At 43.6% G+C, this 139,477-nt stretch overlaps 6 protein-coding genes and 1 pseudogene across 9 annotated transcripts in view; 6 read left to right on the top strand and 1 right to left on the bottom strand.

Annotated features, from left to right (window-relative positions):
• LOC107543918 (flavin-containing monooxygenase 5) overlaps positions 1-16,301 on the top strand; it is an 18,351-nt gene extending 2,050 nt beyond the window's left edge. The window contains exons 2-8 of the mRNA XM_087827659.1: positions 2,126-2,314; positions 5,237-5,399; positions 6,143-6,285; positions 9,599-9,798; positions 11,336-11,688; positions 12,807-12,879; positions 15,407-16,301. Coding sequence (XP_087683785.1) covers positions 2,126-2,314; positions 5,237-5,399; positions 6,143-6,285; positions 9,599-9,798; positions 11,336-11,688; positions 12,807-12,879; positions 15,407-15,752 — 1,467 coding nt within the window. The 3' untranslated portion in view covers positions 15,753-16,301. The remainder of the gene's footprint in view (positions 1-2,125; positions 2,315-5,236; positions 5,400-6,142; positions 6,286-9,598; positions 9,799-11,335; positions 11,689-12,806; positions 12,880-15,406) is intronic.
• A 7,593-nt stretch (positions 16,302-23,894) lies between these two features.
• LOC148090899 (GDP-fucose protein O-fucosyltransferase 4 pseudogene) lies at positions 23,895-27,501 on the bottom strand (annotated as a pseudogene).
• An 8,980-nt stretch (positions 27,502-36,481) lies between these two features.
• On the top strand, positions 36,482-37,708 carry LOC148090898 (endogenous retrovirus group K member 25 Env polyprotein-like). The gene has a single exon (XM_087828179.1). The coding sequence runs from the start codon at positions 36,482-36,484 to the stop codon at positions 37,706-37,708; it is 1,227 nt and encodes a 408-aa protein (XP_087684305.1).
• Positions 37,709-39,404: 1,696 nt separating this feature from the next.
• Positions 39,405-58,806, top strand: LOC148090897 (flavin-containing monooxygenase 5-like). The gene is made up of 8 exons (XM_087828178.1): positions 39,405-39,609; positions 43,342-43,530; positions 47,103-47,265; positions 48,016-48,158; positions 51,784-51,983; positions 53,843-54,195; positions 55,314-55,386; positions 57,912-58,806. The coding sequence occupies exons 1-8, from the start codon at positions 39,475-39,477 to the stop codon at positions 58,255-58,257; spliced, it is 1,602 nt and encodes a 533-aa protein (XP_087684304.1). The 5' UTR covers positions 39,405-39,474; the 3' UTR covers positions 58,258-58,806.
• A 3,136-nt stretch (positions 58,807-61,942) lies between these two features.
• PRKAB2 (protein kinase AMP-activated non-catalytic subunit beta 2) lies at positions 61,943-80,111 on the top strand. 3 transcript variants are annotated; one of them, XR_001603856.2, is made up of 9 exons: positions 62,164-62,260; positions 66,493-66,659; positions 67,660-67,753; positions 67,997-68,117; positions 71,473-71,606; positions 72,342-72,410; positions 73,121-73,223; positions 74,297-74,333; positions 75,415-75,460. XR_001603856.2 is itself a non-coding variant. In XM_016221580.2 (8 exons), the coding sequence occupies exons 1-8, from the start codon at positions 62,105-62,107 to the stop codon at positions 75,432-75,434; spliced, it is 798 nt and encodes a 265-aa protein (XP_016077066.2). In that variant the 5' UTR covers positions 61,943-62,104; the 3' UTR covers positions 75,435-80,111. The 3 variants fall into 3 exon arrangements, 2 of the variants coding, with proteins under 2 accessions (XP_016077066.2, XP_087684227.1); XM_016221580.2 differs by lacking the exon at positions 73,121-73,223 and having other exon boundaries at positions 61,943-62,260; positions 75,415-80,111; XM_087828101.1 differs by lacking the exons at positions 73,121-73,223; positions 74,297-74,333 and having other exon boundaries at positions 61,943-62,260; positions 75,415-80,111.
• Positions 80,112-103,555: 23,444 nt separating this feature from the next.
• Positions 103,556-115,093, top strand: ETV3 (ETS variant transcription factor 3). Of its 2 annotated transcripts, XM_016221586.2 has the most exons (5): positions 103,556-103,624; positions 105,480-105,538; positions 106,143-106,380; positions 107,614-107,729; positions 113,055-115,093. In XM_016221586.2, exons 2-5 carry the CDS (start codon positions 105,493-105,495, stop codon positions 114,191-114,193), a joined length of 1,539 nt encoding a protein of 512 aa, XP_016077072.1. In that variant the 5' UTR covers positions 103,556-103,624; positions 105,480-105,492; the 3' UTR covers positions 114,194-115,093. The 2 variants fall into 2 exon arrangements, with proteins under 2 accessions (XP_016077072.1, XP_016077071.1); XM_016221585.2 differs by lacking the exon at positions 103,556-103,624 and having other exon boundaries at positions 105,416-105,538.
• Positions 115,094-133,361: 18,268 nt separating this feature from the next.
• On the top strand, positions 133,362-138,419 carry LOC107543801 (ETS variant transcription factor 3 like). Its single transcript, XM_016221413.2, is given in 7 exon segments — positions 133,362-133,422; positions 133,499-133,736; positions 133,992-134,181; positions 134,534-134,654; positions 137,943-138,161; positions 138,164-138,340; positions 138,343-138,419. Coding segments are annotated over 7 exon segments (1,083 nt in total).
• The last annotated feature ends 1,058 nt before the right edge of the window (positions 138,420-139,477 follow it).

Here is a 139,477-nt window from a genome sequence, read left to right as displayed (position 1 = left end):
TGATTATCAGGCGCCTGACTTTTCGCTCCAAAGTGGTTTAACCTATTCTCTGTTAAAGACCTAAGTTGGAGATTTTTCTGATTATACTCTTGGTAAAATTTCAAGACTTTATCAACTACGTCCTTGAAAATAAACAAGCTCTATTTCTTCATAACTCTCTGACTTATGTTCAGACCACATCTGCGTCTATTGTATGTCATACAGAAGTATATGTCAGAAATATCTATTCTTTTCTGACAGGTCCCAGGGGTTCAGTATCTATTCTTTTTTCTTTTTTTAATATATCTTTATTGATTTCAGAGAGAGGAAGTGAAAGAGAGAGAGAGAGAGATACATCAATGACGAGAGAGTCATTGATCAGCTGCCTCCTGCATGCCCCCAACTGGGAATCGAGCCCGCAACCCAGGCATGTGCCCTGACTGGGAATCAAACCTTGATCTCTAGGATCGTAGATTGATGCTCAACCTCTGCGGGCCAGGCTTCAATGTGTATTTTTTCTTCTCAAATACCATCACTTGCATTTTCTTATCTCTATTCCTCTTTCTCTATTCCATCTGCCAAACAGGAGTAGGGTTGACCGCTTGCTTCCTTCTTGTTATTGCTGAAACTTTACAGTAATAATAATCCCTCCTTACCCACTGCCAATACATTTAAGGATCCCCAGTGGTGCCTGACACCATGGATAGTACGAAGCCCTATATATATTATGTTTTTTCCTATACATATATACCTATGATAAAATTCAATTTATAAATTAGGCACAGAAGAGATTAACAACTATAACTAAGAATAAAGTAGAACAATTATACTGTAAAAAAATTATACAAATGTGGTCCCTCTTTCAAAATACCTTATTGTATTGTACTTAACTTACACATAAAAAAAAATCACTTTACGGCTTCTCTTTGACATATTGGAATTGCCAACATCACTACTCTTGCACGTTGGGGCCATTAATAAGAAAAATAGGGTTCCTTGAACACAAGCACTGTGATACTGCTGACAGTCTATCTGACAACCAGGATGGCTACAAGTGATAACTTGCAGGGAACATATACAGCATGGATATGCTAGAATAGGGGATGATTCATGCCATGGGCATGTCAGAGGACAGAATGAGATTTCATCATGCTACTCAGAACGACCCAAAATTTAAAACGTAGAAATTGTTTATTTCTGGAATTTACTATTTAATATTTTCAGACTGCAGTTGACCTTGAATAACTAAAACCACAGAAAGCAGGTAAGGGGGAACTACTATATATACAAATTCTCAAAATATTAATTTCAATCTATTCTTGATCTCATCACTAATGTTAGGTAAGTAAGACTGATGGTGGGAAAGTACATTCTACTAACTTACACTTTCTCCAGCATAAGTTCCAATTTCATCCCATTTTTGCTAACACTGAGTAATCTTTTAAATTAGTAAAAATGAGGTAAAATGGGGATATATACTGGAAGAATCTAAGTTGGTACAATGATTCCTGAAGAGCAAGCTCCTAAGTATATGAAAACCCTTGAAACTTACCTTGGCTTTGAAATATATAAAATATAGTTAAGACCATTATTCAGATGGGCAGTTCTCACTCGGAGTTTCAGGTCATTGCAATCAGCTCGCAACTGAGACTGAACATCTGCTATGGTTTCTTTGCTCACATGTTTAGAACTTCATGTGGGATAACTAGAATTTCTGGGAGCTGACTGCATATCTATCTCATACATTCTGTTCATGTAACTAGCTTGGGCTTCCTCACAGTGTGGTAGTCTCAGAGTAGTTGGACTTTCTGCATGGCTGCTAACTTCCACAAGAGCAAGCTTTCTAAGAGACCTAGAAACACAAGACCGTTCTTGTGGCTGCCAGGCTACTTAGGACAGTTTTGGAAGCCATTCGGTATCATTCCAACTGCATGTTGTTGGCCACAAGCAAGTCACAAAGACAGCTCAGATTCAAGGGGAAGAGACTACATAAGGGAGCAAATACTGGGAGATGTGAGTGTGTGGGGGGGGGTAACATTTTCTAAAATGGCATTTCTTTCAGAAAGCTTTTTGAAGTGTTTATTGGCTGTTTATAAACCATGAAGTTAATTCACAAGTGGCTTTGAATGCTTCTTATTTCCTGCAGGCAAATCCTGAAGAAGGAAGAGCCAGTATTTACAAATCAGTGATCATCAACACTTCTAAGGAGATGATGTGCTTCAGTGACTATCCCATCCCAGAGCATTTTCCTAACTTCATGCATAACTCCCAGGTCCTGGAGTATTTCAGGATGTATGCCAAAGAATTTGACCTTCTAAAGTATATCCGACTGAAGGTAGGGAATTTTGTGGGTATCTTTGTGTTTGAAGTTGTTTTTCAAATAAATGAATAATGTGACTTCATTTACCAGTGCTTACATGTAAATACATGTAAATACTGGTTTGATAGAACATGTATCTATCCTTTCTAGACAGAGACTTCACTCTTTGTCTTGTCTGTTCCTAAAAAATATTCACAGAAAAGCTCTTTTATATGTTTTGACTACAGTTCCAGGAAGCCACCTGCCAGAATGTTTCATTGCCTTCATTTTATAGTATTTGATTGCAATGAAACAAATGAAGGGGAATGTCTTCCCAGTGAGAGAGGGGAACTGACAGGTATGGGAACTTTAAAACCCTCCGGTTCCACAACTTGTCCACTAGTGCTTAGCCCTTTCATACTTTCTGAAGTATTTTCCAATGCATTATTTTATTGATCACAACAACCCAGGGAAGCAGTTATTGGGAAGTTGCTGAAAAAGCAATGAAGTTAATTAGTAAAGAGGGAAGAACACTGAATTGGGCAACAAAAACTTGAATTCTAGTCTGTTCTCTTACTAATCAACTTGTGACCTCAGACAAGTAAGTTGCTCAACTTCCACGTGTCTTCATTTTCTTTTCTGTAAAACAAGATGATTGTACTAGATCACTTACTTAAATGATTTCTTCCTGCTGTAAAGTCTTCCATACTTTTCTATCATTTTTAGCCATGGCCATAAAAGAGTATTTTCGGTGATGAAAAGTCTTAGGACCTACCCTCTTAACAACTTTCAAATATACCATACAGCATTGTTAGCTATAGTTACATGAAGTACATTACATCCCCAGTACTTATTTATCTTATAACTGGAAATGCGTACCTTTGGACCACCTTGATTCAATTCCCCTACACCCACCGTCCTTCTACTTCCTGATCGTTCTGCTAAATCATGCCTTTTTCTGTTTAACAACAATAATAAAACATTAATATCCGGTGACAACTTCCAAAGCAGATCATTTCCAGCCCAGTAGTACTTTTCACTTCTGTAAACACTTATCGAACAAGTTTGTTACCATTCTAAGTAGTGACGATGCAAAGACAAAAACAGAACAAAACAAAACGCAGTGATTTCATAATCTAGTTAAGATATAGAAAAAAGGAAGTGTAGTTTATTATAAATATAAGTAATAAAAATTTTTAAATGTTAACCTTAGACAAAAAGTCAGCCACCTATTTCTCCAGCAAAATGGGTTTATTCAGGTACAACAAAGACTTGCAATCCGGAACATGCGGCCATGTGGGCCACATGCAAGTCTGCTAAAACAAAGGAACAGGAGCTCTTCTATAGAGCAGCGGAAGAAGTTGCGAGGGCGGTTACAAGGAGTTCTCCATGTTATGCTTCGTGAATGACATAGGGCACTGCATTTAAATGAGGTTTCTGTTTACTTTTTTTTTTTACAAGCATTAGAGAGTGATAAATGTTATAGAGATCTATATATTGCAGCTCAGAGGAGGGATGCTTAACCCATCTGGGCATGAAGCATCAGGCACCAGGGAAGTTCTCCTAGAGGAGAAAATATCTAAAGTCAAGGTTGAAGGGTGAGCAGGAATCAGGCAAATGAAGAAGGTATAAAAGGGTGATCCAGACAGAGGCACCGGCCTGTGTAAAAGCAAGGACTATAAATCATGCAGGACGGCTAGAGCATAAAGGTATTGTGTTTCTATTAGTCCACTGAGATATTATGGCCACAGAACCTGGAAGCACGTAGGAACGCTTTTTTTAAAAATATATATTTTTATTGATTTCAGAGGAAGGGAGAGGGGGAGAGAGAGAAACATCAGTGATGAGACAGAGTCATTGATTGGCTGCCTCCTGCATGCCCCCTGCTGGGGATCGAGCCTGCAACCCAGGCATGTGCCCTGACCGGGAATCCAACCTTGATCTTCTGGATCATTGGTCGATGCTCAACTGCTGAGCTTCGCCAGCTGGCCTGAACACATTCTTAATGTTTCCTTAAGCTGGGTAGAGTAACCCATTTTATATATTATTTTTTAAAACAAAAAATTATACCATTGATTATCCCATCTCACAACTTCTTTTATAGTTATTTGTGAGTTAGGTGTTTGTGGGAGCCAAAGGGAGTTTCATTTAGAGAAAATTTTTTTATGTAAACAAACTACTGAAATTTTTTTTTACTCTACTAGGAATGGGAGCTCTATAGCTCAGTCACATGTTTAAGGCTAGACAATGAGAATAGGACTAGGTGGTAAGAAGACATCAGAGGGTCTCAGGATGTTTGGGGGTCAGGGGAGGAGTAGGCATTTAGTGCATAGACTATCTTAGAAGCCCAGGAGAAGCCCAGGCTTTATTCAAGGGTCGCATTGTCTTAGGATAGTGATTTTCAACCTTTTTCATCTCATGGCACATATAAAATAATTACTAAAATTCTGCGGCACATCAAAAAATATATTTTTTGCCAATCTGACCAAAAAAAAAAAGGTATAATCTTGATTCATTCACACCGGCCAGCTATTCTTGTGTTGGCTGTTGCCATTTTTTTAGTTGACAATCTAAAGGAAGAGAGGTCAGCACCCCTCACTAAATAGTCAGGTATTGTATGTTTTAAAAATTCTTGTGGCACACCAGTTGAAAATCGCTGACTTAGGGCATGTTCCAAGAGAACTAGTAATGTGCCCTTTTCTGGAAGCAGAGAAGAGTGCATCATTAGCTTACTAACTCTATTTTATTTAGCCGGTCTCATGGAAGTTTTCTCACTCTGACCACATCTCACAAAAATGTTCTTACTTGTGGAGTATGGAAATCAGATGTTCCTGCATGAGCTCTCTTGTGTGAGATCAGCCCTTTGTGTCACACTCTGCAAGGAGAGTCACGTCAGGTAACATGTCCACTGTAGCGGCTGTGGTTACCATCGCCTGTAGCTGTCACTCTCTTTTTCAGACTACTGTGTGCAGTGTGAAAAAGCGGCCTGATTTCTCCACTTCAGGCCAATGGGAGGTAGTCACAGAATCCGAAGGGAAAAAGGAAGTGGGTGTCTTCGATGGAGTCATGGTTTGCACCGGCCATCATACCAATGCTCACTTGCCCTTGCAAAGCTTCCCTGGTGAGTATCCTACCAGGAAGAAAGACCCTCGAACCATACCTGTGACCTGACCCCTGAGGAATGGGGGGATTTCAGTCTTAGTCATTTTTACCTTGGGATGAAATAAGGCTTATCCTAATTCTGCATGTTCTCCTGAAAGATGCTGGGAGGTAGACATATGGTAATTTTGGAGACTAGAGGAAAGTTAGAGAGCTCTATATTTAGTTTCAAAATGACTTTAGTTTTTAAGGATCAAAAGGAAAAACATGGAGTTGATATGCATTAGGTTGAGTAAGGATTTTCAGCAATCAAGGAAACAAATGGAGTTTATAAGGAAGAAATTAAAGCTTAAGGAAAGAATTTATTACAGTTCTGGGTCTGGACTTTTAGGCACAAGAGCATTCTATGTATATTCTAGAGCTTATAAAAATATATGCTCCAATTGAAATGGGAGTAGGTATTTAAAGAGAATGAGAGACAAAAGAGAATGGAGGTTTCCTGAAGCCATTTGTATATCTGAGTCTACAAGTCCAAAATACAAACAGATCCTGAGTGAAGTGGACTGTTTATGATAAGGGAGTCTCAAGGTTCTGCCCTGAGGCTATGGGGGGAAATAGGCAAAAATATTCAGAAAGGCAAGTGTGCAGCTGAGTAAAAGGAGAGCATATGGAGAGTATATTTTAAACTCTACACACTGCAAAAAAAAAAAAATTGTCAAATGATATCAGATAAACACTTGATAATTATGTTTCCCTCTCTTGCAGGAATTGAGAGGTTCAAAGGACAGTACTTCCATAGTCGAGATTATAAGAATCCAGAGAGTTTCACTGGAAAGAGAGTCATTGTAATTGGCATTGGGAATTCTGGAGGAGATCTGGCTGTGGAGATTAGCCACACAGCCAAGCAGGTTTGAATCAACAATTATTTACTTTGCTTTACCAAGAAAGCTGCAGGTGGACTCAACAGAGAGTATGGATACCTGCCCAGAGCTCATCAGTGCCGATGGCAAATGTAGGGCTTGGTTTCATTGGCAACATTATGATGGATGATATGATGGAGCCAAGGTTGCTAGTTAAATTCCCATCATTCGATTGGCCTCACACTAAGGAATTAGGTCATGACCACAGCTGTGCTCATAATCCCAATCAGATGTCTCCAGAGTGGGCCTCTAGCTTTCAGGAAGACCAAATAATTGATGGGAGAGCTTGTCAGAAAGCAGCACTCAGAAGTGTAGATCTTCTCTTGGCAAGCAGAAATGCCATGCTCTTATGTGAAGAAAGCACACTGGGTCATTGAAAGCTTTTCACTCATAGGATGGTGGGAGAATTTTCCTCTTGCCTCCACAGCTGGAAAAAAGAAGCAGTCTAATCTTTCTAAAGATGACATGCTTACCAGTATGCAAGTGTCCACACTGAGGCATCTGTGGGCACCAGCCTTTTCATTTCAGTGAGGTAACACAGAATGTTTTCTCTAAAGTAATTTTTATGTCCTTGAGGTTTTTTGGTTTTGTATCATAGATTTTGAACTGAAAAGAAAATGTCTTCATTATAAATTCCTAGAAAAAAACATGTCATTTTAATATTTTGTTATTCATGTCTTTATTGAATCATAACTGTTGACAACAGTTAAATATCTGGTTGTTCTTTGGTAACTTTAATTAAGCTGTGCTTCTCCACAAATGTGTTTTAAATTACTATTTTTTTAAAAATAGAAGTTTAATGCCACAACTTTGTTAAATGACCTCTACTCAGAAACTCTGTTCAATAACACTTCTCAGTCATATCTCCGTCTATCACCACAAAAGCGATTTCAGATGCTCCATGAATTAATTCAACAAGCATTTATCAGGAAATAGCTATAGAAACAAGAAGGAGGAAAAATGTGTGTGGGTGTTATGATAAAAAGAATGTGCAAGGTATGTTGTGGGGACCCAAGGCTTGAGCCTTCTTTAATATCATTGGCTTGTCAGATGGTCAGTTAGAAGGGAGCTAGGCCTTCCATGCACTGCGGAATCGTAGATTGCCAAGGAACAAAGCGTCCAAGATGGGGTGGATATAGGCAGCTGTGTCTGACAGAGTCTGGGAAAACACATAGCAAAACGATGTCTGCCTAGCAGGGACAGCACTGTCACGCCACTAAAGCAAGCTGAAGAAACTCAATTGCTGGGTTCTGACTTTTTGCTTTACATGTTAAATTGTACTTATGAGAAGTGGTTTGTAAATCAAACATTTTAAATGAACCTATAAATTTCAGTGTATCAAGGACATCTTGCTATAGGAATTCTTATGTTATAATGCTTTTGTGAAGAGAAAACATTCCTTTCTTGTACAACAATCTTCCTTACATTTGTTTCTTATAAATCCAAATTTGTAAATATGCTGTTTGCTTAAAAGAAGGCATAGATGGAAAATTGAAATGAGTACAATGATAGCCATTAAGCATTTATTGAGTAGTTACTATATGCCACACCCTTTACAAAAACACTATTTCTCACAACAACCTTGTGCTATATGTATTATTGTCACTGTTTTATACACTGGAAACCTTTTAATTGAGGCTCTGAGCATTTACATTACTCATATACTTATATAACAAAAGTTACATAGACTGCACACAAAACTATTTGATTCTTAAGACCATGCTTTGCTCTTTCCATTGTGACATGTAAAAGTGCTTAATTGTGACAGCGCTAAATTAAGGTCACTGTTGGTGAGAATATATGTGTGAAGAGAATATATGTGTGTGATAATACATGATTATCCCTAAATGTAGACACATTACCGTTTTACTTACAGCTAAGACGAAAGACCATAAAGCAAGGCACTTACATACTTTACAACTTGAAACTGTCTCTAGAGAATTTTGTAATGTAGAGAAAGTGATACTTTTGCCAGGGAATTCAATAGCAAACTTTTAGCAGCTCTGACCATGGACTTTAGCCGTCAGAGCACATAAAGAGACTGAACAGCTTCTTGTTATTCTACTAGCAATCTTCAGTTTTTCCATGAAATAATCAATGAAACACTTTCTAAGTACAGACTTTGGCGTCAGTAAGACCTGCGCTGGAAATTCAGCTCTGCCACTTACTAGCTGTATGATCTGAGGCAAGTTAGGCGTCTTCTCCATGCCTCTCACCCATAAAATGGGGACAGTACCTACCTCAAGAGGTGGTTGTACTGGTTAAATAAGATACAGATAAAGGACCTAGCATAGTGACTTACAGTTCACAATTCTCAATAAATGGAAGTGATGATGATGATGATGAGTTGAGTAGACTAAAAGATGTGTAGGCTACACCTTCCAACCTGGAGAAAACAGTTGAAGGGACAGAAAATAAGTGTTTAACTTCACACATATATTCTCACCAATGGTGACCTCAAATGCTATCCTAATTAAGCACTTTGACACAGTTGAAAGAAAAAAAAAAGTTAAACATCAATATAAGTATAAATAAGGGTTTTTTTTGTAATAATGCAACCAATGTCAAAGGCAAAAGAGACTGAGGGTTTTGAATTAAAAGATCTCCAAGTTGCTTTCAGCTTTACTGTTCCATGGTTTTAAATGAGTAGAACAGGTTAGGTAAGTGCTAGATAGTTCAGAGGATGGAGAGAAAATTGTCAGCCAGAACAGTCAGCAATGTCTTCATGGAGGAGGCAGGCTTGATCTGGATCTTAAAAATGAATAGGCTTGCCCTGGCCAGCGATCTCAGTGGTTAGAGCATCGGCCTGCACGCCAAAGGGCCGAGGGTTCAGTTCAGGTCAAGGGCATGTACCTGGGTTGCAGGTCTGCTGCCCGCTCCCAGTGGGGGTGCACGTGGGAGGCAACCAATCGATGTGTCTCTGTCTCCCCTCATTTCCACTCTATCTAGAAATCAATGGGAAAAATATTCTCACTCCTTGGGTGAGGATTGAAAAACAGAAACAAAAACAAGCGAATAGGCTTTGGAGAAGGACGAGGCTAGGCGCTTTTCAGGGAGGCGTAATGACATTAGACAAACATATGGTGGTGAAAAGCAAGATGTATTTGTGGTCAGTGAATGCGCCAATTTAATTATAAGTTAGTGTCTGAGAAGGAAAATAGCAGGAAATAAAAAAAGATTGTGCAGGCACTGAAAAGCCAGATGAATGAGTTTAAACTTACTCTTGAAGAAAGCTGGGTACTTTTAAGGGATTATGAACCAGAGAATGGTAAAAGCAAACCATTCCCCCCCCTCCCCCCAGGTATTCCTCAGCACCAGGAGAGGGGCTTGGATCTTGAATCGTGTAGGAGACTATGGATATCCTTTTGATGCGATGTTCTTTTCTCGACTTAAACGTTTTTTTATGAAGATTTGTGGTCCATCATTAATAAACATGTATTTGGAAAAAAGGATGAACCAAAGGTTTAGCCACGAAATGTATGGCCTAAAGCCTAAACACAGGTATGTTCAGGATGGGCTTGGGGCGGTTATAGCCAAAGCACAAAAATAAGGACTGTTCACATAGGCTAATAGTAGAGCTACCTCTACACATTAAGAAAATCCAGAGTCTAAGATCAGATGTCTCCCTTGCTCCCACAGAAGCCCAAGATCTGCTGATCTGTACTCTTTGATCTATGATTCTCCTTGGCAGAGAATAACCATCTGATCATTTCCGTAGGTACTAGTTCTGTTTACATGACGTCCAACAACCACCTGGTAGTAGAGGGCAGTGCATCATTCATTCATTCAGTTATCCAACAAACATTGAGGACCTCTTACGAGCCAAGCGTTACACTGGGCATGAGTGTACAGAGACTAAAGACCTCATAGTAGTAGCAATACAAATAATAAAACCTTACCTTTTTGAGGACTTAATATGAGACAAGCACAGTACTAAATGAGTTACATGCATTATCTCATTTAACCCCCAGAACAGCCCTATAGATTGGCGTTTTCCCTGCATTTGATAGATATAACAGTTGACACTTAAAGAAACTAATTATCCCAAGAGCACATCAGAAATAAATGGGAGATCCAAGAAGAGGATTTTACCTTAAATACTCTAATGAAAAGACAGACAATAGAATAAAATGAATGCATGGCATGCCATGCGAGCATAAAGGATGGGAGTCCTCACATAGCCAAGGAAGGAAACTGAAAGCATTTGTAGAGGCTGATTTTAAATACTTTTTCCCCTCCAACTTTTTATTTTTTAAATGTTCAGATTTACTTGATGCAAAATATAAGTATAATGAGCACCCATAAACCCTTCACTTAGATTCCAAAATTTGCTTTCTCTCTCTCCCTCACTAAAGATAGATCCATTCATGTATATCATACATACTACATACATACATTCACACATACATATTTTTTTCTGAATCATTTAAAAAGTAAGTTGCAATCATTAATGCACTTTATCCTAAATTACTCAGAATATATTGCCTGAGAAAAAGGGCATTCTCCTACTTAAACACAATACAATTATCACACTTGGGCAATTTAACATTGATAAAATACCATTATCTAATATATTTAATTTTACCAACTTGCCCCAATAACATATATACAGCTTTTTTATTTTTAAATCCAAGATTCTGTCAAGTATTACACCATTGCATTTAGCTGCCATGTCTCTCCTTTTTTAATCCTCCTTTTTAAAAAAAATCCAAGCCAATTGTTTTGCAGAAAGTCTGTATTTGCTTGAGAAACCATACATGCACTCTCCAAATAAAGTATTCTTCCTTCATGTCTCCAACTTCTTTCATTTTAGTGCCATCCAGGGTCCAACTTCTGCTCTGTGATCCTGATCTGTGCCAATATACATTAAACCATTTCCAAATGCCATGGATAGACCACGAGGGAGACCATTGGCATATTGTTTAACCACCTCCATCAAAACAGAATTTTACTTACGTGATACTGATTTCTCTCTCCCTCCCTGCCCCCATGATTGCTCTCATTTCTCCTTCTTCTTGGTCTTTATCTCCACTCACAGACCTCTGAGTCAGCATCCAACAATCAATGATGACCTGCCAAATCGTATAATTTCTGGCTTGGTGAAGGTGAAAGGAAATGTGAAGGAATTCACAGAGACAGCTGCCATATTTGAAGATGGCTCCAGGGAGGATGACATTGATGCTGTTATCTTTGCCACAGGCTATACCTTTGCTTTTCCTTTCCTTGAAGATTCTATAAAAGTAGTAAAAAACAAGGTATCCCTGTATAAAAGGGTCTTCCCTCCTAACCTGGAAAAGCCAACTCTTGCAATCATAGGCTTGATCCAGCCCTTGGGTGCCATTATGCCCATTTCAGAGCTCCAAGGACGCTGGGCCACTCAAGTATTTAAAGGTAGGTAACCATGCAAGTTGACTACTTAATTACTTGGTAGTATCTTTATGTTTATGGCTTGCTTTTTAGTTTTTTCTCTATGTTTTTATCAAAAATTTTAATGTTGACATAATTACAGGTGTCCCCCTTATCCCCCACCCTTTCCCACCTCCACTCACCCTCACCTTCCCTTTCCTTGGCCTTCACCAAAATAGAGTTTGTGTACATGGGGTATGCGTACATATTCTTTAGCTAATCCCTTCACCTTTTTTATCATGTCACCCACACTCCCCTACCCTCAGGCACTGGCCAGTCTGTCCCATGTATCCATGCTTCTGGTTCCATTTTGTTTGTCACTTTATTTTGTTCATTAGATTCCAGAATTTTATGGAGTAACACCTTATGGCTGGGTGTGGCTAAAATGACCTCCATGGCATAGTCCCTCTAAATCTGGGCAAAAAGCTAATCCTTTTAGCTTAGAGTTGTTTATGTTGACTTAAATACTACTCTACCTTTCTCTAGCCAGTTCCTTGATGTTAAATTCATACTATTGCAACTGTTTGTTCATCAGTGTTTAAATGTATCTGTCAAGATTGGGTATTATGAGTTGCCCTTAGCTTTACTTCCATTCTGACCAAATAAAAAAGTTTAGAAGATGAGGCTTATCTTCCATAGGACTTTAGGCATGAAACAGGATTGAAAATTATGTTTTACTTCCTTCTCCCTGTGGTATTAAACTTCTTTGTGATTAAGAGTACAGCTGTGGGTGTGTTCCCCCTGCTCTTTTTCTTTGTACTTCACTTTCCATATACCTTAAGGCCATTTATCATTTCCTTGTGTCCATATTTCCTTTCCCAAGTGAAAGACTAAGGTAGGGAGGAAGTAGTTATTGGTTGGAAGGCAGAGTTAAGAGAAATATCTTCCAAAGACAAAGTGGGATAGAGAAAGCTACTGATGTTAATTAATATCATTATATTATGGTGGTGGTAGGATAAGGTGATCAGGTGAAGGTGTAACCTCCTTGAGTACAGAAAACTATCTTGTATTTCTTTGAACTCTCCCTAACACAGTAATTGTTAATAGGATTATTGCTCCTACTGAGGTTGCTTTACACTTAAATTTTTGTTTTTTCTCTTTAGGGCTAAAGACATTGCCCTCACAAAGTGAAATGATAACAGACATAGCTAAGGCTCGAGAGAAAATTGAAAAAAGGTGAGAAATTCTCCCAGTAAAGTATGCACTTGATTTTTCTACATAATAAGAACAATATTATACTATATTTATCTTCATTGCATTAGTTTAAGGATTTAGATTGTATTTTGAAGGAAAAGGAAATAATAGTTTGTGACAACAGAATGAAGAAATAGTACCAAGTAGTTTAGATATGGATGGGAAAGAAGAGACAAGCTTAAGAAAAGTGTTTAAAATCCTGTGATTATGACCTAAAAGAAAAGTCAAGCCCAACCAGCGTGGCTCAGCGGTTGAGCATTGACCTATGATCCAGGAGATCGGGGTTGGATTCCTGGTCCCTGCACATGGCCTGACTATGGGCTCAATCCCCAGCCCTGGGGATCATGCAGGAGGCAGCCGATCAGTGACTCCCCTTCATCACTGATGTTTCTCTCTCTCTCACCCTCTCCCTTCCTCTCTCTGAAATCAATAAAAATATAGTTTAAAAAAAGAAAAGTCAAGGAGGAAAAAACACATGGAGAAAAAAATCAAGCATGTGGGTTTTGTAACAATTACTAGAAGTGCTAGTAGAGCTGCCAGAGAAAGGAAGAGTGACAGTGAATTGAGCAGTAGATATGGTCCAATTCCAAATCTGCAGGTAGGTTTACAAATCTGCAGAGACCACTTTGTGGGCTGTCGTCATGTGAGAGCCCACTCAAGTCACAGTTGCTCATGGTATGAATAGCCTGTGTGACTTGGAAGGGTGGTAGCATCAGCCAGCTGCCTAGTGCTTGGGTGGATGGACACAGCAGTTTAGTGATCTGACTTTCAGAACTGAGCTTATTCACTGGTTTTTATTTGGGCAAAGTGGAAGTTGATGGTGGTGTGTTAAAGTCAGAGGCACAATCATTCCAGGCCTAAGGACGTGTTTCTTCAGCTGGTTTCTTCAACCAACATAACTCTTCCCTACCTAGGAGGAGGAGAAATAGTTTTTATTTAACCCTGATACCCTTTCCAGGTCCTCTAGTCTCCTCTTTCCTTTCACTGCCAAACTTATGCAATAAATATTATGCATTATATGCTCTAAATTCTCACCCTTTTTCCCTCTGAAGGTCCCTGCATCGTCATTCCTGCTACTGCTCCCTTGAAGGTCACCCATGACCAACTTCATTTTCCTTCCTCTCTGAGTCTGACACTTTTAAACATCTCATCCTTCTTGGAGTGCTTTCTTTCCTTGTTTTTCTGGTACTAAAATATCCTATTTCAACTCTTCCCTTTACTTTGACTTATTTTTGTCTGGCCACCTGACTGAGCAGTCCCTAAGGATATAATGTACCCTTTATTGAGGGTCCACTATGTATATACACCAAGTGACTTATATGTATGAGTTTCTTTACTTCTCATAACAACCCTACAAGGCAGGTACTAGTGAATCTCTTTGTGAAAGTTTCATGAATTCTATAGCCTGTGACCCAGTACTGTCAGATAAATGCATGTCTATAAACCCTTGAGCCAACCTAACATCCGTAAGGGACAGCTCTCAAATTCTGTCCTGTCTTCTCTTCCTCTCTTCTAAAGTTTAGAATCTATCAGTTCCTGTGGAATTGCATTTCACCAGTTCTACCTCAAATTTATCTTTTATTATTTTTCCCTGTGCTTGTTTTGGATTCTTTTAATATGCACATCTAATTTCAATTAATTTGACTTGGCTTTTTCTCTTACTTCCTTTCTGGACCACTACTCTTTGTTTTATTTTTATTATAGAAAGTAAAACAAACAAAGTTCTCAGTTAGCTCTCTAAATCTCACTCCTTCCACACTGGCATCATCATTACCACATTTCCCCTCTATAAAGCCCTTTTAGCTTTTCAAATCTGCACTTGGTATAATCATTCCTATCTGGCTCCATTCAGAGGGTTAATTCCTCTGGTGGAGTAAGTCATCCTCCTCCGTCCTCTCAAGATTCTGAATTAACATTGGCCATTGGAAGTCGTGCTCTGTGGACCCCACTACCGCTGCCCTCATAAAACAAGGAGAGTCCCAAACTTGAGGATTTTCATGATAGGTTCTCTCTGATAAAATCGGAACCCTCTGTATCTTGATGTGCTATACTTGCCTCTCTATATGCACCCTTGCTTTTCACAACATTCCTCCTCTACTATAGGTAATGTCTACAGGTATTTTACACTCACATTCTACACTCCTGCTTTATTCCTTCACTCTGCTATTCCCCTGACTTGTAATACTTCCTCCTTGTTCTCAGCTTATCTGTATCTTCCACATCCTCAAGGACATATCATAGCTCTATTTTAACTACCCTCTTCTACATTCCTATTTAGCAGTCTAAAACCACATGATTTGCCAAAAGTCCTATATTCTATGTTTCACATGTGTCTATCTTATCTTTTCCAGTAATTATAAAGTCCTTAAGAATAGAGACAATGTCTTATCTTTCTTCTCTATTTTCCATAGCTCCTAGACCAATATTGAGACAATAACAGGTACTTAGAAAGCACTGATTAACTGATTAAATTGTTGATAGGCCATGGCTTTTGTCTTCTCTGTTTCAGGTATGTGGAGAGCCAGCGCCATACCATTCAGGTAGACTATATAGATACCATGGATGAGCTTGCTGACCTGCTGGGCGTCAGGCCCAATTTGCTGTCTCTGGCCTTCACTGACCCCAAGTTGGCATTACAGTTATTATTGGGTCCCTGTACTCCAATCCAGTATCGTCTACAGGGTCCTGGAAAATGGGATGGAGCTCGAAAAGCTATCCTTACCACAGAAGATCGCATCAGGAAGCCTGTGATGACGAGAGTAGTTGAGAGCAGGAATTCCATGACTTCAACAATAACAAAGGCCAGGTTTATGCTGGCCGCTGTTATCTTTGCTATAATTATAACCTATTTTTAGCTGTTCCATTGTCATTGCTCCAGTTTTCTTTGAGGAGCTGGATCTAGAGATGCCTTCAGAATCTGACAAGGTTGAACAACTCTTAGTTTCACATTACCGAGAAATCTGTTTTTTCCCCAAAGCATTCATCCTTTTTCCTCTTTTCCCTATAATGAAATTCCAGCTTTTCATTCATATTGACTTATCTTCCTTCTCATGACCCAGCATGTTTTCCTTTTGGCAGTCCCTAGGCTAGTGAGCTCAGAGACTCTCTTAATCATCTTTTCATGTCCTTAGCAGAGTTCTTGACACATGATAGGTGCTTAATAAATGTTTGTTGTTATCACATATTATGGTGGGGAACATAAGTCAGTATCTGTATAAGAAATGGGTGACTGCATTTGTAACTCAGCTTCTGAGAGGATTTGGTTCTCTATTAGAAACTCAATCTTCTATGTGCTTTTAATATTGTAATTAAGTGTATGTTTCCTGAGGGGTAAAAGAAATAATGGTCTTGTAACAGCTGTATATACCTAAGATATATACATAAACATTTTGTCTCACTAGCTATTCACGAGTGTATCTGATAGCTGGTCATTTTGACAAAGGTCTTTATTATCTCAATGAAGAAACTACCTTCAACTTTCAAGGCACATGGGCCATTCTAATAATCTAGCATTTGTCAGAAGGTTCGACTTGGTTGAAAAACTTGAGATTTTAAATTAGCTGTCCTATCTTTTTTGAGCTCTTAGTTCTCATATTAGAATCCAACAAGACTTTACCTTGGGAGGTGTGATCAGTAGCTGCCTACTGTTGTAGTGTGACCTACAAATGTGATTTGGTTTTTCTCCCCCCACTCCTGCTTTCTCCCCTCCAATCCCTCTCACAGATAAAGTCTAAGTAGTAAGTATTTGAAGAGGTCATTTGTATTAAATTAGAATTGGTATTAACTAAATATAGGGGCATTCAGAGAAAAGGGGGGTGGGGAGGTAGTAAAGAGTAATGGGGGTCAAATATATGGGTCAAATATATGGTGATGGGAGAAATCTGACTTTGGGCGGTGCGCACACAATGCAATATACAGATCATAGAATTGTGCACTTGAAACCTATATAATTTTATTAACTGATGTCACCGCAATAAAGTTAAAAAGAAAAGTATAAGATCATTCTACTTATAACAGTTCCCCTTATATCATACAGTGTAGTTCTGACAAACAGCAAATGAGACAAAAAGCAAGGACTCATCTTATTCCCAGGGCCACTGTTGATTCTGTTTTCTCATCTGTAGAAGTCTTGCTCTGTTTTTGTCTCACAGAGAAGTCAATGAAGAGTTAGCCATCAGGCCCACTTAGTTTCATGAATTAAGGTACTATATATACTGGCCAGGTGTATGTCATAAATAGCTGTTGGGCAATAGATTTGGGGATCAATGCCTATTACTTGACAAAAGGATCAACCTGAAAAACCGAAAGGATAACGTAAGAAATTATCTTGCCCAATATAAATACACATAACAGAACCAGAAATGTGAGAACATTTGGACAATTTCTGCCCTTGGGCCTAATTTATCTTTGAAAATGCTTTTTGAGAATTAGACAACTGACAGCCAATATTCTTTAGTGTTTTTCCTTCCCTAATCCTTATGATGTTGAGCACTTGAAATCCATTAAAATGGATATAGTATCTTTTAATCTGCAGATAGTTCAAAAGTAAATTGAAGGCTGCTTGCTATTTTTTCACTCCTTTCTTTTAACATATAAATTTGCCTTTTTCAGCGGGTAAGTCTGTGAATTAACATTCCTTTAATAATACAATTCCTAATCATCAGCAACAAGTACCATAGTTTTCTTAATTTTTTTTTATTCTAAATTCACTGACTGTCTCATTATCCTTATAAAATAGAAGGTTACAAAAATATCATTTGTTACCTTCTAAACCAAGCTAAAAGTAAGATATGAATAGGAATTTGAACTCAAACCAATTCAATTACTACAAACCTGTAGTAGCTGATGAATATGTACTAATATTCATCAATTTATCATATCTTGCTTTTGTAATTATAATTCCCAATTAGATTATACAATAGAATGCATCCATGTAGCGCCAAAAAGTATGGATGTGCTCAAAAAGCAAACTGATGGGGTGTGTCCAAGCCACACAGGAGCCAAATGAAGGTGGACCCAATGGTCAAAGATGTAACAATTTGAGCAGTAAATTACCTGGTACTGGATTATAACATAAGATGTAAAAAAATACCCATGAGTCTGTATTGATATTAATGATTGAATAAATTAGTAGGCGGGGAAGAATACACAAACCTCCCACACAGAATTCCAAATAGTTTACGTAGTCACTCTGCCTTAAGAGTGAAGTACATAGTGACTTCCTTCCAAAGAGAAAAGCATGGAGAGGGGGGAAAATACCTTTACAGAGGAGCAATCTGACAAGTAGGACCTCGGCTGGGTAATCAAGATGAAATCAACAGTGAAGTCACGTTGATAGTACGCACCCTTGATATGATGCGATGAGGATACTTTATCTCTGAGGTCTTCCTCCTAACCCATAACCCAGTCTAACCACGAGAAAAACATCAGACAAACGCAAGTCAGGAATGTTTTATAAAATATCACCGCAAAACTGTCAAGATCATAAAAGACAAGGGAAGTCAGAAACCATCAGACACATAAATGCAAGAAAAGGAAACTAGACCAGCTTCTTATGCCATACACAAGAATGAACTCGAAATGGGTGAATGACTTAAATGTTAGACTCGAAACCCAAAAATCCTGGAAGAAAACAGGCAGCAAAATCTCGGACATTTCTTGGAGCAATACTTTTTCTAATGTATCTCGTCAGCCAAGGGAAACAAAGGAAAAAACTAACCGGGACTACATCAAACTAGAAAGTTTTTGCACAGCAAAAGAAACCATTAACAAAATGAAAAGACAGCCCACTAAGTGGGAGAACATTTTCGCCATACAGCGTCACTAACCCGTTAAGGTTTATCTCCTAACCACTCCTTCCCTGGGGGTCAAGTTGTCTGCTCCCCAACCTGGAGCAACCGGGCCTTCAGTGGGAAGCGGGTGTAGTTCCCCTAGGAACCCACCTCTCGGGGTCGCCATGACAACGAAACCGGTTTTGGCGAAACAGGCCCGGTGAGGGGCCGGGAAGAAAGCACCGTGCCTGTGGGTACCGAACCCCGGAGGCTGGGTGGCGGTCCCGAGCGCCATTCGGGGGCCGTGTCCTCCGCAAGGCAGGCCCGCAGCCTCAGCGAACCGTTTCCCGAAGCGTCGCGCGGGAGGACGGTCCCGTGGGCCCTCAGCTGACAGCGGGCGGGCGGGCGCCCCCTCCCGGCGCTGGGGGCTGCGCGCGGCTGTCCACCATCGAGGCGGCGGCGGCTAGAGAGGCCGGCGGGCGGGGGCGCGGCGCGGGCCGCAATGCCGGCCTAGCACCCATTTTAGGAGGAAACCCCCGTCGCTCCCAGGCGCGGCTTCAATTTCAATAACTTTATTGGCGGCTTTATCGGCAGAACACCCGTCGCGCCGGCGGCCGGGAAGGAGGGAGCGCGTCGCGGGAGGTGATGGGGGTGCGGGTGTGAACGCGGGGATGCAGGGGAGTTCCCGAAAGCGGGTTTCCTGAGCAGCGGACCTCGAGGGGGCCGGGGGGGGGGGGGAGTGGGGGGGTTCGGGGCGTTCCTGGAGGCCCAGGAGGGAAGGGCCCAGAGACGGCTTCCCTGCGGCGGGGATTCCCTTCACCGCGTCCCCAGGCGAAGGGGCGGGGCCGGAGGTGTCCCTGACGCGGCCGCCGGGGCGTCCCTCGCCCCGTGTTGTTCCCCGCGGCAGGTGGCCGCGGACTCGAGCTGCAGCCATGGGAAACACCGCGAGCGAGCGGGTGGCGGGGGAGCGCCACGGCGCCAAGGCTGCGCGCGCCGAGGGCGCCGGCGGCCACGGCCCGGGCAAGGAGCACAGGATCATGGTGGGCAGCACTGACGACCCCAGCGTCTTCAGCCTGCCGGACTCCAAGGTGAGCGTCCCCACGCCCCCAGTCGTGGCAATTCCGCAGCGGGCTTATTTCTTAGTTCTTATGACGCTGACCTAGGTTACGGCTTTTTTAACTGAAGGGATTTTCCTGGAATGGAGATGTTGGATGGCAGTTCTCTTGCAATACTGCCTTCAAATAGAGGTGAGAATTATTCTTATTTTCCGACTAATCTGTCGGGCACATTTTTAGGAGAAGGACAGGAGGACCCCCGCCGCCCCCTCCCCACCGCCCCGAATGTTTGGTTCTCCTAACAGGCAGGATGTCCTCTTCTAGAGTATCCATGAATATATAGGTTGTAAGCGCTGGTGGGAAACGTCACAGTTTCTCACATTTGCCCTGAGGTGGGTACATGAATTTTTCCCCTGACAACTTCTGTGTGTCAGTATCATTTTTGCCCTTCTAGGAGCTCAGCGCTTCGGATCCTTTTTCCTTTGGCTTGGCTGTGAGCAGCAACCACTCGCTTATTTGAATCACTTTCTCCTAGTCTTGGGGCTCAGTAAAGGACATCGCTGCTCAGTTTTTGTCCCATACTCTATAGCTGTGGTGGCTGAGGGTGTGCTTCTTTCTCGCCCAGCTGTTGCTCAAGTAGCAGAGCCGATAATTCCAGGATTTCACCATTTCCCAGTGGTAGCAGTGCTTCATGATGTTACCATGGCTGAAAACGACCACCCACAGCTGCTCTGAAGACCTTGCTCCCAATTCCAAGGACTTTCAGGAAAGCAGCAACTTGTGTTCACTCTCCAGAAAGGATAGGTGGAGCTGACAGCAATGTGATTACCATCCATATGCTTTTGATCAGTTTTAGAGCTGTCAGCGTTAAATGCACTAAGGCCAACTGGGACAAAGTAAAAAAATGGAGGGATTGAGACTGGAGTGTGTTTGATGTTTCTTATTTCTTCAGAGAAATTAATAGAGAATGATTTGCCAAGTTGGTAGCACATGAAATTTGGCTCTTTTCTTGGATCCCAACTGAGAACATAATCAGAGAGAGGAGGAGTGAGAGTTAATGATTTAAAGGACCATTTTTTGGGGTTTCTTCTCTGTTCCTTTCTTCTCCCACTTCAGGACTTCTTGCTCATCATTTGGGCTGTCCATCCAGCCATCTGAATTTACTTCTTCAAGGCTTTCTCAAGGTCATCTACCTCACTGTATTTTTTACCATTTTCCTACATTGATGACTCAGGAGTTAAGAACAGTGTATTTGTCAAACTGTGACTGTGGTCATCGGTGCCCTGGATAAAAGCCAGGTTGCTGTATTTGAAATGGTTCCTGTTTTGGATCCTTCTTTCCCTTACCTCAGCCTTGCCATTTGTGAAATAAGAAAACTGGTTCACATCATTCCTGAAGTCTCTTCCAAATCTAAAATTTTATAGTTCTCAAACTATCATCTTTACTTCTTCCCTCAATGTTTTACTTAAACGTTTCAAACTGTAATTCTAATTGTTTTGTCTCTTTTCCTGATGACTTTGCTAACTTTTTAACTCAGAGTCAACAGTCTTTCTGCTAGTCAGCTATACTCATGTCTGCCACAGAAATGTCACGTCATACGTGGAAGGGCTGTCTTCCAAAGCTGGGCATATTCATCGTTTGTAGCTTTCAAATTCTAAACCGAAAATCCTAAATCATAAAAGTAACTGATAGAAACAGTGGCAGAGGGGCCTCCATTGCTTTGAATGGCAACCTTCTTCAGTTCTCAATTCTGTTTGCACATTAAAATAACCTGAAATTTGTTTAAACGCTTTATGGAATATTTGAAACATTTATCATGTTTCCAAATTTAGAAAGGTGTAATGAATTCCTAAATACCTGTCCACTCAGTTTAAACAGTGATCTAATCATGAATGAATTTATATCACCCATACCCAATTCATTCTCCCCAGCAATTATTTTGAAGCAAATTCCAGACATATATTATTTTATCTAAATATTTTAGGATGTAGCTCTAAAAGTGAGGTTTATTTCTTTGTTTAACATGTCATAGCATTATTATATGGTAAACTTAAAGAGATTCTCAGGCCCTATATCTGAATCAGAATCTGAGGATTATCCTTAAGCATATGTAGACATTTTTGTAATTATAATGCAGCCTGTCATAAGCAACTAGTCCACTTTGTACATAAAATTGCTAAGGAATGCCAGTGTGAACTCATGTAATTAGACAGGAAAGGTAAGGATAATTCTACACTTTGCCTAACCATCACTTACCCATTTTACTGCCCATCATGAAATTTGAGTCCTAACCTTAGTTTGCACTTGGGTACTAGTATTTTGCACTATAAGTCAGCATTTGTATTTGAACAGACTGCAAGCTTAGAAGTCAGAGTCCTGAATTTGACTTCTTTTGTGGGTCCCTACTGTATCAAATTTTAATGTATTTGAAAAATTTTTGATTTATTGATTTTATAGAGAGGGGAAGGGAGGTAGGGACGGAGGGGGAGAGAGAGAGAACAAGAGAAACATCCATTTGTTGTTCCACTTATTTATGTGTTCATTGGTTGATTCTTATATGTCCTCTGACTGGGGATGGAACCCACAACCTTGGTGTATTGGGATGATGCTCTAACCAACTGAGCTACCCAACCAGAGCTAACGTAAGTATTTTTGAAGGTCTTTCCTTACCTCTTTTTCTTTTCTGCAGAAGACCAAATAGTTTAAGCAAATTTTCCATGCTGTTAGGAAGGGCATTTTTTATTAAAGAATAGAATGAAAAAAGAAGCACCCTGCCAGTGAAATCCAGCCTAAATAATAGCTTTCCTTGGCCATATCCTTAGATGTTACAATATTAAGGGTAGGACCCTAGTTGTTGAGGCATCTACATATATATGTATTTTTATATCTGATGATAAATATATACATACATTCACACTAATTTTCCACCAGATATATTGATAAGCTGTGGAACTTCTCTGGCTATAATTCATTAATACAACTTTACAACCAGGGTAGCTCTAAGGGCCAAGGTATTCTTCCCTGTTCCATTGCACCAGAAAAAGCTAATGCCCTCCCTGCCCATTAAGCTGTATCTTCAAATCAGCAATAGAAGGGTTTGGCTACACCCCCAAATCTGACTAACAGCTTTTTGTTTAGCTAGCCACTATGGTGGCTTAAATCTCTTGCCTCACCTCTCATCCCTTTTACCGTGGGTGGGCTCCACAAAATGTAGTCTCAGAAATACTATAAAGTTGTATAAAAGGATATCAGTAGTTAAATGAAGCCAGAATATTCATCCCACTTAAAATGAAAAGTGCTACAGAATATGAGGTAATTACTAGAGCTATATTGCCGGGCTGCTTTTTCCATCATAATTTCATGACTCTGAGGGAAATGGGACTTTTGTAACATATAAAAATAAATTAACAGGGAAGACTTCATTAGACAGAAAAGAACAAAGACCTATAAAATTTTTCACTTTGATTAACACTTGCCTATTTCAAAATTATTACATATACACAGCTGTCAAATCTATAGCTAGTTTAATGCAATAAAGAATGTGGGCATGGTAGCAAGGCTGCCGCATCTTCATCAGAAATTGTGGAAAACTAGGAAAGAAAAAAACATTTAAAATAAAAAGTTTGACATGAAAGTCCAGGTAAATGATATAAAAAATACAGCTCCAGAGAACCAGAATACAACCCACCAGGAGTTTTGCTTCACCACCAGTATAACAGTTTATAAAGCAGAAGATCTGGAAAAAAGGTTAGAAAGCGTACTAAATAATCAGGGGTTTGAGGAATAGCACACAAGAAGTCTTACTTCATTTGCAGCCAGTATTAAGGTGCCGTTCTAATCATAAGTGAGATGAAATGACTAGAGAAATAAGTAGTTCCTTAAAAATTCTGTTCCATCAGCATCTTCAATGAAATGGGTATTTCAGGCTTGTTTTCCACTGTCCAAGAACTGGATTCCTTCACCTCTCCTTGAGGAGAGGCCCTGTTACCATAGGCTGAGACCCTGGCTACACTTCATTAGGATAAAATATCAATGGATATAACTGGAATCCCTTGAATTCATGATAAGACAGTGTTCATTAAGGGTTTGTGCAGCAGATGCCCCTCATGTCCTATGGTAGAATGACTTCCATCTCCTTAGCTCTACCAAGTTAAAAGCTCTCGCAGGATATTTAGAGATTTTGGTTCCTTTTCAGGAAGATCTCATGTAGGTAATCCCAAAATTTCCTCTGTTGTGTCTCGTGGATCATGGCAGCGAGAGCTTCCCCCTGGTCCAGACCTTGCCAATAATCTTGCAGCCCTATCTCCTTCCAGCTGTCACTCTCAGGAATCTCTTCCACACTGCCAAAGCCAGGTGTTGGCATTGGGCAGCCCATGTGTGAGGGCTGGGCAGTGTGAGGCTCAGGGACAGGGATGTCCCCAGGAGAGGCTGCATGGGCTTTCTCAGCATTCATCCTAGCCAGTTCATGATCACAAAGGGAACATTCAAAGCCATTGAGATAGTTAGGCAATAAAGGATCATTTATTCCCCACTCCCGATGCTTCAGACTGTTCAGAATGAACCGGTTGGTGATGCCCCCAGGTTGTTTGTATGCCAGATATTTCATATATTCCTCATCTTTCTTGTCCAGAAAGTCAATAAACTCTGCCTGCTTCTAAGGTGACCCAAAGTCATCAATGAGGATGATGGAGTGATTGTTGGGCATCCAGTGCCTCACAGAGGGAGAGCGGCAATACACAGGCACAGCACCAAGGTGCGTGGGGCGCCACAGTTTTTCTGTCATGCAGTCGTCGCAGATACCATTTTCAAGGGCCAAATGGAACTTATAGCGGGACAAGAAGACCAAGAGCTCTGGATCCTATGTGGTGGCTGTGTCCTGTAACCGTGGGGTGGGCAGCTCCCGATTTTGCGGGCATTTTCCGTGTGAGCCCACCGGGATGTAGCGCAGGAGCTCGCGCACGTCGCGGTCCGGGCCGCAGGCACGTCACAGTGCGACTGCAGACAGCAGCGGCGCCGCTCCGCACGCTCCTGGCCCAGGCGCCACGCGGTGTAGACGGGCAGCCCCGGGCACCCACTGCAGTGGCAGCGGTAGTCCGAGTGGTGGCTTAAGGTGGCGGCAATATTAAAGAGGCGGATACCGGGCCAGGGCTCAGCACGAAGTGGTTGAGGGGCAACTCCTCGTGGAGCAGCGCCCAGCTCTCATGCCCCACACCGAGCAGTGACGCCTCAGACGGGCGAAAGTCGGAGCACCCGAGGCGGGCACGAATCCTTCCTCACCCGGCCAGCCTATTTCTTTGTGTGGCATTTCCACACCCTCTGCTCATGGAGATACATTTTCCAATCTAAGGAATTTTCCACATGGATATTAGAGCACATTGAACGCTGACACGAACAGTCCAGTAGAGAGAAAAACGGATGCTGCAGGAGTGATGTTCTTGAGTGAGAGGAGGTGGGACCAATGCACAAATGGAGGGCTTAGCCTAGATAGGAGCACAGTCAGGCACTGGAACACGTAGAGGACAGATCTGGTGGTGAGAGTATGTATGTGAACAATCTCTTCTGATTGTCTCTGCTGGCTAAGTGAAATAAGAAACAAGGTCATCAGATGAGCTTGAGGAGGGAGGAGGTTTAAGGAGGGAAAGCTGTGAAATATCTGTCTAAGGAAACGGGGGAGTGAACTGACTTGAGAAATAGCAAGTAGTAACAAGGGACTCTTGAGGTTTATGGTTATAAAACCAGTCAGCATGGTGTGTGTTAGGCGCAGGTGGGGAATAGGTAGAGAACTGGACCTTACCAGGGTTGGTTTTGCCAGATGAGTACAATAGACAGTAATTACACTGACTTTATATCCAGTGTCTAGGCCAGAGGTGAACAAAGCAGATAAGGTCCCTGCACTTACAGAGCTTAGATTCTAGTGATGAAGACAGAAAAAAAGGAGGGGGTTAAAATTAGGTTATCAGGTAGTATTAGTGCTAATAAGGAAATAAAACAAGGTGATGGGATTGAGAATAGGGCTGGGGGGTCAGCTCTTGAGTTCACAAAACATGCAACTAAGAAAATGGCGTTTGAGCTAAGATCTAAATGATACCAGGGAGAAGAGTGTTCAGGGCAGAGACCAGAAGGGTAAAGACATTGAGGCAGGGTTAGCAAGGGAGTAATAGAGTTTTTTAACTGATGAGGGTACACTTGAGGGGACTTGTCACTGAATGGATATAGGGCTGAGAGAAGGAGAAATGTTGAGATTGACTCCCAAGGGCTTCTTCCTTGGATAACTAGGTGCATGTGTTGATACCACCACTGAGAGAATACAGGAGATAAAAGCTGGCCTGAGGAAGGGAACATAATTATTTCACTTTTAGGATATGTTGAGTTTATACCTAAACAGTAACTGGCACATAGTATGCACTCAATAAGTACTGCTGAATGTTTGAATGAGGTGTCTGTTGAACAATTCTGAAATCCAGGATCTGTTATTACCTCACACTACAGAAAGCACATTTCACTGATGGGCAAACCAAGGCACTGAAAGTTTAGGCAACTTGTCCACTGTTTTCTAGTGAGCCAATGTTAACTGCCAGAAAAACGTCTAACCCCAGCTCCTTTTCATTCTTTGTTCAGGTTATATAATCATGGAATGCATATTAATTCTTTGTTTTATGACTTCATTGAGAGAGTGCACCCCTGGCAACAGAAACCCAATAAGATTAATGATAATCACATCACGCTATTCATGGGCCTTAGTATCTGCCAATGCCACCAAAGCAAGCATGACGGGGCACAGGTTGGCAAAAAGTGTGTTTGCTATCCATTATGTCCTTGACCTGTAGGGTAAAAGCAGGATGCCACCTGGCAGCATCTAGATCAGATATGGAGCTTGAGTGAAAGTGGTGGCCATGGGTGAAAGTTTGATTAAACCTCTGCTTGAGTATGTGAACTTAGACCTTTGGACTCAGGTTAGAATTATGTGAGTGCCCTATAGTAATCACTATTCCTGGATGAGAGACTTGAGTTTTTTTTCTCCCCAAAAAGGAAAAACCATATTTTGACATTTGATGTAATTATACATTTTTAGCATCAAATTATATATAATAATTTAAATTGCAGAAAGCCAGGGAAATAGATTAAAGACAGTGCACATTTAAATATATCAACAAAGTCAGTCTGCTTTACAGGTCTCTAACCCAGTCACTTCATTAACTTGCCACTCCTTTCATACTAAAGGTAAGGGTATAACACTAGAATATTATCAAGTAGATCTTGGAGGACAAACTCCAGAGATGCAGACTGTCAGCTGTCTGCCACATTTGCTTATCTCTGTTTATTTCCCTTTTTAACTGAATGTCTTTTGACTATCATGCCCTGCCACCAAGTTAGTGACCCACAATTTTACTCTTTCTGTTCTTTACTCAGTAGTATAATGTTTATGTAATCCACCTAGTCAGTTCCAGGAAGCTTTTGAAAACCAGGTCTGGAATTTAACTTTTGTGACATATTTTCACAGAAGGAACAGGATATCTCAATGATAAAACCATTAAGCCAAACGTTTCTCTTGGGTCAGTCTACACTGAAATATTTTTAAACAATGTGATCTTGCTACCTAGGCTGTGATCCTAAGATCTGCCTCCTGCTCTAGTTGGCAAGATCCCAAAGCCATATGATACCCTGACCCCACAAAGTGTGGGTCTTAGGTTTGACAAATGACCACACTTGCCACGCACATACCTGTATTCCCGAAGCACTGTTATGAATTTGATGCAAAGGAGTTCTCCCACCTCCATCCTCTGAAACTGGTCAAAATAGGCATGCACAATTCTTCTTCTTAACCAAAGACTTTCAACAATCAGAAAACGCTTCTGGAAGGCCTATGATACATACTAATTTATAATGGGAATAATAATAGCTACCCTATAATAATGTGTGAAAATGAAATGAAATAATTTTTACAAGGAACTAAACACAAAGTTGAATATCCAGGGTACTGTGAAGGACCAAAAACTTAGTTGGGAATGAGCCTGGTGATCACCCAAGTATCTACATCTCACCTGTGGAGACACAAGAAATTGGGAGTTATCACTCATATTGAGGTCCCATCATCACCTCATTTTCTTGAGGAATCCACACACAAATATTCCACACATCCATGACCCATAGATACAGGTTCCGAAGGTCAATAGAAAGTACATACACACACACACTCTCGCTGTGTATTGGATATTTACATGTGGATAGTTAGCTTTGGTAGACTATTACTGTTCCTATCATTCACTTTCTCCCTATTAAGATGATTATACATCCATGCCCTTCACTGTGTGACTAAAATGCCTCCCAATAGGCAGAGTCCATATGATTTGCCTTGGTGAGTGAAATTCAAGCAGATGTGACATACTCAAGTATAAGAACTAAAACCTTAAATGCTTGCTTAGGTATTTCTACCCTTTTCCATCAGAACTATACAAACCAAATAGGGGCCACACTGGTTAAAATCTTTCCCAATCTTTCCATGTCAGTCTAAATTCATCTCATTAAAAATGAACTTTTAAAAATATATATTTAAGTGTGTGTATACACACACACACACACATATATTAGTCCATAGTATGGTATCTCATAATAAGAGTTCTTTCCCATCTTGATGAGCATTTATGAAGTTATTTCAAAATTTTCACTATTAATGCCAGCTAACACTCATTTAACTCTATGTACCAGGCCATGTGCTGAGCACATTACATGCATTATCTTCTTTGTTCCTCACAACAACCTATGGTTCCTGTAACAACCTCATTTTACAGATGAGTAAACTGAAAAACAAAAACGTTAACTTGCCTTCTTTGGTCAGAAAACTACATGGTGATAGAGTCCACATAGTTTGGTTCATCACCTAAGTTATACCCCAAACAATGCTGCAATAAACATTTTTGTTTTTACATATGTGCAACTATTTGTGTAGGAAATCCTGCAAGGGAATCAATGGGTAAAAGGAACTTACATTTTTTATTAAATTGTTCTGAATGAAGGCTTAATTAATTTCTCTTCCACCCAGAGTGAAATGCCCATTTCCATCACTTCCCTAGTTCTCAATATGACCAGTCCTTCTGTTTTGTTTTGTTTGTTTTGTTTGTCAGTCTGAAAACAGATATCTCATTGCCTAAGATTTCTTTGGTTACACGTCTGATTGAAGATCTTTTCATAAACTAATAGGCCATTTTTAATTTCTTCTTTTTTGAATGGCCTTGTTCATAACCTTTGCTTATTTTTCTGTTGTATTGTTTATCTTTTTTTCTTACAGCTGTGTGGAAGCTATTCACACATTGTGAATTTTAATCTTTTGTTGAATATGTTGCAAATATGTTCTCCTGCTTATAGCTTATATTTCTTGTTTAATAAAAAGAAAAAAGACACCTGCTTTTTCTTTCTAGGAGAAAGTAACATTAGACAGAAAGAAAGTGTATTTAATGACTAAAGGCATTCTTTTGGTGGTAATCTGTGAAGATAGTAGTTAAATAAAGGATTTCTGGAGCAAAGTGAAAAGAGAGTCCTGAGCAAAAATAAACATCAGCTTTTTTAAAGTAAACTTTAAGATTAGGTCATCTTGATGTGACCATTGAAAGATTTTTTTTTTTAGTCCTCGCCCGAGGATATTTTTTCCATTGCTTTTTCAGAGAAAGTGGAAGGAGCCAGAGAGGGACAGAGAGAGAGTGAAACATAGACATGGATTGGTTGCCTCCCACACACGTCCCAAACAGGGTGAGCCTGCAACCAAGGTACATGCCACCAGAATTGAACCCAAGATCCTTCAGTCCATGGGCTGACCCTCTAACCACTGAGCCAAACCAGCTAGGGCACTATTGAATGATTTTAATACATAAGAACCACATTCAAAAGACAGAACCATCTTGAACCAGATGGTGGCGTAGGTAACTGCAGTCCCCGCCGTTTCCCACAACCACATCAAAATTACAACTAAAATACAGAGCAACTGTCACTCAGAACCTCCTGAAATCTAGCTGAACAGAAGCCCTACAACCAGGGAACTGAAGAAGCACCAAGACCGGTAGGAGGGGCAGAGACTCGGGCAGATCGGGGCTGAATTCCGGAGACACAGTCGTGGGCCCACACCCGCTGCCATGGTTTAAACCTGGGAGGGACATCTCAGTGGCGGCGAAGGTTTCCCGGAGGAGTGAGGGGTCCCATCCCTACATCAGGCCCTCCGGCCCAGGGTTCCAGAGCCAGGAAGAAAAGTCCCCACAACTTTGGGCTGTGGAAACCAGCGGGGATTGTGGCTGAGTGATGCAGAGGCTGCGGGAGTCCCAGACTTTCCTCTTAAAGATAGTGTACGGAGCCTCTGGGACAACTTCAAGTGGCCCAACGTTTGTATTATTGGGGTGCCAGAAGGAGAAGAATAAGAGCAAGAAATTGAAAACCTATTTGAAAAAATGACAGAAAACTTCCCCTACCTGGGGAAAGAAATAGACTTACAAGTCCAGGAAGCACAGAGAGTCCCAAACAAGAAGAACCCAAAGAGGCCCACAGCAAGACACATCATAATGAAAATGCCAAAGGTTAAAGAGAAAGAGAGAATCTTAAAAGCAGGAAGAGAAAAGCAGTTACCTACAAGGGAGCACCCATACGACTGTCAGCTGATTTCTCAACAGAAACCTTGCAGGCCAGAAGGGAGTGGCAAGAAATATTCAAAGTGATGAAAAACAAGAACCTACAACCAAGATTACTCTACGCAGCAAAGCTATCATTTAGAATTGAAGTCAGATAAAGAGCTTCTCAAACAAGGAAAAGCTAAAGGAATTCATCACCACCAGACTAGTACTACAGGAAATTTTGAAGGGTCTTCTTTAAGAAGAAGCTAATGAACAGAAGATTCTGATAAACTAAATAGATCCAGAGACAATGACGCATGCAACAGACATCTTATTTCAGAGGGAAGGGGGGTGGAGGGTGGGAAGAGATTAACCAAAGAAGTTATATGCATATATGCATAACCCATGGACACAGCCAATAACAGGGTGAAGGGCTGGGGAGGGGGTGGGAGCGAGATGGAGGAGGTCACTTGGGGGGAAAAAATGGGACACCTGTAATACTTTCAACAATAAAGATAAATTTAAGTAAATGAATAAAATATAATTTAAAAAAATTTTAAAGACAGAACCACATCAAAAAGCAAAAACTTTTTTTTAATTACTGTGAAAATATATAAAATTCCATCCTTGAGCCTCTCCCCCTGCATTCTCCCATTAGGCTATGTTGATGTCATGTGGTGCTGTATGTGTATGTGTGTTTACTATATATTTTAAATATAATTTAGACCATACTGAGCAGGGATCTTCTGGATGGAGCCAGTGATTCTCCAAACCAGAGATCTATTTTAAAACATTTTAAAGTAGCTGAAATAAGGCACACTATAGTTCAGATAAAAACAATTGAACTAGAGTGTAGGAAAGGCTGGAGTTAGGCAAAAAAAAAAAAAAAAAAAAAGGCGAGAGTGGAAGAAGGACTTGTGACTAAATAAGAAGTAAAATCTCCTCCTACAGGAGCAGTAAGCACAGTGATGGAAAGCTCAGGCTTAAAGCTAGACTGCCTGGCTTGCATCGTTGCTTTTCTACTTACTTGCAAAATGGGGGCAATGATAGCATTTGCCTCAGGTTTGCTGAGAGGGTTAAGTGTCTGTTCCCTTTCAGCCTTTTGAACCATAGAGTGTAAGCCCTTGAGAAATGATATCTGGTCACTCCAGAAACAACACTTTTGAGTTGAGACCAGGAAGTCAAAACCCAAGGCTGGTGTTATTGCCATCCAATCCTCTTGGGCAAAGTTGATTCAGCAAGTAGTAGAAGGTGAGCAAAGATGGACTGCACCAGCCACAGCGTGTCTCTCCAACAACCCCTGTCAAAATATATTACTGGTGAACCAAACCATTTTTTAAGTAAGTGTTCCACTTTACCAGAAAGGCAGTATATGCAGTTAGCTAATCCCAAACACCAACTCTGAGCCAACTTTAGTCCCTATACTTATTTCCTTTATCCCTTGATCTTTCTAAAAGTGGTCAGATATGCAACCCTAGTCAACCACGCTATTTTTTGAGGTTCCACTTTTTAAAAAATATATCTTTATTGATTTCAGAGAGAGAGAGAGAAATATTAATGATGAAAGAGTCATCATTTATCAGCTGCCTGATGCAGGCACCCTACTTGTAATTGAGCCTGCAACCCGGGCATATGCCCTGGATTCTAGGTTGATGCTCAACCGCTGAGCCAAGCCTGGCCGGGTTTGAGGTTCCACTTCTAATCCTCCATCCAATTCACTCTTGCCCACAATTCCTGAGAAAGAGTGCTCCACCTCTTTCGAGGCACTGCACTCCCCTCCATGGGTTATTTTCCTTGACTAGGGGACCCCAAACTCGTTAACAGAACAAAAACAAACAAACAGACTCCTGGGTTGGATGGGCCCTGATAGTGACCCAGTGAGTGAAATCCTCTATCTGTTATATTGGGTTTTTCTGTTGGGAGCCAGTGATATGTCTGGACATGGTCCACGTAGCCTGAGGGCCTGGAGCCAGGGACTCAACCCTCCCCACAGGTTACTGTGGGGAGCCGAAATGAAGATAGTTACAAAGGTCTGAGCTCATGCAGGAGGCACGATGTTTTCGCTGAAAGTGTTTGTGCAGCCTTGAAAGAACTACTTTGTATCACCCTCACTTCCTTACCAGTTGTTTGTGACTCACTATATAATAAAGGCATTGAAGCCATTTGAGGCTGCTGCACCTTATTGGAGGGCAGCCCTCCTGATCCCATAACTGTGTTTTTCTCATTAATTCCCACCACTGGAACTCAGGTTTGTTCGTCTTTCAGGCTGGTTCCTGACAAGTGGTGCCCGAACAGGGACCTGAGTACTCGAGACGCAACTTAAGGTAAGGTGAGGAACTCCTCTATATGTAAGCAGTGCACGCCAGAAGAATTGAGGTAAGAGGAGCATTTTTGTTTTATACTCAGGAGTAAAATAAGATGGGGCAATCTAGTTCAACAGAGGCTTTTTGCTCAAATGTGATGTTCTATGTTAAGAACAAGAGGAGCAAAGGTTTCTGAAGAACAGATTTTAAAGTTTTTAAAATTCATAGAGACAGTCTGTCCTTGGTTTCCTGAAGAAGGTACGGTTAATACAAAAACATGGGAAAAGGTAGGGGGAAAATGTAGGAAAAGGAATAATAGCGATGAACAAGAAAAACAACCAGGATCGTGCCCAAGATATAAAAGAGGAAAGCATTGGGCTAATATGTGCAGGTCAAAAGTTGACATAAATGGCAAACCCTTACAGCAGTTGGGAAACTACAAGAGGGGGCAGCCTCGACCCCCTCAAACAATCGGGGCCATGTCAGTCTGCCCACCCTAGGATTACCAGAGACCAAACAGGGAATACAGGACCTATATAGAAGCCACGCCAGGAAGCACAGGCCTGGACCTCAGTCCTACCACCCGCTACGTATTAACACCTGAGATGGGACCCCAAGCCATACCCACAGGGGTATACGGGCCTCTGCCAAGAGACACTGTAGGCCTCTTATTAGGACTTAGCGGGTTAACAATGAAGAGACTTCAAGTTTTTCCAGGCATCATAGATTCTGACTATACTGGGGAGTTAAAGGTCATGTGTATAGCTCGTCTTAATATCATTACATTAACCCCTGAAATGAAAATCGCACAATTGATATTATTACCCTTTAAGAAGATAGGAAGAGTTTTATCTCAACAGGATGGGGAAATCATGGCTTTGGCTCTTCCGATAGAGCCTACTGGATTCAAACAGTGGGGTCTGAGACCTGAAAGAGAACTGCTGATTAATGGTAAGAAATGTAATGGATTGCTAGATACAGGAGCTGATGTTTCAGTAATTAGTTATACTGGCCATCCCAGTGGCCTGTGCAGCTTGCTATGACTTCTTTGCAAGGAATTGGACAGACTCAATCTCCACTACAAAGTACACAGATTCTTACGTGGCGAGATGCAGAAGGAAAGTCTGGTAAATTTCAACCTTATGTATTGCTTTTTTTGCCATGTAATTTGTGGGGCCGAGATGTTCTCAAAAATACGGGAGTGTTATTGTATACCCCAAATACTAAGGTAACTAATCATATGTTAGACCAAGGTTACATGCCAGGGCAGGGACTGGGCAAATATGGCCAGGGGATACAACAACCCATTCCCTGCAAAGGCCAACTGACAAAACAAGGTCTTAGCTATGATTCAAATTTGTCCTGAAGGTCACTGCTATTCCTGCCTTCCTTATAGCTGACTCTATTACCTGGACATATGACAATCCTGTATGGGTGGAGCAGTGGCCTTTAACAGAGGAAAAAATTCAAGCAGCCCAGCAATTGGTGCAGGAACAATTAGCTCAGGGGCACACTGAGGAACCTAATAGTCCTTGGAATACACCTAAATTTGTTATTAAGAAAAAATCTGGAAAGTGGAGGCTATTACAGGATTTAAGAGCAATAAATAAGACTATGGAAATTATGGGGCCTTTACAACCAGGTTTGCCCTCTAGTGGCCATTCCTGCAGGATACCATTTAATAGTATTAGACTTGAAAGACTGAGACTAGACTGCCTTTTCACCATCCCATTGTACCCTGCAGATTGTAAAAGATATGCCTTCAGTGTTCCTTCAACCAATTTTAAGGAACCAATGCAGAGATATCACTGGAGAGTTTTGCCACAGGGCATGGCCAATAGTCCCACATTGTGTCAAAAATTTGTGGCTACAGCTATTAAAGAGATACGAAAGATACATCCAGAAGCCTATGTAATCCATTATATGATGTTTTAGTGGCTCATCGTGATCTAGAAAACTTAAAAGTGATTTACTCAGAGTTAGAACTTCAACTAAATAGATTTGACCTTGTCATAGCCCCTGAAAATGTTCAACAGACCACGCCTTATAATTACTTAGGGAAATTGATAGAAGGGCAGAAAGTAAGGCCACAAAAATTTCAGTTCAGAACAGACAATCTGTCCACCTTGAATGATTTCCAAAAACTTTTGGGGGACATTAATTGGATAAAGCCTTCTTTAGGCTTAACCACGGGTGAATTAAAACCATTCTTTGACATATTCCGTGGCTACCCTGACCCCTGTAGTCCTCGAGAATTAACCATTGAGGGACAAGGGGCTCTAGAGATGGTAGAGAAGGCTATCTCACAACAACAGGTAATTAGAATTGATTACACAAAAGCCTGGCAACTAATTATCTTACCTACAAATTATTTGCCTACTGGGTTGTTTTGGCAAGAAGCTCCAGTAGAATGGATTCATTTATCTTCCTCCAGAAAAAAGGTTATCACACCTTATGCCACATCAGTGGCCCAATTAATATTGCAGGGTAGGAAAAGAGCTATAGAGTTATTTGGGAAACAGCCTGCTACTATTATTGTGCCTTACACTTCCCTGCAGCAACAGTGGTTGTCGCAAAATGAAACTTTATGGCATATCGCTTTTGCAGATTACAGTGGACAGATCGACTGCCATTATCCATCAGATAAATTATTACAGTTATTCATTCAAAACCCTGTGATATTTCCAAAAATTATCTCTAAAGAACCTCTGACTGATGCCCTTTTAGTGTTTACTGATGGGTCGACATCTGGAATTGCCAGCTATGTCATCAATAATCAGGGCTGTACATTGAATACTAAAGAAACCTCTGCACAGAGAGTAGAGTTAGTAGATGTCATTGCAGTATTTAAATGCTTGCAAGATGTAAAATTTAATTTGTACACAGATTCTAAATACATTGTATCTATCACTCAAGGTTTGGAGACGGCTACCCTGACTGACAGTGATCCCTCTACAGTAATAACTGCTCTCTTCTCTTTATAGCAACTGATTCAGCAGCGAACCTTACCTTGTTTTGTGGGACATATCAGAGCTCACTCAATTCTCCCTGGACCTTTAGCAGAAGGAAATGCACAAGCAGACATGTTGACTCGTGGCACTTTCTTAGTTATTTCCTCTATTAAACAAGCATGAGCCTCACAAGCTCTGCAGCATCAAAATGCTTCAGGTTTAAGAAAACAATTTAACATGACTCGTGAAGCCGCCCGACAAATAGTAAAGGAATGTCAAAACTGTCCTGAGCCTATGCCCCTTGGCCCTCAGTATGGTGTTAATCCACGGGGATTGCTCCCAGGACATATTTGGCAAATGGATGTTACTTATATAGCTGAATTCGGTCGCCAATCATTTGTGCACGTCACAATGGATCCTTATTCTGGATTTTTAGTGGCAACCGCACGTACTGGGGAAAATACAAAACAGGTTATTTGTCATGTGTTATCATGTTTTGCTATCTTGGGCATTCCAAAAATTATAAAAACTGACAATGGGCCTGCATATGCTAGCAAAACTTTTACAGAGTTTTGTGCAACTTTCCAAATTACTCATATCACAGGCATTCCTTATAATCCTTAGGGCCAGGGAATAATCGAGCGAGCCCACAGGACCTTAAAGGCTCAAATTGCAAAAGTAAAGAAGGGGGAAAATACCTGCCATTCTTCTAGTAATATACTTAATCCCTCTTTATTTACTCTTAATTTTTAAAATTCAGATGCAGAAGGTTTCTCAGCAGCTGAGCGGCATTTCCCCAGTGGAAAATATGCTGAGGTTAACTGGAGAGATCCGCTCACCAATGAATGGAATGGACCGGATCCCGTACTTGTCTGGGTGCGGGGTCATGTCTGTATGTTCCTAGGAATCAGAATGGACCTAGGTGGTTACCGGAGCAGTTGGCAAAACCTCATGGAGCCGATCGATCTAACTGGCAGAATGAAGAAGATGAATATTCACAATCCTTGCCCGTACCCCCGGAGAAGACCCCTGAGAGCAAAAGGGACTCAAGAGGCAGCTGTGCAGACGTGGGGCCAGATTAAGAAGCTAACACAGGAGGCCCAAGCTAACCTTCAACGGGGTGGAAGAGCTACTGATCCTGCCTCCATGTTCCTTATGATGCTTGCCCTGATCTCCAACCAGGTAAATTTTGCATCACCTGAAAAGGTTTATTGGGCCTACGTGCCAGATCCTCCTTTAATCAGAGCTGTAGGGTGGGAGGATCAGGCAGTACCAGTGTATGTCTCTAACCCTGATATTCTCGTCCCCCCTTCTATTGGGCTACTGCCCCCACAATGGGCTGGAAAATTTAATTATTCGGGGAAGGCTGCAAGTCCTCCGATATGTTTTACTACTGAGGCTATTAAGTCATTTGGCTGTGTTATTCAGAATTGGGAATTTAAAACCACTCATTCACTGCTAAATGAAGTGGAAGACTATGAATCATTTAAGTCAGGAAAATGGGGCATGTTATTAAAAGGGTTCCCTAATAAAAAATTATGGGCCAATAAGAGCATACGACCCCGTAAAGTTCCTGCATGTGGAATTACTGATCATGTAAATAAAGACTATCCAAGCTGGAGACAATGTAGATATGGTATGGCCGTGAAACATCCCATAGAAGGAACCTCTTTGGCAATTTATGACTGGTCCAAGCCTAACCCTGCAGGACATTCACATTATGAACTGATTGAAACACCTGGAGGATATGTGGAGACCTTACTGACGACAGAGCATGGACGAGTTCAACCTAATGTATGGAAGTTAGTAGCAAACATGGACATTGTCATAGTGAGACATAAAGATGAGAATCATCCAAATGGGAACTATTCTGTTAAAGGACGTTTAGCCTGTGTTCCTCCTCCTTATGTATTACTGGTAGGTAAGGTTTTGATTAAGAAATTAGCTGATTATTATACCATTAAGTTTGTAAAATGTAACCTTACAAACTGTTTATCTAGTGCTAATGCAAACTTAGATTTGTTGGTATTGCACCAACCTGTGTTTGTAGTGCTTCCAGTTAAGATGCAAGGACGCTGGTATACTGTAGGTAGAGCCCAAGAGATATACCTCGGTGCAGTGGCTGATGCAATGCTGTGAGCACACTCCAGCAAACATACTTCCTTGGCACACCAGGAAGTGGCAGCGCCCACCTGAGGCATCTCTAAGAGGCCGCATACACAATACCCTGACCTTTTACTCCATTGGGCGCCCAACTGGACGTGTCACCATCCCATTAGTCAATAGAGTCTGCTCCTCTAGATACCTCACCCGCAGACTTAACAAAAGAACTGTTTGATAAGTTTTCTGGTATTATCTCTAGACATAGTTTATCTTCATTATTCTATTCTGGTATTATCTTAATGGCTGTAGTGTTAATATTCCTATTTTAATTCCCAGTCTGTGTCCAAGCAGAAACACAAAGCCTCTCAGAGCTGCAGACAGGAGTCCATGGGCTCAAATTAAAAAGTAAAGAAGGGGGAGATGTTGGGAGCCGGTGACACATCTGGACATGGTCCACACCACCTGAGGGTCTGGAGTCAGGGACTCAACCCTCCCCGCAGGTTCCTGTGGGGAGCCGAAATGAAAATAGTTACAAAGGTCTGAACTCATGCAGGAGGCAGGATATTTAAGCTGAAAGTGTGTTTGTGCAGCCTTGAAAGAACCACTTTGTATCACCCTCACTTCCTTACCAGTTGTTTCTGACTCACTATATAATAAAGGCGTTGAGCCATTTGAGGCTGCTGCACCTCAGTGGAGGGCAGCCCTCTTGATCCCATAACTGTGTTTGTCTCTTTAATTCCCACCGCTCGGACTCAGGTTTGTTCATCTTTCAGGCTGGTTCCTGACATTTTTCTGTATGATTTTATACTTGAAAATTTTAAGTTACATTTTAAACGTGGATATTTTGTGGTTTTATGTAATGGCGTAGGAGAAAACACTTACAAAAAGTATTTTTATCTTATTGAAATTCTCAGACTGTGCTTTGGTCTTCTCCACTAAACTATAAGCTCCTCTAAGTAGGAACCGTGATCTATTCCTCACTGTAGGCCAGCACCCAGCTCAGTGCATGGGTATTTTAAAGTAAACTTCCACTAGTACATAGAACCAAATATCGAACCTCTGAGGTAGGGGTTAAGGGGGTATGGGGGTGGGAGGAGTGGATGAGGGACTGGGCCTGTTTTAATAGATCTCCTGAAAGGTTGTGGTTCTCCACTTAAGCTGATGGCTCAAGACTTGCTTTGGTGTGGTTGACAGTTTCTCTTCACCGGCAGAAGTTTGTCACTTTAAGATGAAAACCAGGAAGATCCCAGTGGGTGCAGGGAGAGATGGAGATAGAAGGCCTAGCTCCAAGGAGTGTTCCAGAGTGCCGCTGAAAGAAGTGGTAGGATTCATTTTTTTCTGCTCTCATTTAATTTTTGGAGGCTGAGAGAGGGAGCATGGGCCACTGAGTGTTGGCTGAAAGAGGTCCTACGCCACAGCCCCGCCCCATCGGCTGTTGCTGGGATTTGCAGGTCTTCGCGAGCAGTCAAAAGCACAGAGCAGCCTCCAGATTGCAGTTGACAGATCAGACGGCAGCCGGGTGCTGTAGGAAAGGTCGTGAGATCGGGTCTGACAGCAGAGTCTCAGCTCTGGGCCTCAGTTTGGAGGCACAGGGCTCCCCTCTCCCTCGCGTGCAGTGAGTCCATATATCTAAGAAGAAACCAGAATCTGGCCTCCCCAAAGACACCTGTTGCAGGATTTCTTTGGATGTCTCAGCCAAGGTCTTTTCTTGAAAGGTGTCAACTGATGTGTGCTTTCTGTCTTTTGTCATCCATTCTTTAGGACAGATTGGGTAGACCTAGCCCTGTGAAGATCTGGAAACCATGACCAACAAAAGAATTGCCGTGATCGGAGGAGGTGTGAGTGGGCTGACCTCTATCAAGTGCTGCCTAGATGAAGGCTTGGAGCCTGTCTGCTTTGAAAGGACTGATGACATCGGAGGGCTCTGGAGGTTCCAGGTAAATCTCCTGGTTAATACTACTTTTGGAACCCTCACTGTAAGTAGGTGCATGAGACATATATCAGATACTTTATCTTGTGTCAGGAAATATGATGGACTTGACAGTGATTAAAGCTGCTAGAATTTGGCCTGCTGACCTCTTCTTAGCAGCCATCACGTCTGTATAGGTCCCTCTTTCCCTAGGCGGACAGCAGAATGGAATACAGGTATCATTTGTTTTTCCTTTATTGGTGTCCAGGAAAATAGAGCAGAGATCATTTTCATTATTGAGTTTTGCTGCTATCCAGAAGAGGGTTACACTTGGTGGTGTGAGGTGAAAACAAAATAACAAACAGAAGCTGTAAAGTCGTTAGAAAACTTAAGAGTGTTTGTTCCTGGTCCAAATTAATAGGTGAGCGCCGGAGATTACCTGCTTACAACTCCTTCCAGGGATTCCCTCTTTAATCTTATCTACCACTTTTCTTTCCTTTGAACTTTTATGTCCCTTGAGAAATCAAATCAGTAATTCAAAGTCCTTTGTTCAGAAGAAGGCCGAGGACACCTGCAACTGGATTTTCTTGACTTTGCAAATACTGTTTCAAAATCAAGTTGCTTTAATATACATACCCAGCCCTGTAACTTGTTCCTAACAGTTAAGGTATCACCTACGTAAATGATTGATAGTTAAGGTTATTATAAGCCAAAGAGTATTAACCTCCTTTCCTGATATCAGAGTGACATGCACTGGTTTTGCCTTTAAACTCACTTTGTAAACCAGTGAATGGTATTGGGGTATCCAAATGTGTTTCATATTTCCTAAAAACTAACAGTGTTGACCAGCTACTTAAAAGTGGCTTCATAGCATTCCTTAGTTGAAGAGCAGAACAGTCCTTTTGCATCTTGGCTCTCTCTTTGGGGACTAACTCTGTTTAACAACAGTCCTTATTTAGTTCATGGGTAGATACCCCTTAGCAACCCCCCCCCCCACCTCTGTCATAATCAGTCTTGGGCATGAGCTGAAAAGGCTGTTAATTAGTATTTAGTAATCAACAGAAAATTCTATTTTTGAAATCCAGCCACAGCTTAATGTAGAGGTTAACAGCAGTCTTGATGCAAATCCTGTGTCTGCATCATTCAGCAGTGTGATATTGGAGAAAACCAGTAAACCTATCTGTACCTCTATTTCTTCATCTTTAAGAAGGAAGTAGTAATAGTACACATGTCATAGAGTTATTGTGGGGATTAAGTGCATGAATAATTGTGTCTTTCATTAATAATATATGACACGGTGCCCGTTGCACAATAAATGCTACATGTCGGTTATTACCGAGTAGGCCTGGAGTGGGGTCCACCCATCCTTGCCAGGTTCAGCAGCTACTGGCCAGGTGTGAAATCACCATCAAAGGGTCCATCGTCCAGCCTGATTATCAGGCGCCTGACTTTTATCTTCAAAGTGGTTTAGCCTATTCTCTGTTAACGACCTAAGTTGGAGTTTCTTCTGATTATTCTCTTGGCAAAATTTCAAGACTTTATCAACTACGTCCTTGAAAATAAACAAGCTCTATTCATAACTCTCTGACTTATGTTCAGACCACATCTGTGTCTATTATATTATATGTCGCACAGCCCGGCTGGGCGTGGCTCAGCGGTTGAGCGTTGACCTAGAATCCAGGCGATCAGTGTTCGATTCCCAGTCGGCACGTGCCCGGGTTGTGGGCTCGATCAATGACTCTCTCATCACTGATGTTTCTATCTCTCTCTCCCCCTCTCCTTTCCTGTCTCTGAAATCAATAAAGATATGTTAAAAAAAAAAAATTTTATATGTCATACAGAAGTATATGTCAGAAATATCTATTCTTTCCTGACAGGCCCTAGGGGTTCAGTATGTTGTGTGTTTTTTTCAGTTTTTTAACTTTTAAAAAAATATATATCTTTTTCAATTTCAGAGAGAGAAGTGGAGGAGAGAGAGATAGAAACATCAGTGATGAGAGAGTTATTGATCTGCTGCCTCCTACACGCCCCCAACTGGGAATCGAGCCTGCAACCCAGGCATGTGCCCTGACTGGAAATCAAACCTTGATCTCCGGGATGGTAGATCGATGCTCAACCTCTGAGCCATGCAGGCCAGGCTTCAGTATGTATTTTTTCTTCTGAAATACCATCACTTGCATTTTCTTATCTTTACTCCTCTTTCTCTATTCCATCTGCAAAATAGGAGTAGAGTTCACCGCTTGCTTCCTTCTTGTTATTGCTGAAACTTTATAGTAATAATTATTCCCTCTTACCCACTGCCAATACATTTGAGGATCCCCAGTGGTGCCGGAAACCATGAATAGTATGTTTTTTCCTATACATATATACCTATGATAAAATTCAATTTATAAATTAGGCACAGAAGAGATTAACAACTGTAAGAATAAAGTAGAACAATTATACTGTAAAAAAAATTGTACAAATGTGATCCCTCTTTCAAAATATCTTACTGTATTGCACTCAACTTTACACATAAAGGAATCACTTTACGGCTTCTCTTTGACATATTGGAATTGCCAACATCACTACTCTTGCACATTGGGGCCATTGTTAAGTAAAACAGGGTTCCTTGAACACAAGCACTGTGATGCTGCTGATAGTCAATCTGACAACCAGGATGGCTACAAATGATAACTTACGGGGAACATATACAGCATGGATATGCTAGACTAGGGAATGATTTATGCCGTGGGCATGTCAGAGGACAGAATGAGATTTCATCATGCTACTCAGAATGACCCAAAATTTAAAATTTAAAATTGCTTATTTCTGGAATTTACTATTTAATATTTTCAGACTGCAGTTGACCTTAAATAACTGAAACCACAGAAAGCAGGTAAGGGGGAACTACTATATATACAAGTTCTCAAAATATTAATTTCAATCTATTTTTGATCCCGTCACTAATGTTAGGTAAGTAAGACTGATGGTGGGAAAGTACATTGTACTAACTTACATTCTCTCCAGCATAAGTTCCAACTTCATCCCATTTTTGCTAACACTGAGTAATCTTTTAAATTAGTAAAAATGAGGTAAAATGGGGATATATACTGGAAGAATCTAAGTTGGTACAATGATTCCTGAAGAGCAAGCTCCTAAGTATATGAAAACCCTTGAAACTTACCTTGGCTTTGAAATATATAAAATATAGTTAAGACCATTATTCAGATGGGCAGTTCTCACTCGGAGTTTCAGGTCATTGCAATCAGCTCGCAACTGAGACTGAACATCTGCTATGGTTTCTTTGCTCACATGTTTAGAACTTCATGTGGGATAACTAGAATTTCTGGGAGCTGACTGCATATCTATCTCATACATTCTGTTCATGTAACTAGCTTGGGCTTCCTCACAGTGTGGTAGTCTCAGAGTAGTTGGACTTTCTGCATGGCTGCTAACTTCCACAAGAGCAAGCTTTCTAAGAGACCTAGAAACACAAGACCGTTCTTGTGGCTGCCAGGCTACTTAGGACAGTTTTGGAAGCCATTCGGTATCATTCCAACTGCATGTTGTTGGCCACAAGCAAGTCACAAAGACAGCTCAGATTCAAGGGGAAGAGACTACATAAGGGAGCAAATACTGGGAGATGTGAGTGTGTGTGGGGGGGTAACATTTTTTAAAATGGCATTTCTTTCAGAAAGCTTTTTGAAGTGTTTATTGGCTGTTTATAAACCATGAAGTTAATTCACAAGTGGCTTTGAATGCTTCTTATTTCCTGCAGGCAAATCCTGAAGAAGGAAGAGCCAGTATTTACAAATCAGTGATCGTCAACACTTCTAAGGAGATGATGTGCTTCAGTGACTATCCCATCCCAGAGCATTTTCCTAACTTCATGCATAACTCCCAGGTCCTGGAGTATTTCAGGATGTATGCCAAAGAATTTGACCTTCTAAAGTATATCCGACTGAAGGTAGGGAATTTTGTGGGTATCTTTGTGTTTGAAGTTGTTTGTCAAATAAATGAATAATGTGACTTCATTTACCAGTGCTTACGTGTAAATACTGGTTTGATAGAACATGTATCTATCCTTTCTAGACAGAGACTTCACTCTGTCTTGTCGGTTCCTAAAAAATATTCACAGAAAAGCTCCTCTTTTATATGTGTTTCACTGCAGCTCCAGGAAGCCACCTGCCAGAATGTTTCATTGCCTTCATTTTATAGTATTTGATTGCAATGAAACAAATGAAGGGGAATGTCTTCCCAGTGAGAGAGGGGAACTGACAGGTATGGGAACTTTAAAACCCTCCGGTTCCACAACTTGTCCACTAGTGCTTAGCCCTTTCATGCTTTCTGAAGTATTTTCCAATGCATTATTTTATTGATCACAACAACCCAGGGAAGCAGTTATTGGGAAGTTGCTGAGAAAGCAATGAAGTTAATTAGTAAAGAGGGAAGAACACTGAATTGGGCAACAAAAACTTGAATTCTAGTCTGTTCTCTTACTAATCAACTTGTGACCTCAGACAGGTAAGTTCCACGTGTCTTCATTTTCTTTTCTGTAAAACAAGATGATTGTACTAGATCACTTACTTAAATGATTTTTTCCTGCTGTAAAGTCTTCCATACTTTTCTATCATTTTTAGCCATGGCCATAAAAGAGTATTTTCAGTGATGAAAAAAAAGTCTTAGGACCTACTCTCTTAACAACTTTCAAATATACCATACAGCATTGTTAGCTATAGTTACATGAAGTACATTACATCCCCAGTACTTATTTATCTTATAACTGGAAATGCGTACCTTTGGACCACCTTGATTCAATTCCCCTACACCCACCGTCCTTCTACTTCCTGATCATTCTGCTAAATCATGCCTTTTTCTGTTTAACAACAATAATAAAACATTAATATCCGGTGACAACTTCCAAAGCAGATCATTTCCAGCCCAGTAGTACTTTTCACTTCTGTAAACACTTATCGAACAAGTTTGTTACCATTCTAAGTAGTGACGATGCAAAGACAAAAACAGAACAAAACAAAACGCAGTGATTTCATAATCTAGTTAAGATATAGAAAAAAGGAAGTGTAGTTTATTATAAATATAAGTAATAAAAATTTTTAAATGTTAACCTTAGACAAAAAGTCAGCCACCTATTTCTCCAGCAAAATGGGTTTATTCAGGTACAACAAAGACTTGCAATCCGGAACATGCGGCCATGTGGGCCACATGCAAGTCTGCTAAAACAAAGGAACAGGAGCTCTTCTATAGAGCAGCGGAAGAAGTTGCGAGGGCGGTTACAAGGAGTTCTCCATGTTATGCTTCGTGAATGACATAGGGCACTGCATTTAAATGAGGTTTCTGTTTACTTTTTTTTTTTACAAGCATTAGAGAGTGATAAATGTTATAGAGATCTATATATTGCAGCTCAGAGGAGGGATGCTTAACCCATCTGGGCATGAGGCATCAGGCACCAGGGAAGTTCTCCTAGAGGAGAAAATATCTAAAGTCAAGGTTGAAGGGTGAGCAGGAATCAGGCAAATGAAGAAGGTATAAAAGGGTGATCCAGACAGAGGCACCGGCCTGTGTAAAAGCAAGGACTATAAATCATGCAGGACAGCTAGAGTATAAAGGTGTTGTGTTTCTATTAGTCCACTGAGATATTATGGCCACAGAACCTGGAAGCACGTAGGAACGCTTTTTTTTTAAAATATATTTTTATTGATTTCAGAGGAAGGGAGAGGGGGAGAGAGAGAAACATCAGTGATGAGACAGAGTCATTGATTGGCTGCCTCCTGCATGCCCCCCACTGGGGATCGAGCCTGCAACCCAGGCATGTGCCCTGACCCATAAACACACCTCCATCTCCTGGATCATTGGTCGATGCTCAACTGCTGAGCCATGCCAGCTGGCCCGAACACATTCTTAAAGTTTCCTTAATCTGGGTAGAGTAACCCATATTTATATATTATTTTTTTAAACGAAAAATTATAGCCCGGCCAGGCATGGCTCAGTGATTGAGCGTCGACCTAGCATCCACTTGATTGTCGTTCGATTCCTAGTCGGGGCACATACCCGGGTTGTGGACTTGATCAATGACTCTCTCATCATTGATGTTTTCAACTCTCCCTCCCTCTCCCTTCCTCTCTCTGTAATTAATAAAGATATATTTTTAAAAATAATATTAATAATAAATAAAACAAGAAATTATACCATTGACTATCCCATCTCACAACTTCGTTTATAGTTATTTGTGAATTAGGCATTTGTGGGAACAAAGAGAGGTTCATTTAGAGAAAACTTTTTTATGTAAACAAGCTACTTAAGAGACAGATTTTTTTTACTCAGTCACATGTTTATGGCTAGACAATGAGAACAGGACTTGGCGATAAGACATCAGCGGGTCTCAAGATGTTTGGGGGTCAGGGGAGGAGTAGGCATTTAGTGCATAGAGTATCTTAGAAGCTCAGGGGAAGCCCAGGCTTTATTCAAGTGTTGCATTGACTTAGGATAGTGATTTTCAACCTTTTTCATCTCATGGCACATATAAAATAATTACTAAAATTCTGCGGCACATCAAAAAATATATATTTTGCAAATCTGACCAAAAAAAAATAGGTATAATCTTGATTCATTCACACCGGCCAGCTATTCTTGTGTTGGCTGTTGCAATTTTTTTGACAGCCTAAGGGAAGAGAGGTCAGTGCCCCTGACCTCAAGTATTGCATGTTTTAAAAATTCTTGTGGCCCAGCTGAGCATGGCTCAGCGGTTGAGCGTTGACCTAGGATCCAGGCGATCAGGGTTCGATTCCCGGTCAGGGCACATTTCCGGGTTGCGGGCTGCAGCTGATCACTGACTCTCGTCGTTGATGTTTCTATCCCTCTCTCTCCCTCTCCTTTCCTCTCTCTGAAATCAGTAAAGATATATTTTAAAAAATAAAATAAAAAACAACAACAACACAACTCATTTAAAAAAATTAAAAAAAGCCTGGCCGGGCGTGGCTGAGTGGTTAAGCTTCGACCTAGGATCCAGGCGATCAGGGTTCGATTACCGGTCAGGACATATACCCAGGTTGTGGGCTGCAGCCAATCAATGACTCCATCATCATTGATGTTTCTATCTCTCTCTCTCTCCCTTTCCTTTCCTCTCTCTGAAATCAATAAAGATATATTTAAAAAATAAATAAATAAATAAAATAAAAAATAAAAATAAAAATTCTTGTGGCACACCAGTTGAAAATCACTGACTTAGGGCATGAACCAAGAGAATAGTAATGTGCGCTTTTATGGAAGCAGAGAAGAGTGCATCATTAGCCTGCCAACTTTATTTTATTTATTTGGTCTTCTGGAAGTTTTCTCACTCTGGCTGCATCTGACAAAAATATTCTTACTTGTGGAGTATGGAAATCAAATGTCCCTGCATGAGCCCTCTTGTGTAAGATCAGCCCTTTGTGTTCACACTCTGCAAGGAGAGTCATATCAGAAAATATGTCCACTGTAGCGGCTGTGGTTACCATCGCCTGTAGCTGTCACTCTCTTTTTCAGACTACTGTGTGCAGTGTGAAAAAGCGGCCTGATTTCTCCACTTCAGGCCAATGGGAGGTAGTCACAGAATCCGAAGGGAAAAAGGAAGTGGGTATCTTCGATGGAGTCATGGTTTGCACCGGCCATCATACCAATGCTCACTTGCCCTTGCAAAGCTTCCCTGGTGAGTATCCTACCAGGAAGAAAGACCCTCGAACCATACCTGTGACCTGACCCCTGAGGAATGGGGGAATTTCAGTCTTAGTGATTCTTACCTTGGGATGAAGTAAGGCTTATCTTAATTCTGCATGTTCTCCTGAAAGATGCTGGGAGGTAGACATATGGTAATTTTGGAGACTAGAGGAAAGTTGGAGAACTCTATATTTAGTTTCAAAATGACTTTAGTTTTTCTAAGGATCAAAAGGAAAAACATGGAGTTGATGTGCATTAGGTTGAATAAGGATTTTCAGCAATCAAGGAAACAAATGGAAATAGACTTTATAAGGAAGAAATTAAAGCTTAAGGAAAGAATTTATTACAGTTCTGGGTCTGGACTTTTAGGCACAAGAGCATTCTATGTATATTCTAGAGTTTATAAAAATATATGCTCCAATTGAAATGGGAGTAGGTATTTAAAGAGGATGAGAGACAAAAGAGAATGGAGGTTTCCTGAAGCCATTTGTATATCTGAGTCTACAAGTCCAAAATACAAACAGATCCTGAGTGAAGTGGACTGTTTATGATAAGGGAGTCTCAAGGTTCTGCCCTGAGGCTATGGGGGGAAATAGGCAAAAATATTCAGAAAGGCAAGTGTGCAGCTGAGTAAAAGGAGAGCACATGGAGAGTATATTTTAAACTCTACACACTGCAAAAAAATATATTTTTCAAATGATATCAGATAAACACTTGATAATTATGTTTCCCTCTCTTGCAGGAATTGAGAGGTTCAAAGGACAGTACTTCCATAGTCGAGATTATAAGAATCCAGAGAGTTTCACTGGAAAGAGAGTCATTGTAATTGGCATTGGGAATTCTGGAGTGGATCTGGCTGTGGAGATTAGCCACACAGCCAAGCAGGTTTGAATCAACAATTATTTACTTTGCTTTACCAAGAAAGCTGCAGGTGGACTCAACAGAGAGTATGGATACCTGCCCAGAGCTCATCAGTGCCGATGGCAAATGTAGGGCTTGGTTTCATTGGCAACATTATGATGGATGATATGATGGAGCCAAGGTTGCTAGTTAAATTCCCATCATTCGATTGGCCTCACACTAAGGAATTAGGTCATGACCACAGCTGTGCTCATAATCCCAATCAGATGTCTCCAGAGTGGGCCTCTAGCTTTCAGGAAGACCAAATAATTGATGGGAGAGCTTGTCAGAAAGCAGCACTCAGAAGTGTAGATCTTCTCTTGGCAAGCAGAAATGCCATGCTCTTATGTGAAGAAAGCACACTGGGTCATTGAAAGCTTTTCACTCATAGGATGGTGGGGGGAATTTCCTCTTGCATCCACAGCTGGAAAAAAGAAGCAGTCTAATCTTTCTAAAGATGACATGCTTACCAGTATGCAAGTGTCCACACTGAGGCATCTGCAGGCACCAGCCTTTTCATTACAGTTAGATAACACAATGATGTTTTCTCTAAAGCAGTTTTTATGTCCTTAAGGTTTTTTGTTTTTTGAACTAGGAAGAAAGTGTGTTTATTATAAATTCCTAGAAAAAGACATTTCATTTTAATATTTTGTTATTTATGTCTTTATTGAATCATAACTGTTGACAACAGTTAAATATCTGGTTGTTCTTTGGTAACTTTAATTAAGCTGTGCTTCTCCACAAATGTGTTTTAAATTACTATTTTTTTAAAAATAGAAGTTTAATGCCACAACTTTGTTAAATGACCTCTACTCAGAAACTCTGTTCAATAACACTTCTCAGTCATATCTCCGTCTATCACCACAAAAGCGATTTCAGATGCTCCATGAATTAATTCAACAAGCATTTATCAGGAAATAGCTATAGAAACAAGAAGGAGGAAAAATGTGTGTGGGTGTTATGATAAAAAGAATGTGCAAGGTATGTTGTGGGGACCCAAGGCTTGAGCCTTCTTTAATATCATTGGCTTGTCAGATGGTCAGTTAGAAGGGAGCTAGGCCTTCCATGCACTGCGGAATCGTAGATTGCCAAGGAACAAAGCGTCCAAGATGGGGTGGATATAGGCAGCTGTGTCTGACAGAGTCTGGGAAAACACATAGCAAAACGATGTCTGCCTAGCAGGGACAGCACTGTCACGCCACTAAAGCAAGCTGAAGAAACTCAATTGCTGGGTTCTGACTTTTTGCTTTACATGTTAAATTGTACTTATGAGAAGTGGTTTGTAAATCAAACATTTTAAATGAACCTATAAATTTCAGTGTATCAAGGACATCTTGCTATAGGAATTCTTATGTTATAATGCTTTTGTGAAGAGAAAACATTCCTTTCTTGTACAACAATCTTCCTTACATTTGTTTCTTATAAATCCAAATTTGTAAATATGCTGTTTGCTTAAAAGAAGGCATAGATGGAAAATTGAAATGAGTACAATGATAGCCATTAAGCATTTATTGAGTAGTTACTATATGCCACACCCTTTACAAAAACACTATTTCTCACAACAACCTTGTGCTATATGTATTATTGTCACTGTTTTATACACTGGAAACCTTTTAATTGAGGCTCTGAGCATTTACATTACTCATATACTTATATAACAAAAGTTACATAGACTGCACACAAAACTATTTGATTCCTAAGACCATGCTTGCTCTTTCCATTGTGACATGTAAAAGTGCTTAATTGTGACAGCGCTAAATTAAGGTCACTCTTGGTGAGAATATATGTGTGAAGAGAATATATGTGTGTGATAATACATGATTATCCCTAAATGTAGACACATTACCTTTTTACTTACAGCTAAGACGAAAGACCATAAAGCAAGGCACTTACATACTTTACAACTTGAAACTGTCTCTAGAGAATTTTGTAATGTAGAGAAAGTGATACTTTTGCCAGGGAATTCAATAGCAAACTTTTAGCAGCTCTGACCATGGACTTTAGCCGTCAGAGCACATAAAGAGACTGAACAGCTTCTTGTTATTCTACTAGCAATCTTCAGTTTTTCCATGAAATAATCAATGAAACACTTTCTAAGTACAGACTTTGGCGTCAGTAAGACCTGCGCTGGAAATTCAGCTCTGCCACTTACTAGCTGTATGATCTGAGGCAAGTTAGGCGTCTTCTCCATGCCTCTCACCCATAAAATGGGGACAGTACCTACCTCAAGAGGTGGTTGTATTGGTTAAATAAGATACAGATAAAGGACCTAGCATAGTGACTTACAGTTCACAATTCTCAATAAATAGAAGTGATGATGATGATGAGTTGAGTAGACTAAAAGATGTGTAGGCTACACCTTCCAACCTGGAGAAAACAGTTGAAGGGACAGAAAATAAGTGTTTAACTTCACACATATATTCTCACCAGTGGTGACCTGAAGTGCTATCCTAATTAAGCACTTTTACGCAGTTGAAAGGAAAAAAAGTTAAACATCAATATAAAGTATAAATAACAGGTTTTCTTTTTTGTAATAATGCAACCAATGTCAAAGGCAAAAGAGACTGAGGGTTTTGGATTAAAATATCTCCAAGTTGCTTTCAGCTTTACCATTCCACGGTTTTAAATGAGTGGAACAGGTTAGGTAAGTGCTAGATAGTTCAGAAGATGGAGAGAAAACTGTCAGCCAGAACAGTCAGCAATGTCTTCATGGAGGAGGCAGGCTTGATCTGGATCTTAAAAATGAATAGGCTTAGGCAGAGAAAGACAAACATCACATGATCTCGCTTATATGTGGAATCTAAAGAACTTAATAAACTGATGAACAGAATAGATTCAATGATATGGAAGCATGGATCAGACTGACGAATGTCAGAGGGATGGAGTAGGGCGGGTGGGTGGAGGGGAAGAGAGTAACCAAAGAATTTATATGCATATATGCAGAAACCAAGGACACTGACAGTGGTGGGCAGAGACATTCGGGAGGGGGATGGGACGGTGGAATGGGTCATTGGGGAGAAAAATAAAAATTTGTAATATTTAAAATAATAATAATAATAATAATAATAAAGCCCTTGATAGAAAAAAAATGAATAGGCTTGCCCTGGCTGGCGGGCTCAGTGGTTAGAGCATCGCCCTGCACGCCAAAGGGCCGAGGGTTCAATTCAGGTCAAGGGCATGTACCTGGGTTGCAGGTCCGCTCCCCGTTCCCAGTGGGGGTGCATGTGGGAGGCAACCAATCGATGTGTCTCTGTCTCCCCTCATTTCCACTCTATCTAAAAATCAATGGGAAATCAGGTGAGGATTGAAAAACAAAAACAAGCGAATAGGCTTTGGAGAAGGAAGAGGCTAGGCGCTTTTCAGGGAGGCGTAATGACATTAGACAAACATATGGTGGTGAAAAGCAAGATGTATTTGTGGTCAGTGAATGCGCCAATTTAATTATAAGTTAGTGTCTGAGAAGGAAAATAGCAGGAAATAAAAAAAGATTGTGCAGGCACTGAAAAGCCAGATGAATGAGTTTAAACTTACTCTTGAAGAAAGCTGGGTACTTTTAAGGGATTATGAACCAGAGAATGGTAAAAGCAAACCATTCCCCCCCCCCCCGCAGGTTTTCCTCAGCACCAGGAGAGGGGCTTGGATCTTGAATCGTGTAGGAGACTATGGATATCCTTTTGATGCGATGTTCTTTTCTCGACTTAAACGTTTTTTTATGAAGATTTGTGGTCCATCATTAATAAACATGTATTTGGAAAAAAGGATGAACCAAAGGTTTAGCCACGAAATGTATGGCCTAAAGCCTAAACACAGGTATGTTCAGGATGGGCTTGGGGCGGTTATAGCCAAAGCACAAAAATAAGGACTGTTCACATAGGCTAATAGTAGAGCTACCTCTACACATTAAGAAAATCCAGAGTCTAAGATCAGATGTCTCCCTTGCTCCCACAGAAGCCCAAGATCTGCTGATCTGTACTCTTTGATCTATGATTCTCCTTGGCAGAGAATAACCATCTGATCATTTCCGTAGGTACTAGTTCTGTTTACATGACGTCCAACAACCACCTGGTAGTAGAGGGCAGTGCATCATTCATTCATTCAGTTATCCAACAAACATTGAGGACCTCTTACGAGCCAAGCGTTACACTGGGCATGAGCGTACAGAGACTAAAGACCTCATAGTAGTAGCAATACAAATAATAAAACCTTACCTTTTTGAGGACTTAATATGAGACAAGCACAGTACTAAATGAGTTACATGCATTATCTCATTTAACCCCCAGAACAGCCCTATAGATTGGCATTTTCCCTGCATTTGATAGATATAACAGTTGACACTTAAAGAAACTAATTATCCCAAGAGCACATCAGAAATAAATGGGAGATCCAAGAAGAGGATTTTACCTTAAATACTCTAATGAAAAGACAGACAATAGAATAAAATGAATGCATGGCATGCCATGCGAGCATAAAGGATGGGAGTCCTCACATAGCCAAGGAAGGAAACTGAAAGCATTTGTAGAGGCTGATTTTAAATGCTTTTTCCCTCCAACTTTTTATTTATTTGTTTTTTATTTATTTATTTTAAAATATATCTTTATTGATTCAGAGGGAGGAAAGGAGAGGGAGAGAGAGAGATAGAAACATCAATGATGGGAGAGTCATTGATCAAGCCCACAACCCGGCATGTGCCCTGACCAGGAACTGAACCCCGATCACCTGGATCCCAAGTCGATGCTCAACCGCTGAGCCACGCCTGGCTGGGCCAACTTTTTATTTTTCAAATTTTAAGGTTTACGTGATGCAAAATATAAGTATAAATGAGCACCCATATACCCTTCACTTAGATTCACTATATTTGCTTTCTGTCTCTCCCTCACTAAAGATAGATCCATTCATGTATATCATACATACTACATATATACATTCACATATACATATTTTTTTCTGAATCATTTAAATAGTAAGTTGCAATCATTAATACACTTTATCCTAAATTACTCAGAATATATTGCCTGAGATAAAGGGCATTCTCCTACATAAACACAATGCAATTATGACACTTGGAAAATTTAACATTGATAAAATACCATTATCTAATATGTTTAATTTTACCAACTTGCCCCAATAATATATATACAGCTTTTTAATTTTTAAATACAAGATCCTGTCAAGTATTACACCATTGCATTTAGCTGCCATGTCTCTCCTTTTTCAATCCTCCTTTTTAAAAAAAATCCAAGCTAGTTGTTTTGCAGAAAGTCTGTATGTTTCCTTGAGAAACCATACATGCATTTAGCTGCCATGTCTCTCCTTTTTCAATCCTCCTTTTTAAAAAAATCCAAGCTAGTTGTTTTGCAGAAAGTCTGTATGTTTCCTTGAGAAACCATACATGCACTCTCCAAATAAAACCATTCTTCCTTCATGTCTCCAACTTCTTTTGTTTCAGTGCCATCCAGGGTCCAACTTCTGCTGAGATCCTGAACTGTGCCAATATACATTAGACCTTTCCCAAATGCCATGGATAGACCACGAGGGAGACCATTGGCATATTGTTTAACCACCTCCATCAAAACAGAATTTTACTTACGTGATACTGATTTCTCCCTTTCTCCCTGCCCCCATGATCGCTCTCATTTCTCCTTCTTCTTGGTCTTTATCTCTACTCACAGACCTCTGAGTCAGCAACCAACAATCAATGATGACCTGCCAAATCGTATAATTTCTGGCTTGGTGAAGGTGAAAGGAAATGTGAAGGAATTCACAGAGACAGCTGCCATATTTGAAGATGGCTCCAGGGAGGATGACATTGATGCTGTTATCTTTGCCACAGGCTATACCTTTGCTTTTCCTTTCCTTGAAGATTCTATAAAAGTAGTAAAAAACAAGGTATCCCTGTATAAAAGGGTCTTCCCTCCTAACCTGGAAAAGCCAACTCTTGCAATCATAGGCTTGATCCAGCCCTTGGGTGCCATTATGCCCATTTCAGAGCTCCAAGGACGCTGGGCCACTCAAGTATTTAAAGGTAGGTAACCATGCAAGTTGACTACTTAATTACTTGGTAGTATCTTTATGTTTATGGCTTGCTTTTTAGTTTTTTCTCTATGTTTTTATCAAAAATTTTAATGTTGACATAATTACAGGTGTCCCCCTTATCCCCCACCCTTTCCCACCTCCACTCACCCTCACCTTCCCTTTCCTTGGCCTTCACCAAAATAGAGTTTGTGTACATGGGGTATGCGTACATATTCTTTAGCTAATCCCTTCACCTTCTTTATCATGTCACCCACACTCCCCTACCCTCAGGCACTGGCCAGTCTGTCCCATGTATCCATGCTTCTGGTTCCATTTTGTTTGTCACTTTATTTTGTTCATTAGATTCCAGAATTTTATGGAGTAACACCTTATGGCTGGGTGTGGCTAAAATGACCTCCATGGCATAGTCCCTCTAAATCTGGGCAAAAAGCTAATCCTTTTAGCTTAGAGTTGTTTATGTTGACTTAAATACTACTCTACCTTTCTCTAGCCAGTTCCTTGATGTTAAATTCATACTATTGCAACTGTTTGTTCATCAGTGTTTAAATGTATCTGTCAAGATTGGGTATTATGAGTTGCCCTTAGCTTTACTTCCATTCTGACCAAATAAAAAAGTTTAGAAGATGAGGCTTATCTTCCATAGGACTTTAGGCATGAAACAGGATTGAAAATTATGTTTTACTTCCTTCTCCCTGTGGTATTAAACTTCTTTGTGATTAAGAGTACAGCTGTGGGTGTGTTCCCCCTGCTCTTTTTCTTTGTACTTCACTTTCCATATACCTTAAGGCCATTTATCATTTCCTTGTGTCCATATTTCCTTTCCCAAGTGAAAGACTAAGGTAGGGAGGAAGTAGTTATTGGTTGGAAGGCAGAGTTAAGAGAAATATCTTCCAAAGGCAAAGTGGGATAGAGAAAGCTACTGATGTTAATTAATATCATTATATTATGGTGGTGGTAGGATAAGGTGATCAGGTGAAGGTGTAACCTCCTTGAGTACAGAAAACTATCTTGTATTTCTTTGAACTCTCCCTAACACAGTAATTGTTAATAGGATTATTGCTCCTACTGAGGTTGCTTTACACTTAAATTTTTGTTTTTTCTCTTTAGGGCTAAAGACATTGCCCTCACAAAGTGAAATGATAACAGACATAGCTAAGGCTCGAGAGAAAATTGAAAAAAGGTGAGAAATTCTCTCAGGAAAGTATGCACTTACTTTTTCTACTTAATAAGAACAATATTGTACTATATTTATCTTCGTTGCATTAGTTCAAGGATTTAGATTGTATTTTGAAGGAAAAGGAAATAATATTTGTGACAATAAAATGAAGAAATAGTACCAAGTCGTTTAGATATGGATGGGAAAGAAGACACAAACTTTAAAAAATCTTTAAAATCCTGTGTTTAGGACCTATAAGAAAAGTCAAGCCCAACCGGCGTGGCTCAGCGGTTGAGCATCGACCTATGATTCTGGAGATCGGGGTTGGATTCCCGGTCCCGGCACATGGCCCGACTGTGGGCTCAATCCCCAGCCCTGGGGATCATGCAGGAGGCAGCCGATCAGTGACTCCCCTTCATCACTGATGTTTCTCTCTCTCTCACCCTCTCCCTTCCTCTCTCTGAAATCAATAAAAATATAGTTTAAAAAAAGAAAAGTCAAGGAGGAAAAAACACATGGAGAAAAAAATCAAGCATGTGGGTTTTGTAACAATTACTAGAAGTGCTAGTAGAGCTGCCAGAGAAAGGAAGAGTGACAGTGAATTGAGCAGTAGATATGGTCCAATTCCAAATCTGCAGGTAGGTTTACAAATCTGCAGAGACCACTTTGTGGGCTGTCGTCATGTGAGAGCCCACTCAAGTCACAGTTGCTCATGGTATGAATAGCCTGTGTGACTTGGAAGGGTGGTAGCATCAGCCAGCTGCCTAGTGCTTGGGTGGATGGACACAGCAGTTTAGTGATCTGACTTTCAGAACTGAGCTTATTCACTGGTTTTTATTTGGGCAAAGTGGAAGTTGATGGTGGTGTGTTAAAGTCAGAGGCACAATCATTCCAGGCCTAAGGACGTGTTTCTTCAGCTGGTTTCTTCAACCAACATAACTCTTCCCTACCTAGGAGGAGGAGAAATAGTTTTTATTTAACCCTGATACCCTTTCCAGGTCCTCTAGTCTCCTCTTTCCTTTCACTGCCAAACTTATGCAATAAATATTATGCATTATATGCTCTAAATTCTCACCCTTTTTCCCTCTGAAGGTCCCTGCATCGTCATTCCTGCTACTGCTCCCTTGAAGGTCACCCATGACCAACTTCATTTTCCTTCCTCTCTGAGTCTGACATTTTTAAACATCTCATCCTTCTTGGAGTGCTTTCTTTCCTTGTTTTTCTGGTACTAAAATATCCTATTTCAACTCTTCCCTTTACTTTGACTTATTTTTGTCTGGCCACCTGACTGAGCAGTCCCTAAGGATATAATGTACCCTTTATTGAGGGTCCACTATGTATATACACCAAGTGACTTATATGTATGAGTTTCTTTACTTCTCATAACAACCCTACAAGGCAGGTACTAGTGAATCTCTTTGTGAAAGTTTCATGAATTCTATAGCCTGTGACCCAGTACTGTCAGATAAATGCATGTCTATAAACCCTTGAGCCAACCTAACATCCGTAAGGGACAGCTCTCAAATTCTGTCCTGTCTTCTCTTCCTCTCTTCTAAAGTTTAGAATCTATCAGTTCCTGTGGAATTGCATTTCACCAGTTCTACCTCAAATTTATCTTTTATTATTTTTCCCTGTGCTTGTTTTGGATTCTTTTAATATGCACATCTAATTTCAATTAATTTGACTTGGCTTTTTCTCTTACTTCCTTTCTGGACCACTACTCTTTGTTTTATTTTTATTATAGAAAGTAAAACAAACAAAGTTCTCAGTTAGCTCTCTAAATCTCACTCCTTCCACACTGGCATCATCATTACCACATTTCCCCTCTATAAAGCCCTTTTAGCTTTTCAAATCTGCACTTGGTATAATCATTCCTATCTGGCTCCATTCAGAGGGTTAATTCCTCTGGTGGAGTAAGTCATCCTCCTCCGTCCTCTCAAGATTCTGAATTAACATTGGCCATTGGAAGTCATGCTCTGTGGACCCCACTACCGCTGCCCTCATAAAACAAGGAGAGTCCCAAACTTGAGGATTTTCATGATAGGTTCTCTCTGATAAAATCGGAACCCTCTGTATCTTGATGTGCTATACTTGCCTCTCTATATGCACCCTTGCTTTTCACAACATTCCTCCTCTACTATAGGTAATGTCTACAGGTATTTTACACTCACATTCTACACTCCTGCTTTATTCCTTCACTCTGCTATTCCCCTGACTTGTAATACTTCCTCCTTGTTCTCAGCTTATCTGTATCTTCCACATCCTCAAGGACATATCATAGCTCTATTTTAACTACCCTCTTCTACATTCCTATTTAGCAGTCTAAAACCACATGATTTGCCAAAAGTCCTATATTCTATGTTTCACATGTGTCTATCTTATCTTTTCCAGTAATTATAAAGTCCTTAAGGATAGAGACAATGTCTTATCTTTCTTCTCTATTTTCCATAGCTCCTTGACCAATATTGAGACAATAACAGGTACTTAGAAAGCACTGATTAACTGATTAAATTGTTGATAGGCCATGGCTTTTGTCTTCTCTGTTTCAGGTATGTGGAGAGCCAGCGCCATACCATTCAGGTAGGCTATATAGATACCATGGATGAGCTTGCTGACCTGCTGGGCGTCAGGCCCAATTTGCTGTCTCTGGCCTTCACTGACCCCAAGTTGGCATTACAGTTATTATTGGGTCCCTGTACTCCAATCCAGTATCGTCTACAGGGTCCTGGAAAATGGGATGGAGCTCGAAAAGCTATCCTTACCACAGAAGATCGCATCAGGAAGCCTGTGATGACGAGAGTAGTTGAGAGCAGGAATTCCATGACTTCAACAATAACAAAGGCCAGGTTTATGCTGGCCGCTGTTATCTTTGCTATAATTATAACCTATTTTTAGCTGTTCCATTGTCATTGCTCCAGTTTTCTTTGAGGAGCTGGATCTAGAGATGCCTTCAGAATCTGACAAGGTTGAACAACTCTTAGTTTCACATTACCGAGAAATCTGTTTTTTCCCCAAAGCATTCATCCTTTTTCCTCTTTTCCCTATAATGAAATTCCAGCTTTTCATTCATATTGACTTATCTTCCTTCTCATGACCCAGCATGTTTTCCTTTTGGCAGTCCCTAGGCTAGTGAGCTCAGAGACTCTCTTAATCATCTTTTCATGTCCTTAGCAGAGTTCTTGACACATGATAGGTGCTTAATAAATGTTTGTTGTTATCACATATTATGGTGGGGAACATAAGTCAGTATCTGTATAAGAAATGGGTGACTGCATTTGTAACTCAGCTTCTGAGAGGATTTGGTTCTCTATTAGAAACTCAATCTTCTATGTGCTTTTAATATTGTAATTAAGTGTATGTTTCCTGAGGGGTAAAAGAAATAATGGTCTTGTAACAGCTGTATATACCTAAGATATATACATAAACATTTTGTCTCACTAGCTATTCACGAGTGTATCTGATAGCTGGTCATTTTGATAAAGGTCTTTATTATCTCAATGAAGAAACTACCTTCAACTTTCAAGGCACATGGGCCATTCTAATAATCTAGCATTTGTCAGAAGGTTCGACTTGGTTGAAAAACTTGAGATTTTAAATTAGCTGTCCTATCTTTTTTGAGCTCTTAGTTCTCATATTAGAATCCAACAAGACTTTACCTTGGGAGGTGTGATCAGTAGCTGCCTACTGTTGTAGTGTGACCTACAAATGTGATTTGGTTTTTCTCCCCCCACTCCTGCTTTCTCCCCTCCAATCCCTCTCACAGATAAAGTCTAAGTAGTAAGTATTTGAAGAGGTCATTTGTATTAAATTAGAATTGGTATTAACTAAATATAGGGGCATTCAGAGAAAAGGGGGGTGGGGAGGTAGTAAAGAGTAATGGGGGTCAAATATATGGGTCAAATATATGGTGATGGGAGAAATCTGACTTTGGGCGGTGCGCACACAATGCAATATACAGATCATAGAATTGTGCACTTGAAACCTATATAATTTTATTAACTGATGTCACCGCAATAAAGTTAAAAAGAAAAGTATAAGATCATTCTACTTATAACAGTTCCCCTTATATCATACAGTGTAGTTCTGACAAACAGCAAATGAGACAAAAAGCAAGGACTCATCTTATTCCCAGGGCCACTGTTGATTCTGTTTTCTCATCTGTAGAAGTCTTGCTCTGTTTTTGTCTCACAGAGAAGTCAATGAAGAGTTAGCCATCAGGCCCACTTAGTTTCATGAATTAAGGTACTATATATACTGGCCAGGTGTATGTCATAAATAGCTGTTGGGCAATAGATTTGGGGATCAATGCCTATTACTTGACAAAAGGATCAACCTGAAAAACCGAAAGGATAACGTAAGAAATTATCTTGCCCAATATAAATACACATAACAGAACCAGAAATGTGAGAACATTTGGACAATTTCTGCCCTTGGGCCTAATTTATCTTTGAAAATGCTTTTTGAGAATTAGACAACTGACAGCCAATATTCTTTAGTGTTTTTCCTTCCCTAATCCTTATGATGTTGAGCACTTGAAATCCATTAAAATGGATATAGTATCTTTTAATCTGCAGATAGTTCAAAAGTAAATTGAAGGCTGCTTGCTATTTTTTCACTCCTTTCTTTTAACATATAAATTTGCCTTTTTCAGCGGGTAAGTCTGTGAATTAACATTCCTTTAATAATACAATTCCTAATCATCAGCAACAAGTACCATAGTTTTCTTAATTTTTTTTTATTCTAAATTCACTGACTGTCTCATTATCCTTATAAAATAGAAGGTTACAAAAATATCATTTGTTACCTTCTAAACCAAGCTAAAAGTAAGATATGAATAGGAATTTGAACTCAAACCAATTCAATTACTACAAACCTGTAGTAGCTGATGAATATGTACTAATATTCATCAATTTATCATATCTTGCTTTTGTAATTATAATTCCCAATTAGATTATACAATAGAATGCATCCATGTAGCGCCAAAAAGTATGGATGTGCTCAAAAAGCAAACTGATGGGGTGTGTCCAAGCCACACAGGAGCCAAATGAAGGTGGACCCAATGGTCAAAGATGTAACAATTTGAGCAGTAAATTACCTGGTACTGGATTATAACATAAGATGTAAAAAAATACCCATGAGTCTGTATTGATATTAATGATTGAATAAATTAGTAGGCGGGGAAGAATACACAAACCTCCCACACAGAATTCCAAATAGTTTACGTAGTCACTCTGCCTTAAGAGTGAAGTACATAGTGACTTCCTTCCAAAGAGAAAAGCATGGAGAGGGGGGAAAATACCTTTACAGAGGAGCAATCTGACAAGTAGGACCTCGGCTGGGTAATCAAGATGAAATCAACAGTGAAGTCACGTTGATAGTACGCACCCTTGATATGATGCGATGAGGATACTTTATCTCTGAGGTCTTCCTCCTAACCCATAACCCAGTCTAACCACGAGAAAAACATCAGACAAACGCAAGTCAGGAATGTTTTATAAAATATCACCGCAAAACTGTCAAGATCATAAAAGACAAGGGAAGTCAGAAACCATCAGACACATAAATGCAAGAAAAGGAAACTAGACCAGCTTCTTATGCCATACACAAGAATGAACTCGAAATGGGTGAATGACTTAAATGTTAGACTCGAAACCCAAAAATCCTGGAAGAAAACAGGCAGCAAAATCTCGGACATTTCTTGGAGCAATACTTTTTCTAATGTATCTCGTCAGCCAAGGGAAACAAAGGAAAAACCTAACCGGGACTACATCAAACTAGAAAGTTTTTGCACAGCAAAAGAAACCATTAACAAAATGAAAAGACAGCCCACTAAGTGGGAGAACATTTTCGCCATACAGCGTCACTAACCCGTTAAGGTTTATCTCCTAACCACTCCTTCCCTGGGGGTCAAGTTGTCTGCTCCCCAACCTGGAGCAACCGGGCCTTCAGTGGGAAGCGGGTGTAGTTCCCCTAGGAACCCACCTCTCGGGGTCGCCATGACAACGAAACCGGTTTTGGCGAAACAGGCCCGGTGAGGGGCCGGGAAGAAAGCACCGTGCCTGTGGGTACCGAACCCCGGAGGCTGGGTGGCGGTCCCGAGCGCCATTCGGGGGCCGTGTCCTCCGCAAGGCAGGCCCGCAGCCTCAGCGAACCGTTTCCCGAAGCGTCGCGCGGGAGGACGGTCCCGTGGGCCCTCAGCTGACAGCGGGCGGGCGGGCGCCCCCTCCCGGCGCTGGGGGCTGCGCGCGGCTGTCCACCATCGAGGCGGCGGCGGCTAGAGAGGCCGGCGGGCGGGGGCGCGGCGCGGGCCGCAATGCCGGCCTAGCACCCATTTTAGGAGGAAACCCCCGTCGCTCCCAGGCGCGGCTTCAATTTCAATAACTTTATTGGCGGCTTTATCGGCAGAACACCCGTCGCGCCGGCGGCCGGGAAGGAGGGAGCGCGTCGCGGGAGGTGATGGGGGTGCGGGTGTGAACGCGGGGATGCAGGGGAGTTCCCGAAAGCGGGTTTCCTGAGCAGCGGACCTCGAGGGGGCCGGGGGGGGGGGGAGTGGGGGGGTTCGGGGCGTTCCTGGAGGCCCAGGAGGGAAGGGCCCAGAGACGGCTTCCCTGCGGCGGGGATTCCCTTCACCGCGTCCCCAGGCGAAGGGGCGGGGCCGGAGGTGTCCCTGACGCGGCCGCCGGGGCGTCCCTCGCCCCGTGTTGTTCCCCGCGGCAGGTGGCCGCGGACTCGAGCTGCAGCCATGGGAAACACCGCGAGCGAGCGGGTGGCGGGGGAGCGCCACGGCGCCAAGGCTGCGCGCGCCGAGGGCGCCGGCGGCCACGGCCCGGGCAAGGAGCACAGGATCATGGTGGGCAGCACTGACGACCCCAGCGTCTTCAGCCTGCCGGACTCCAAGGTGAGCGTCCCCACGCCCCCAGTCGTGGCAATTCCGCAGCGGGCTTATTTCTTAGTTCTTATGACGCTGACCTAGGTTACGGCTTTTTTAACTGAAGGGATTTTCCTGGAATGGAGATGTTGGATGGCAGTTCTCTTGCAATACTGCCTTCAAATAGAGGTGAGAATTATTCTTATTTTCCGACTAATCTGTCGGGCACATTTTTAGGAGAAGGACAGGAGGACCCCCGCCGCCCCCTCCCCACCGCCCCGAATGTTTGGTTCTCCTAACAGGCAGGATGTCCTCTTCTAGAGTATCCATGAATATATAGGTTGTAAGCGCTGGTGGGAAACGTCACAGTTTCTCACATTTGCCCTGAGGTGGGTACATGAATTTTTCCCCTGACAACTTCTGTGTGTCAGTATCATTTTTGCCCTTCTAGGAGCTCAGCGCTTCGGATCCTTTTTCCTTTGGCTTGGCTGTGAGCAGCAACCACTCGCTTATTTGAATCACTTTCTCCTAGTCTTGGGGCTCAGTAAAGGACATCGCTGCTCAGTTTTTGTCCCATACTCTATAGCTGTGGTGGCTGAGGGTGTGCTTCTTTCTCGCCCAGCTGTTGCTCAAGTAGCAGAGCCGATAATTCCAGGATTTCACCATTTCCCAGTGGTAGCAGTGCTTCATGATGTTACCATGGCTGAAAACGACCACCCACAGCTGCTCTGAAGACCTTGCTCCCAATTCCAAGGACTTTCAGGAAAGCAGCAACTTGTGTTCACTCTCCAGAAAGGATAGGTGGAGCTGACAGCAATGTGATTACCATCCATATGCTTTTGATCAGTTTTAGAGCTGTCAGCGTTAAATGCACTAAGGCCAACTGGGACAAAGTAAAAAAATGGAGGGATTGAGACTGGAGTGTGTTTGATGTTTCTTATTTCTTCAGAGAAATTAATAGAGAATGATTTGCCAAGTTGGTAGCACATGAAATTTGGCTCTTTTCTTGGATCCCAACTGAGAACATAATCAGAGAGAGGAGGAGTGAGAGTTAATGATTTAAAGGACCATTTTTTGGGGTTTCTTCTCTGTTCCTTTCTTCTCCCACTTCAGGACTTCTTGCTCATCATTTGGGCTGTCCATCCAGCCATCTGAATTTACTTCTTCAAGGCTTTCTCAAGGTCATCTACCTCACTGTATTTTTTACCATTTTCCTACATTGATGACTCAGGAGTTAAGAACAGTGTATTTGTCAAACTGTGACTGTGGTCATCGGTGCCCTGGATAAAAGCCAGGTTGCTGTATTTGAAATGGTTCCTGTTTTGGATCCTTCTTTCCCTTACCTCAGCCTTGCCATTTGTGAAATAAGAAAACTGGTTCACATCATTCCTGAAGTCTCTTCCAAATCTAAAATTTTATAGTTCTCAAACTATCATCTTTACTTCTTCCCTCAATGTTTTACTTAAACGTTTCAAACTGTAATTCTAATTGTTTTGTCTCTTTTCCTGATGATTTTGCTAACTTTTTAACTCAGAGTCAACAGTCTTTCTGCTAGTCAGCTATACTCATGTCTGCCACAGAAATGTCACGTCATACGTGGAAGGGCTGTCTTCCAAAGCTGGGCATATTCATCGTTTGTAGCTTTCAAATCATAAATCATAAAAGTAACTGATAGAAACAGTGGCAGTGGGGCCTCCATTGCTTTGAATGGCAACCTTCTTCAGTTCTCAATTCTGTTTGCACATTAAAATAACCTGAAATTTGTTTAAACGCTTTATGGAATATTTGAAACATTTATCATGTTTCAAAATTTAGAAAGAACGGTGTAATGAAGTCCTAAATATCTGTCACCCAGTTTAAACAATGATCTAATCATGAATGAATTTCAATCACCCATACCCAGTTCATTCTCCCCACCAATTATTTTGAAGCAAATTCCAGACATATATTATTTTATCTAAATATTTTAAGACGTAGCTCTAAAAGTGAGGTTTATTTCTTTGTTTAACATGTCATAGCATTATTATATGGTAAACTTAAAGAGATTCTCAGGCCCTATATCTGAATCAGAATCTGAAGATTATCCTTAGGCATATGTAGACATTTTTGTAATTATAATGCAGCCTGTCAGACAAGAATCCATTGCTTTAAGAATATTGAGATCAGGTTTTCTCTTAAGCCACTTATATAATGTGAAAGTCCCTTCATTTCTCTTTCTCTGTTTACTTTGGATTATGCTGCTACTGGTGTCTCATTGCAGTTTTGAGGAATACCGAGAGGCATTATGGAAGTTAGACTTCCCCAGCCATTTTTAAAATAAAGTCCAAATGAATAAGCTAGTCCTTTTAAAAAAAACCCACATTATTTTATTTGGTAATCTTTTTTTTAAATATGTTTTTATTGATTCTAGGGAGAGAGAGAGAGAGAAAAAACATCGATTGGCTGCCTCTCACACCCACCCTAAGTAGGGATCGAGCCCACAACCCTGGGCATGTATCCTGACCGAAAATCAAACAGGCAACCTTTTGGTGCACAGTACAAAGCCCAACCAACTGAGCCACCTGGCCAGGGCTATTTGGTGATACTATACAGTCTTATTTTTCTGTTTACCAACGTCATTTACGCCAATGTAAAGTGGGGCTCAGCAAACTTTTTCTGTAAAGGGCCAGATAGTAAATATTTTAGACTCTGAAGACCACATAGTTTCTCACAACTACCCATTTCTGCCACTAGCATGAAAATATCTGTAGATACTAAGTAAATGAATGAATGTGCTATTTTCCAATAAAAATGTGTTTATAAAAGCATCTGGCTCACTGGCCATAGTTTGCCAACTCTTCTTCTAAAGGATGGTATGTGGAGAGACTCTTCCAAGACATGACCTCTGCTTGACCCTCTACCTACATCCAGCTAGATCCCAGCCAGAACAGACTGCTTCCTGTAAATCCCCTCAGAGACTGTCTGACTGGCCCATCCCCTATGCCCCAGTGTGCTGGTTCCTGGAACAGGCCTTTGCCCTACCCCGGGCAGGCACTAAGGCTGTTTTCCCTTATCTGGGGCAGCTCTTGCCCCAGGACCACTATCAAGCCCTACTCCATAGGGCTTGGAGTATAGCCACATGATGAGGCCCCAGATGAGCCTCATGTAAGTTTTCTTAATAAACTCTTGATTTAATGATGGTGTTGTCAGCCTCTTTCTTCAGTTTGCCAGTCCCAAGAAATTTTCCCAACGTCGTAATGAAAAGAAACTAAGTAAGGAGTCAATATTTTTCAGAATCCTACAGACCTCATTTGATACTAGAACTGTTTTTGTTGAAGGAAGCTGTATTTTTTATTTGATGTTCCTTGAGGCTCCAGAATTTTCATTCCTACTCCTGAAATAATTAGTATAAACCTGACATAGGTGAACAAATAAGATTTCATAACCACTTCTCAAAATTTAAGAAACCAATGATGTGGGTTTTATATTTTTAATGCCCTTTGTAACCTATTAGCTAAAATGGAGTTTATGAATTATTTATGAATTTCAGTATCTCTGTCTTCTATTACAACTGATAATTGAGAGCTGTTCATACTTGCATGTGAAAAATACATGGCTCACTTAATTATTTTTTATAGAACCATACTTTTATTTTTTTGGTGCCCTGACCGGGAATCGAACCTCAGTCTCCTGGATCCTAGGTCGATGCTCAGCTGCTGAGCCATGCCCGGCCAGGCAGAACCATACTTTTAAAATATGATTTTATTGATTTTAGAGAGAGAAAAAGGGAGAGGGAGAAACATCAATGAGAGAGAAACATTGATTCGCTGCCTCCTGAGTCCCCCCTACTGGGGATCAAGCCCGCAACCTGGACATATGCCCTGACTGGGAATTGAACCAGCGTCCTCTTGGTGCATGGGACCACACTCAACCAACTGAGCCACACCAGCCAGGGCAAGAACCACACTTTATTTTCACATTTTTTTCCTCTTAAGAGGCACTTGGAAGCATATAATAATTGCCTGCTTGTGAGTTAATGTGATAACAGGAAATAGACTTGGAAGTTAGGATGTGATTTGGACAGCCCTCGAGCATAAGCCATTTGACCATTGGTCCTAGATGAGTTATTTTTCTATAGTGTGTTCAAAACTTGATTTAGTTGCTAATTTCAGAGCTTATTGGTTCTTAGCAGAAACCTAGCACCCCTCTCAGCCCTAGGGAGGAGAGTGACCTTTTAAGAATTCCTGGGTCACAATTTAGGGATGACCTAATCCTTCTTACAGCTCCCTGGGGACAAAGAGTTTGTATCATGGCAGCAGGATTTGGAGGACTCCGTAAAGCCCACACAGCAGGCCCGGCCCACTGTTATCCGCTGGTCTGAAGGAGGCAAGGAGGTCTTCATCTCTGGGTCCTTCAACAATTGGAGCACCAAGATTCCACTGATTAAGAGGTGAAGACAAGTGTCTTGATTGAGTCTATAGAGTCCAGGAGTAGAGACCTGGCTGGACTACTACTCTCCATTTTCTAGGGACTCTTGAACATTTTCTGTGACCAGTGACTATATCTGTGACTTTTTAAAAATCTCGTAGTGAGTCCGGTGTTTTACCACTCAGAGGGATTTATAGCTTTGTGGGCACATTCTTTAGGACTATGTTAATTCAGGTCCTTTCTATGCTTGTAGGACGTATTCTATAACTAGCTGAGTCCAGTTGCTCTGACTTCTGCGCTAAAACAAAAACATGGTGAAGTTCTAGGTAGTGTTATTTGTGGCCTGCAGAGCAATAATGAATTATTTAAGTGATTATCAAAAAGGCCTACCTGTCAGTACGTAATTCTCCAGAAGATGCTCACCAAAATGTGGAAAGGGTACCTTGAGCCACTTCTGTATCCCGAACCTACCTACTATCTTATTTACACTTGTGAAGGATCTGTTCTCCTAAAGCAAAATAATTGTACAAAGGGGAGATTAACATTTTTATTCTTTTCCAGACATTAGTTAAGAACTAAAGTTATTGGGAGGGCCTGGCAGATACATTCTGAACATGATATAGGAAAGGAAACGGGGTTTATCAATTATTATTTTAAATATGTCTTTATTAATTTCAGAGAGAGGAAGGGAGAAGGGGAGGGAGAGAAAGAGATAGAAACATCAGTAATGAGAGAGTCATTGATTGGCTGCCTCTTGCAGGTCCCCTACTGGGGATCGAGCCCACAACCCAGGCATGTGCCTTGATCAGGAATCAAACCTCTATCTCCTGGATCATAGGTCAGTGCTCAACTGCTGAGCCACACTGGCTGGGCTATAAATTATTTTTCACTTTGGGGGCTACAATCGCTTAGCAATGTGAGCGATAATTGGTATGATATTTTGATTGTCTCATGGTTTTTAAATTTACATTCCGTCTTCTGATAGGAACTTGGCCTGTTTAACTTTCTGTTTTCTTCTGTAGTCATAATGACTTTGTGGCCATCCTGGACCTCCCTGAGGGAGAGCACCAATACAAGTTCTTTGTGGATGGACAGTGGGTTCATGATCCATCAGAGGTAAGGCCTTGATCTCCGAGGATAACCACTAACTTAGCAGTCTCCTCTTAGCTATTATTCCCCTTGGTGTCAAACTTCATTGCTGTAAGGATTGATGGGCAGCTGCTCTCCTGCACTGGAGGATTTATCTCTTAATAAAAAGATGGAGGTGGCGAGTATGATCATTTTTTAAAAGAGGAGAGTTGAATGGAAGAGATGGATTTGAAACAGGGACTCATAAATTTTTTCCATTCACTGTTTCAGCCTGTGGTTACCAGTCAGCTTGGCACGATTAACAATTTGATCCATGTCAAAAAATCTGATTTTGAGGTGTTTGATGCTTTAAAACTAGATTCAATGGAAAGCTCCGAGACATCTTGTCGAGGTAATTTTGTAGTATTTGCTCTTTCTTGGTGTTTTTTTCTTATAATGCATGTTCCTTCCCAAGAGTGGTTTTTATTTGTTGTTTTTTCATTTTCTCACTGTGAGGCAAAAGTAGGTTTACAGTTGTGAGTACTTGAAACACAGTTTATTCTTGTATTACTACTTATTAATCATTGTATTATTTTCCATACAAACAATTCTAAGCCTACTTTTGGCCCACCCTGTATAATTCTGTAAGCATTTAGGTCCTGTTATCTGAGACAAAAAAATATCTCAGTTTAGAGTATTTAATTTCACACTTTAACCAGGATCTACAGCAGGGGTGGGGAACATCTGGCCCGCGGGCTGTATGCGGCCCACAAAATCATTTGGTGTGGCCCTGCTAAGGAAACCACAGGTGGGACTCAAAATTCAATAAATCTAGGAGCTTTTTACATAGCTAATTTTTTTTTTTTTTTAAATATATCTTTATTGATTTCAGAGAGAGGAAAGGAGAGGGAGAGAGAGAGAAAAAAACATCAGTGATGAAAGAGTCATTGATCTGCTGCCTCGCCCGCAACCGGGGCATGTGCCCTGACCGGGAATTGAACCCCGATCGCCTGGATCCTAGGTAGATGCTCAACCGCTGAGCCATGCCTGGCCGGGCACATAGCTAATTTTTAAGTTGATAATTTTGTATGGCCCTCAAATGATGTTACAAATATCCAAATGGTCCTTGGCAGAAAAAAAGATTCCCCACCCCTGATCTACAGTAAGACATTTGTTTTACATTGTAACCCAATACACACACACACACACAACTGTAACACTTGTGTTTCTGTAAAACACAAGTCTTACAGAACAATGTTTGCCTTTATTGCATCTGAGGCACTCTATTTTCTTTTTATCCTTTTTCTTGAATTTATCTTTATTGTTGAAAGTATTACAGGTGTCTCATTATTTCCCCCCAGTTGACCCCCTCCACCTCGCTCCCACTCCCTCCCCAGGCCTTCACCCCATTATTGACTGTGTCCATGAGTTATGCATATATGCATATAACTTCTTATCCTTTCTTTTTAAAGTCATTAATGGGCTATGGCCCATAGTTTAGAAAGCTATTTCTAATAATTCAAGCTTTTTATTGACCTTTGGTGGTTTCACTCCTCAGAGGCTTGATTTGTCTGGTTTGCCTAACTTCTGCAGTGTTATAGGACCCTACAGGTGTGGCAGTCTTTGGGGAAAGAGGGGGTTACAAAATCCCATAATTCTTTTGTGTGTATGTTAACTGAAATTTTGTAAGTTTTTCAATTAAAAAAAATGCCTTGGGAGAGTAAAAGGCCTGTATCCTTTTGCTTCTCCCAATATTATTTTTTCCAAGGCCTTCATCTCTGTGTACATTTGCTGCAGCACCAGAAGCATGATTTGCTAACCACACTCACAGTTACCATTTTGTTACTTTGCAATAAAGGCAATGACTGTCTATAGAACTGTGTGCACTGTGTTCCTAGTGAGCATACTTCTCCCTTGTGGGTTCAAAGCCTGCCTCTGCTACTGACTAACTTTGCCATCATGGACAAGTCCTTCAACCTTTTTGGTTCTCAGTTCCTTATAAGTAAAATTGGAGCTATTCTCAATGATTCTCAATGATTCTCAACTAAGGAGACACAGTACCTTAAATGGGGCAAATTAGAATCTCAGGGCACAAAGAGTGGCCTACTAAAAGAAGCAGTTTCCAAAAGAATAATCAATAGTATAATTGTCTGTATAGGAAAATTATAAAAATACTGTTTTCATTATATAAGCTCAGAAAGTAAAGTTGGACATTCTTCTTGGCTGGTGGGGCAGTGATTCAAAAGAGTTTAAGAATTCTGAATTAAATCATGAGGCCACTTGTGACTAAATTTTTGTATTACATAATTCTGATAAAGCAGTCAATAAATAATAGACATACAGTCATAACTATGTAGAAAGAGGACTAGCATACTTTTGTTATTTCTTTCTTCCCTCTTTCACCCAATTTCCTGATCCGCTGAGGTAAGGTTTAGAATACATTTTATTAGGAATCTGCAGACAATGGGTTTTAATCTGCATTCAGTGACCATGTTGCTATGTATGTGACTTTGGGCAAATCACTTAACCAATTTGTTTTTTTAAATTTTGGATGAAAAGAAAAAAACTTTCTAAGTACTTCCTAGGTGTGTTTTATGGATCACATGACAAAATAACAGAGCATTTTGAAAAATTTCAAGTTCTATATATTTTTAAGATATTGTTTAATATAGCAGTATTATTGCTACTCTCTTTTGCCTCTCATTTGGATTGTTACTGCTTTTTGTCTATTAACAATAGTGCTGTTTGGGGTTTTTTTTAATATCTTTATTGATTTCAGAGAGAGGAAAGGAGAGGGGGAGAGAGATAGAAACATCAATGATGAGAGAGTCATGGGTCGGCCCCCTCCTGCACGCCCCTAACTGGGGATTGGGCCCGCAACCCGGTCATGTGCCCTGACCCAGAATCGAACCCTGATCACCTAGATCCTAGGTCGACACTCAACTGCTGAGCCATGCCCGGCCAGGCAATGCTGTTTTGAACGTTTGTGTTCAAGTTTTTGTGTAGACCTATGTTTTCATTTCTCTCGGCTATATACCCAGGAATATAATTTCTGGGTCATCTGGTAACTTTATGTTTAACTTTTGAAGGAACTGCCAAACTGTTCTCCAAAGGAGCTGGGAATAGTACAAAGGTTCCAATTGCTCCACATACTTGCCAGTAATTATTGTTATTGTGAGTCTTTCTTATTATAGCCATCTAAGTGAATGTTAAGTGGTATCTTATTATGGTTTTTATTTGCATTTCCCTAATGACTACTATATTATTAGTAATTTTGTCCTCATTGTTGCAATCATGGTAGTATAAGTATCTTAGAGTTTATAACCTTATGTGTTGCTTGGGTGGAAAAAGAAGAAATCTAAACTTTTCATCTTGTTTGACAGTTTACAACGTATTGTCATATCTGTTATCTTACTTGATCCCTTTAAAAACATTGTAGAATAGGGCAGAGATTCTTTTTATTTTATGAATGAAGAAGTTGACGATAGTGGCAGGATCTGTCCCACATCATACAACTGATAAATGGAGTACTTCCCAAAACCTATGTCTTTTACCCCTCATCTTCTCCTCTGAACTTCCTGGTTTATGTTCAGGATAATTCAGACTTTGCTTTTGTCTACAACTTATAGTTGTAGACCCAACATGTCACAAGTTTATGATCCATGACTTCTATGTATTTTCTATTAGCTGCCATGGTAATGACATTTTTTTCATGCATTTTTAGTAGTCCTCTAACTTTCCCTTATATTTCGGTAAATGTCTTCCAGACCTTTCCAGCTCACCCCCAGGGCCTTATGGTCAAGAAATGTATGTGTTTCGATCTGAGGAGAGATTCAAATCCCCACCTATCTTGCCTCCTCACCTTCTCCAAGTTATTCTTAACAAGGACACTAATATTTCTGTGAGTATCCTGAGAGAATTGCTGGGGCATCTTGGGGTCACTAAGACCATTTGAGCTAAAGTTTAGTAACCCTAGAGGTTGGGATTATTACAAAGGTATGTTGAGAGTATAAATCATATATATGGAAAAAAGAAGAAATCTAATCTTTTCATATTGTTATCATATATGTAGATATATATTACAGATTCTTTTTTCCAGGGCTGAGTTGTGACTTTTCCAAGTCTGATATCAAAATTCATAGTTGTCTTCTGCTCCAAATATTCAGGCCCAGAGCTGTGGATTACTAGAACCAGTTTCAGGGACTTATATTCCAACTTATATTCCTTATGGCATATTTATCATTTAAGGATATAGAAAAGAAGTAGAAGGGTTTTGTTTTGTTTTTCTTTTCTTATAATTCACATTTCTAGTCAATTCACGATTTCCATTACGATTACTGTTGCCTCTTAACCTGAATCTTCTATGTGTTATGAGCAAGATTTTTGTCTTAGCTCTGTTAAGGAAGATGAATAGATGCTGAGGCTTAGGGTTTCTGCCCTGGATGCAGAATTTTCCTGATTTCCTGTAATGAGAATGTGTTATTGATATATACAAGGGTGAGTGCAATATTTAAAAGAAGCAGTACATACTAGTTTAGAGTTTCTCAGTCCCAAAGGGCTCGCAAGAAGAGTAAACTGCTTCATTTTAGACTGTGCATTTAACCCCATTCAGTGATTTTTTTTTTTCCTCTCTTAGTGTGATCCAGCCTTGCTCCCTGAGCCAAATCATGTTATGCTGAACCATCTCTATGCGTTGTCCATTAAGGTAAGTGGTGGGGCTGGCTCTTCACAGAGCTCCCCAAAACGGGAGGGACGTGTAACATATGTTCTCCAGTTGTTGCTCTGCTTCTTCACTGAAGCTGAGGCTGGCAGTAATGGTCAAATTATAGAGAACTTTTTTAAACTAGTGGGTGGGTTTTTTGATTTTTTTTAAAAAAGTTTTAGTCTCAAAAAGTTTCTGCACAGCAAGAGAAACCTCCAACAAAACTAAAAGGAAACCAGCTGAAGGGAGGAAGATACTTGCAAACAGCTCCAAAAAGGAGCTGATATTCAAAATACATAAAGAACTCATGCAACTCAACACCAAACAAATAATCCAGTTAAAAAATGGGCAGAAGACCTGAGCACACACTTCTCCCAAGAAGACATACAATTAGCCAACACATATATGAAGAGGTGTTCAACTTCACTAGCTATTAGGTAAATGCAAATCAAAACCACAATGAGATACCACCTCATACCTATTACAATGGCTACTATCAGCAAGGCAAGTAATAAGTTGGAGAGGATGTGGAGAAAAGAGAAGCCTCATTCACTGTGGTGCAAATGCAGCTATTATGAAAACAGTATGGAGGCTCCTCAAAAAACTAAGAATAGAGCTACCTTATGTCCCAGCAATCCCCTTTCTGGGTATCTACCTGAAAAATTTGAAAGCATTTATTTGCAAAGATATATGCATCCCTGTGTTCATTGCAGCATTATACACAGTGGCCAAGACATGGAAACAACCAACGTGTCCTTCAGTGGATGATTAGATAAAGAAGATGTCGTACATGTACACAGAGAACACTACTCAGCCGTAAGAAAGGATGAAATACTGCCATTGTGACAACATGGGTGGGCCTTGAGCGTATTGTGCTAAGTGAGATAAGTCAGTCAGGAAAAGCTAAGAACCATATGATTCTTAGGTATGGGATATAAAACTGAAACTCATAGGCACAGACAACAGTATGGCGGTTACCAGAGGGAAGGGGGGTGGGGAATAGTAAAGGGTAACAGGGACCAAATATATGGTGATGGAAGATGATTTGACTTTGAGTGGTGGACACACACTGCAAGATACAGATCATGTTTCATAGAAATGTACATTTGAAACCTATATGACCTTATTAACCAATGCCATTCCAATAAACTTAATTTTAAAAAGTCTTAGTCTCTATATCTATATTCTGGCTAGCTGAATTTCCCTGTGATTCAATGAAGTTTTTTGCTCCCTGGTTTCTTTGTGGGTAGCTATAACCTTTGTACTACCTACTTAATTAAATTTGAGTTCATAGCACTAGAATTTTATTTGCAGAAAAAGCAAGTTTAGCTTCTAGTTCAAAGAATGCTTAAATGTGATACTAAGGCTCGCACTTTTTAAAAGGTGGACACATCTGCTTTCAGGTGCCTCAATCATATATACCCAAGAGGTTACATCTCTCCTATATACTAGAAATTTGACCAGATTTGCTGTGTCTCCTCCAACTCTTAGAGTCCTTCTTGGTTTTTCTGCTGCTTTAAAGTCTAGGTTGAAAATATCTGTTCAGTCTAGTCATGTCTTTGTGGTTTGGCTATAGGAATAAAATTTTATGTTGCTCTACAGTTACCAGACTAGGCTGATCATTACCAGAATCACCTGGGAAGCTTGTGAAACTAGAGATTCAGAGGCTACATTCTCCAGGGATTCTGAATAAGTACATCTAGGATAGGCCCTAGTCATCTTTTCAAGCTGCTTGTGTTTCTTAGATGTGCATCAGATAAGGGAAATCATTGATCCAGTTTCTTTAATAGATGACTTCTTTAACAAGTACTTTTAAAATATATATTACTGAATTTATTTTTTATAATAACCTTGTGTAGTAAGTACTATTTTTAACCCCTGTTTTATAGATAAAGAAACTAAAGCTCAGAGAAGGTCATATTGCCAGTAAGTACCAGAGAGAGGACTGAAGTCCAGTCCTCCTATCCTCATTACATGTTCTTTCCTAGAGATTACTGTGCCAGGTCTTTCCAAGTAGGTCCTTCTCTCACCTGCTTCTCATTCTACCAAACCCTTCTTGGAGTTAACTTTTTACCTGCCTTGCTTCTGTCATATTTAGACTATGATCAGCATTCCCTGGTCCCTGAATGTTAATCTGGGAACCATTCATTGTGGATAAACAGTATAGGGGAAAATGGGAAGATGCACTGGTTTCTCAGTTGGATCTGCTTGGGTTCTTTGGGATCTGACTGAACTTTTGCCTTCTCTAACTGCTTTTTGGCTATCAATGGATGTCCACAGGCCTGCTGTCTTCTCTTGTGGCACACACATTGCCTGTAATACAGCCTGGGAAATTGTATCTTTTACTTTTCACACTGGTCTTGAGTATTGTGATTCACCTTGGCCTTGACCCGGATTGTTTAGGCTATTTGGATTGAGTGTCTTTCCTAGGAGGATTTTGGGGTCTACTTTTTCCAAGGATAGAAGGGGATTCCTGAGTCCCCTCTTGATCAGAGAAGACTTTTTAAGTTCATCCTTGGTGTTAAATGGAAATTAGACCTGCTTCAGGGCTTCAAAATGGTTTTTTAAAAGGATCACTGCCCTTTCTTCTCACTGCATTTACAGCTTCCTTCTATAATTGGATGTCAAGATGTTTCTTTCTTTTTTTCTTTGCTAGGTTTAAACCCAATATTCAAATTTAAAATGGGGAAGGGAGTGAAGTAGGAGACTAATATTTCTTCAACACCTATTATGTGTCAGGTACTTTCCCAGATATTCTGGTTTAATCATCAGAGCCACCTTAATGGTAGGTATTACCCTTTTAATGATGAGAAAAAAGACTTACTGACATAAAGTAGATTATTCAAGGCCACAAACAGAGTAATGGTAGGATATAGGATCAGAATTTAAGTTGATTTGACTCCAAAACCAAACTCCTTCTGTAGTATCGAATTATGTCTCTTAAAAGTGAACAACTGTGTACCACCTGAACTAATGAATTAGCTGCATGTGTTTCTTTTCCTTTTAGGACAGTGTGATGGTCCTTAGTGCAACCCATCGCTACAAGAAGAAGTATGTCACTACTCTGCTGTACAAGCCCATCTGAAGGAATCCCTTCCTGCCTCCCAGGCTTCAGAAGCATTTCCCTTGCCTTTCTGGACTGGACCAGTCTTACCTGAGACTGGAAGGCTGATTTGCTTTGAGGCTGACCTGTGTTTCAGAGCCTCTGAGTAGGATGCTCTGCTTTTGCATTTGATTGAAGATGAGAGCTTTATGAATTCATGGAATTTATTTTAAAAAGAAAATTACATATATATATATATAGGCGAGGAAGGTTAATGGAAGCCTCCTAGCTAGAAGTATTCTGTCTGTGGGGACTCACCAAGAACTGTTTGGGGATGCTGCAGGAAGAACTTTCATTATAGGAAGCTTTTTTCCTAAAATGAATGAAGAGCAAACTCAGGATCCTTGATGGGGGGAGAGTCTCACTGCTACCTTGGCTTTCCAAGGGATGGACTTGTGCCATACTCGGCCCTACTCACAGCTGCCTCCTTGCAGGGGCAGCTTTTCTTGCATGGGTTTTTTGTATTCCCAGAGTATGTGGCACAATCTGCGTTGCTGGGTTTTTTTGTTTTGTGGTGTGCCTGAGGATACAATCTGTGTTTTTTATATAATACCAGATGCCCCACAAGAACCCTTTTTTCCTGTCATTTCACATTCTTGCTTTGATAACATTTTCAGATCCTATACCTGACTGTCCCCTAACACAAAAACTCATTGGATAAATGACCCCTTTCAAAGGGTTTGTGATATCAGCCCCACCTCGAGACTAGAGCTGCCAGAAAGTCTTTTTTAACCCAGCACAGGCCCAGGCCACTTTGTTACCGCTTGTTCTAACTTCTACTAAGGAAAATATGGCTCAACATTATAAGAAAGGCAGGAAGCACTGGCCAGTGTGGCTAAGTGGTTACAGTGTTGGCCCACGTACCAAAGGGTTCAATTTCCAGTGAAGGGCACGTTCCAGGGTTGCAGTTCAATCCCTGGTCCCGACAGGTGTGCGTGGGAGGCAACCATTCGATGTATTTCTTTCACATCGATGTTTCTCTCTTTCTCTCTCCTCTCCCTCCTTCCTTCCCTACCACTCTGTAAAAGTCAATGGAAAAAATATCCTCAGGTGAGGATTAACAAAAAAAAAGAAAAGAAAGGCAGGAATGCAGAAAGTCTTGTTTTAGTTTAATGCTACGGCTTAGGCTATATTGGCAGATTCCTATAGGTTTTCCCACTTGGCCTGGCCCTGTTCCATGTTCTCTTTCTCAGAGCAGACAGCTTTGGAGGTGGGAAAACCTTCATGTCTTTCGTCCTTGGAAGATTTTTATGTGCCTACATTTTTCTTTAATCAAAAATGCCTTTTCATTGGTCTTAAGAGACTTCATAGGAGAATTCAGACTCTTGATAAATGGTTCCCAAGATTTTCCTCCCTAGTCTAGCTCATCATTAAACTAAATACTGCTCTAGATACAGATTTATTCAGGCTAATGTGATGCTCCTAAAAGGTTCCCTCAACTTTAGGCCAGCAAGCAAGAAAGTACCTTTGGTGTTTTCAACCACCATTTCATTATTCTGCCTCTTTTTAAAAAATATATTTGATGATGAAATGGGGTCAATGATTTCCATTTGTGGAATGAAAAGTAGCTTATTCAGTCCACTCTTGGGGTTCAAAGACAAAGCATTTTCCTGGTATTTATGGCTCTTCCATTACAGATAAATGCATGTCAGACATTCAACAGCGAAGGAGTCCAAACTTGATGTTTGACTTGATGTTTGACTTAGCTTGACTGCTAGGATGAGCCCAGTCACACTGAGGGCATTCACAGGTCAGTTCAGTTACCTCCTGCTTTCCTAGACAAAGCTGATGACAGTTATCTTCGGGTATGTACACCTCTTAGATCCCGGGTCTGAGGCAGTAACTTATGGTGGTGTTTTGCTGGGAATGCAAATTGCTAAGTGCTTTGGTGGTTAATTGCTGAGAGTAAATATTGCTTTAGCCACTCAAGGCCACCTTTGCAGCAAAAGGCTTTTGCGGAGAATTTTTATGCTCCCAACCACTTTTTGAATGGTGTGCCATTTAAAAAATCCAGGCCAAATCCTATTTTAACCAACTCAGGATCTACGTCGTCTTCAGTTAAACTAGTATTTTGTTTTCTCTAATACCCGTTAAATAAGTGGGCCACTTAGGAAGATCCAAAATCTTGGTTGTTACATAAAGAATTTTGTTGCACTAATACTTCTTGTCAACAGTATTGAAATGTAATTGCCTATATGTTCATGTATTAAAAGTTTTATTCCACACAGGTACATCAGGAAAGGGAGGCAGGAAAAGAGATCCCTTTGGTTTCTCTCAGGCCAGAGGCTTTGTTGAATTGAGTCTGGCTCCAGTGGCAGTAGGTCCTGGTGCTGTGACCTTGACATCTTTCTAGTCTGGAAACATGCAGAGAGCATCAGTGTCCCAAGCTCTGAGGCGGTCTCTCAGCCAGATGTGAAATGGGAGCCTGCCTGCTGGTATGGAAGGTGATTGGTAAGAGGAACTGGACGATGACTCCTCAGTGCTGTTCCTTCTTTATATTGCTCTCTGTCCCATGGCCCTGCGAAGTCCTATCACACTCAGTCTGTCCCTGAGACAGGGAGGAAGGTAGCCCCAAGGACAACCACTCATTCTTTTATATTGGTTAAAGGGATAGTGTACTTTCTGCAGAGAGAGTTTGGCAGGTTTTGGAAATGAATAAAATGCAAGTTTTGAAAAAATATTTTTGGCTGCTTTGGGAGGGACTATAGTAGTTTCACAGAAGTCAGAGAGTAAGTCAGGAGTTCTCAGGAGGGTTGACGTTTCAAGAACTGCATCATGGTTTGGGGGTTGTGGGAAAAGAATGACTGAGCTAAGGAGTAATACTAGGAAAATAAAGACTTTAGTAACTCAGAACTATCCTTTTTTAAAAAAAATTAAATCAGACATAACATACTGGTGTCCTTGGATCTCACAGTACAGAATTTACTGTAGAAAACATCTTTCCTTCAACTCTTGTTCCTGTTCTGTACCCTTTTTTCTGTATTCTGCTTTAACTTCATTTGTCAGGTAGGCTCTACCAGGGTTTTAAGTCAGACATTACCTAAACTAAATGTTAGTCATCTTGCTGGCATGGAGAACTTTCAAGTCGCGATTATTAGCTTGCTTTAAGCTTCGAGTTGAGTGGGACTCAGCCACTGTAGGCAACACCCCTGAAGGGCATACCTGGCCTTAATTGTTTAGCTTTTTTAAACAATGCTTATGTGGTAAAGAAACTATAAAAGAAACTAAGAGAAGTTTGAGAGGATCTTGCAAACCCTGGCCCACTCACGTCCCTTCAGTTATTTTTAGTCTCTTGTAGACCTAATGGATCTGAGCTAAAGCCTTGAAAAGTGTTGGTACTCCATGTATGCTGCTAAAATGAAGCTAAATTTGGAAAGAAGTGTTTCCTCTAGACTGGGCTTTTATTAATCTGGGCTGTAAATGGAGACGTACAATGATAGAATTCCCTGCTTTTAACTGGGGAAACTGGGCTTTTAAAATTTTGACCTCAACTAAAAATGATATGCAATAGTCCATGTTTGTGTGTATTTGAAATACATTCTGTTCTCAAAGGGTTCTAAATCCTCGTGTTCTAGTAATTTGGGGCATGGGCTTACCAGCAGATACATAATTTGTTCCTACCTTAGTCTGACTCGTCCTTACAGCCAAGTTCCTGCTGCCTTCTACTGGGGACTGCAGATCCCATTTACCAATGGGATGGAGGGTCTGGGAGGGGGAGAGGTTAGGTCTGTCTTTTAAAATTCTGGATCTAGGCATTTGTTCTTAAGCGCCAGTCACAGTTGGAGCTTGAAGGGCTGTGATTTCTGCAATGAATAGAAAAAATATATTTTTAAATTATAAGAAAAAAGAAAGGAAGAAAAGAAAAAAAATGAATCTGCTACTTATGAAGTCCAATTCTTGGTAACGGAGTCTCTCTAGGATTCATATTTGGGCTTTGTCTTGATTTGCTTTTCTCAATTGTGCTTTGAAGTGAATAAGTTTTGTTAATTAAGTTTTGTATTAGTTTCAACTTCATTTGGAAATGAATGAATGGTGTGTAGCACAGTGTTTCTGCAGTAAGATTGGTATGAAATACTAAACACTGGATTTTGTAGTCAGGTTAAATGGTCAAGGGATGCCTGCCACAAGTATTATGTATTGATCATCTTACTTTTTTCTATTTCCATCTACAGAGCACTTACGTTACCCAGGTGCAGGTTTTAGAACAGCCACGCTCACTGATGTTATTAGTCCCAGTCTCCACACTGGGTCCCATATGAGACTTATTTGAATATTAGTAAATTGGAGGATATTGGTGGCAGTTATACTGAAGCATTTTGAATTAGTGAAGCTCTGTCATAAAGGGGAAATAATACTGTAATTTGAAGAGAATTAAATATGTGAGAGTCCTTTAAATGGTGCTTTTTGTAACCTTTAGTGCTGAGGTGCAGAGCTGCTTTTCAGTATTTCATAGAGGAGTGGCATACAAGAATGGATTTTAAAACTTCTCCAAATGTAACTTGTCACTGGACTCTGATGTGTCTGAAAATTATGTGGTGTAGCACATACAGAAATGTGAGTTTCCCCCTATAAAACTATTGAATAAAAGTATTATACAGCAATACTTGAATTCCTTATTGATTACTGATTATATTATCAAGATCCTCTGCCAGCCTGGATGATGTGGCTCAGTTGGTTGGGCGTCATCCCGTACCTAAAGGTTGCTAGTTCGATTACCAGTCAGGGCACATACCTGAGTTGTGGGCTCGATCCCGGTAGAAGGTGTGCACAAGGTAGCTGGTCACTGTTTCTCACATCAATGCTTCTCTCCCTCTCTTCCTCTCTCTCTCAAAATCAATTTTTAAAATCTTAAAAAAAGATCTGTCTGCTCTGGTAGTCTCAGGACCTAAAGAATGTAAATTGCCACACAGGCACATTTAAATAAAGAGAGAAGTTATAGAGGTAGATCACAAGTGATTGTCATCTTTACATCTGCCACTTTTTCTTTTTTGTTCCGGAATATGTTGACATTAACTAGAGAAGTACAAACCCAATGATTTAATTCTCAGCACTTTCTGTAAATTGCACACTTAGCCATCCTGGGCTGGATTAGCTCAGGTCCTAGACTAATGTTTTCAGCTCTGGCTACACATACATATAACCTATGGAGATTGCATAAAAATATTGATGCCCAATCTACTACCTTTACCCCAGTTAAATGAAAATCTCTGGTATGGGGTCCAAGCATCTATATTTAAGCTCCCCAGATGATTCTAATATACATCGAGAGATAAGGACCACTATCACTCTTTCTCTGCCAGATACATACTTCATTATATATGAAAACATTATATGCTTCATTCTGACAGCAAATCACTCTCCTCAGATGGCTTTGTCCAGGGCCATGATTATAACGGGATAATTTTTGTTTTCTATCTCTGTTTCACTGGGTTTTTACATAGCTGGCCTCTGGACTTTCCCAAAAACAGCACAGCCAGTCTCCTTCATATTTGCTGCTCTAAAGATTCAACTGAGCCTGGCTGGGTGTGGCTCAGCGGTTGAGCATCAACCTAGGATCCAGGTGATCGGGGTTCAATTCCCGATCAGGGCACATGCCCGGGTTGCGGGCTCGATCCCCAGTCGGGGGCGTGCAGGAGGTGGCCGATCAATGACTCTCTCATCATTGATGTTTCTGTCTCTCCCTCTCCTTTCCCCTCTCTGAAATCAATAAAGATATATTTATTTTAAAAAAAAGATTCAACTGAGTTAAATTTCCTTAATGGAGAGAAGATAATGACACTGGGAGTGACTAGAGGGTGAGTTGAGAGAAGTGGAGATACATAGTAGGACAGGCAATGAAGACTGGTGATAGAAACGGACAGAAACAGTTAACCTCAAGCCTTAACAGCAAGTCAAGATATGCCTGCAGACTCTAGATAGAGAGTGGTAGATGTCATGTGGACTCAGCCTGTGGCAGAATGGTCTAAACATCAGGTACCCTGGTCACTGAAACAACAAATGGCACCAGCATTCTGTCAAGGCTCAAACTTGCATTGGCGTATGCTTTTTAAAGCATTTCTATCTGGCTCACTTGGTTTGGGGTCTTTAGCTGTATTAGCTGTATCCCTTCCAAACCCCCCTGCTCCCCATCATCGACAGTTACCCATAACACAGGTGGTTCAGAGACATCCTGAGTCTTCCCCTCCCTCCCCAGCCTATGTGGTCACTTCATCCAGCAGCACATAGCAGGCCTAGAGTACCACCGCCCTTTCCCTAACCTATTCCCTGACTCCAGGGCATTTCCATTGTCTGAAGATGAAATTCTCCATATGTTCTACCAGTTGGAATTCTTCAGGCACTCAGTTGTGTTCTGAAGGAGACACCTGTCCAGAGTTTTCTCTTCATTGACTTCCCAGGAAGGGGAAAGTTCTTTGTCAGAGGTCAGAAGACCTAAGGTCCATACGCTGTGTGATATTTTAAAACCTAAAAGTGGGTTTTCACAGACTACTTAACTACTAAACTAATTTCCCTTCACTACAGCTTCCAAAGCCCTTCTGCTAGTGAGAACTTATGATGATAACATCAAGTAAGAATATTGAGCACCTGAAAGCCATGAAGATGACTGCAGACCTGCAGACCTGAATCTTGGGGCGAAAAGCTTTAATTCCAAGCCAACTGATCCTCATCTTCAAAACTGAACTACAGCCCTAACTTAGTTCTTGTTTTCAGGGATCTTTGTTATCAATTACAATAGTTCTGGGTCACAATTATAATTACGGTAACAATTTAGGTGTCAGAATTGGGTAGTGGGATGGGTGTCCCATTCAACAGGATCTCAGAAAAATATTTCTGGGGGTCAGGGGACGTGCTAAAGATATTTTGAATGTTTGGAGTCTTTTGATGTATCCAACCTTAAGGTCCTATTTCTTTTTCTCCCCTAATTAGCAGAGCTGGTTTTTACAGGTTGTGAGAGTGACCCTAGGATACCTGGGGAAGCAGTAAAGGAATGTGACAATCCAGGGATCTACCAGATCAGGAGCCAGTCTGAGCTCAGAATGGATTCTGAGGGTGGCGTCTTATTTTTAGATGTAACAGCGCCAAGTCTCTTCCCACACCTGGGACGGAGTCTCTTTTCGAAACAGTAATGCAATCGTCCGGGTGTGGGGTCTGTAATTTCACACGAGAGATTCTGAAAGACCTCTGACCTCATTGGAGGCTTCTCGCAGGGACGGGAAACGTCCCGCCACCTCCCTGAGGGACAGCGCGCCCCCTCCCAGGTCCTGCGAGCCAGGGCTGAGTCGGGGGCGCAGGGGCGTGAGCCCGGGGGGTAGCGAAGGAGGCGAAGGAAGCGGGAAGGAGAAGGGGGCAGCAAGGAGACGGGGAGAGACGGGGAGGGGAGCCCCAGGAAGCCCCACGCCTGTTCTGAGCCCCGGAGCACCCCGGCGGCGGGAGGGTGGGGAGGACCCCTGCAAAGGGAAGGGCGGGAATGGCCTTTACTCCCGCAGGCGCTGTACCGCAGGGCAGCCTCCGGTGAGCCAGGCTTTTTACCCGGACCGCCCCGTGTTTCCTCCCGAAGCCAGCTCCTCCCCGCAAACGCCGAGGGAAGGGACGCGCTTCCCACCCACCCCACCCCCCGTCCCCCCGGGGCCTGTTGCAGGGGAGGAAGGTTTGGGCCCCGCGCCCTCCTGCTCCCGCCGCGTCCCCGCGCTCTCGCCTCCCCCTGGGGGGTCGGTCCAGGACACCCGGTCCTCGGGGTGGCGCGGCCCACACGGACCGGGAGGCGGAGTCCAGGGGCCCTGCGCCCACGCGCGGCCACCCCCTCGCCAGGGCCACCCCCGGGCCCCGCGCGTAAAAGGCAGGGCGGCGTCCACCGAGCCCTGGGCCACCAGGGTCTGCCCGCGGCTCGTGCGACCGCACCGGGCCACCTGTTTCTGCTCCGGTAGAAACCAATTTAAATGGGAGGGGGCGTTTCTTAAGGGAAGGGGGTGGGAGGGAAGGGGGCCTAATGTATGGTGACGGGAGAAGATCTGACTTTGGGCGGTGGGCACACCGAGCAGTATACAGGTCTTGTAACAGAAACCCGCACCTGAGACCTGTATGTTCATCTTCACCGTTGTCACCCCAGTGCATTTAACTTAAAAAAAGGAAGCAGTCGCCTTTCTTAGCGCAGTCGTGGGGTGGTGAGACCGAATGTCTGGGTCGTGTCGGGTGCATTTCGTGGTATTTTCCTTGGACCCGAGCTTCTGAGTCTCCGCTGAGGCCGGCAGGGGCCGCAGCTGCACCGTGCGCTGCGGGCTGCGAGAACCTCCGCTCGCCCTGAGCGCGGCCCCAACGAGCGGCTCCCGCGGGGGACTGCAGGTCCCCGGCCCCTGCACGGCCGAAGGGGAGGGGAGCCAGAGCAACTCCGAGGGCCGAGCCCCAGATCCGCGGGGGAAGACACCAGTGGAAAAGAAGGCCGTGCCCTTTTCCGTGTATTCACAGAACAGTCTTAGATGAGAAATTGGAAGGACCCCCTTGGAAATGCCTTGGGCCCCCCTTGGGTAGAACGTTGACGTACCCAAGGAGGTTGTCTACCCAGAAAGCCTGAAGCTGTTCGCACCATATTTATTTTGGCGAAGTTTCTTTCTACTCTTTGCAGGTATGCATTTAGTTGTTATTTAATTTTTATGTTTAATGGAATTGAAAAGTTTGTAAATAGGCTCTATTGTCTCTTGTATATCTCACAGCCATCTCCAGCTGCCGGTACATTAGGCGTCCTGGATCCCCCAACACATTTCTACTGGTGCTTGGAATGTTTTCCTGGGCTTCACAGAGAAGATATCCCTGCCTTTCTTTTTCCCATGGAAACTGCCAGGCCCCTCACAAGTCTCACCACTCCTTCCTTTTCATGTCCCTTTGGGAGGAGTATCTGCTGCTTTGCCTGGGAAAAGAAAGAGGGAAATAAAACAAAGTAAGTTGAAGGAAGAAAATAATAAAGATAGAGGTGAAATAAATAAAATATAAAATGACGAAACAATAAAGAAAAGCAACAAAAGCAGATGATGTTTCTTTGAAAAGATTAAGAAGTTTGATATACCCTTGGCAAGATTGACTAAAAAGGAGAGAGAGATATTGGATAATATACAATGTCCACTCATGATAAGAACTCTCAATAAATTAGGAATAAAACGGAACATCCTCGACCTGTTTAAGAGTATTTACACACAACCTACAGCTAACATCATACTTAATGCTGAAAGACACAATGCTCTTCCCCTAAGACTGGAAACAAAGCAAAGATGTCCACTCCTCTGACTCCTATCAACATTGTACTGGAAGTTTTACCCAAGACGCTAAAGCAAAATAAAGAAATCAAGGTATCCACTTTGGAAAGAAAGAAATGAAACTGTTCCTAAATCACAGGCAATATGATGGCCCACATAGAAAATCCCAAGAAATCTGGGAGGTGGGATGGACAACCACCCAAAACTACTATAATAAATGAGTTTAGCAATGTAGCAGAATGCAAGGTGAGCTTACACAGTAGTTACAAAATAGGCATGGGGATATAAAGTACGGCATAGGAAATATAGTCAATAACATTGCAATAACTATGTATGGTGCCAGTTGCATACTGGAAATACCAGGGGGAACACTGTAAAACATCTAATTGCCTAACCACTATGCTCTGGGTAGTGGCTGCAACACTTTCCACCAGGGGGTGCTATCCCAATGCACAGCTTCTCCCTATACCCCTGAAAACTCCCTGTTCTTGGCTGCAGGGTGCTGCCCCCAGGGTCCCATCTGACCCTGACCTCAGCCCACCCAGTGGTTCCTTCCCATGTACTTGCCCCCTTTGTCTCAGTTTCTTTCTCTTCCCACTGCCCCATGCCAGCCCCAAGAAGAGCCCTGAAAAGGGGACCCTAGCCTGATTCTGAGGAGCAGAGTGGGAGATGAGGAAGGGATGACCTGAGGGCCTGGCATGGGGCAGTGTGTAATGTGACATCACCAGTGTGGTCTGTCCTGCTCCCTGGGGGCTGACTCTTGCTCTTTTCCTGATGTTTGCTGCTGAAGGGTCCCAAGGGGCTCATTTGGAGCCTGGGAATGGGGCAAACTGGGTAAGGGCAGAGGTGAGATTCAGAGAAGGGTGTAGAGTCTGCAGTGCCTGGGAGGCCTTCTCTGGGCAGAGCCGCTGGAAAAGGAAGCCACTCCCCACAGCCCCATTCACAGTTTATCACCTTCCAGTAGCAACAGCTCAAGAGCGGGGGAAACGGAAGCACCAGAGAAGGAGCCCGGCTTCCAGGTATCCTCCCTTCCTGCCCCTAATTTCTGGATGTCTCAGGATGAGACCTGTGTGGACTCCACCCACATAGCGGCTCTACTGTAGGGGCTACACTAGGGTTCCCACGGGGGATGGGGAGGGTGGTGCTGCTGCTGCAGGTCCCTTACCAACCCTGTGTGTGCCCAGGCCACACCTAGCACACAAACCCCACTGGGTTAGGGCAGACAGTCCAGAGAACCCATCCCCACACCCTACTGCTGGACAAGCTAAGGGACAGATAACCAGCAAGTAGAAGGTCAGCATAAAGTTTCTCTCACCCCACTGCTCTCCAGCCCCCCTTTGCCCTCTGCCTTCATCCTGACCTTGCTCTCTGGGCCTCTGAGGCCTAAACCCCTAAACCTGAATCGTAGAGGTCAGTGGGAGTCCCCAGCTGACCAGGGAAACAGGCTCCTCCCATGAACTTTGGTCTTGCTTAGTATCTGGCCTGAGCCCAAGAATCAGGTTTCCCCTCTCCAAGGCAGACTTCCTGCTGGCTATAAACTGGGGAAATCCCAGAATCTGAACTCACAGCCTGGCCAGGCCAGCTCAGGGAGCTCTGTGCCCTCCTGCAGGCGGGGGGTATCCCAGGGACAGAGGGTAGTGCTGAGAGCAGTAGGAGAAAAGGCTGGGGCTGGGCTCAGGCACAACAAGGAGGAGGGACTGGGGAGGCAGAGAGGGGACTGGGGAGATACCAGGGGACAGAGCCCAAGATGGAGCCAGAGTTGACCTCACTCACCCCTTCACTTCTTGTGTATAGGGATTTTATCACCGTCTACCCACTCAAGGGAGGGGGTGAGTGCTGTGAGGGAGCGTGGAAGAAGGGGTGGGGGCTAGGGGAAAAGTGGAGGGTGGGGTAGGGGCTGAGAGATGATGCCAGATTTGTCTGTCAGGACAAAAGTGGCTGCTGCCAGACCAGGAGAAAGGGATCGTGATGGGCTGAGGTGAGGGTGGAGACAACTGGCAAAGCCCACTCCCTGGCACATGCTGGGAGGTGGTGGTCCCTCTTACCCACAATCTGCTTGGGTGGAAAGTTGGGGAATGGAGAAAAGAGGGAGTGGGAGGGAAAGGTATCCACGATGCAAAGCCCCAACAGGGAGAGAAGGTAGCAGAACATGGAATGGTGCTGGGCATTAGAATAGTTATTCTTGTCTTGTTTCCCTAGAGATCTCATTCTGGGCCCCCTCACAACAGCTGTGATGCGCTCTTCCTCCAGCACTCCCGAGATGAATTAGGGGACCAGGCCCAGAATCCCAGTCAGGGGCAGGAAGCTTCATCTTCCTTGCAGCCAGCACCTCCCCCGCTCCCAATTCTCTCCCCCTCCTTTGCAGCCTACTGCCCCCTCTTGGCCAAAGCTAGACCTCCTCCTCCTCCTCCTCCTCCTCCTCCAAGAAGCTCACCTAGACTGACCCCTCTTCGCCCCACTCACTCCAGGGCTCCTCATCCTCACCACAATGACCAAACAGCTTTTTCATTTCTGGGCGTTGATAAGTGGCCAGGTAACTTGTCTGAGCACTGTGGTTTCCTGGGTGTGTCTTAGGTCTCTCCCATTAGAAACAACTCCAGGGCAGGGACCTGGAAGGCAGGTCACAAGCCAATCCTCAGAGAGGGGGTTGGGGAGCTGCCAGTGCATGTTCACAGCACAGAATCCTAATTAAATGGCCCCCATCTCTCCATACAGCTTGTCTAAACCTGACCTTTGCATCTCCCCTTCCCACACTTTCTTCTTTTTTTTTTTTATCCAAGGATATTTTTTCCATTGCTTTTCAGAGAGGGAGGGAGGGGGAGAGAGAAACATCTATGTGAGAGAGACACATGGATTGGTTGCCTCCCGCACGCACCCCAACCAGGGCCACTGATCGAGCCTGCAAACGACATATGTGCCCTTGACCGGAATCGAACCCGAGACCCTTCAGTCTGCTGGCTGACGGTCTAACCACTGAGCCAAACCGACTAGGGCCCCCCACTTTCTTCTTAAACCCAAGCTAGCAACTTTCCCAACTTCCTGTTCTTTGCCAACAGCCCTGCCCTTCTCCCAGCCACCCAGACTGGAGGCCTGGTCTTCTTTCACTCTTTTCCTCTGACATCCCAGGCACAGACTCATATCAAGCCCTGCCTTTTCTAGGGCTCTAATCCCAATCACCTCATTTCATTTCAAGTTGACAAGCATTCCTGAGCACCTTCCAGAGGCCGGCCGATGTCAGGTGCTGGTACACAAAAGGCGAATTAGACACCAGCCTTAGAGGGAGTTGCCACAGTCTAAGTGAGACTATAATAAATGTTATACTAGAAAACAGAGAGCTTTAGAATCAGAGAAATTAATTTCCACCTGGGGGAGGAGGAAGGCAGTCTGGACTGTTTCTGTTTTTGCTTCATAGAAAGGATGAAGTTCTGGCTCACCAGTGACTGGCTGGGTAGCCTTGAGCAATTTTCTTAAGCTCTGAGCCTTTGTTTCCTTAACAACAGTAAGTGAAAGATAAAAACCCTTGCAGGATTTGGGTAGGATCAACTATAACAATAGCTAGCATTTATTAGTTCTCCTTAGGTACCAACCGCTGCCCTAAGTGTTTTACATTTCTGTTATCATTTTATCTTGGCAACCCCCCCCCCCCCCATGAGGTAGGTGACATTAAGAAACTGGGTCTCAAGGGAGGTTAGGTAAATTGTCCAAATCAGCCCAACTAAAAAGGATTGGAGCCAGTGTTGATGCAAGACTGTTTCATAATCTAATCCTCCTCACCCATGCAAGTTTATCTTCAAAATAATTGTAATACTAGCTAACTTTTTTTGGAGCTCTACTCTGTGCCAGGCTCTATGTCACTTTACTTGCATTTAATCTTTAGCCTAACCTTGAATGGCGGATATTATCATATTATGAGACAATCGAGGATCAGAAATGCTAAGCTGTGTCTAAGATAACACACCTAGTTCCCTGCAGAACCAGGCTGAAATCCGAGTCTGCCAGCACCCACCCATGGCTCAGCCTGTCTTGTCACCTCCTAGACTCACACAGTCACTATGCTTGCCCTCCCTTCTCACCTTGTTAATGTTCCCACCTGCTTTCCACACCACCTCTGACTTGCCTCTTCCCCTCTGCAGATTCCTACTCACTGTTCAAGGTCCAACTCAAACACAACTCTTTTGGGAAGTTCTGCATGCTAACTCATTCAAGCCACCCTGGCCTCTCCTCTTGCAGACAGCACATAGCACATTTGTGGCCTATATTTTGACACTTGCTCAGCATGTTTAATTGACAGTGTACTTATTATTTGGCATTGTCTTTTAATTAATTAATGTTTACATATCTTGTATCCCCAACTAGAGTGCAAAAATTCCTCGAGGGCAAGAACTTTGACTTTCTCTTCACTTACTGTCTTCTCCCCTCATCAGCTTGCAGAGTGCTGGGCACACAGAAAGAGCTCCTCCAATAAATAGGGACTTCAAGAGCACTGAAGAAGCAGGTATCCCCAGATTATTAACCAACTTCATGCCTTATTATATGGATGTGTATCTATACAGTATGCTACCCTGGCTGGATGCAGCAGAAACCTCACCTGAGGGCAGCTTTCCCTGAGGTTTCTGGGTGCTAGGGGTCCTTTGAGGACAGATCAGTCAAAGGACAGCTTTACCTTCTCTCCCCACTGACAAGGCCAATTCCTTGTCCTTCCCTCCTTCCTGTTCTTCCTGAATGAGGGTGATGAGAGATTTACCCAAGGCGAGGAGAGGCGTAATGGCAGGGCTGAGAGCACTCAAGCCCAGCGTGTCTCACCCTCTTGTGTCTCTGCAGTAACCACATAATCAGGCCAGGGTTTCTAGGGAGGCGGTCCCTACAGTGGCATAGGATCCTGTCGTCATCTTGAAATTCTTTATCATATATGAACATTTTCCTTTTGCACTGGGTCCAGCAAATTATGCAGCCAGTCCTGCATGAGATCCCTTCCAAAACTGGGAGCCCATGCAGATGAAGGTAAAAACACAGACTAAGGCCAACAGCCTGGGGCTCCTCCTCAGCTCTTCTACTTATGAATGACAAGGGGCTCATGGGGTAAGTTGTCAGACTTCTCTCAACTGGCTCCCAGCTCTGTGTCACAGTTCCACAGTCTCTTCATCTATAAAGTGCAGATTCCCTGTAGTGTTTCCAGGAGGGTCGTGTGAGAATATGCATGTAAAGAGCTCCATGCAGTGCCCAGCACATAGGAAACACTTGACAAATGGCAGCTATTAGGGATGCTGTTGAGATTATTGCTGAGGCAGGAGACACAGATGGGAGTTGGGAGCATAGATGACATTGGAAAGAGCTGGAGGTTTGACCTTGGGACCAGGGCCTCATACTCCAGGTCCAGAGATGAAAGTCCTAAGAGCCCAGGCCTCTGGCCATTAATAATTCAACTTTCTCTTCCTCTGCTTTTCTAATCACACCTGTCCTGCCTCCTCAGCCAGGGCAGTGTGCTATCTCTGGCAATTTTCTTATCATGTCTTAAACATGAATATGGAAACTTTGCACAAAACATTTGTTCCTAAATCTTCTCTCTCACCCCTTTCCAATTTGTGCCTATCACCTCCCCCAAGAGGCCTTCTTTGACTAGCGCCTCTCTACTCTCCCTGCCTCTAGGACCAGAATTACATTGCAGTTGCCCATAGCTTGCTTAGCCGTGGCTTCTCCAACCACCGAGTGGAAGCAGATACCATCTTCCCATTAGAATGTAACTGCCTGAGGACAGACAACTGACCCCTTTGAAATTCTCACCACATCAGAATGTCTCTTTCTGAACTCTGAGCTCTGTTCAAGCCCACTTCTCTGTGCTCAGTTTGCATTTTTGTCAAAGATAGTGAATCATGCCTGCTCCTTTCTCACCATCTCAGGGTGATGGGAGGGAACTCAGAAAAACAAGCTATGCCCTAGCCGGTTTGGCTCAGTGGTTAGAATGTTGCCCCATGGACTGAAGGGTCCTGAGTTTGATCCCAGCCAAAGGCAAGTACCTTGGTTGCAGGCTCAATTCCTCACCCAGAAGGTGCTCGAGTGGGAGGTGACCAATCAATGTGTCTCTCTCACATTGATGTTTCTGTCTCTCTTCCACTCTCTCTGAAAAGCAATGGGGGAGAGGGGAGAAAACAAGCGGAACCTCTGGGATTTAGGGTTCCAGAGAACTGCAAGATAAACATTATTTAAGTGTGCTCTGACCTCAGCAACAAGGATAGAGGAAACATCATGGTACAGTAGAAAAATCCCTCGGAAAAGAGCCCAGGAGAGCCAGGATCTGAATTTCAACTCTACTGACATGTTGGGTGACCTGAGCAAGAAACTTCTCCATTACTCAATTTTCCCGATTTGGGGTCCTAAGTGCTGGGGATGATGTCAGTACATCCTAGGCTGTGTATATGGCTGGCTCCTCCAGGGCACCTTGGACAGAGCTTTTATTTGTGTACTTATGATTGAAGGAAAATAGACCAGGCTCTAAACCAGACTCAGGTTCTGGAAACTATGTTTTGCTGTCCTCCTTTCAGTCCTTTCAGACAAAATCCCTTCTACCCTCTCCCAATATTCAGTGTTTCCATCTAAACATGAAATAATTTTAATTAGTAGAGTCCTCTCTTGTAGGAGTGAGATGAGTTTAAGTCAAATGCCTTCCTAGATCACTTGAACTTTAATCAGTAACAGTAATTGACTATATCCCATGTTCCAATAATTATCTTTATGAATATTTTGATGCAGAAATAATGGGGAGCCCTGAAATTCCTTGTGCCCATTCAAAATATTGCAAATAAATTTTATTTTGTTCTTATTTGGTTCTGTAATCTATTGCTATATAATAAACCACCCTAAAATTTAGCAGCCTAAAACTAGAGCCATTTTAATGTATGTCAGAATTTTGTGGGTCAGAAATTTGGAGAAGGCTTAGCTGATTCTTCTACTCCATGTGGTAGACTGGAGTTACCTAGTAGTATTCAGCTGGTGGCTAAGCTGGCTGGACAGTCCAAGATAGCTTTTCTCATATGCATGCTATCTTGCCTGAGATGGTGGAAAGACTGGACTCAGCTGGGTACCTTTCTCTTTCCTTGTAGTCTCAAGGCCTTTGTATGTGCTTTCTCTAGTAGGGGGACTGGACTTCTTTCATAGTGGTTCAGGGTCACAAGAGAAAAAAGTGAAAGCTGCAAATCCTCTTAAAAGTTGGGCCCAGAACTTGCACAGTGTCACTTCTGCTGTACTCTGTTGGTCAACTGAGTCAAAAGCTAGGCAAAATAAAGGAAAAGGGGAAATAGACCCCACCTGTCCAGGGAAGGAGTATCAAAGAATTTCTGGCCATGTTCAATTCATCACAAAGATGTGTTGGAAAGGAGAAGTGGGATGAAAAAGGCTAGAGAATTGCTTTATATGAAAGTTAAAGTTTCAGACTTAGCTGAGGTCCTTGAAGAAGGTAACAAACACCTCAGCCTCCCAGATTATCTGCCCTCTCTCCACCTCAAACCCAGCCTAGACTGATCAGATCCTAGGAGTTGCTCTCACTGGATAATTCAAGATCCAGCCTGTAGTCTAGAACCCACTCTACCCAAACAACCAACCCTCTTCTAGGAACCTCTACTTCCCATCTCCTAACAACAACTGTCTTCTCCTTTGTCCTAATGAATTCAGATCCTGCTAGTCTTAAATCTCCCAGGACTGGTTTCTCTAACCTGCATCACCATCTACCATTTCATGGATACTTACTTTGCACCAGGGTCTGTGCTGAATGCTTTATATGCATTATTACATTGACTCCTTGCATCAGGATTTACTCTTATTTTACAGATGATGAAATTGAGATCCAGAGAAATTATGCAATACACCTAAATTCAAATGGTCGAACTTAAAATGCAGACTTGAAACACAATGCTATGCATATCCTCATTCAATTACCTACTGTTTAGATAAACCATCCATATCCTTATGACTGGATCTTACATTCTAGGCTCCCACAGTCAGTATGAGGGGCTAGAAGCCTCTCACTATGTTAATTAAGGGCCCTTTTAGAACAGTCCCTAAATCCTTAAAGGAGGGAATGCAAGGAATATCTCTGTTGAAAAATTACAATCAAGATTTTTTGTGTCTTTTTTTTTTTTTAATATATTTTTATTGATTTCAGAGAGAGGAAGCGGGAGGAGAGGGAGAGATAGAAACATCAATGATGAGAGAGTCATTGATCGGCTGCCTCTTGCACGCTCCCCAGTGGGGGTCGAGCCCGGTATCCCGGACCTGTGCCCTGACCAGGAATCAAACTGCGATCTCCTGGATCCTAGGCCAATGCTCAACCACTGAGCCACTCCCAGCTAGGCTGTGTGTCTGAATTTATGTCATGGTGTGTGGGTCGGTGGTGAGGATGAATCTATACATGATATCATAGAAAACTGGTTACAGAGAGATAAGAGAACTAAGCAAGAAGAGGGAAAACGAAACAGTTCTTTCGGCGGTGTAAAAGCACCGTAGTTACACCTCTCCTAACTGGAGGTCAGGGTCTGACTACCTCAATTCTGTGGAATGCAGCACCAAATCCAGAAGTGAAAGAGGCCTCTAAGCACCCAAAATAGCTGACACAAATCTCCTGAACCAAAGCCAGATCCTTGTGCTTCCACGTAGACTCCTACTAATTACACTGAACGAAATATTTAAGAGGCTGACCCGGCTTCCCAGCCCTTGGCCCTTGGAGGGCAGGTGGGTGTGGGTGAAAGGCCTTCTGGGGAGGGAAGCATTTTGAGAGCAGAGACAGCAAACAACCCAACAGCAAAGGACAATAGGGCTCAAAAGTAGATGCAGCATTGTGTTGTATGTCACTTCACTCTAGAAAGAGGATTATAATGCCTCATTGTATGGTGCCCGATGGTTTATCAAGCCCTTTCATACACATTATCTCACTGCATCTCCACAGCAAGCCTATGAAGTAGCCAGAAGAGGAGAGAATACTCAGAGAGGGTTAGTGACTTTTCCATGATCACACAGGTTGGTGAGTAGAGCTGGGAATAAACCCAGATCTCATGATAGCTAACACAGAGTCTCTTCCTCTGACCCATGATGTCTCCTTTTTCATAATGATGACCATGAGTCATCAAGAAAAGGTCAGTTTACATCTAGTAAAGTCTATTGAAGAAAACAGGGAAGTAGGTACTACATTAAAAAAAAAAATCATAAAAAAAATGATATAAATAGACAAAGTTTGGCATTTAGAATAAAGTTCAGCTTTCTGTTTTCAGCTACATTATAAATTATAGTCATTCCCTTTTTATGCCTAATTGCCACACAGCACGATAACGTTGATGTACATCATCCAAGTGTGTCTCCTGAACTTTCTGGCCCCGGTCGTACCTGTCCATCTCTATTCCACCACCTTCATCCTGCTCCCTCCTCTCTCTCCTGAACTTTCATAAATCTCCCGATTGGGATCCCCACCTTCAGTTCTGACCCCTCATGTTTATCCTTCACTCACATCATTCTGATCCAGCCGATAAAAAAAAGTCACAGATCTTAGCAGCAATCAAGGCCTCACTCCATGACCCAACCCCTGCCAACCTCTACAGCCTCCTTCTTGCCCCTCCCACCTCCCACTTGGACTCCCACACCACCAAAGCCCATAGCTACTAAGTTTCTCCCACATATATGGTGGCTTCTGCTCTTGTTATGATCCTCACTTTCTGAAATGCCCTTTGTCCAGTCATCTACTTGATTAATTTCTGCACATCTTTAAAGACTCAAGTTTAGTTGTCATCTAGACACCTCTTCTTGGTGTCCCTGCAATACCCTATCTCCATTCCACAGTGTACCTATCCTTGCATGTATCAATTAGGATGCTTGTGGTTTTGGGTAACAGAGCTCCCACACCTAAATCAGCTTAAAGAGTACGGGCTTATTATCTCTTTACCAGTAGTCTTCAAGTATACCGTTTCAAAGTTGACTCAGTGATGTCAGGGTTTTTAGCTAGCAATTCTATAATTTTCTTGGCTCTTCCAAAATATGGTCGCAGAGTTTCTGAACTCATATGATGACATCCAAAATCAAGGAAGATATATTAGTTTGTTAGGGCTTCCATAAAAAAGTACTACAGACTGGGTGTCTTAAACAATAGGACTTTGTTTTCTCATAATTATGGAGGTTAGAAGTTCAAGGTGTTGGCAGGTTGGTTTCTTCTAAGGCCTTTCTTCATGGCTTAGATGACCATCTTCTCCCTATGTCCTCACATGGTCTTTTCCCTGTTTGTCTCTATGTTCAAATTTCTTTTTCTTTATAAGAGCACCAATCATATAAGAACACCACTCTAATGGCCTCATTTTAATTACCTCTTTAAAGACCCTATCTCCAAATACAGTCACATTCTGAAGTACTAAAAGTTGGGACTTCAACATGAATTTTAGGGGTGACACATTCAGTTCATAACAAAAGAAGGCACAGGAATAGGAGTTCCACTCTGGGAATCTTTTCAGGTGAAAAACCTTTCCCAGAATCCTTCCAGTAGGCTTACAGATCAGGATTTGGTAACGTGCCTTTTCTAGTTTACAAGGGAGTCGAGGAAAGCATTTTCACTTATATAATGTGAAAAGGGCTCTGCCAGCTGGAAAAAAAGGGTTGAGAATAATAACTGGGTGGGTTATCAAACTGTCTGTTGCACTACCCTTCACACTGTGTCAAGGTTGTCCGCTTATGCGTCTACCTCTCCCATTAGACTCCCAGCTCTTTGAAGAAGAGACTAGCATTTCAATCATCTGTGTACCCTTAGTGAATAGCACAGTTCCTGGCTCATGGAAGGTTCTCAGCCAATATCTGTTAAAGGAATGAAGGAATAGAATTTAATGAACTAGATGAACCTGTTTATGTTATGTTTGATTACAACGTTAAACTCTGTTCATATGTTTGGCTTGCATAGTCTGTGGGTCACACCTTTAAATAATTGTAGGGAGTACTGCTGATGGAACTGTTATTACAATCAGAGGAGACCTAGCTCCATGAGATTTGTCTCCCCAAAGTCTGGCATAGTGCATGGTATCTAGTAACTGCTGCATGAATTGTTATGAAATAAATAATGAATGAATAATTATATTTAAATGCTTTTAAAATATTATATAAACTTAAGGAGTTATTATGTTTTCTAGAAAAGTCTTCCAGAACTGGGCATCCATTCTGCTCTGTTGGTACTTGCAAAGGTGGTATGTCGCCAGGTATTTATATCACCTATTTCCATTGTGTTCTATTTTAATGAAGACTGATCCTGATGAACTTGGCCAATGGGCCCATAATACTCAAATAAATTTCATCTGAAAAGTAAAGATATATTCATAAGCATAAAGTGGAGTTATTTAAACAGGTGTTTGATTTTGAATCTGTGGAGTTTCAAGGCACATGTCACAAATCCACACAAAGCACTGCTGGATTTCAGCAGGTCACTTTTGCTCCACAAAACCCCACATATCTGACCTTTCATGTTCTACAGAATAGGGGAAAACAAAGCACCTAACTAATGACTGGCATTAGTTGTGGGGGTAAGTGACCGATTTGGTGGTGGTTCCCCAAATTCTGGCCACCCCATATGCTGGAGTGACTCTCATGATTCTCATCTAAAGCCTACTTACCTCTCTGCATCAAGGTGAGAAGACTCAGAAAGTTACAATGTGAATTATATGGAGTAAATGAGGAGCAGGGAAAGCAAAAAAACCCCAAAGTTGTCGCAAGTAACTGGGTTCCCAGAGGCAGTGTATTTTAGCACCAGGAGACAAACAGTGTAACTGAGAGCTGAGTCTCCTCTCGCCCTATTTCAGACCCAAGGGACCCACACCTCCCTCACACAGTTCAAGTAATGAGGTTCAATTCAAATGTTCAGGTTCAATTAGTGTTTCAGGGCTTCAGGGGCAGTCTCAGGGCAAAATATTTTCCATGAGAAACAAGCACTGCTCTGGACCAGACTGGCATGTAGGGGCAGATGAGGACTTGGTCTGCAACCAGCATCTGCCTAATGTAAAAGCTGGACAAGATGGCATGTGTGTGCGGGCATGCATGCTTCTGCAGTGCATGTTCTCTGTGCCCCAGGCGCTTTCCTGACAGCCAAGAGGAGGTATATGCTAGGGTGTTTTTCTTCCAAGCTTTGAATTTTTCTTCTTTTCTTAAAATATTAGCAGCCCATATTTTTGCTGCAAAATCATAGACCTGTTATTGTAATGATAGTGATTTTTTAAATTGTGCCAATAAACCTAGTCTTAAAACATTATTGCAAAGCACATTAACCAAGCTTATTACAATAATTTATTGTTAAGAGAAAAATATCCTGGCGGTACATGTATCTAGACATTCCACCTTCTGAATTGATGCCAAAATATGATAGATTCCCAATTCCTTATGATGTCCAACTACTGTACATGAACTCCCACTTCTCTCCCCTGCTGCCAGCATAATGACTAGCTTTACTTTGATGTTCTCTGCTTTCCACAGTAGCTTTAACTCTCTGCCAGAGTCTCATGCACTAAAGCACACTGCTATTTGGAATCTCATTACCTGCAACTCCAGTAACTGGCATCCCACAGATCAAAGGTACAATAATTGAGGAGACGCTGCAAGATCCTGCAGTGACTTCTGAACCATTTAGAAAATATTTTATTATGTTCAGAATAGTTTAACATTGGCATTTTAATGTATTCTGCAGAAGTGTTTTTCATGCTTGCTCCAAGGAGAGTCTCTGTCAATAAATTATACAATAATACATTTAAATGATATAGACAGGCTGGCATGAGTCACAGAACAAAACCAACCAAATAAAATTGACAAGAATTAATGTAATTAATGTAAAGTCTGGCATTTAGATTTTAAAACTACCTAACAGGCTAGCCAGAGTGGCTCAGTGGTTGAGCATCGACCTATGATCCAGGAGATCGAGGTTCAATTCCTGGTCAAAGAACATGCCCAGGTTCCTGATTCGATCCCCAGTGGGGGGCATGCAGGAGGCAGCTGATAATGACTCTCTCTCATCATTGATGTTTCTCTCTCTCTCTCTCCCTTCCTCTCTCTGAAGTCAAACTTTTAAAAAATTAAAACACACACACACACAATTACTTAACAGAAGAGACCTGGATTAATAGTCTCTGTAAGAAAACCATGGGGATTTTGACTATCTACTCAGCAGTGTACAGTGGCCTCTGGAACAGTCGATCTTATCCAAAGCCATTGGAGAGAGAGAAGGAGAGAGTGAGAGAGTCCAAATGAAGGAGGGAATGGTTTCACTCTATATTTTGCTAGTCAGACCAGGCCTGTGGAGGACTATGTACAGTTATTGAAGAGGTTTGAAAAGGAACAAAACTAAGGATGTTTCTTCCAGCAACTCCTTACAGAAGGCATAATACCTGTTATCAAATAGCCAACGGGTTATCATATGGAAGAAACATTACATTGAACTGGCATAGCCCCAGTACCCAGAACTAGGAGTCACAGGTAGATGTGTCAGTGGAACACATTTCAGGTCCATATAAGAAAGAACAATTAGGGTTATCTAAACATTGAACTTGGATGAAATCAGGAGGGGCAAAGAATTCCAAGGTATGGTCATTTCTCATCTTTGCCTGGGTGGTAGGTACTTAAGTACTTTGTTTTACTATTGTTCTTCAACACATATATTTTCATATGTTTTTTTGTAGGCATGATATATTTTACAATGAAAAGCTAGGTTGATTAGGTGTTAGGCAAAGTAGTGAACTCCTTGTCATGGTGAGGGTTCAAGAGGCTGGTGGCACTTAGTGAGAGGATAGAATAGATGACCTCTGACATTCATTCCATGTCTAAGATTCTACAAGTCCAAAAATATGTGAGCAATTATTAAAGGAAAATTTTTCTAAACTATTTTAAGGTGATTGACTGTTAATTAATTTGATTCAAGATCTCACTCCATTGGCCACTACAACCGTTGTTGGCGTCTGTTAAACTATGATCATCAAGTCTCTATTATAGTGATTATCATTTTTATTGGCTATTATGTAATGAAAATTACACAGATACAGTCTCTGACCTCTTAGGATTATAAATGATGTAGACAGTCATAAAGAGAATACAGTGAGAGTCAGATATGAACACTAAATAAATACAAAAGACAGCAAAAAGTTTACGTGGCAAACAGGTCAAGGTTTCAGGTCTTATAAGAGTAGGGAACACATGCAGGGCCTTGAAAAACACATCCTAGATAGGTTAAGAGAAGCTAGTCCTCTGTTCCAATTAACTTTAGCAGGCTTCTTGGAAGAAGTGAGCCTTCAGACATAGATTCTGGCAATCAAACATTTGGTTAGGGGAAGCTTGCTCCTAGGCTGCCAGGAAGGAGGAAAAAAAAGAAGAAAAAAAGGCCAAATCGCTTACGTGGCCATTTCCTCAAGTAAATACTGTCCCATGCTCTCACAACCCTCTCCACTGTGCCAATTTGAGATGGGGGAACCAAGACCTAAAAAAGGGAAATGAGAGGAAGGGGTATTTGTGGACTGTGATGGACGTGGAATCCGGGAGAGTCCTTGAATCCCCGAGTCACTGCTGAATAAACAGCCAGGTTCCCTGCTCCTTCTCGTTGGGCTGTAACTTTGGACAAAGTTACTTCTGCTTTGGACTCACTTAACCTTTAATCTGGGGATCCCCACACGTTACTGACATTAACTCCTTTACCCTCGCAACAACCTTGAGTTGATGGGAAAAATAAACCAAAACACAAAATCTTATGAGCCACTCGAGTCCAATGTGGTAAAATGCAATTAATATTTAGTGAAGTTTATTTTCTTATAATTTGCCTTCACTTTAAGGAAAACTGAGTCACAAAGCATAGAAATAAGTCAATTTTGTTGTTGTTGTTGTTAATCCTAACCCAAGGATATTTTTTCCATCAATTTTTAGAGAGAGTAGGAGGGAGGGGGAGAGAGAGAGACAGAGAGAAACATCAATGAGAGAGTCACACCAATTGGTTGACTGGTTCCCTCCCACATGTGCCCTGACCAGGGCCCGGGATCAAACCTGCAACCTGGTACGTGTCTTTGACTTGGAATCGAACCGGCGACTCAAGAACCCTAATTTTCAAGGCAAAATTCTTTTTCAATTAGATTCCTACCTGTTTGAAACATTAGATCCACTCAAAGTTTGTGAAATTAGGTGATAACTGCTGTAAAGTTTGAGTTCTTAATACCATAGTGTAGGGTCTGGGATAATCACCAGAGTAATCATGATCCTTGACCTTTATAAAGGGTTTCGTACTTTACAAACACTTCATAACCTCTATGGGACACTGTGTCCTCATCAAGGACATCGATAGTGTCTCCCTTTAACAGATGAAGATGAGGCCAGAACTTAGAGACATTTAGCAACTTGTGAGAGAACACAGTCAGCAAAGGGCAGAAGCAGGACCGAAACTCAGGTCTTCTGAATCCAAGTTCAATGAGAACATTGTTTAGAGAAAAGAGTCTACCTGTTTTTTACTGAGAGATTTAGAGGAAACTGAGGGAAGTGCGAAGATGTCAGTGCTGGTAGCACATAAGCCCTTATGATACAGAAAAGGATATTATCATCATTAGGCATTTCAAATGATGACACAGAACTGCTCTGGGCACTGCAGGGACCTGACTGCAGCTCTAAGCTCTGAGGACCTGCAATCTAAGGCAAACACACTAAGAAGAACAAATTATATGCATGACACACAAATAGTATCTGACACTGTAAATCTACCACGAGAGTAGAGAGGAAGACGTTTACGTCATATACAGGGGTAGGCAAAAGTAGGTTTACAGTTGTGAGTACATGAAAGAGAGTTTATTGTTTATTAATTTATAATTTTTTATATGAACAACTGTAAACTTGCTTTTGACAACCCTTGTATATGGCCAGGTAGGTTTGGAATGTGGAAAACAAGTGTATACATGAAAAGAGGAGCAATAATGAAGAGCGAGCCAGGGAAAACACACACACACACACACACACACACACCACCCCCCACCCCCCCCCAAAGAAGAGTTTTTTAAGAAAAATTAATTTTAGATGTTTTTTTATCCCCTCTTTTTTTTAACTTTCAGAAGCAATGGAGTAGCTTTGTTGCATCAAAAGCCACGCTGAGAATGGGAGATTTAGAACAGAAACTTATCCTAGGCATATGGAACAATTATAAAGATGGGTGGGAAGTGAGGCAGAGGGCAGTCTCAGTGGACAAAGAAGGCTTTGAACAAGTGGAAATTCAAGAGAGATTACAACCTGTCTTGTCTCCTAGACTATGCCTAAGTGTTTCCACCCCCACACTTTCAGAAAGCTCATGCTCTCCATATTTCAGGAACAAGAAGAATCTCCACATTGTGAAAGCCTGTCTGCAGCAGACAAAGGCAAGCAGTGCTATGGTAAAGGAGATAGTGGATAGGGATCTTGGATACACTGGACAAGAAATCCCTAGCCATCCAAATCTCCCGATACTACCATCACAGAAGTTCCCAGTGCAAAACTCATTTATCTGGTCTCACTAATTGTGAGGGAATTTCCAGTTTGCTTTATCAAACCCAAAGTCACCTGTTGAGTTTCAGGTCAGTGATTTGATTCTTCATGTAAAAAACGATGTCGAGTTCTTCTGGCATATAAACATTTCTCAGTAGATCAATTCAGACTCCAGCCAGGTATAGAGACCCATTTATCTCTGTTAATTGTGTTAAGTCATCCTTTATGACTAATTAGTCAGAGAAGCTGCAGCAGAGAGCCACTGGGAGACTGGGGTGAACAAGTATATGCATAAGGAGTCCCTATATGCTGCTTTCCGGCCCTTTGTAAAACACAGGGTCCTTAGAGGTTAAGTGCTGGCTCTAACCATGACAATTTGAGCCATGAGCCAAAGGCCAGTAATTTCAGACTTTCAGAAGAAGCTGCTCGTCCTGATCGAAATTGACACGATTACTAAGATTTGCTTGGGTGGTATGAAAAACTGAGGATTTTTATGATTATTATTTTTGCCAACATTTGTTCATCTGCCATATTTACAACGCACCATTTTCTGTTCTAACCCCTCTACATGCGTTAACACATTTCATACAACCACATGAGTAGATACTATAGGTATTACATTCATCCAGATGAGAAGCTGACACAGAGAGGTCAGGTTACTTAACCAAAGTCACACAGCTAGTAGATGAAGATACTAGGACCTGACTACAATTGATATCACTTAGCTAAATCCCAATATTTTAAAAACACTGTTCAACCAAACATCTGACACTTGCATATGACATTGTTCTAGGTACTGTGTGGAAGATACAAAGGATAGATAGTTCCACCCAGCTGGGGTTGCTCAGAGGTTGGTCAACCTATGAACTAGGTCACAGTTCTATTCCCAGACAGGGCACATGCCCAGGTTTCCAGCTCCATCCCAAGTAGGGGACTCGTGCAAGAGGCAGCTGATCAATGACTCATCATTGATGTTTCTATCTCTCTAGCCCTCTCCCTTTCTCTCTGAAATAAAAACATACTTTAAAAAAACAAAGGACAGATAGTTCCAACACTCACAGACCTTGTCATGTAACTGCAGACATTGGTAGTCCTTCCTACAGCGCTAAAATATTATCCTTTCTTTTTAAACAGGAAAGGCAACTTTAGGCCCAGAAGGGCCCAACATGCTAGTTAACTTATCAACAGGTAGAGAATCGCTAGGAGCAAAACCAAAACTGGGACTTTTCTAACAACTTATGATGATGTCTCCATGTTCTTGGTGGCATTCAGGTGTTATTGGAAGAACAGTACCAGACTGAATTTATGACGTTATTCCAAATTGTTCAGATTTCCTTCAATTCCATCTCTCTTCACTTCCACCACACTTTTATTCTTTAGTCTAATTTATTTAACCTTTACTGATCCTCATTTCTCCCTTTTTCCTGCCTCTGGAGTGAAACTAGGCCTGGAGAGCACTCAGCCATACGGGGCTGGGGAAAGAGATGAAGGTGAACTGCTTGAGAGCCTCGCCACAGAGCCCGACAGGGAGAAATATGCTTGGCTCTGGTCACTTGGAATTGCTTGAGCAGAAACCAACGGCAGAGGGAAAAGAAAGGGGAGATGTATTTGAACGAGTCAGAAGACTTACGAGTTGCTTAGATGTGGACAAATGAAAACTGAATGCAGAATGCAGAGGTGTGGGGATAAGCGGGGAACCGGTCACACTTCCCATACGTGGGCAACTGCCTGGGCAACGCGCTCCAGAGACAGCTTCGCGGCTTCTCTCCTCGGCACCTGAAAGGGCCCCTGGGGGGGACGCCCTCTGATGTTGGGGTCCTCTGCCCATTGTGCAGGCTCGCCTCTCTGGGGGTCGCAGCGGTGTGGGGCGGGCTTTACCCCCGCACCTCGGCCCTTCCAGGGGTCTCTGCGACACCGCCTCCCGCGACCCCGGGGGCTCTCGGGGCCGCGCCCCGCCCGCGCGCGGTGGGCCGGGACGCGCCAGAGCCCACGTCGCGCAGCCTCGCACTCTAGCCGGAGACCGGGCGGGGCCGAGACTGGGTAGGGCCTCCTGCCGCGAGCGTGCGTAACGTGCCCCCGCAGCGTGACACACGCGCCACTCCGGGGCGGCTGCGTGGGCGGGGCGGCGGCGCGGGTTTCGCCGCTGAGGTAGCGCCGGGGCCGCAGAGCCGGCGGAAGTCGGAGTCTGCGGAGACCGCGAAAGGGAAGGGAGGCGCCGCTGGGCGCGGCGTGGCGCGGCTCGGAGACCCGCGGGAGAGCACCGCCTCCTCCCCGCCCCGCCTGCTGATGGAAGTGACGACAGCAGCCGAAGAGGTCACTTCCTGCTGGGGTGGATGAGGAGGAGCCGGAGACGCCGCGGAGGAGACCGGACCGAAGACAGACCTTGCCGGGGAGAGGTGAGTCCTGGCCTCACTGCCCGGCCCCTCGGACGGACCCCGTGAATCTCGGCGGGGACGGCATCGCTGGGGTCGGGGACGCCCAGCGGGCCACGTCCCAACCCAGCGGGCCTCACCCAGCGCGCGGGGGGGGGGGGCGGGGGAGGGAGGGCGCCCGGGTGTCTGTGAGGCGACGGGGTTCCAGGGCAGCGTTCGTGCCACGGAGCGAGGGGAACCCGGCCGGGAAGCCAGAAGGAGGGAGGCTGCGGGGGCCGCGGGCCGAGCCGGGGAGCCGCAGCGCCAGACTCTGTGTGCTTCACTCTTTGGGGAGTGCTCGGGACCCGAGGAAGGGCGAGGGGCCTTGGTGGGATTTGCGGAGTTGGGATGAGTGGCCGTAATTGGACAGTGTCCTCGGAGTGAATTTGTGAAACTCCTGCAGAGGCGCCTCCGGGCTCCTGGGAGGGGAAGCTTTATCGGGGGAAATCGGGAGCCGGGGTGTCAAGAGAGAGCTTCCCAGTCAAGTTATTGTTGCAGCGGGGTTGGGACCCGAGGCTTGGTGGCTGAAGACCATTCCAGTGGCAGGATAAAGGCCCTGCGATCCGACAGAGCCATCCAGGAGTCCAGGGCGGCTTCCTGGAGCCGTGGGGAAATTAGTGTTTTTCCTCCCTCATTGTCACGGAGATGGGAGCAGCTGGAGAGGAAGCTTCTGCCTCAGCTCGGAGGCCCTGTTATTGTCTCCGTTATGGATGTGGCTGTGTCTGTGTTTGTTTCTTCCTTGGGGGTATTTATCTCATCCTCTTTCCCTTGTAGTCTTACAGACTGAAACTTACCGGTTTTCTTAATGTGTATGGTGAGGAGAAAAATTCAAAGGATCTAGAGGAATCCTAGATTAGATGAAATTTCCAAGATTAAGAATTTGTCCCCACTCCACCCTGAGGCCATTGAGGCACCTACATGCTGAGGGCCTGTCATCCACCCTGGGGAACTGTGAGGGCAGATCTGCCTCTCCTGCCCACATCTCCCTCTGGCAGTTTCACTCTTCCCTTCTTTTTGCTAAAGGATTGATTGATACAAAGCTGCGTGCTGCTAGAAACAGGAAATTTATTGACGTACCGTAAATCTGGATGGAGTGAATTCAGATCACACCAAGACTCCCTCCACTTACTGGACAAAGGTTCTCAGAAATGCTTGTGTGTGTGTTTTTTTCCGCCCTCCTCTTTCTATTAAAGGGAGAAAATGTAATTATTTTCTCAAAAAGATTTTGGAAATGTGTGTGTTTCTTGTATAGAGTAACTTTATATATGGTGTGTTTACTCTCTGTATCCCAGGGTGTTTTTCAAGGAGGAGGGGCAGTTTCTGACTGGGAGTTTTCCTTCTCCCATCTCACATAATTCAGTAAAAGAAATCAGAATCAGATGTACTTTCTTGAGTGGCAGTCAGATGGATTTTGATTTTTTTTTTTTTCCACTCTTCTTTAAACTGGTACATCTGGGTGAACTCAAGCATGTATATCTTGGCATCTGGGCCTGTCTAGTAATAGAAGACAAACTGATTTGTTTTGGCTGCCTCTTTGGACTCCTTTAACTGTACCCTTACTTTCCAAGGAGCTGATCAGGAGAAAGAAAGCAAATATTAAAGATAGTGTTTACCCCTTGTAGTTTAAAGTCAGGTGAAAGATAATTATGGCCTTTGAAGCTGATGACCAGAGGACCATCATTTGATGACTTGAGGCTTACAGTTTGGAGGTGACCTGTTTGAAAGAAAGAGGGTTACATAAGAAGGAAAAGGAAGTTTGGGGAAAGGCTGTGCCAGAAATCCTGGGGAAGGTAATAAACAATAGCACCTTAAAGTAATTGATGTGGCTTGTATCTCTCAGCAGGAGGGTGAAAATGAAAGCAGGCTGTAGCATCGTGGAAAAGCCAGAAGGAGGTGGAGGTGAGCAGAAGTGAATCATCTCTGGTCTACTTGGAATGTCCCTCCATGGTTCTTTTTCTCTCCACTTGGGCTCTGTTCACAAATGCCAGACCATGACTGACAGGTTCTTGACTGGGTGGATACTGCTAGGACAGTTGTAGGCTTGTTTCTTTTGTATGTATATCTAACATGTCTGGTCACCACACTTTTATCCCAAGATTTAGATTCTCTTTCCTGTTAGAGAGACAGTTCTAACTTTGGGGATAAGGGGTTTTCAACTGTATTTTCCTAAAGCATTGGTTTATATTTCCTGTTTGTTCCCTTTGGAACTTTTATGCCTTCATAGAAAGTAGGTGTGAGATTAAGTAATGTATGAAAGAGTAAGAGATTAGGACACCTGGGTGCTGCTGCCCAACGCTTATCAGATTTGATGATTGCCATAAGGAAAGGTAACCACTCTGCGTTGCTCTGCCCTGTTGTGGTTAGCCCCAGCTGACTGGAAAGGTGTTTATAGCATATTTGCACAGCACTGTAGAGATCCGAGCATTGGAATGTGAAGTCAGGGATACTGGGATGTATGTACCTAGCTTCTCACAACTTTGATCTTGCCCTTGTCACATTAAAGGCTATCAGTTTCCTGATTGGGCCTATAAAACAGAGTCATCCCCGGGCTCCCGACAGATCCAGCTGTGGCACTTCATCCTGGAGTTGCTGCAAAAGGAAGAGTTCCGCCATGTCATCGCCTGGCAGCAGGGAGAGTACGGGGAGTTTGTCATCAAGGATCCAGACGAGGTGGCCCGCCTCTGGGGCCGCAGGAAGTGCAAACCACAGATGAACTATGACAAGCTGAGCCGGGCCCTCAGGTAACAGAAAGGATCCCAAATCTATGGTGTCAACAGATAGAAAGGAGACTAAGCAGGGTGATGAATGTTAGGTAAAAAGGGTATCAGGTGACAAGAAACTATACTGTCTAAGTGAATAATGTGTAGTTTTCAAGTGGAAGTAGAAGAGCTGTTGAATCTGAGGAGCAGAGGCACAAAAGGAGAGAAGGCATTATCTTTGGTTATATGTAGGAAGGAATTCCAATGTTGTTGGCACTGGCTTCTGACAGACAGCAGGTTCTGCTTTGTAGTGGGTGAGAGTGTGTAGTAAAACATGGATTATAGCTCATTTATAATCCAAAAGATTAGTTTAGACTTCCTTGTTGGAAATCTATAGAATTTCTCTTCTTTAGGTTCTTCTGGAAAAAACTAAAAAAAGATTGAAGCAAACACATAGGAGGAAGACTGACTGAATAATACTGACCTAGCTACAGTATTTAGGAACTATATTTGTGAGCTTAGTTGTCAGTCCATAGGTTGCTCCAGCATGTCCAAGATTGATCTATAAGTTTCTCAGCTTCTCTTTTCCACTTGTCAGTCTTTACATTTCATAACCCTTAGCCCTCAAGGGGTTTATGACCTGTGCTAATGAATAGATGCTAGGATAAAGGTTCCTGATACATTGAAGCTCGCTAAATGAAGTTTTTTTCATTCTTAGTAACCCTGAATGTAAAATCTGTGTGGCAGCTTTGCTGGAGCCTCTCACATCCTCTTTAGTGAAGCAGGCCAAGCTGAGTGCTGTTTTCCAGATCCGGGTATACCATTGTTTTACCTGCCACCATAGAACAGTTCCACATTCCTTCATCCAGATGAACCACATTAGGTCTCCCAAGAGACTTGTCTGTCCCCACCTGGGTAAGGCAGAAAAGAGAAACTAGGTAGTGACATATAGTGGAACAGGAAGGAAATGTACTACAGAATTGAAACCGTAGAGAGATGGAATAGAAAGGAGTTTGGGGCTAGGATAGGTATTCAGGATCTTAAAGTGAGATTGTTCTTGTAAAGCTCTAGCCAAGGATCAACTCAGTTGAAAATTGAATGAGAAAAGGAAGCTCCTAGGTGTCCCAGCCCTAACCTTAGGGCAAATGAGCAAAAGAATGATAGGGATGATTGCATGTAATACTTCCAGCAAAAATTGCTGCTCTTAGTGATTACCCAAGTGTAGCAACTTCCAGTAGGTAGAAGATAAATTGACATGCATTCCTGTTTTTACAGATACTATTACAATAAGAGGATCCTTCATAAAACAAAAGGGAAAAGGTTTACTTACAAGTTTAACTTCAACAAGCTGGTGACGCCCAACTACCCGTTCATCAACATTCGATCAAGTGGTAAGATGCAAAGTCTCTTGGTGGGGAAAGAATTTTGAGTTGAAGAATCCTGAAAACCCAAGTCTAAGACTGGCATGATTAAAAGGTTTTTAGAAACAATAATGTGACCCCCTTGGATTGCCTCTGTTCTTGCTCAGGTGTTTCTATTCATCTTATACCAAGAGTGATAGGCTCTGCAGCATCAAGATAAATGTGTTTGGGCTGTTGTTTTGGTTCCCTTTTTTACATGTTATTTGTAATTTCCTAGATACTATTACACTATCCTCTTTAGGAATGATGTTCTGTAGGTTTATGTTGATCTTTAAGTTTAGGACTCAGAGTTTTAACACCCTACCCGGTGGCTCTTTCATAGATAAGAACTTGTTTCTACAAACACTTCCGATTTTCTATGAAACTACCAAACTCTCCCTTATCATGTGAATATCATCAAAACCACAGCATCCTTGATCACAGAGGGGGATGTTCATATGTTTGCAGTGAAAAGCAGTGTCTTTGATCTATACCAGCAGCTCCTCAGAGAACAAGACTCTGGGGTTATTTGACCTTCACTCGTAAGTGCAGCAAGGTTTCCCCTCTAGGATCTCTGGTGACAGCTTTTCATCACAGCTCTTCACAGAGGTTTCAGGTCTGCCTCTCTCAAAGCAAAAGGCAGTCTCTTACAAGAGTGTGTTTGTTGATGCAAATCATACCCCTGCCCAAGAAACATTGTATTAACCAGTTTCTGACTAGCTGTCAATACAGTCTTTGTGGCATTTATGTTGAGGCAAAGAAATCTAATTGTGATTCTACAGTAATACAACTTCTCATGGAAAAGTTGGAAACAACCTGAAAAATTAGAATGGGGGTGTGGCTGAGAGAATATAATGCTGAGATCCATTGCAGATACCTAATTACTACACAACAAGTTAGGGCAGTTTTAGCTTGATACTGCTATCATTACATTTCCATTTCATTCTGTAGCCACTCCCTCCTGTCCCTGGGGCATACATTTAAAAAAAAAAAGTGGTATTGGAATGTATCTCTCTAATTACAACCTGGTTTCTTTCCTTGTGCCTGAGGGAGAGGTGTTAGGAAATCAAACCTGTTCTAGCCCCTGGAATTCCATTTCCTCTGTTTTTCACTCTTGCTCCTTCCTTGTACACCTAGCGTAATGGTACTCTAGATGGGCATACCAGCAACTTTGAAGAATGTGTTGGTGTTCATGCCCTTCTGTACCACTCCCCCAAAAAAGGCTTTGATAGTCTTGCTCTTCTGTCTTTCACCCATTCTTGTCTATTGAAAACCCAGAGTCTAGCCATTGGACAACCTGTAATGGGGCATCCATCAGCCCCTGGGAGTAATATGCTTTTCCAAGGCAAGGAAACCTTGACTCTCACTCTGTGAAGACTCTGGTCTAGAGACCTAACAGTAGTGGCCTGGCACAACTCATTCTGCCTGAAGGCAGTGGAACCAACATTCATCCTCAACTAAGCTCAAGATTCTAATCAGAAAAGTCCCAGGGAAAGAAGAGCAGTGTGTATTTCCTTTAGGCACACTGCTTGGTCGCTTATTCCTGATACAGCTCCAAAGAACATCATTTGTTCATAGGGAACTTTTACCCAGGTAGACCAAATGTTGTTTCAGGTTAACTTTTTATGACAAAGGAAATGCAACATTTATTGAGTATCTACTTAACAAAGGTACTTTTGTTTAGTGTTTTGTGAATTATTTCATTCAGCCCTGCTAGCCGGGTAAAGTATATGTCTCAATATCATTTTACAAATGATAAGATTAAGGATGACAGCAAAGTCAAAGATTGATCAGGGTAGGTTGAATACAGGTACCTGTTGAACAGCTTCTCGGGAAACAATATCTGAGAGATTTAGCTACTGAACACAGCTCTCATTTACTAAATCAACCATTTTTCCTCTGGATTGGGATTCATTCATTTGGTCAACAAATAATTTGTTGACAGGTAAGCCCTAAAGACAGAAGAGAAAAAAAAAAAAAAATAGAGGGAGTACTCTTTCCCTCAAGGAACTTATATTTTAGCAGGAGAGATAAGATAATATTAGGTTCAAAATACAATTCAGAATGTGGAATGTGATAAGCCCTCTTAAGAAGTAGGCTGTATGGATTTAGACCTTGGAAGCCAGAGAGATCTTGTCTAGATGGTGGGTTGATACAGTTGGCCTGTTTGGATCTGTGTGTTTTTAAAAATGAGGCAATACATGCTGGTTGTAACCTATCCAAATAATACAGAAGTTCATAGAGTAAAAGTAAAGTGAATGTTTTCCCTTCCCCATAATTCTACTCACTGTTAATAGTTTAGGGTAGAGTACTTAACATTTGAATAGTGTTGAAAATACTTCTATGTACAGTATTTCATTTGTATCATTAAAAGCATCCTGTGAAATTTTAAGTATTTACTTGTACTTGCATAATAAACAAAAGGAAGATACAGAAAATACTAATAAAAGTGATAACCTGTCAGAGTGTGGGGGCAGTACATACCAGTTCAAGGATAGACTTGGGACCTCCCTTTATGCCTCGCCACCCCAAGTTGTTTATATACCTTTATTTTGGAAAACTTTAAACTACAGAAAAATTGGAAAAACAGTGAACAGCCACATGTCCTCCCATGTTCACTAATCATTAACATTGTTGCTATAATTTATCCCTTTATATACACACACACACACACACACACACACACACATTTTTAAGTCTTGAGATTAAGTTGCAGGCATCATGACACTTCGCCCATGTGTACTTCAGCATGTATTTCCCAGGTACAGGGACATTCACCTCCATGACCACAATAACATTACAACACCCAGGAAGTTTAACATTGCTCTAATACTGTTATCTAATATATTGTCCACATTCAAATAATAAATGCCTTTTAAAGTTTTTATTTCGAACCATGATTATTAATAGATTCCTTATTCTGACAAATACTTATATGCATTTTGCTATGGGCTGATACTCTTCTAAGATCTTCACAAATATTAACTCTTTTAGTGTTAAAAACATGAGATTAGTCCTGTTATTACCCATTTCACAGGTAAGGAAACTAAGGCCAGAAAGATAAGTTATCCAGAGTCACACAATAAGTGATGGGACCAGGGTTTGAACCTAGGCAAAGGCCTTATTTTCATTTTGCTGGAGGGTGGTTAAAGACCATTTGGTTACTTGCACCAGGCTACAAGGTAGAAGGTACCAGAACTAAAGCAGAGTACTTATTTTTTCAAATAAAACCTTAGATTTGCTGTCTCAACATGTAATAGAGGGTGGAGAGCAGTGAAGGCTGCTGCAATAAGAGGTGAGGGGTTCTGAATGCTACCTTCAGCATTGCTCCTAGGTTTCACCTTTCTTTACTCCCTCTGAATGCATTTGAAAACGCTATGTGTTGTTTCCTTCTTGCAGATTTACAGTGTATCTTAGTCTATGTAAAGACTTGAGATATCCTTCAATTTAAAAAGAAAAAAATTGTTTAGGAGACAGGACCTTCTCACATTATGTTTAATGTTACTCAGTCCTTCAGAATACACAGAAGTGGGGTTTTTTTGCTTCTGAATAGATGTGCTCATAATAAATCAAGATCCAAAAGAATCAAAATGAATAGAATTTTAGCCACTGTAAAAGGCTGGAAGAAGAGATACTTATGGCCTGCAACCCTCTTGGCTCGACTATAATTATGTACAAGATCGTCCATCTTTTTTTTCCTAATTGTAAGATTAAATCGGTAGTTTTAGGGGAAAAAAGTCCTGCATTTTCTGGAAAGTATCAGTTTGGGAAACGCTACTCTGGCCCAGTGTTACTCAGTCACATGTGCCTAGAAAGCTAGTCTTGCACACACCAGCAGAGTCGTAGTGGAGGATGACGCCATTATACAAATAGCAGAAGGCAGCTGATTGGGAATGATGCCTAACCACACTGTATCTTACGTACTTTTTTTGTTTCTTTTCCCAGATCACCATACTTTCACTCATTTGGATTTTTCTTTTTTCTTTGCCCTTTTTTCCTTCTCCCTTATCTGCCTCAGAGTGTAAGGAACCTTCCTGACATCACCAGTGATAGAAGCTACTAATTTTTTCTAGGAACCCAAAGGGTCCCTGAGGCCTCAGCTGGCACACCTTTCTTATGCCCTATTTATCAGAAGGGCCTTTTGGAGAGTTGAGAACTTGTGAGAGTCTGAAGTTGACACGTCTGGCATGGTTGTCGGTAACTTAGAGCTTCGCATTTTAGCGGGTGACCTTGAGAGAGGGAGCGTTGGGTCCTGGATTTTGCCCAGTGTTCTCAGTGTTTGAAAAGCATTGAAAGCATGTTGGGATCCTGACCGACATGGCTCAGTGGTTGAGCATCAACCTATGAACCAGGAGGTCATGGTTCAATCCTCAGTCAGGGCACATGCCCAGGTTGCGGGCTTGATCCCCTGTAGGGGGCATGCAGGAGGCAGCCGATCAGTGACTCTCTTTCATCATTGATGTTTCTATCTCTCCCTCTCCGTTCCTCTCTCTGAAATCGATAAAAACATATTTTAAAAGAAAGAAAAAGGTTGGGAATGAAGGTCATTATATAAAATTTGTTAAGAGAAATACAGATTTGGAGAGATTGAAAAATTTTTAATTTTCTGTAAAGTATTGATTGTATATCAGAAATTATAAAGTATATACCATAAGAATTTAATAAACATGGATTTTTTTAAAATCTGTTTTTATTCTGAAAATATGCCTTATTTGTGGCCATAGATACTCGGTGCAGGATCTTTGGTCTTTTAATGCATTGCTTTACAGGAATGTCATTTTTAATTTTGTTTTTGGGGTTTTTTTGTTTGTTTGATTTGTTTGCTTGCTTTATAGATGTCGCCAAAATTGTGAAAATAAGAAAAGACTATTTGAAAAGCTGAGAATTAAAGCAGGTGATATACACACGGTATTTAGAGTTGCAGAGGAGAATACTCTTGTACCCATTCATTCATTCAACTAATAGTTATCGAGCACTTACTCATTGTTAAGCCCCAAACTGCTAGAAATCTAGTTGTGAACAATAGGAAGTCCCTGCCTTTGTGGAATTTATGTTTTAGAATACAGATAAACAAGTAAATCATGTTTCAGGTAGTAAAACGTACTGTGAAGACAAAGTAAGAGGCTACAGAAAGATGGCAACTAAATTGAAAAGAGGTAGCTGAGCAGTAGTACTAGGAAGACAGGGAGCTTAAGGAATCAGTCCACCTGGAGTGTTTTCTGTTGTTCCTAAACTTGTATTTATTTAACATAAGTAAAAGTGCTGATAATGAATGACCAAACCTGAAGTAGCCTTTTGTCTTTTCTACCATCGCAGGTGTGGTTCCCCAGAGTGCACCACCAGTTCCAACAGCCTCTTCCCGGTTCCATTTCCCACCTCTGGACACTCATTCTCCAACTAGTGATGTGCAGCCGGGGCGGTTCTCTACTAGCTCCCTAACTACTTCTGGCCAGGAGTTGAGTAATGGCACTGATAGAAAGGTGGAGCTTTCAGAGCTGGAGGATGGCTCAGCCGCTGACTGGCGCCGGGGCGTGGATCTTATGTCCTCCCGGAATGCTGTCGGTGGAGGAGGGATTGGCCATCAGAAACGCAAGCCCGACATCATGCTTCCTCTGTTCACTAGGCCAGGGATCTACCCTGACCCCCACAGTCCCTTCGCTGTCTCTCCAATCCCTGGCCGAGGAGGTGTCCTTAATGTTCCCATTTCACCAGCCCTCTCCCTGACTCCCACTATCTTCTCGTATAGCCCATCACCAGGCCTGAGCCCTTTCACCAGCAGCAGTTGCTTTTCCTTCAACCCTGAGGAAATGAAACACTACCTTCATTCTCAAGCCTGTTCTGTGTTCAACTACCATCTGAGTCCCCGGACATTTCCCCGTTACCCAGGGCTCATGGTTCCACCACTGCAGTGCCAAATGCATCCTGAGGAGTCAACCCAATTTTCTATCAAGCTGCAGCCCCCACCAGTTGGGCGGAAGAACCGAGAGAGGGTAGAGAGCAGGGAGGAGTCAGCACCTGTTACTGCTTCCACCATGGCTCCTGTCCCCCCAAGAATTAAGGTAGAGCCAGCCTCTGAAAAGGATCCTGAGAGTCTCAGGCAGTCAGCCCAAGAGAAGGAGGAACACTCTCAAGAAGAGGGCACTGTGCCAAGCAGGACCATAGAGGAGGAAAAAGGCACCATCTTTGCCCGCCCAGAGGCACCACCTATCTGGCCCTCTGTACCCATTAGCACCCCAAGTGAAGAACCCCTAGAGGTGACTGAAGACAGTGAAGACAGGCCTGGCAAAGAGCCCAGTGTACCTGAGAAGAAAGAAGATGCCCTGATGCCCCCCAAGCTTCGATTGAAGCGGCGCTGGAATGACGACCCTGAAGCCCGAGAGCTGAGAAAGGATGGCAAGTTCCTCTGGAATGGGTCAGGACCACGGGGCTTGGCAACGGCAGCTGCTGATGCTTAGAATTGGAAGTGGATTGGGAGCTGTTTATACTATAATCACACACATGTATTTATGTAGCAAGATTTGGGGGGGAGGGGGGGTTAGACTGGTTTGATCATTCTAGGGGCATAGACTTGTATTTTTATGTTTTGGGGATGGGATTGGGAATCTTCTGTTGTAAATTAGGTGGGATATGAACACACTTCTTTCCCTGGTGAGTAGGACACGGGAAGGGTATTGAACTGAAAGGAGAAAGGGCCTCTATTTCTTGTTGAGGCTAATACTTTCTGACAAGCTCCCAAAGGGCCAAGACACTGTTTTGGCCCCATGATGTTCAGGTTCCAAACTTCTTTCTTTTCTACTGTATTTATATATAGGAAAGCCATTAATGAATTTATTTTGCTCTGAGAGTTACATATAAAAGGGGAAAGGGCATGGTTGGGAGGTTGAGCAGTGAGAGACCATTAATACTCAGTATTTGCCTGAGATGTTTCTTTGTAATTATTTCAGGGGGAGACAGATAATCTCAGTCTTACTGGGTGGGAGGGTTGGGGTGTTCAGAGGTTGCTTTTTTTCTTTGTTGTTTGGCATTTTTTCCTTTTCCTCTAAAAAATATTTTCATGAAACATACTGCCAATTAGAGTGGAGCAGGCACTGAGCCTGGCTGCATGGTTGAGACAGGAAGCCCTGCTGTGAATTTCTTGGACTTTTCACCTTCACCTGTTAAGAAGCCATGAAGAGTTGCAAACTCTTGTTCAGGGAGGAAAGAAGAGGCAGGAAGTAACCCAATGCCTTTAAAAACAAAACCCAACAAAAATGACTTTAATTTTTCCTTTTCCATCGTGGGTTTGGGGAGCCAAACCAGAGTGTGACTGTAGCGAGTTCACTGAGAAGCATGACACTGGTGAAGATATATTTTTGTTGTGTCTGGTTCTCATCATTTTAAGTCAAGCCTTAACGAACATACTTTAACATGATACGGGTCTGTCAAAATAAACCTGTAAAAGGGTATGAACAACTTTTCAGATAATCCAAGAATTTTGAGGCATGGTTAAATTTTGAGCTAGTATTAGTCATCCCCTCTTGATGTTACTGGCATGGATAGCAAAAGGGCAAGATTGTGGGAGTTAAAGACAGGTGACACCTGGGAATGCAAAAGGAAGCCAGGGTTCAAGTGGATGTTTGTTGAACCTGAAGGAACAGGAGACAGAAGGCAACCAAATGCCAAAAAGCCTGGTATGAATGAAAGTTCATGTCTGTCCCATTGTGGCGTTGCCATTCTTGCCATACCCATTTCCCTAGACTATTATGACATTCATGATCAATTGACTATCCTATGTGAGACTGCAGCTAACAGACAGGGATTGTTTTTTCATGGAAAACTCCCTTTCATCAATTTCAAAGGATTGGGAAAGTATGATCTAGGAAGGAAAAGGAACCTGAACTAAGGGCAGAGAGAGAAGCCACAGCCAACTCTGTGTGTGTGTGCACATATACCTATGAGTTGTGTGGGAATACCTAACCGTGGCCCAGATCCACCTGGCAGCAGGGCAACAGGGGGAGAAGTTTTAACTCCGTACCTGATAGGGGCAAGGAGTGGGCACAGGGATGCTGTCTAGGAATGGAGAAATTCCTGACTACCTTAGCCGAATTGAACTCTATGCTAAGAAGCATTGGAGGGCTGTCTTTTAATGTTGGAGGTGGGTGTTCTTTTTTAAACTGGAGAGCATGCATGAGAGAAGGGTTCAGGAAAGGTTAGAGCAAGTGAGTGAGTTAGGTGGCTTGGGATGACTTGAGTCCATCGGGTTTTTTTTGGCAAGTGTTCTCCTTGTTTAATTCAGATTCCATGAGTGACTTGTCTTTCCCTGGGAAAGGGACTGACAGAGCAGGCCCTTAAGGACTCAGGCTTTGGTCACGCTGCAAAGGGTGCCTTTGGTTGGTTATGTTTTTGTCAGTTTCTTTCTCTGCGCCTCAACTTACCTCATCAGAAAGCAAGCCCGGGCACATGGAGGAGGGATGTCTTGTCATTGCCCGACCTAACCAGGGAGGCTGGCTGGCCACCCTCTCTGTCCACTAGAGGGGAGGGCCAGCAGGTGTCGGTATTAACTCAGGAATAGAAACATGAGGCCTTTAAAATAAGAGGGAGAGAAACCGTGATGCATACCTGTAACCCCCTAGAACCCAAGTGCCAGAATTAATTCCTAGATGCTGCTTTTGTTTGAACAAAAAGTCACTGCTTTTACACTTGAAAAAAACACTCAAAAAATGTTCAATTCCATGAAAATGTTTTTGGCTTTAAGAAGTTATTTGGTGTTTAGCTCTTTTGTTGATTGCCATTCCACCAGTAAATTGTTGGTCAATTTGCACTGCACACTGGGGTTGGGGTGGAGGGGAGGGTCCTTTATACAGAGCCGAACTTGGGCTTGCTCAGGAAGTGGACCAGGGAATGTGGAGGTGGGTCATTCCTGGGGTGAAGGGGTGGGAGTTAGTTTTTCTCCCCCCAGCCTGCGCCTGGCAGCACCTGGCACAAAGCCAGTCTTGTCTTTTCTGTGAGCATCTTATCACTGTCCAACAGCAGGTAGAAAAAAGGGGGACAAAACCAGACCTATTTTCTCCCCCAGTTTTTCTGAATTTTGCTGTGCCAAATGCTTAAAACTTTACAAATTAAATCTTGAAATTTTATTAATCAAGAACTTGTTCGCGCAGTTTGCTTTTTTGACTATTGAAAAAAAGAAAATAGTAGAGGTCAATCTTAAGAGCATCCAGCCTTGCTGAGCACTTTTTTTTTTTTTTAAGAGAATAGCTATGAGTGAACTGTAAACAAGTCATCAGTCCCTTCACCCCCAGCTTTCAAGCTGCACTGCATTAAACCCAACTCACTAATATAGGGAATTACTGCACCCTAGTCCTCCGTGGGCCAAGAAGCTTTCAGAAGCATTAAAAATATAGTTTGAAGTATTTCACTTCTCACCAAGCGGGTAGAGTGAGTTGGCTATTTGTCCTTTTTTTTTTTTTTTTTTTTTTTTTAATTTATTCCATAATTATGTTTGTGCTTTTTGTTTTATAAACTAATGAAATTTTAATTTTGTTACAGAGAAGAACTCTGATCCAGTCTTTTAAGAACTGTTCCATTTTTAGTTTCTTGTTGAGGAAAAAAGTTACCATTTAATTTGTTTTGAAATAATTTAGGCATTCTTTGAATTATAAAATTGTGATGCAGGGATTTGTGAGTGAGATATTCACATGTAAAAGATGACTTCATTAGTTAGCTTAAGCAGAATAAAGTGTGTATATGTACATAAAATGTAAGTAATCTTAACTCCATTGTGCAGTGCCTTTTAGATGTCCTGCTTTCTATAAAGTCTTCAAATTTTTGCATATATATTATATATATGATGTAATGTTATAGAAATATATGTATAATATACATATTTTTTTCCAGGGGTATCTGATAGCTCTGTATTTTGTTATGGAAGTTGAAAGAAAAAAGTATTTTACCTCAGAAATTAAAGTTAAATAAAAAAAAAAATACTTTTAAGTAATACTTGCTGAGTGTTTGGTTTTTGATACACAGCCAGGGTAGCTATGCCAGAGATTTTGCCAAGTCTGTGCTATTTAGGTAGGTCTCCGAACAGTTCTGGAGTGTCAATTTCCTTGAGTCAGTGGCTACTGCTAGATAAAGGACAGTGGACACCTGGGACACAAGCTAGCAGGGAAATTTCTACCTCAAGATCGAGCATTCATAAAGAATACATGCAAAGCCAGACACAATAGGTCACACTTTGTATGATTTTATAAAATGTCCAGAATAGGCAAATCCATAGAGACAGAATATAGATTAGTGGTTGCCAAGGAGTGTGGAAAGTGACACTGATGGGTCACATCTTTGTTTGAGGTGATGAAAATATTCTGGAATGAATGGTGATAGTTGTACAACAATTTGAATAAAGTAAAACCCACTGAATTACAATCACTCTAAAAGGGCAAATTTAATGGTATGTGAGTAATATCAGTAAAGGTGGTTTTGGTGGTGGTGGTTTGTTAAGCCAGTACTAGGGAAACCTAATACTTCTCAGCAGAGGACAGGAATCAGAGGGGTAGGAGGAGATTTCGGTGGGGTACTGAATATCAGGACACACCCTAAAAAAAATGGTGGGGCCAGACCTAGTAATCTCATTTCATCCTTGAGATAAAGTGATCTAAGGATCCCAACATGTAGAATCATAGCCAGATGTCACATTTGACTTCCATGAAAGAGTCCTGAGTCCAGGAAGATTGGAGTTGAGGGCGAAGCTGAAGAGGTCAACCAGGAGGGATTATGGAGGATCTGCGGAGATGCCAAAGAGTTTACATTTCATTCTGCTAGCGATGGGCACCCCCAATATTTTGCAAAGCATCTGGCCAAGGAGCATGAAGGCCACAGCCCTGAGAAACTGACCAGCCTGATAATAACCCGCTCAAGAAGACTGTGCAACTCATTAAGGTGGGGAAAAGTGAAGTGACAGGCTGCCTGGCTGATTGCCTGAAGCCAACCAAGTGAAGCTGGGAGTGGGCACGGATGCAGACCCTCCTGCTGGGAAATCTTCCTGCTTTCCCTTCCCGTGCTACTGAAAGCAAAGTGAGACTTGTGTTGGAAGTGAAGTTGGATATAGTTCTGAGACGAGGGTCCCAGGTATCTTGTCCTGCCACCCTCTCGACCATGCAGTGCATAGAACTGGATGGCGATGATTCTTATTCTGAGCCCAAGAGTGACAGTGAGCAGGGGGAAGGGATGGAACAGATAGGGTCTTCGAGTGAGAACACTGCCTGGGGACAGAGGGTGGTAGGGAAGGGGGAGTCTCAGGGCCTGTCAAGGTAAGTGAGGAGGGAATAAAGCTTTTAGTGGCTCCCTGTTTACAGTCCTTAGTTTAGCTTAGAAGGCCCTTCGTAATCTGGCTCCTGTTTCCCATTCCAACCGCACCCTTGACCACACACAGGCACACTACACACTCCCACCTCACACAAAGCCAAAGTGGCTGCAACCCCAACAGCCAGTGCACAGAGCAGTTACCATGTGCCAGGCATGTTTAAGGGCTTCTCATTAACTCATTCAATCCTCTTGAAACAATGAGTCACAGAGACATTAACTGATGTGCCAGGGTTCAAGCCCCAGAACCTGTGCCTCAGCTACGCTGCCATAAGTCCTCTTGACCCTGCTGAACTGCTGCTGACCTGGTCTGTCTCACTGCCTGCCCCACCCCTTTTCCTCCACATGGCCCGTGGCATCTTATCCTCCAGAATTCCACACTGGTCATTGCCTCCAGGGGCCTTCTGTGGGCACTCTCCTGTGTTGTGCCGCAGCCCATGTCAACCTTTGCACCCTCGCCCTTCCATGCTGTTGATAATGCTCTGCTGGTCCAGCTCTGTCGCAGGTGGTCAAGCAACCAAAGGCTGGCACAAGAGTCAGCTCATCTTTCTTCAGTACCCAGCACATTGCCTGGAGCCTAAGGATGTTTGATAAAAGTTTATTGGATGGATAGATGACAAGAAATATACAAAGGAGGTTTGATTGTCAGGATGGAGGATGCCCGTTTGGCATATGAAAATGGGAGAAGGCCTGCTGTCTCAGACACTCCCCCCACTTCACTGCCCTGCCCCTTCTCATCATGGCTTCTGCTCCCCTCCCCTAACAGGAGCTGGGTGTTAACTCCCTGAGGAAGGGAGATAAACTGGAACTGGCTCTAATCCCATAGTCCCACCCCTGCCATTCTACTGGCTATTAAATGGGCAGATTACAGCTCTCTAGGCTTCAACTTCCTGCTTATATAGGATTGTCCTTAGTATTAAATGATTCATATAAAGCATTTAGTACTCAAATCCTTGTTTAATAAGTACCAGGGTGTTTTTGTGAGGTCCCGCTCTCCCATCATGATTCTTGGACTCTGGGTCTTTGTGCCTGCACATCACTCTTTCACTGGCCCCACTCGTACTAGTACTAGGATTCCTGTTTTACAGATGGGAAAAATGAGGCCCACAATGATTCAAACTGATCTCCTCACTCTGAATCCCATACTTTCTCTAGTCATTGCTTTGAATTTCTGAGCAAGGGTAAAGACACTTCCTCCCAGCCTCTAAGGATCAGACATGCAGAATTGGAGGTGTTGTAGGGGATCACAACTTTAGTGTTTCTTCAAGTGTCAGACCATGTGTCCCATCTTGAGCGCAGGAAGGAGAGCTAGCCCCTGGTCAAATAGGAGCCAGGGGCTGAGCTGTGGGACTGACCAAGGAGGGGAAAGATCAAACCTCTCAGAATGCAGATGAGCCCAACCCTAACTGATAGGGCCCAGTGAAAGCAGCTCCAGGATCTGGGGATCCAGCCTAGGCAGACGATGGGGAGGGTGTAGCCCAAACAATGGGCTGAGACTGGGAAGTGAAGATCTGAAGCCAAGAGGCAGCAGGTCTGTCTACCCCAATGTCACTACCTCTTACCTCCATTGTCAAATGCTGGCTCCACTCCAACTCCTGTCCAAAGACTGGTCTAGGAGAACACTTAGAGCCTGACAACCTTGGTGCCAGAGGCTAAGGTCTAGCAAGGGACCTCTCACCTAGAGTCCTGTAGGGACCACACCAGGGAGGAGAGGGAGGGAGGGAGGAAAATGGAAAGACCTTTCTCTCCAGGAGGCAGAGGTCAGCCTTGAGACCAAGATCCTGGCTCCAGGGGCTGGACCCTTGGTTCCAATGTGTCATTAAGACTTCCTCCAGTCGTCCTCCCCCCCCCCCCCCCCATTCCTCAAAGAGTAACATAAACACCATGATGTGGTGTTTTGAGCTATGTCTTTTTTGCTTGACTTTTGCCCTCTGGGCATTAGAACTTAACTAGAAGAAATGGGAAACGGACACTGGTGTGTGGTTTCAGGCTATCTGCAGAATATCGCAGGTAAAGAAAGTTCGTTTTTAATTCTCCCACTCCTGGCCCAGGTGAAAAAAGTCTTTATCTGCACTTGTTGAAATTTTGGTTTTCTGAGCAACCCCTCCTACTCCTGTATTGAAAATAACAACTAACATTTGAACATTTTGTCACTTAATCTGAGTTAACCTATTTGATCCACAAAATTGCCCTCTGCCAAACATACCAGTTACCCCATTTTGCAGATGAAGAAAACAAAGGTCAATGAAGCTAAGTGAATTGCCCTAGGTCAACACAGCTAGTGAGTAACCTAGCCAGGCTCACCCAGAGTTTCTGACTCCAAAGTCCATGTTTTTTCTCAAACACTTCCCAGCCTCTCAGAGGTGACACACGGAGGGCAGAGGGAAGGGAGCAGGGGATTGGGTTGCTTTAAAAAAGCCCCTGATTTCTCTAAGGGAACCTTGTCAATTATTGCAGTATGAGTTCCCCTGGATGGACCCCCAGGTCAAAGAGGGAGAGGCACATAGACTCATTCATTCATGAAATAAACCTGGCAGGCCAAGGTGCTGGTAGACACAGCAGGCTCCTGCTCTCTAGGGACTAACAGTTTAGGTGGGGAAACAAGCCAACATAATGAACTGAAGTTCAAGGTGGACTGTGGCAAGGTGACAACAGTCATTCATTTATTCAGCTAACATTTCCTGAGTGCCTACTGGATGCCAGGCTCTGTCCTGGGCTTTCACAGCCAAATAAAGACATTCGTTATCTGCCAAGATCCTCCAGTCCAGCAGCGATGGAAGATGAGTAATCAGGAGGTTCTGACTCCTGCTCCAGTGCTCTTCCCACAATGCTATGGCCTTTATCTTCATCCCCCAACGAGCTGTAACTTTCCTGGTTGACAGAGAACCTTTTATACTGACTTGGAACTCAGGTGTTCCTACATACTGGGGGCTTCTCCCTCTCCCCCACACCCCTTCTTTAAAAAATCAGAGCCCTAAGACCCTCTTCCAAATACAGGCATTCCCCACACGGCCTAGTGCCCTTCACTATCAGCACCCACCGTGTCACCTTTGGATCAGCAGGAGGAACTAAGTTCCTCCTCCAGCTCCCTGCCCCCAGAGTCTAGCTCAGCCTGCACCTAGCATACAAGGAGTGGTCAGTAAGTGAAACAGGTTGCACTACCAATAACAGTGAAAGGAAAGGCACAGCTCCCTCTTCAGTCAGGCCTGGTCCCTGCAAACCTAGTTGTCCTCAGAAAGTGCCTCCCTGATGGGGGAGAGGGGTGGAACCACCTCCCCACACCTGTCCCCAGGACACAGATGTAGGCAGCTGGCTACCCAGCTGGCTTGGGCTGTGGACTCCCGTGAGCGGGAAGGAGGGCAGGGTGGAGAAAGACCGAGAAAGATGTGGAGGCATCAGCCTAGAAGAGCTGTCGAGAGAAGGGGATCAGTTTGGGAAGGGAAGAAGTGGAGAGAAAGTCCTAGGTGGGGGTGGCAGCCTTTAGGGGACCAGAGTGCAAGGCTGGATGGAAGGCAAACTTATAGATGAATTCCTGGGGGGGGGGGGGGCAGCTAAAGTGGGTGAGGGGAGCTGCAGCAGGGTAGTCAGGGGATCAGCACCAAGAGCATGAAGCACCCCCCAGCCTCCTGCCCAGGGTATTGATCTGCTAGATTACTCAATTTCACCCATATTGATCAGGTAATTGCTTTATCTCAGGTCTCATTTGAGCTCTGCATTCTCCTGGCTTTGCCTTCTCTCTCCCTGTCGCTATTTCCTATCATCCTGACAAAGGGTTCCTTAATACTGACTGTGTGTGTGTGTGTGTATATATATATATATATATAATATATAATGTATGTATGTGTGTGTATGTGTGTGTATATATATATACACACATATATATACATATGTGTGTGTATATATATATGTATATATATGTATATATATGTTTGATTGGCCTGCCCCAGGTTTGTGTTGGGGTGGGGATCAGGGGTTCGATGGAAGGGAGACCAGCATCCCCCTGGAGTCTCTGGGTTCTCCTCTGCCAAGAAATCCTTCCTGGTTCCAGACAGTGGAAATGTCTGCCCATCTAGTGTTCTCAAAGGTCCAGAAAAGAGCTGGGGAAGTAGAATTAGTGGGCATCAGCCTCAATCTTCTTTTTCTCACCATGACCCTCCACCACTCACCACCCCCAGCCCACTCCTAAGCCAGGCTTTTGACATCCCTTCTCTTAGTCTGCAGAGTCTCGCCTGCTCCCCCTTGCTGTGTGTAATGCCACCTTCTCCCTGCCCTTGCTGTGGCCCTGTGTGTTTGTCCTTCTTGCCTGCCTTCCTCACACTGTCATCCTCTCCCCTCCCTCGCTGTCTTCAAGGAGCCTTGGCCAAATCTCCCCTCTCCCCCATTCTCCCCAGGGCTCAGGCAGACCACTGGGCCTCCAGCCTGAGGAAGAGGAACTAGGAAAGGAGACTCAGCCCCTTCCAGGGAGTCTACAGACTAAGGAAGGAGGGAATCCCCCAACCCAACCCCCAGCAACTAGGTGATCCCTAGTCTGAGGGAGGAGAGTTTCCTCAGGGACCCAACAGCTCCTGGCTTCCTGAAGCCCCCAGTCTGAGGGAAGAGACAAAACCCATCTGAGAAATAGACAAGAAGAGCCACACAACAGATAAAAGGACAAGGCCCGAAGGAGAGTGAACACAGCAGGATCCTGGGCAAGATTCAGTTCCCCAACGGTCTTCCAGAGCTCAGCCCAGGGCCCAGCTGTTCACTTTGGCCTCCTTGTGTCCAGGCCTAGAAGTGTGACCTGTCCTGGTTTGTCTGGGACTGTCCCAGTTTCAGTACTGAGAGTCTTGTGTCTGGGGAAATTGCTCGGTCCCAGGGACGGTGGACACCCTACCTGGAAAGTAGGACACTGCCTGAGGCCCAGTTCAAGGGGCTAGATTGGGGCAGGGCTTGGGTGCAAAAATACTAGGAGGCCAGCAGCACTTTCCCACATGTACAGGAGACAAAGACAGGCACAATCCCCACCCCCAACCCCACACAAAGAGACACATACACAGAGACACCTACAGTCTCCAAAACAGAGCACAGCCCACACACCCAGGAGCAGACACCCACAAGAACACAGAGGCACAGGCATCCCAGGGTCACAGACCCAGGTTCCCGGAAGCAGGTGTGTGTGGACACGGATAGACACACGCAGTATACTAGCAACACACGCTGGAAACACAAACACCTACGCACAGAAACACAGTCACAAAGGCAGACTCCGCAGAGAGACATCCACTCATTTCACAAATCCTCAGACACACACAGACTCACACCTGCTAACGGAGACAGACAGACACACATTCTGACACCCACACAGACCCAGGCACACAAAGAGGCCTTCACCTGCACCCACGGGTAAGCTGATCAGCAAATCCAGAGCTTTTCCCTGTTCTGTCCTGGAAATACCCCCAGGGTTTGAGAGGTGAGCCCATCTCCTGAGAGGAGACGGTGGCCCAAGTGGAAGGCTTCAGACCACAGGCATGGGGTCCCTACCCCATCCCCATGCCAGAGCTGAGGACAGTTCCGAAAGCAGCCTTCCTGGAGAGGGGGTCAGATGTGGGAAGCCCTCGGTCCCTCTCTTGAGGTTGGCCGGCGGGGGTGGAGAAGTGTGAGTGGAATGGGTTTATTACTGGGAGTCTGTTGCCTCAATTGGTATCGATCCCTGCATGTCACCTTCCATTGCCACTAATGGGACATGAAGAGTCTCTACCAACACCGCAGCCACCGGCCACACACACACACACACACACACACACACACACACACAGCCCCCCCCCAACCCTCGCGTCTGATGCTGGATGCTGTGTTCGGGGCTGCCTCCCTTGCCCCCTGCTCACCTCCTTCCCCTGGTTCTCTCCTCTCCCTCTTCTTTCCCTTAAGGCTGATCTTCTGGTCCTTCCAAAAGCATACCTGGCACTTCCTTTCCTTTCTCCCTTTCTGGCCCCCTGGGGCCTTATCCCCCTATTTGGGAGTGTCCCTGTCCCCTCTCCTCTCTTCCCTTCTTCTCCCATCCCTGAATCAAGTCCTGCTTGATGGCCCTCTGATGGGGATGCACTGGGCCCCACCCTGTCTTGGAGGGTGGCTGGAGGATTCCTGGAATAAGCCAAAGAGGGAATGACCCCTCTTTCGCCAACAGCTGGCAAGGAGTGTTTATGAAGGGATATTCTCTTTCTGCCACAATTGGACTGGCCTGGCAGCCCCCCTCCACTGCCCCAGAAACAAGCCAAGTCCCCTGCCCCTTCAATCCTCTGGCTGCCATGACCCCAGGCCAGTCCTGGCAGAAGAGCAAGGAGGCCAAGGAAGAGGAGACTTCTTGTCCTCCTTCCCCACCTCTCAGGGAAGAGATGACACCACCTCCTCATCTCCACCCTGCCTGGCAATCCCCGATCCTGTGCAGCCTCCAGAGAAGCCCTCCCCAGGCTCTCACCCCATCCCTGTGTCTTTGATCCTGCCTATTTTTATGTCAGACGGTCACAAAGGCACAGTGACACCTGAGAGAACCCATTCAGGGTGGTGAGGTCTTGATACAAAATATGGATCCTGCTGGCTACTTAAACACTGAGTAAGTCACTAACTAGGAAAGGAAAATTCTACTTGAGGCTCAGATAGAGCATCCCTTGCTTTGCTGCTGTGAAGGCCCTCAGTGTGCCTGAGTCTGTGCATTAAGCCCTGGGGGCTGCAGGAGGGCTGAGAGGGGCTCCCAGCCCCCACCTGGCCTCCTCTCAGCCCTGACAGGCGTGTCCCAGAGCCAGCTCTTAGCCCCAGAGGAGTAAGGGATGCCTCTCGCCGCCTCCTGCTGACTCCTGACTCCAGACAGGGATGGGATCTCCACCCAGCTCACTTGCCCCCTATTAATGTACCACTTTGTCTGGGGAGTTTAGGAGGCTGGTCAGTCCAGGTACAGTTACTGGATATGAAGTTGGGGGTTTTGAAGGCAGTTTAAAATGTGTTGAGGCTGCATGTTGCAAGTTGGGTCCTGAACTGTGTTGTTTTTTTTGGTTAAGCCTCACTTGAGGATATTTTTTCCATTGCTTTTCAGAGAGAGTAGAAGGAAGGGAGGGAGGGGGAGAGAGAGAGAAACATCGATGTGAGAGAGACACACCAGCTGGCTGCCTCCCATGTGCACCCAACTGGGAGCTGGGAGTGAACCAGCACCCCAGGTACATGCCCTTGACTGGGAATCAGACCTGCGACCCTTCACTGCTCTGGTGACGCTGTAACCACTGAGCCACGCCGGCCAGGGTAGTCCTGAACTCTTCAGAGGGGGAAATGGGATGGGGAGGAGGTGAGTGAGGGGTAGGACCAGCTCTCCAGGTGAGGAAATACCAATGACTCCTAAAAAAAATACCCAGACACTGGATCTTGGCACTAGTCTCCTTCGCTGCAGCCCTCTGTCCTCTGTGGACAGCAAGTTTGCCTCATCCTTGCTCATATCCAACTCCTTGGGACAGTGTTTTGGGCCACCTCTCCCTTTGTAGCCCTTTTCCTGTGCCCTCAGTGGGCTCGGAGGCCTAACCTGCTGCCTCCCCCTAACCCGGACCCTCTCTTCCTGGCCCGCAGCTCCTGTCTCTTCCATCACTCAGCCTCTCTCACTTCCATTATGTTAGCTTCGGTTGATTTAACCAGAAAACAACTCCCAGAATTTAATTCCATGGCCCTGTATTCCCATCTCGATCAGCTCAGGGCTGGGAGAGGTTGTGTAATGATGGGGGAGGAGGAGAGGGAAACTTGGCCTCCCAGAGTCAGGGAGGAAAAAAAGAAAGAAAATCATATTGATTCCCCAGTGTCAACCATCAATCTTTTCCTCCCCTCTAGGGATTAGGGAGATTGGACACAGGCCCACTCACCCAGCTCCAGGGTTGCTTGGTCCCCAGGACTATAAAGACAGAGGCTCTAGTCTTCGACACCCACTTGCCTCCAGTGTCCCCTGAGAAGCCTCTCCTGAAGTCAGTTACCTAAATCCTTCATCCCCGCCCTGGTGTATTTAGGAATCCTGTCCCTTATCTTGTTCCTACTCTGTCCTTAGCAGGGTATCTGATGGCCCCGCAGTTACTTTCTCCTGTCTGGTATAATGCCTTGTTCAGGAGTTCTTCTTGCTGTCTAACTTCGAGTCATACTGATAAAGAAAAGGAAAAATCATTTTCTAGACCTCTAAAAGGAAAGAGACATACGAGTGCTTAAAAAGCGTTAGAAAGAAGGTGATTGGTAAACTATTCGTATCATTTTAATACTGGACACTGAGAAGAAAAGTTACACATTGTGAAGGTTTAGCAGCGGAATGTGAGCACAGGTGGGACCTGGGACTCAGAGGGGAAAACGGGGAGTGAGGTGGTGCTAAGCGTCAGAGGTTGCAAAGGGGGCTCTTTTCCAGGCCTAGATTCTTTCCATGTCCACAGAAAGTTCCTTGGGAGAAAAGCTGCCTTATAGTGGGAATGGCAGACCACTAGGAGGGCTTCCCGGCAGGCCAGCGTCCCTTTCCCAGGCCTGAGGAAGGGGCAGCCCTCTCGCCAGTCTCTCTGTTGTGGCTGTTTTAGGAGCTGTCTGCCCCAGAGGTAGGTGCTGGATGCAAGGAACCCAGGGAGAGATGCTGCCTCCCACCCCACCCCCACAGAGGTGGCGGGGGGCTCATGGCTGTGGTGCCACTGGCCCCCGAAGGGTTAATTCTATTGTCTGAAAACCACATCGGCTCCCCTGGGAGCTTGGAGATCCCGCTCTCATTTTAAGTAACCCTAACTCAGCGTGTGATGAGCGAGGGGCTGCTGGGCAAGGAGTGAGACTGAAGGAGCCGCTAGACAGAGCATGGCCCAGATAGACTGCTGCACTGAGGTAAGGGACTCTGGTGGCAGGTCTGCAGCTGGGACTGGCAGGACTGGCCAGGACTGGCTGGAGGGACTGCCCTCCTCTGCCTCCACCCCCACCCCAGCTATAGTGCCATTGGAAAGGGGAGAAGTAAGGAGACACAGTCACTGGGTGGAGAGAAGAACCCAAGGGCCACGCTGAAGCCACCTGAAGGGGTCAGGTGTGGGACAGCCGCAGAGCCAGGTGTTAGGCAGTGAAGGAAGAGAGAGGTGGGCACCTCATAAAGACAGCAAGTCCAGGATGGCAGCAGGCTCTTCCTGGGAGGGGCACAGCTGGAGCCAGATGTTGGCTCGCTGCAGCAGACTCCTGGGACTAACGACGCTGAGTGGGGCTCTTGGGGCCCTGTTGGGTACAGACAGGGAGCCCTGCATCTCAGCGAGCTCACTGGGGCCATCCGTGTGGCCAAGGGTGAAGGGCAGTGGGTGAAACTAGCACTGAGGGCATGGGCATCACAGCACTGGGATGGGAGGGGTAGGGGATGGGCAGGGGCATCCCAGGGTGGGGAGAGTTAAGGTTGTGCTCCCGTCTGAAGGATAGGGGGTGAGAGGACTCTGCCCACCCTCCTCTCCTTTCTGGGACTCCTGGAATCCTTCCCAAAGTACTAGGACCAAGAAGCCTGGAGTCTGAGAGGTTGGGTGCCCTGTATCAGGGGAACCCCTGTGACCATGGGGACAGACGTAAGCTGTGTGAAGCTGGAGAGGCATGGAAGTGATGCTCTTATGGTTGAAAAGCCCCCCCCCCCCTCCCAAGGGATAAGAGAAAGGCTGTGGAAGAGTATGTAGCCCCTGCCACTCCACCTTCAAGCCCCTTCCTGGCCCTGCTCAAGGGTAGTAGAGCCCAGTGGGGAGAGGGACCAGGACACGTGGATGGAGCTTGGGTTGGACTTGGGGCTTAGTGGGAGTTGAAGTTAGGCTTGTGTTAAGATTGGGGTTGAGGTGGAGGCTGGAAGTAGATGCAGGACTGAGGGTTGGGGATTGAGGCATCAGAGGCCCCCAGGGCTACTGCATTCCTGGTCCCATTACTCAGCCCCACGCAGGCCTGCCAGCTCACCCCAGTTTAACATTTAGCTAGGAGCTTTCACTTCCTCTGGCTGGCCTGGCTCCTCAGCCACCTCATCGCTTGCTGCTTACTGCTTGCTGGAGGGGATTTCTTGTCTCTGGGTTAGGGGGACAAAGGGAAGGATAGGGGGTATCCAGACAGGGGGATCCCCTGGGGCACAGCTGATGGGAATGAGCTGAAAGGAGCCAACTGAGGTTGCCACTGAGGGAGGGGCAAGGAGTGCTGGAGGGTGTTGGGAAGAAAAGAGTGTGGAGCCGGGAGGTGCGCTGCTGTAAGAGCCAGGCTGGGAAGCTGGGGGCCTGGCTTCAGTTTCCAGCTCTGAAGCACCAGAAAGAGACAGGGGGGCTGGAGAAAGAAAGAGAGAGGCAAGGGAACAAAGTAACAATGAGAGACAGTCACAGAGACAGCAAGACAGAGAGAGCCTGTGACATGATTTGTAGACACAAGAAGTAAAGATAGAAATGGAGAGACCAATGGAAACTGAGACAGAAAAGGAGGGAGAAAAGAAAGTGAATGGCGGTGGGAGGGAACTGGAACAAAGGAAGAGGCAGGCCAGAGAAGAGAGGAGACAGCAATGAAAGAGGAAATGAGTGGAAGACTGAAAGGTCAAAGGAAGCAGAAACAGTCACCTGGAGGGGCCAGAGAGAGGGGTGGGTGTGGAGCTGACACTCCATTTCCCACACCCCTAACCTCTGGATCCCTGAGATGGTGTGTACTTTCCCCATGACTTTCAACTACCCTTAGTGACTGGTCTGGGCATGAGGCACGGGAGTGCCTGGGTTTGGATTTCTACTCCACTGACTTGCACAGACCTTTTAAATCCCACAGCCCCAAGGGACGGCAAACACTGTCCTTGGAGGTGTCTGCACTGAGCAAGGGTGGGAGGAGGGGGTGGGAAGAGACCTGAGACCCAACTGCAGGAGCAGAGTGAGGGGGAGCCTCAGAGGGGACACAGGCAGAGGAGGAGGAAGGAGGGGGGCTGGAGTGCCGCAGGACCCTGGGGTGGGGGTGGGGGGAGTGGCAGGGAGGGAGGGGCCTCGCCCAGGTGTGGGGGTGGGGGCTGGAAGGGCTGAGCTGCAGGAGGGACATGCAGTAGGATTCCCAGCCACAGAGCATCACTCAGGAGTCCGTTCTGCCCTAGGCAAGGGCTCTCTGGGTGTGGGGGCTGTGAAAGAAGGAGGAACAAGATGCCCTGGGGTCTCTGTGAAGAGAGGACATCCACCCCTGCACCTCCCTCTGAATTCCCCAAGTGAAAAAGGGATTGGATCTGCCCTTCCGGGGGGAGGGGGGGGCGCCCCAGCCTGTCTTGCTCTCCTGCCTAACTAAGCAGCTTTAGCTAATAGCATTAAGGGAGGTCTCAGGACTAACCGCTCTCCACTTGGGGCTGAGATCAAGGGAAGGAACCAGAGGCTTCTGATCAGATTCAGGATTTGGTAGAGGGTGGGGATGGCAGTGTGCTCGGTGCTCCCCCCAGCCTCCATCCCTGTGTTAACACTGCCGCCCATCTGATCCCCCCACTGGCGTATCTTCACCGCACCTGTGCCCACAGTCCCATTCCCACAACTCTGTTTCTGTGATTCATTCTCTCTGACTTGCTCTTTCTTGCTGACTCTCTTCTCTGCCTCTTTCCTCCACCTTTGCGTTTAGAAACAGTCCCGCTTTCCCACCGAATCCATCAAGCAGTCTCTAGACTTGGTTGGGTCCAGTCAAGCAGATAGATCATGCAGCTCCTCAGAAGGCCCCACAACAAATGACTTTGGATGCAAGTTTCTACTTTGCAGAGATGCAGCGTTGGTCTTGAACTCTTGACTTTTTTTCCCCTCTGGGTGTGTTCCTGTCTTCTCACCCTTTCTGCATTCCAGGCTCTGCCCATCTGACTGCCCTCTGGCTTTCTGGGTCCTCCGCTGATCATTTTTCTGGCAAAGAGCCCACTTCTTAGGTTTATACTGAGTGCCTCCTTCGGAGCCCATGGCCTCCTGCCAGCCTCCTGTCTCTGCTCCCAAGTTTCATCCTCAACTTTTCTGCCCCGATTGACTGATTACAGCTGGGAGCCTAGAGTCAGACAGACCTGTTTCCATCCGGCTCCACCACTTGCCAGGGAATCTTATGCAAGTCTCTTAATCGGCTGAGCCTCCACTTCCTAGGCTTGCAAAACAAATAATAATACCCACCTCAAAGGGTTATTGTGAAGACTCAGGGAAGAAACATGACCAAAAAAATGTCAAGCCCAATGCTGGGTGCACCATAGGGACCCAATTCATATCAACTAAACTCTTAAAAAGGTAAAATCTGCTTTGGACATTTCCTTTGGCTCCAAGTCCTAGTTTGAGGCATACTCCCTCTTGTTATCATCGTTATCTTTCTTGCTTCTATTAAACAATGACCTAAAACCTACATGTGTTGTAATGTGCACTTGTGTTGGCCAAGGGAATTTATCATATTGTTAGTGATCAGAATGATGGTGATGACAGTCATAATCGCCTGCTGCTAGAACCCTTCGAGAAACACAAAATGCTTATGAGCGGCCACTCTGATGATGCAAGATTAGGTTAGGATCCTTTTTGATTTCTAGTTCTCAATCCTCTTAGGACTGTAGGGGCTATGCAGAGCCTCACAGAGCTGCCCCAAGCTTTGCACAGCATGAGAGGGAGGGAGCTGGGAGATGGGGGAGTGGGACTACCTCCCTCCTTCAGCCTTGGGAGCATCACCAGGAGTGTGGGTTAAAATGAAACACAGGGAATTAAGGTTAAACACCAAGAGTAATTCTTGGGCAAGAAGGCAGAACTAAAACCTGCTCCTCTCTGAGGGCCCCCAAAGTTGGTCAGCTCAAAGTCTCCAGCAAAAAAGGGAGGGCCTGAGGGGAGACATATGACAAGACTTGCCAGTAGTGAGGATTCCCACAGCTAGAACTGGCAAGCTCCTCAGAGACTTAAGATTATAGGAGGGACTGGCACACGCCATCAGGCCAGGGAGTGGCTGTGGCATTCAGATATTCAGGAAACCCAGAGGCTTAACCCACTTTGGTTCTGTATTTTGGGGGTTTTTCTCTGGGGCACAGAAGATAGGATGTTTGTAGGCCACCTACATGGCCATATACTGTAAATCTTGATTTCAGGTCTTGCTTCCCACTTTTTCCCTTGAAACTATATGACCTTAGAGAAGTTACGCCATCATTTTGAGCTCTATCCTGTCTGATACTTTGTGTGAGGCTCAGGACATGTCAGTTCCTCAGCTCAGTGCAGGAAATGTCGAGAAAAGGACAGGGCAGGAAATGAGGGTGGGAGAGGAGTGGGGACTCTTCTTTAAAGGGAGGAAACGAAGGAGAGAAGAGGGTTCCAGAATGTCAGCTGTCATTTTACAGACAGAGGGATGTGAGGAAACCTATTCACTCAGATTCAGAGTGGCATTGACCTAATCATTGCCCTAATTTCCAGAGATGTCTTCTGCTCAGGCCAGACGGGGGACCCCAGAAGCAAACCCCCCCCATGAGCTGTTATTCTTTCAGTTGACTTGCCTGGAGCCAAGCATTCCCTGGGAAAGGGAGAGCAAGAGACCCTATGATCTCTTGGTGTGGGGAAAGCAGGGCCTGCGAGTGCAAGGCCCTGGGCTAGAATGGCTCTAGGGAGCCAGCAGTGAACAGACAGCTGGGCTTCCTGACTTCATGGAGCTAACACTCAGAGGGAGAAGACAGGGGTTAAACTCATAGAGACACCATTGATAAATTCAGTACCATTCATTGACTGTATCAACAATCATTTCTTGAACACTTATGACGTGCCAGACATTCTGTTAGGCTCTCGAGACTCAGTAAAAAAACACAAAAATCCTGCACTTCTCAAATGTAAAATTGCTCTAAGTACAATGACTGTTATGGGTTCTCTGTATCTGCCACCTCCTCCTCTCAAGATTTAGAAAGAGCCAATGATTAATTACATTTTGTCTTATCTTAGGAAAAACTCCAATCCTGTTAAGCCCCAAGAAGAGATCTCCTTCTCTGTCTAAATCCCCCAGCAGGGGGCAGGATACAGGACCCTTTGCATTCCTTTCTATCTATATAAGTGACTCAGCATCCTGGGTCAGCTCCTGGCCAGTGAGGAGGTCCCCAGTGGAGGCAGGACCCTGCGGGAGTGTGGAGGAGCTTCCTGCCTCAGACCCTGCTCCCCTGCCTCAGTCTCCCTTTTCTCTCCTTGTCTCTTCCTTCTTATCTCCTTCCTTCTTTGCCTCCCTCCTCCTGCCTGCTTTCACCTCCCTCTCCCTTGCCTTCTTCTTTCCCTTCCTCCTAAGTGGTGGCCATTTCCTCCCAAGGCCCAGACACAGCCCTCACTCCCGGACTGGAACATGCACTGCAGCTGCTCAGCAGAGGGCATCCCCACACTTGCTGGCAACTCCTGGATCTCAGGTGAGCCTCTGCCAGGTGTCCCACCGAGGCTCCAGTGGTGGCACTGGAGGCATTCACACTCCCCTCTCTGCCCCAGGCTTGGCCTGCCCTGATTGGGCCTACAAAGCTGAGTCGTCCCCGGGCTCCCGACAGATCCAGCTGTGGCACTTCATCCTGGAGTTGCTGCAAAAGGAAGAGTTCCGCCATGTCATCGCCTGGCAGCAGGGAGAGTACGGGGAGTTTGTCATCAAGGATCCAGACGAGGTGGCCCGCCTCTGGGGCCGCAGGAAGTGCAAACCACAGATGAACTATGACAAGCTGAGCCGGGCCCTCAGGTGAGAGGAGGCAGCCCAAGTGGCCAGACAGGGCAGAGTTCAAAGACAAGGGCTGTGGTTTCTGGCACCCAGTCTGATTCCTGCCCTTTCAAGGCTTGGAAAATGGCCTTGAGTGTGGTCAGATGCCCCCTGGTTCTCCAGGGACAGCTGGGGGTTGCTTAGCCTTGCTGGCCTGGGAGGGGGACATGGCTGGGTCTCAGACTGCATTCCCTGCCCACCGGGCCAACTCTCCATTCTCATTCTTGGGATCTCCAGATATTACTACCATAAGAAGATCCTGCACAAAACCAAAGGCAAAAGGTTCACTTACAAGTTCAACTTCAGCAAGCTTGTCATAGTCAACTATCCTCGGTGGGAGGTACGGACAGTGCCAACCCCCAACTTGCTGCTGGGGGTCCCTGCCTTGTTTCAGCCAACCCTGGTGCCCATGGGCGTGCAGAGTAAGGTAAGCAGGAAGGCAGCCCCTATCCCCTGGGCTCCAACAGACCCCATCTCTCTGCCCATCAGGCCCCAGCCCTCCTCTTGGACCTCAGGGGCCTATCAGCTTCCAATGTCCTTTTTCCCTGTATCCTAGTCCCTGGGATAAGATACTCTAAAATATTCCTATGCTGTGGATCACAGGGAACGGAGTGGGGGTCTCAGGTGAGGGTCCAGGGCATGTGGGCAGGGGTGATTTAACAACCATTATGAGAACATTTCATTGTTTTAACAACTTGTTAAGCAGTATGTCCTGGGGAGTGCATGCCAGGGAGAGCCCATTCCACCCACCCCCACCCCCGCTGCTCCTCACCCCGCAGCTCCTACACAGCATGCTGCTCACCCACTGGGCCATGGACGAGAAGCTGGCTGGGCAGTGCACCCCCCGAGGCCCACCAGAGGCCTCTGAGGATAAGAAGAGGAGCAGCAGCGGTGTCTCTCGTGAGTGCTTGGGAAGGGAAAGGACCCAGGGAATCTTAACCAGATAAGGGGAGCACCCTCCTGAATGAACACATGGGTGAGGGAGCATGAGACAAGCCTCGCAGGACATTTGGTCCACCCCCACCCATCTACCTAACCCCATGTGCCATGACCAGCTGGGTTGCTAAGGCAAGAAGGATTATTGGCAATACAGCCACGACATTATTATTGGACCAATAAAACATGACAGTATTTTTTATGCATTAATCTGTAGACCAAAAGTAAGAAATAAACACCCTGGGCCCTTTAAACCCAGGGACATTTTCTAAGAGTAAACGTTTTGGACAAAACCAAATGTCAAGGACCTTTTGTCATGACCATATGTCTCTGTGGATGTTTTTGACAGGACCAAATATCTGTTCATTGAGACAAGGGGTAACATAAGTCATTTATTCGTTCAACAAACATTTCTTGAGCAGCAGCTATTTATTAGGTATGGGGATTCGGAGATGAAAGATGGCCCTCAAGATGCTCAGAGACTAGTGGGGAGAAGAGATGGGAGTACAGCCAGTGACAGGTCTGAGATTTGGGGAAGCACAAGGTGCTACAGGAAGGCAGAGGAGCTGGGCCTTCCCAGAGGAGGTGAAGCAGGTGGAGGAAGATGCCCAGGCACAGAATAGCCTTTGTAAAGCAAAAAACTGTGAGTGCATGTAGCAAATCTGAAGAACTGCTCGTAGCTTGCCATGATCAGAGAGTGACTTATGTGATGGTGGGGACAAGAAGGAGGGTGACAGATGAGGCTAGCAAGGCAAACAGATGACTTGGGTTAATGTAGAGTTTGGGCTAGAGTAGGCATAGGACTGGTATTAGGGGGCTTTTGAAGATCATGTAGGCTGAAGATGACAGGACCAGTACCAAGGCAAGGACCATGGGGTGGAGCAGGGGCCCCACTGGAGAAAGGCTGGAAAGATAAAGTTCGCTCACTCATTCATTCACTTACCTATTTCTTCTTTCAACAGATATTTAATGACCTCCTGTTTAATATGCCAGGCACTGTCCTAGGGCTGAGAGCACCAACCTGAGTGAGCAGGACTGCTTTTATAGAGCTTGTAGGCAAGAGGGAGTTTGTAGACACCCAGTTAATAACTTGACAAATACCTATGTAATTATAACTGTGCTAACTGCTACAGAGAAGTTCAGGGTGCAGAGAGCATCTGGGAAGACTTCCTTGGCAAAGTGACATTTGAACTGAGACCCAAAATGTAAATAGGTTTCAGCTTAGTTTGGAAGGAGGGAGGAGAGCGTGGCAGGCAGAGAAAACGGTGCATGCACAGATCCTAGGACAGGAAAAAAGGAACTGGGAGAAGGCAAACGTGGCGGCATCTAGTGGCCTGAGGGGGAGAAGGTAGAAATGTTGCAGAGGCCAGCACTTACAGGGCTGCAAGGCAGGAAGGGACAAAACCAGATTTTCTGTGGAAAAGGTCACAAAGACACAGCCTCTTATGCGGACGCCCATGACCCACCCCTCTGTTCCTTGGCAATTTCTTGGACTAAGAATTCTTGGCCTTAGCCCCACCCCAGAGCAGCTGGGGACCCAGAGGTCCCCCCTCTCAGGGAATGCAGGGCGCCTGGCTCTGGGCCCCCGTGAGTGCAGCTGAGGCTGTGGGCGTGGGCGGCCCCGGGCCTGCCGGGGCCCATCCTGCAGCCTGGAGCGAAACAGCACCTGAACAGCTCTCCCTGTCCCTCCGCCCCCAGCCGCCCCTTCCCAGCTCTGGGAATGCCTTGGGCACAGAGCTTCCCTCTCTGGGAAACTTTGAGGAGGGAAAAAACTGTTCCCTGGCTTGGAGTGGGCTATTTTGCACCTCCCTGCCCCAGGTACGCACACACACCCTGCCTGTGCTTGGGCCCTGAGGGATGCTAAGCGGGTTTAGGTCATCAGAAGACTAGTCGCAGCCACATGCCTTACTTCTGGATGGTGATTCCAGAAGGCTGTGCCAGCCCCTCACCTCTACCTTCCTGAGAGCACTTGATGCCAACTGCTTCTGGGCAAAAGAGTGGCAGGACTATTGAGCCAGAGGCAGCAGGTGCAAGATTGGTTCTAGGAAGGGGTGGGAGAGCAGTGCTATCTCCTCCAGGTGCCTACTCAGCTGTGGATCTCCGAGGGGAGACAGCTCCGACCTCAGGGGTCATGGGACACAACCTTCCTGGTGGAAAACAGCAGTTTCTCCTTATGTAAGGACCCAAGGAAAAGGCCAGTGGCCCAGGAGAGGGTCCTCTGGCAGAGGTCTCCATGCTTTTCCTCATGAAGGATCGTTTTTTTACTATTTTCCTCTTATGTAGATCCAACTTCAGAAATATTGTTTCTATCAAGTAAATCGGGCATATCATCTCTTGTCATAACTAATTTGTTTTTCCAGTTTTTATCAACAATAGCCCCACCAAGGTGATCACATTGGGTTGATAGTTGCTCTTCTAGTTAAATGATGTGGTCTTGCTAAGAAAAATATGGAACTGGTGTTAGGTGTTTGAAATATAGAAAGTGATGTGAAGTTCTATATAGCCATCCCCGGAGACCCCAGGCTGAGAGCCCCTATGTAGGATCCTGGGGAGAGAGGGAAGGTTTGGAAGGAATAGAAGGAAGGGAGGCTTCTTGGCAGAAGAGAGTTATGGGCCAGAGCCGGCTGGAGAAGAGGAAGACGGGCTCAGTCCATGTGCACTGGGACCCTTGGCTCTGTGGGACCCTTTTTACAAATGATATCGCTTATTCTTAGCTAGGAGAGGACTTTTTATGGATGAAGAAACAGGCCTGAGAATTTAAATGACAAGCCCAGGGCCATGCAACCAGTCCTTTGCCCAGCTAGAACTGGAGCCCTCTGCTACAGGGACAGTGAAGAGTGGATTCGCTGGGTGTATGGCAAAGAATATCTCCATTCATTCATTCAACACATATTTATTGAGCCCTTAATATGTACCAGGCTCGGCTGAATCCAGAGGAAAATGAAACAGACTGTTCCTGCCTCTAGAGAGCTGTAATCAACAAACGGCTACCTGATTCTAACCGAGCAAAGGGCCCTGGAGGAGAGGTGCTGGGGGTCATGAGGCGCAACCAGGGCTCTTGCGCAGACTGAGGTGGTCACAGGAGGCTCCCCCAAGGAAGTGACATTTATGATGAGACCAGAAGCAAAGGAAAAGGGAAGGCACACGGGATAGGGGAATAAGTTTTCAGCAAGAGGAAAAAGAAATGGGAAATAGGAAACGTTGGGGGGGCCCTCCCCGGGCCCTCCCTTGACCCTTTCTCTCTTCCTCTAGGACTTGGCTCTGCCTCCACTCCCTGCCTGTTCAGCCCTTGCTGCCATTCGGGGAGCCTCCCAGAAGAGCTGCCCAGTTTTGCCTCCCTCACACCTTCCTTCCTACCCTCTCTCTCCTCCGCCTGTACCCACCTCTCAGGGCCCTTCTTGCCCCCTCTCCTCCCAGAGCAGCAGTTTCCAGGGTCCTCCAAACCAGACACCCTGCTCCCAGGGCCACGTGCCCCCCAGCAACCTGGCATTTTCCAGGGCTTCCCCTGTTGGCTGGGCTGGGACAAGGGGCTGGTGAGAGGCTCCGCCTGGTGTCCCTTAGGCCAGAAGGGCTGGAGGTAAAGCCCCAGCCCCTGATGGGGGCAAAGAGGTGCCTGAATCCCTGGGAGGGCTTCTCCTCAGAGAGGCATAGACCCAAACCGGGGAGGAAAGTCCCATGTCCCCTAATTTGGTTAATTTTGAAGCAGTGTGGTGCTTGGACCCTCCTTAACTAAGGAGGAAGATGTGAAGTGGGGGCCCCCAAACTCCATCTCTGCTCTTGTCCACCTCCCTGCTGGCTTTGCACCTTCCCTGGGTGGAAATGAGTTTAAATTGAAGGAGGATATGAATGGATGGAGTTGGACCCAAGGTGCTGGGGACATTGCAGGGAAGGAGCATATGTGGAGATGGGAAACACTGAGGTGAGGTGCCCCCTCCCATCCCACTAAATTGCTAATCAGAGTAAGGAGATTCTTAATCTCAACTTCTTTTGAGAGAGGTGAGAACAAGGTTTCCATCATTTGAAGCGTCCCATACCTACCCACATGAGGGGGAAATCCAAGGGCTAATTTGGGAAGGGGGTCAGGAGTTGATTTGTTCCCTGAACCTCAGGGCAACTCCTTTCTTCTCTGGGGCCCATGTCCCTTGCCCAGTCTCCCTCCTTCCCCTCCATGTCCTTGTTTTCCATCCCTCTGATCTCTGGGACCTCGGGATGTGCATGTAGGCCCGTTCTTCTCTATCCGTTTCCCCAAGACCCAAGCGAGTGGGGTAGGGAGGGACTCTGTAATACTCTACCGCAGGCCATGAATAAAATGCCCTTGGCAAACTGCCCTCTTGGCTCACATTTCTGCTGCCCTCTGATCTGGTGTGGCCCTAAACGCCATTCAAGATTACAGGTGGGAAGAGGTGAGGGGGCTTGGGATGAGGGCTTCAGTCCTGGAGCAGAAGTGAAAATGAAGCCAACCCGTCTCCTCCCTCCTGCTGTCATCATGCCCCAGAGAGAAAGGCCAAAAGAAGCCACTCTGGCCATGCAGAAAACCAGCCTCAAGGAAAGAACAACACAGCAGAGCAGGGCTTCTTTACAGAATGACCCTCAGATCCCTGCTGTGGATCTCTAAGCAGAGCTCTAAGAGGTTGGGGGTGAAGGAAGGTGTTGGTGGGGTCCCTCTTGCTCTGAGCCCCAGGTCCTAAGAGGGACAGGTGTGGGAGGGGGGAATTAAAGCATTGGGTGGCTGGGGAAAGGGAGACACATGAGAGAGGGCCTTTTGCTTAACCAAGGAAATACCAAGG

Source organism: Miniopterus natalensis, chromosome 19, assembly GCF_054644295.1.
Source record: "Miniopterus natalensis isolate mMinNat1 chromosome 19, mMinNat1.hap1, whole genome shotgun sequence".
NCBI classification, from domain to species: domain Eukaryota; kingdom Metazoa; phylum Chordata; class Mammalia; order Chiroptera; family Miniopteridae; genus Miniopterus; species Miniopterus natalensis.
Note: the sequence above shows the minus strand (reverse complement) of the source record. Positions and strands in the feature narration are given on the sequence as shown.

Excerpts from the sequence above, each read along its gene's own strand:
- LOC148090898 (XM_087828179.1), top strand. The coding sequence starts at position 36,482 with ATGGACCTAGGTGGTTACCGGAGCAGTTGGCAAAACCTCATGGAGCCG.
- LOC148090897 (XM_087828178.1), top strand. The coding sequence starts at position 39,475 with ATGACCAACAAAAGAATTGCCGTGATCGGAGGAGGTGTGAGTGGGCTG. Across the intron at positions 47,266-48,015 it reads GCCCTTGCAAAGCTTCCCTG|GAATTGAGAGGTTCAAAGGA; the intron begins GTGAGTATCCTA and ends CCTCTCTTGCAG. Across the intron at positions 48,159-51,783 it reads TTAGCCACACAGCCAAGCAG|GTTTTCCTCAGCACCAGGAG; the intron begins GTTTGAATCAAC and ends CCCCCCCCGCAG.
- PRKAB2 (XM_087828101.1), top strand. The coding sequence starts at position 62,105 with ATGGGAAACACCGCGAGCGAGCGGGTGGCGGGGGAGCGCCACGGCGCC. Across the intron at positions 66,660-67,659 it reads AAGATTCCACTGATTAAGAG|TCATAATGACTTTGTGGCCA; the intron begins GTGAAGACAAGT and ends TTTCTTCTGTAG. Across the intron at positions 71,607-72,341 it reads ACAAGGACACTAATATTTCT|TGTGATCCAGCCTTGCTCCC; the intron begins GTGAGTATCCTG and ends TTCCTCTCTTAG.
- ETV3 (XM_016221585.2), top strand. The coding sequence starts at position 105,460 with ATGTGGCTTGTATCTCTCAGCAGGAGGGTGAAAATGAAAGCAGGCTGT. Across the intron at positions 105,539-106,142 it reads AAAGCCAGAAGGAGGTGGAG|GCTATCAGTTTCCTGATTGG; the intron begins GTGAGCAGAAGT and ends GTCACATTAAAG. Across the intron at positions 106,381-107,613 it reads AAGCTGAGCCGGGCCCTCAG|ATACTATTACAATAAGAGGA; the intron begins GTAACAGAAAGG and ends CTGTTTTTACAG.